Genomic DNA, 144,179 nt, shown 5'->3' on the forward strand with positions numbered 1-144,179 from the left:
AGCATTGAACATAATTAAAGCCAGAAAACCTGTTTCTGTTATTGTTTGCTGTTTACACACCCTCATAAATTCGTGGGATTTTTTTGGCCATATTGGTTGACTATTCTGAGTTCGCCTAGCTGGAGCTGCATGATGAATTTAAATATACAACCTTAGTTATTGAGTGCATTTTCTTCAAGCTTCCTTTGTTTTGCAAGGCATGCTGAAACCTAAATATGAAGAAATATTTAAGGAAAATTAGTATAATAATGTTATGCACAATTAAAATGTGCAAGCTCTGGGACCACTTTACTTGATGTGTATGCATATACTTGGATACATAGAACATTGAAGTATAATCTTTGAACTTTCCCAGTGATAGTGGTGCCGTGGGGCAGGAGGCTGGTTTTTATGGCAAAGCAGCTAATTATTGTGTATATTTCGCAGACTTTTGAAAACGCACCTGAGCTAAGCTGATGACCAACTCATCTGTCTTGCATATCACATGGCACCAAGCCTTTCTCAACATTCTGGCATCAAAATAATAGTGTCAGTTTAGGCTAAAGCCCTTTTCTACAAGTCCTGATTTAGAGACTTCAGGTGATAAGAGAATTTGACACAATCCTGAGCATATTTTCCGACTGATTAGACACCTCACTGTTCAGAATGTTCACCTTATTTCTAGGCTGAATTTGTGTAGCTTCACATTTTAAGACTTGTGTCTTATCACACCAAGATCTGCTGGATAGCATGGTCATCTAGCACCAGAGATTTCTTTTCCAGGTAAGCCTCCTAGATCAATGTGTTCTTTGCAGTAAGGAATGTGCACAACTGCATTGCTTAATAAAGATCAAGATCATCCATGCTGATAATCGTTTCACCTTTCCTTAGGTCTTCTGCGGCTATATATTCAAACCAAACTGTCAGCCAAGAGTAACCCTCAACTTTAGACAGTTAGAAATCCACAGATAATGTTCCAAAAGTGCCGAAATGACTCAGGAGCCTAAATTCCATTTTTAAAGTGACATATCAATGGAAGTTATACTTGTAAATACATATTTTGCCTATAAAATTCTTGAGGAGCTTCTGAAAAATGGCTTGATCTCCTGCCTCTCTGGGACACTTTTCACATGTTGCCATAAATTTCATTTTTGTTAGTTCTCACCACATTGTTTCTCTGTGCTTCCACAGAAGGGAATGAACATGGAAAGTGCAAGAGAGCTGTAGGAAGTGGCTAAATCTGAGGGTTGAAATCTGGTTAATTACTTTTCTCCCCTCAGAATGCTCCATCCATCCGCACTACATCTGACACATGGTGATCATGTAGTTCATATTAAAGAAATAAAACATAGGTGTGAAAAAATTTCAGTATATTGTTCACTGAAATTAAATTTAATGGTAGCTGACTGGATCCTAGCAGGCTTCCAATGACTATCCACATAAGCAGATGTTAAGAAAATCTAACTTACAGTTTAACTTCGCATTAAAAAAGACCCCTATGTTCTTTGATCAAAAATACTGGAAAGCTGTTGTTGAGCCATGAGTACAGGTTGTTACTGAGTATCTGTATTAAATGTATAAATAGAACTCTATCTTAAAATTAGAGTAAATAACCCACTAAGACTGACTCTCAAACAGACTTACCTAATCATAGCTAGCTTTGTACATAATATATACTCTGCTTGTATAGGCTGGCTGGCTGTAGATCAAAACTAGAGTTTTTATTCATTAAAGTCTCCCTACAGTAGGGATTAAAAAAGTATTTCCTATCTTGCTATCTATTTGAAAGATATAGATTCCTGTTGTTTGCTGAAGTAAGGGAACGTGGGCTGTATCCAGTTCTTTACATGAGGACTGACATGAATAGAAGATCTTTTGAAGATTTAGCTCACTATCTTGGAGGAACAGTCCAGTCATTTTGAGGACAAAACTATTGCATTTGGGCAACCTCTTCCCCAGCCTTCTGATCAGCACTGAGTTGGTGCTGCATCGGTGAGCAGTTTTGTTACTACTGCTTTTTTTTTTCATTTGCAAATATAATTGAGTAATTTTTCTTTTAGCCAATTACAATATTCGCTTAAACCAGTGCCATCAAAAAGAAATTCAGACAAGTAAACAGCACAGAGCTTAGTGCTTTGTGAATGCAGCAAGAGCACTGAATGGGGTATGAATATGTCCCATACATGAGTACTCAGGAGATGTCTTTTGGAGAAGGTTCACATAAGTTTAGGACCTTATTGAATATGGACAAATTCAGTTAGCCCTAAGTGGCAAACAGCTACTTTAGAAATAACCCTCCTCTGTTTTCAAACAAGCCATGACTTTTTAATAAATTGTTTCCAGTGCACAAGTGTTGCAGAAATGATGTGTGCATTATAGCTGTTGAGTTTGTAAGCAGTAGCATGTGAGCATTTCTCCTCAGAATAAACTTCAAATATTCTATCTAAATTTCACCCAGATCCCATTTCTGGGGTGAAGGCTTAGCAAGAATTTCCATGAAATGGTAAGTAGAACAAGAACAGGTGGAGTTACCGTGCTGATGGGCCTGGTGGGGCTGCAGACTCAGGATAGCCACCTCTCTGTCCACACACAGACCGAACTCCAGAGCAGAAGACTTAGCACAAAAAAGGCATAGACACTTGAAAAGATTTTTTAATACTTTTCTTTGAGTTCTAGGATTAGATTCCCCATAGGCAGAGATTTTCTGGGTTTCTCTGGTCTATTTTATATGTGTTCCAAAGGTGGGTACTTGAGATGTGTAACAGCATCTTTGTGCTGTAGGTTATAAACAGTACAGTTTATAGGCCATGGACTTAAGTCCATGACATGTGGTGCTGGCATGCATTAGTTTGCCCATTTCAGAAAAGCTAGCCAACTCATTCACTGGCACTGACTTCGGGCCCCTGAAGAACTTGCATGGAGAATCAGTAACTCTTTTGTGTATCAGTAAATTTGTGGTCTTCTCTCTAGCAGCACTACCTGTGCTAATGCTTTTTTCCCATAGTGTATTCTGCTCACCCAAGCAATGTCCAAAAGAGTTAAACCAGAAGACAAATACAGAGTAAATATTCATTTTGAGTTCTTATGATTAATGTGATTGATTTGTGAAAGGATGAAATTATATTGCAAAGTTAATCATTAAAGGAAATAAATGCCTAAAGGAGCTAAGCTTAATATATTGGGCTTTTCTTTTCACTGATTCAATATAGATTGACAAGCCATATTTTCCATTCAAAGAAATATTAAATGTGTTTACAGATTTCATGAAAGACTCTGAAGACAACATCACTTTAACAATGTTTTCTGTCAAAGGCTACAATAATAACCTGATTTATGCTCTCAGTCATGCTGGCGTAACTGTCAGAAATGGCAGAGCATATTGGTTAAACAGAGTAGTATTTGGCCCAGCCACCTTGTAATGCTGCAAAAAATATAGATTTTTTTTTTCACCTACAAGTAGAGGTGACTATGAGGTGAAGCAGATGTGTTGTTCAGGGTTGCAACTCTCATAGTTCGTCCAGTAGGGCAAACTGACATGAACAAGTCATGACCTTGGGTAGAAACAGCACAATAAAGGGTGCTAATGTTTTTGAAACAACATCATATTACAGCAAATGCCATTGTGCTTCTGTGATGTTGCTGAGTGTTCTTGTGAGACAGTAAAATTTCCCCTTGTGATGACATTTTGTGGATCTCTGTGGAAGAGTTTTGGAAGTGCACTGTGCCCCTATGAGCTGGGTGGAGGATTCCTGCCCCATTCATTGCACACTTCGCCTTGTTCACTGTGTGCTGTGTACAGCTGCCAGTCTGGCTAACGTGTCTCATGCCCCTCAAATAATAGAAAGTTATGTCACCCTTATCTTTTGCAGCTAAAAGATTCCTTTGTAAGATGCTCTCATGATCTTCTGTAGATATTTTGCTTTTTTTTAATGACTAAGGTATTTAAGACCTTATTTAAATGTTAGAAGAGCATTGGATTCACAAGTTCAAGCTTTTAGAGGCCAGGAATTGTCATGGTTAATGTTCCATTTGCTGTTCACTTGAATGAATCACTTAGTAATATATTGTGGCCCAAGACTGCTAAATCTGCTTGCTTGAAGTGACCCAACAAACTGTTGGTAGTCAACAAATTATTCAACACCATACATCACTTTGAGGACATGCTTAAGTCTCTGACTTTGATGTGACTAAGGATTTGAAGCCTTCAAGCATCATTATGGAACCATATTATTATATGTCAAATACTGCACGGCCAAAGCATACCATATTTTTAGCAGTCTTGTGAGATATGCTTAGTATAACAGGCAGTATATTATAAATTGCTTTCACATACTATGTCTGGATCATACAAGATCCAAGACTTGTAATTCTAAGATTGTAGCCATGTTTTGTATCATTGCATCAATTTAGTACAGCCCATCATCTAAATTTAAGGATGTGGGATTTAACAACTAGTAACTATTTCCAGCTCAGACATCAACTTTCTAAGTGAACTTAATCTTAGTTTCTTTCTTCCGTGTAGAAGACGGTATTTCTTTTCTACTTACAAGCATGATGTAAGGATGAATTAATTATTAGGAAAGTCCTTTGAGATGACTTAGTATTTTGATTTGTTCAGCACTTAACATTAATATTCAAATATTAATCTCCGCTATTATTGTTAGTGATAATACATAGACTGTAACCTGAAGCAAACAAATAGGAGAGACTGATTTAAATGTGCATGGACAATTTTTATTTTTAAGTTTTCTGACTTTATAGTAGACCTGTGGTCATTTATATCATCTCAGGCCTTTAATGTTTTCTGATGTATGACCTGTTTTGCGTAATGGGCTTTTTTGCCTGTTATGCTCACTTTTGTTGTATGTTTTGCAGTTCCCAGTATTGAGCAGAAACAGAAATACAATGTTACAGAGAACCATAAGTTTGTACATGTGCTTTGTATGTTTTTTTTGCTGCATATGTAACATAAGAAGAAAAAGAAAAACTTGATTGAAATATCGCTGTAGAGCTTTGTTGAGTAATTAAATGAAGTCTGTAATATTTTGGCACTGGGGATTATTGTTTGCCTGCGTTCTTCAGGGGGAGGTTTGAATATGGAGAACAAACCATATTGGTGATAGATTCAATTTGCTTAAAAGAAGGAACTATATCTGACAAGAAGCATTTCTTCAGGCACTCTACATTTACTGCCAGGTAAATACAGCTGTCTGGAACAGCTCCATCTGGTGAGTCACAGTATACAGCAAATCCCACCTCCTCATGTACTCTCGTTAGTTCACTGACACTAATCTGGGTCTGCAGAGAAGCCGTCACCTAGTGCTTCTGTTTTGTGGAGATGTTTTTCTAAAAAAATGCATTGTTGTGAAGATTTCATTGAACTAATGTAACTGTTTATTTTATTTTCTGTAAGTTTCCCTTTTTTCTTTTTTCTTTTTGTTCTCCACCTTTCATGATGAGAAGAAAAACAAAGCAAAACAGAAAGGTTTTCCATATTATTTTCCTGGATCAGAACAAATCAAAAATGTCAATATCTTGAAATATATAATCTTATATAATCTGATCTTTGAGACCCCAGATCTTTTCTATAGGCAGCACTTCTAAGTGCTGATGCCACCCCAACCAGTGAAGACATTTATTGATTTAGATTTGTCAAGGTTTAATTATGCACCATTACAGAAATATATGATGTCAATGAAAGAGAGGGATGTATGAATAAAAAATTCTTTGCAGCAGAGGAATTGCATGCAGAGCAAAGCTTTTAGCTCTGGCTTTTAAAGTTAAACATTTATTTTTTCCATGTAAACAATTTCGCCCTCAAGAAGGGTATACATTTTTTTGGGAGGAACAAATCACACATCTAGGAGCACAGCTCCTTGGTTTGCATGTCCAGGTGTCTGTTTATGTGCAAGGAAGTATGTACGTGTTCACTCTATAAATGTCATCTGTTCCACATACAAGCATGATTAAAGTAGTTCTTAGACAAAGAAAAAAGTATTTGGAAAGACCTGCTGGCACAGTGAGCTGACTCCCCATCAGAGAGACACTGCTGTGGTGTCAGTTTCTGGTACAGGATTCTTTTGAGGATGAATAAATCCTGAAACTAGCCTAATAGGTTGGGTTCTATGGTCCTGACATAAGTAAGTGTTTAAAAAAAAAAGGAGAAAAGAGAAGTTTGTTGTTTAATTTTCTGGCATAAGCAGAATATACAATGACTTCATGCACATAACTGTGTATTCATAGGCTTTAAAAACACAGCCAACAGTGGGGACCGCCAAAGTCCATTTACATTTAGTTCACTTTTTCTCAACTATATGCAATATCTGACTCCTCCTGACTGAAAATTTCCTGGCCCTCACCTCGCTGCTGTAAACATCATCTTCTCGTTGAGAGTTACTTCTGCCTTTGTGACATACGCTACGGGCCCTAGAAGCTTTGAGACCAGCTTAAAAGCCAGCAGGGTCAAGGCTTACAGGCGCTTTCTCAGGACCTGAGTTACAGAGACGGCCCGGGGTGCTGGGCACCGGCAAAGCAAGGTCGCTTCCCACTGGAGCTGCATGACTCGTGTGTGAGCCTGACCTGCCTGGTGTGTCGGTGCCGTGCAGCATGTGCAACAGGGCTGAACACTTATGCTGTGGACATATGCCACAGGCCTCCATTTTTCCAAGTTGTTCTTTACTTTCTCTCCTGGCTTTTCTGTGTGGGGGAGTTTCTTAGCATCAGGGATAAGCCCAAGCTGCAGTATCCAAACTGGAGGCAAGCATCCTTAAGTTATTAATGCATAACTTACTTTCAGTTTTAATAATGGAGGAACAAGAAGGAGGGTGACACTTTGAATATCCTGTGAGATCTCCAGTTAGCCAGTTAACACTTTTGACTTGCTTCTTCTCAGCCATTATGAATTCAGTGTGTGAAATCTTTGAAAATTATCTAATTGGAGAAGGTTGTCTTGCATTTGGCCATTTTCTTTTCGCAAACCATTGATCTGCTGATATATTACAGTCAACCAGCTCAATGCACCGTTGAGATATTTTATTGTAATACATTAACAGAGCAATGGTCATTGATTGATAACAGGGGAGAAAAGGAAGATTTCTTCTGTATGTTTTGCTTAAAATAAAACATATAAAAAAAGATATGCTGGGCAATATTCTCTTCTCACTCCATTACAAATCCAATACGATTTCACTGACATCTGTGGGGCTTCTCTAGAATAAAGGTAGTGTGGTTGAGGACTGAATATTTTGTATGCACTAACATCCAGTCAATATTCTCTTTACCAGGCACATATTCTAATCGCAGAAGCTCTTTTGTATTTAAATGGAAATCAGAGATACATTTATAATATGTGGTCTAGAATGATCTTTGCTAGCTTTCAGTCAGTCTACACTTAAATGTGTGCATGTGTACTTGTTTGAATACTGAATGGGATGAAGAAACACACACTTTACCTCATGGAAAAAATTAGACTTTTTCTTATTCAGATTCCTGTCTCAAACTAGCTTTAGCGTCCTTTCTTTTTTTCAGGATATTTTTATAAGGAATGGCTTTGTTACGCAGAGACCCTGCTGCCATGCTAATTGTATCTCAGCTCTGATCTAAAGGGACCACTTCCACTGAAAAAAAGTATTGTTTAGTCTTTAGGTCAATTGAATCTTTGGCCTCCCTGCCAAGTCTGTCAGCACTGGTGCCAGTTACTGAGTGTGGTGATTTTTATGATATCAACACTTGCCTTTTGGGAACTGGACTGCGACCTTCATGATCATTTTATACAAACCACTACAGGGCAGAATCTTTCTAATCTGAACACATTGGGACTGTTTTACCATTTGGATTAGTGAAAGTTCATGCTACTGCAGTGTGATTGCATGTATTCTTCAGATACGCAGCTCCGTTTCTTCCATTGAAATTAAATCTTTTGGCAAAAAAGGAAGTTAGAGACAGTGATTTTAAAGCTCATGTAGTAAGTGCGGTAATTCATGTCACAGCGTGGAGGCTGCTGGAGCAGCAGCAGCAGATTAACTTTCTCTGACCAAATCATTTGGGACCATGTGTTCCAGAGTCTGGTGTCCCATCCTATAGGATGCAATGGAAACAGCATTCAATATTTTTTATTAAAAAAGCAGATGTTTGTCGACTAATTTAGGAGTATAAGTTTAAAATGTAAAAATGGCTAGATATTTATTATCTTCAGTGATACTGAAATACTAGATTGGCCCATATGTAAATTGTAAATAGGTTGTAATTTTTTTTTTAATTAATCAATTTAAAACAATATTTTTGCTACAGCACTGTGTTTGGATGTTACCATTCTAAATCATTCCCTGAACAATTTGTGACCTGTATTTACGTTCACAATTTTCCCCATGCATTTTTAAAGAAAGATTGTCTCTTGTTCCATATTCCCCCCCCCCCCCAAAAAAAATCCTTCAGCTGGAAAAGGAAATAATCAAATTAGTTAATTCAGTATAGTCTCTAGTAAAATTGTAGTCCTGGATCATCATACCCCAACTTTTTTCTGAATGTGATATTTTTCTGTTTGTGTTCATAGGACTTCTTAGGATCATGTCTTCCATGGTGCATGATGATGCCTGTTCTTGGAAGAGGATCATTAGCTCTAAAGAACTTGGAAGGTACAACTGGCTGCATAGAGAAGAATAGGGACAGGAGGTGCTCAACATCCTGCGTAATGAATGGTGAGTGGCATCATATTAAAATAGAAATATGTAGATGGATATATGTGTACTGTATTTGTTTTCTAATTTAAAAGCATTTTTTTTCCATAGAAAGCAGCAGCTTTCTGCGCACAAAAAGTTGATTATCCTAGAATCAAATTTTGGCCCTGTGTGTTTCTGAACTGTAGTTGAAATCTGTGCTTTCAGACCTTTGCTTGTAACATTGCATTTTATATTGCTCAAGTGTTTACAAAGAAGACAAAATTGTTAGGGATTTCTTTTGTTTTGTTTTGTTTTTTAAGCAAACCATCACTTCGTAACTCACTAGTTCATGCTACATTGATTTCCATTTTCCACTATGGAGTTGTCTTAGTTCTTGGAAACATGCTTCACTGAATCATCAATCACTGTCTTCACTATGATGGTGGTTTTATTTATATAGCTGCATGAAATGTTCACTGTAAAGTATCACACCATATTAAGCTCTTGTGGTTTTGTGCTTTGCTTCAGACTCTGCCCAAATTTGTTGAAAAGTTACACTGTTGTTCATAAGCCTTTAAGTAAACTGGTCTTATATTTGAGCTAACCTAGACTGGTTTAGGAAAGATATAACTAGTTACGTTATGAATACATTAAATCAGTGGATTTAACTCTTCCTTGTTCGTAGTTTGCCTGTAAATGACATATTTTTAAGAATGTGTTTGCTACTTGCAATTACCCAGCAAATATTATCTATTGACAAATTCATGCCCCTGGACTGCCCTTACACATTGAAAGTGTTATTTTTGAATTAAATTTTCCAGCTGATTGATGGGTCATTTTCTTCCCATAAAATTTAATCCTTGATTTAGTGAAATTACTATTATAGAGTGAATGAATGGAGAAAATACTGAGACAATTTTTAGAAAGAGATAAGTAAGGCTCAGGTAATTTAATTAGGATACATTAAGCTATGTTTTTACTCAATTATCCAGTCTCTCTCATATTCTGGCAATGCTCACAAACATCAGATTTTTAAAAAGTTCTTATTACCTTTTGACTGAAGGATCATGGCCTAAATTACTGAATGCTAGACTTTTTTTACTATTGACCGCAAATGTTTACATTTAATTTTCTCTTGCTACGTTGACACCACAAATAATGCACGCAATACTAGTCTTGAAGAATTCAGTGAGATCCTTGCAATATTACTGTTTCTATGTTGAGTGCAGCCATGACAAGATGAGCAGCCTAGAAATGCATTCACATTACTCATTTGCCCATATCAAAGGACTAAGAACGTATTAATGCCAAGCATCTGTATTGGGATTTGGGGGTTTTGTGGGAAGTGCTATTTTTATACATATACTATTGCACAGTGACTATTTACAGTAGTAAATAGTTCTTCCAGCGCATATACTGTTCAATAAGAATATACATTATTGTCTATGAATTCAAGTAAGTTGCCCAAATTTCTGCCATTAGAGTTCACAGGGAAATCAATAATGGAAAGAATAAACACAGAATCCAGCTTCAAAGTTGGTGTAATCCCTTGCTATTTGCACAGTTGCAATCATGGGACATTCATATTTTTGTTGTAAATATTTGAATCTCAATATCAAAGTGAAACCTACAGAATGCCACCCTGTTGACTGACGTAATAGAAAGCTATTAGTACAGATCTTTGGAAGCCTAATTCTTGGCCAGACTGGAATAATGTCTTATTGAAAATAATTCTTATTCAAAGCTACAATGATTTCTGAAATGTAAAGAGCAATCAAATCAAGGGAGCCAGGCCTGAATGCACTAGATAGAAATTTGACCCATAGTGTTAAGAAGTCGTTTATTAGTAATTCTGAAAATGGAAAGTCATTTCCAGGTATCTTCTTTGTAGTAATGTGATCAGGTCCCAGGACTGGGTGTGCGTGTTATGTCCTAATCAAACGTGGAAATAGCCAGGGTTCTACTGTCATCTACTGTAGAAGCAATGGTGTTGACAATAGCTGCCTTAGGGTAAAATCCCTGTGGCGATCAACTACAAGCAATTTTATAAAGCGCAGGAGTCCCAGACAGTCTTCTATACTTTACCTGGAGTCTACTTTCAGTAGCTACCTACAGTGAGGTTAAAAAATGATAATAATAAAAAAATCTTATTATCCCTTCACTTATTTTTCTGCTAGAGAAAATTTCTGTTTGCTTGTATGAAGAATTGACCCTAATTAGCACATGATTTTGTGTTTGAGAAATACAACCAGAAATACAGTAATGCCAGAAAAGTCATCTTTGACTCAAAATGTTGGATAAAAACCGTTTCATTCACCAAATATTTACAACCATAGTACTTCAGTATTTCAAGCAGAAATAAAATATAAAAAAGCCATGGTCTGAAGGAAGTTAGGGAAGAAGGTCAGCTGTATAGGTAATATTAAAAAATCTGGCAAATAAAAAGGAAAAATTGCTGTTAAAAATATATCAAAAATTCCCTAAAAATTAGGGTTGCTCCTGAAGATTTTCTAACTCTTTCACTATAGATTGTATTACTAACAGAAAGATATATGTTTCTTTAGAATCTTAATATGAAAACCTCATAAAAGAAGTGAAGAGTTAGGCAATTAAAATCTAAAAAGGGGAAAATACAATTTTCTAATGTATGCCTAGACTTCAGGTAAGAAGAATTGTAGGTCCTCAGCCATCATGGCCACCAGTCCTTATCTGTCAGATCCTAAGTTTATGAATATCAGTTGAAGATTTTTCAATAACTCAATGCATTTTGATGTTACCTTTCATTGTATCATGTAAATTTTATGTACTCTTTTCTTAACTGGCAACTATGACAATTAAAAAGATACCTGGAAGAATTAGAGCAAATTATTGAAGAAAGAAAACCTAAGGACAATTGCCAAAGTGACTGGAAAATATATAAAATAAATTACAACCTGTGAATTAATCATTGTCTGTCTGTATACCACCCAATGCTAACAGAACCACAAAACCCATGTATTTAAACCTACATTTTATAAAAGCTCACTGGCAAAAATCAATAGAAAGCTTTAGTGGGCAGAATGTGTGTAATAGTAACAAGTAGAAAGGTTAGTGTAGAAGTTAATGGTTCTATCAAGAATAAAACAGAGTTAAAGTGTGAAGGAAAGCTCTACCACAAGTGGTTCATTAACCTTTTAGAACTCCAGTGTATCTTCAAAGTAAAGATTACAACAAACCTGACTCAGTCCCTAGTAGCACTTGTTAGTTCTTGGCTTCAAAAATCAACAGCTTTTTCATTTGCATTATAAAACTATCACAAAGCTATCATTCCATTAAGATGTTTGACCCTGTAACTAACTAGATTAGCTAATCCAGGCTCATATAGAGCAGTGGGAAGGATGGCAAACAGCTTGTCTAAACTCAGCCTGTGGTCCCCAGGTAGCTGGGCATTTCATACGAAAGTGATCAGTAATGAACAACATCCATAGTTAATTGGCATCACAATACTGAAAAACTAACATTGATCTCATGAAGCTGGAGATCGTTTTGATCTACTCACCTGTGTAGCCAGGAGAGAGCTCCATTGCAGGCTTCCTTCACAACTAAGAGGGATCAGGGTCTTTCGGTCTGCAGCCACCCAGCTAGCCAGACAGGGCGAGAGGTCCAGCGTGGGGCTTCATCCACCTTTTCTCAGCTGCAATCACTGCTGGTGGCAGCAGGTCTTGGTCCTCATGCTCCTGCAGCTCCCCTGCCTCTCATTCCTCAACCTTCACTTCCCATGCCATTCTCCTGGCACAGATATTTGTGGTGCTTTGCAGTTAACCAGATCATTGAAATGATCTAGAATTAATAGAAAAATTGTATTTCTGGTGTGGTTGTTCAAGCCTATAATCCAGCCCACAGATATTTCTGTTGGTACCACATGACGATGAACTGGAAAGTAGCAACTCCTTAAATCACTACTGTGTTGAAAACAAGAAATTACATGAAGCACCACACTCTGTGAGCTCTCGATGAAGGAGACTAGAGAGTTAGTAGTACTGTCTTGTGTTTTTCAGGTAAAATTTTCAAAAGCAGTTTCCAATTCAACAAAAAAAGTTATGTAAGCATGTAGCAGATTAAATCTTGTGAAAGGCAAGCACAACTAAGTGCATTTTTAAAATAAGACCAGCGGAGTCCTGACAAAATAGTGGGTACGGAGGACTTTTGGGGGATACATTTTTATTTTAATTATATATGTTTATCAATATCTATTTATTTAAATGTAATGTTTTACATCTAGTATCGATGATGACTGACAATATACTTATATATATATAGAATATATATATATACGATTATAAAATGCAATAATGGAATCTGTATTTTAACACTATTCCTAATACTTATTATATCATTATATTACAATAGTATGATTGTATATATAACTATATAACTGTGTGTATATAACTATATAACTATATATATATTCCAATGGCTATATTTCAAAATGAGAATGCTGTGTGATATTCCAAGGAGTCCTAGTACAAATGTTTCATATTCTGTTTTCTTGTTAGATTTCAGGCTGCATATCTGGCATACAATGTGAAACAAGTATTAAGAATATATTTTTCAGCAAAAAAGTCTCATTTCAATTAAAACTCTTTGTTGTGCAGGAAAATTCAGCCAGAAAATTTTCAATGGAAAATTTCTGAAAAACCCTGGACTGAAGTTCCCATTTCACATAGGTGCTCTTGAAAATTATGCTTGTCATTTGTGTCACATTTTTGGAGCTCAACCTAAGCTGTTGCTGAAATTCATCTGCGTTAAGGAACCCTCCAAATTCAGTGCACTTAGTTTTGAAACTCTCATCAATCTATAGTTACATAGATATATCTGAAACCAAATTCACTTGCTGATATGCTTGGTGTGGCAATCAAGAATCTTTCAACACAGGAAGTCAGTCAGTTCTATGACTGCACCTTCAACGGACCTTCTCTAGGTAAATTATTTTCAGGATGAAGTGACGGGGAGTGCAACCTATCTTTTTTTTCCACTTTCCAGTGTAATAGGGTAACAATTCAGTTAAGTAGGACCATAGCTGCAAAATCCCAATTCAATTTGCTATAAAAGAACTATGGCAAAAGTTGATAATTGTCATGTATATTATACTATAGTGACCCAAAGATAAAATGATGGTAGCCAGAGGGACAGTTGGGACCAAGAACCATTAGCTACTCATTGACAATTCAAATGCGTTTGTATGGTAGCCAGTTTATTTCAGTCTCCAATCCTTCTAATTTTTTCCTATTTTACTCTTCCCATCTTCCCCCACCTATTGCTATAACTTTTGTTCCAGCAACTTTTAGGGTAGGAGTTTAAATGAGCATCTGCCACAGCACATGAAGCCAATGTTCACTGGCCATAGACCAGCAGGAGTACTCTTGCATGGAATGCCTGGCTTCCCTTCGGAGACTGAGCTTAACCTTTATGACATACTCAGACTCACCAGCTTGGTGCTTCAAATCCTGCTTTCCAATTTCTCTCTAAGTTTTCCAGTTGGTAACACGTCCTGATGGGGACACTTGCCCCCCACCCCTTCATTTTCCTTCACATGTCTTTGTAAGGCAAAAGACAGAATTCTATTTTATTTTGCTTTGATTTAGTATGTTTATTTTTGCCTAAAAAATTGGAGGGGGGTGCAGTTCATAATTAGGGGAGGAGTCATTTTTGGACTCAATCCCCAACATGAAATCTGTTATAAATGGAATCTGCCAAATTGCTGAACAGAGTGCAAATTTGTAATGTGCCAGTTTTTTAATAGGTTTAGTTCTTTGGGCTCTTTCTGCAAGTCCAACCCTCGTGTCATTTCACTGACACTGTGTCCTTGAAAATCTTGTTGTGCAACCTCCTTTTAAAACTCTGTGATACACATTCTTAAGCCTTCCCAGCTGTGACAGCTCAAGACAAAAAAGCCAGCCTAGGTTTTGGCACACCTAGGGTCGTCTTAAAGTAATCTCATTTGTGCTTGTCCTAGAACTGTTCTTATTAGTCAGCATCCTTATCTCGTAGTCGCAGCTGAGGATGGCATTGTGGCTTCTCAAAGCACTGTTACTACACTGGCTAAAGGGACATCCAGATCTTAGTTACAGCAGACACCATCTTTGGAATAGACTCCAACAAAAAAAAATTGCTGAAGCCCTTCATCTGTTCTATTTTCCTTGCTTGAATGATGGGTTAAACAGGCATACTTAAGAATACAATAGCTCCAGCCATCTGAAATGCTAATTTTCATCTTGGCCACAATATGTTGAGCGTATCAACTCCTTTTATACGTTATTGGTTGTGAAGATAATGAGATTCTTCTAAAGAACAGCATAAAATCCATGATATTCAGTATTCAGATTCCCTTCAAATCTTGCTCATGCACACATGGATTGAGAGCAAGTACAGACATAAGAAAGCACTGTTTAGATTTATTGCATAGCTAAAACTCTGGCACCTCTGAGAAGCACTACTTCACACTGGGTAGCAGCAACCAGTAAATACTGAAATGTATTCCTGCCCTAGAAGGCTTATTGAACCTTCTAAAATGTTTGTCTTGGAACCAGATCAAGTGGCCCAGGTATATATATTCTTGCTATATTTTCAGTTTAGTCAAAAGCAAGAAGATCTCTCACAAGCACCTTTTCAAAAGACCAGTCAAACAATAAAAACAAACATGTTGTTCATCCAGATTGTCTGCTGTTGACCCGATCTGTGCTTTGTATTTTCCAGACTATAGTGTAAATTTTTCCAGGGACAGATGTTACGAGAGAGCTCTCAAAACATCTGATGCCGCTTCCAATCATTTCCAATAATACTGTTCAAAACAGAGATACATTGCATGTATTTGTTTTGTGCAAGTGCTTTGGTTCATACTATAGTTATATACTGACCAATACTTAAAAAAAATTCTCTCTATAAAGATAATTAATTAGAATTCCAATACGAGACCATGATGGTTGCTGATGAGACATGTAGAAGAAAAAAACAAAAACAAAAACAGGCCTAGATTTTCAGATGTCTGTTTGAGCTTGCAAAAATGCTGGCTGATTTTAGTATTTTAGAAACATTTGCAATGGAAGTGAGGGAGAAGGAAAAAAAAAATCACTGCAGAACACCAAATGCAAACTGCAAAGCTTTATGTCCATGTTTTTAGACCTTAGCCAGATGCAATGAGTAAAGCTGAGATGAAGCAAAGTGCAGCTTCTGACTTAACTGGAATTGCATATCTGAAGTGCAGCCCAAGTAGGTGGATATCAACCATTCCAATGCATCTTTTAAAGATTTTATACAGAAGAAAGACTTGAAGACTGTCCATGAGAATTTGTATTTGATGAAAAGTATCATTAAAAATAAACAAAAACTTTTAAGGCTTCTTCATTTTTAAAAATCGTGTCAGAATTCATTCTCTTTTTAAGAAACAAAATATTTCTGAAAAAATCATGCTTTTGTTGAAAATATAAAAATGCAATTCAGATATTTTAACAAAATTGAGATATTTTAAAAGAAAAAAAAAGTATTGTATGACTAGATCAGATCTTTAAAGAGAACTGCAGAACTCACCTTTCAAACGTGTTATCTGTCTCAAGATTTTACTTATCTGAGATCTCCCAGAGAACTACAGGATGTGGATATGCATCATTAAGGAAATTTTGTTTTTATTGGAAATGCATTCATTGTTACAGAAGAGGCTTTTGTAAGTTCTTTCTTAAGTCTTGTCTTCCTGTCTCCCCACAGTTCAATATCCTGGGATGCTCCAGGTTTCTCTGATGGGTATTATAGTATAATATACTGTTTGGAATAATCCAAAGAAAAATGAAAAGAGTTGGGAAATTCACAAAAATAATTATTGACTCCTCTTTCTCTGGCAAGTCCTAATATCAACACAGTTAAAGTATAACTGGAAAGGTGAACTTTTTAGTTTAACTGCAAGCACCAGTATCAAGTTTCAGGCCTATACTACTGAATGAGGAGGAATCAACGAATCTAGTAGAGCTTTTTAGCAGTGCTCTTCTTTGAAGGCTTCACCTTACTATATCTGATTGCTGGCTAGCTGTTTAACCTTAGCAAGTTGAGTTTGTGATTGCAATCATTTTAGCAGATAGTCTCACTGCTATTGTTAACTCTGTCTCAGCTGCAGAGGTCAGCGAGAAGAGGTAATGAGCTGCCAGCGGAAAAGTACAGAAGACTTAGTCTTTCTGAGCAAGGATAATCAGCACCATGCCTTGCTGCTGGACAGCAGCTGCTGTTGACTTCGGTGCATGCAGTTCCTAGCCTGAAGGCAGGGATTAAGACATACTCATTTTGCAAGCCATCCTTTTTTATAGACATATATCCTTTCTTATCCCTAGACTGAGATATTCCTGTCTTTTGCATGAAGAAGAGATCCTCTGACTCATGAAGCACTAAGTAAGCAGAGGATGTTCAGGAAAAACAATTCAGCAAACACATGTGCAGTTCAGCAGGGGCCCATTCAGGCTCATTACAATTCTTTCTTAAAAGTTTTCATGCATGATTTAGGCTTTCCCAGTTTGTTAGTTGGACTGCTTTGGCAAACGGTAGCAATAAATTGAGATTTTTTTTTTTTTTTTTAAGATAGCTCTCCTTGGATAAGTGACTCTGGAAAGGCATCTTCTGGTACAACAGATCTGCTCTACTGCATTTATCAAAGTCAGCTCTTCAGAATTCAATGAAAAATAAGTCTGTGCTACTTTGCTTTTCCTAGCTCTCCAAAGGCTAAAGAGGAGGAGCACTGGAGGAGGCTTTATGCAGTTTCTTCAGAATCATTAAATTCTAATTGTGGATGAACACTCTGCCTCAAAGCACTTTTCAGTGAGGAGATTACTATTTACATTTCATTGAGGAAGGAGACTTTTTCTGACAGCATATAAAATTTTAGCATAGATAGAGGTTTGAGCAAGAACCATGCCTCTCAGATGTCAGAGGAGGAGTTTGTGGAGCTGGCATTTGGGAAAAAAGGGAGAAAATTTGGATTTTTTTTTCCTCTTTGGCAGAATTCCAGGAAAACAGTCATCCATCCCCCTACCTGCCCTTCCTGGCTTCACACAATATGCTTATCATCATGCTGTAGTCACTTTTTTAAAAGATAGGTTCTTCTCTCTTTGTATAACTACAGGACAGAGTTGAGGTTATTTGTTTTATTTTTTTAATTCAGTTTTTCCATGAATGATGTCTCCACAGGTAACTTTAGGAAAATTTTGCCCTGTGCTATGTCATAGTGAATTGAAGAAGAAAAATATCAAACTTCGGTTTTCTTTGTGTTAATCATTTAATTATTTATGGACATACTTGTGTGTGTACCTTAGCAGCCTGGAGCTCTGTGAAGCAGGCAGAGAGAATAAGCCAGTTAGTTAAGCTGCATTTACAGATGCTTCGCATTGGCAGAGCAATGCAAAGCAGCTGGGTAGTGTGCCTTGGTTTTCCCGCTACCTTCTGTCCTCCAAGTTCATGTTGTTGCTTGGACTTCCTTTTCATTCCCCTGTCTACATCCACCCCAATTTCCCTATGTCTCCTTGCTTTTGTGCATTCATGCATTTGCCAGGTTTCTTGTTCTTCTCGTATTCCCCTTTTTCTTCTCTCTCATTATATGTTCTGAAGATAAATATTTTGATGAACTGTGATTTTGGCCATGAATTTTCAAGAGCCAACAGAAACTCTCCTCTCCTCCAAGTTCCTGTTGCTCTCAGAAGGGCAGATTACTTGCACAGTTATGAGCAGGATTATATTTGTAGCTTCTCCCTGTTACAAAGCCTTGCATCAACCCTTTCATAGCATCTTGTAAGAGCAGAGTCAATAGCGACTTTAGGTAAGAGTTCTACAACCATGATTTTATTAAAAACAATAGATGATTTACATCATTCCTAAAATGGCCACCCAAATGTCAGTGAACTAGGGGTCTAACACAATTATGGATGGTAGGAAATGGGTCTTTTAAAAAGACTTCCAAATTTATCACAAAATCTCTGTGATTCTACCTCTAACCTTTCAAAAATCATAAGCCAGGCCACCCACAATAAAGAGGTTTTTGTTAAAACAAAGACAAAATAATGAAAGTTTCAAACTTCTTATTCATTTGCTGGTTTCTTTTTGAAACAAGAAGTCATGCTTTTAGTTCTCTTTTATCAAGCCATGAGTGTTTAAAATGCATTATTCATTAAGTGAAAGCTGATTTTCTTCTGAATCCAATCTGCTGAATTCTGGAGATCGTGAGATGTATTGAAGGAGATGCTAAGGATATTTTGGAGGAATCTTTCTCTCTCTGTTAACAAGCTTTCCTGGCAACTTGCTTATACTTCAATCTGTATTGTAAATCTAATAACATATTTTTAAAGGATTAGAATGCCCAAGTCTTCGATTTCCAACTTTAATGGAAGATAGGGTTTTTCTTGATATGTTTTGGTGGATAATCTGGGGTGTATATTTATATATTTATTGTTGTTATAATGAAATCAAATCTTAAAAGTAATAAAGTTAATCAACTAAGAGTACTAGATCCTAGCTAAAGAAATTAGTGAAATTCTCTCTTACTCATTTTTGTATCAGCTAGAGAATGTTATCAGCCAGTTTGAAACATTTATTTACTCAGCATCCCAGCTTGGCAATACTTTGTCCTTATTTCTTCAGTATGCAAAATGTGGGTGAATAAATCTGTGTATGCAAATTCTGGATATAATCTTTCTTTTATGTATGCATAAATTAATTACATCAGTATAGTGCTTTTCATGTGTCAGTATATATCGAAAATGTTAGCAGAATCTATTTGGCTCACAAAAACAGGACCCAGTTGTACTATAGACTAATTGGTGTGCAATGTTTCTTAGCCTGGTGCATCTGTAACAGAAAACCCTGCATTTATTCTCAGAAAAGAAGCACTTGATGAGGGTAGTTTTGTTTTTCAGGTTCTTTCTGTCTGTCTGTCCTTAACAGATGTCTTCAGAGTTCAGGCAGAGTCCAGCGCCTCCAGCTAGGTAATGCGAGAGCCGAGACACTTTCTGCTATGGCACACTGCTCTTGTCTTCTCAAGGCTCGAGTCCTTCATTGCTGGAATGGATTGGGAGGCTTACAACAAAGAAAAAAGTCACATCGTCCTGGCAAGGAGAAGAAAGGTACTGGTGCAAAGTTTCTTAGCTAGGATAACTTTAATTTTATCTTATGTATTTGTAAGTGCTTTAGAAATTTAATTACTATGCACAGACCAGAACTAATTTTGACAGTACCCTGTATTCTTAGGACATATGGAGTCCAAATATCCATACTGTGCATACATATTTACTCAGCTTAACCAGGGACCTGTGAGAGATGCTAACGTAATATGTATAATATATGTGGTGTAATAGAAATACCACTTTTAGTAATGTACACAGCAAATTCAAACATTTGAAAAAATAGCTTCAGGAAGCCTAGTGTTTGAAGACACAATATATTTAACCAAGTCTCATTGAGTAATAAGGCAAAGGGACAAATTTCAAGATCTATACTAACACAAAGTCAATAAATGCATGTGCCGTCCAAAGATGTGACAGACAGATATATTGTATAAAAAGGATTTCTTGGACAGATTCTGTCAATATAAATATATTCTGTCGACATACACATGCCTTGTCATGCTGCCTTGTCATAATTGCAGTCTCAAGAGCTTTAATTATCTCTTTAAACCATCAGTATTTACATTTGGTTTGTCTCATGGTCCTTCACTGCTAATGTGTCACAATTTTTTTCCCCATGTGGGGGTGACAACTGGTCACTCTTCATTAGTAAAATGACAAGTCTCTTATCCAGGCTGTACTCACAGTAGGTTTTAGAAAGTTAAACTTCAAGAGATTAAATTCCCTCTGTGGTTATCCTACAGAACACACACTTCGACAGAAAATGCTTATACATTGTTGTTTTTCTTCTGCCAAGCCTGTTTTCCAAGACTAAGTACAGTTGAGATGAGATAAGAATATGACACTGAGAATTCTGTAGTGATACAGCTACATGTATGTTCAATCTTTAAAAACAGGAATGTAACAAGGAAAAATATTCCCATGAACAATATCAGTGACTTTGCTAACATGACAAGCATATGAAAGAAGTCTTCTAACATTATATTTTAGAGATTGCTCATGAAATCCGGTAAATTAAGTATTGTAGCCTAGTTCTGAAAAGCAGCATTATTAACAAGACTTTTGTGTTCTCACATGGAGGTCAGTGTCTTTCTGTTCCATTAAAATTAGCGAGAGTTGCAGATATTAAGCACTTAGAAACAAGGAACCTTTAGGACAGCATAAGTGAAATAAAAGTAAGCACATTGTTGAGTTAGGTGTCCCTGATTTCTTTTACATGGATGTGTTTCTTTTCCCTACTTAGGTGAAAATACAGAATTTGCTGCATGATGAACCATGTTCAGTTTGCCTTGAAACTTAGATTCTAGCTACCTGCCTCAATATCTGCTGAGACTGACAGCAGTGATAGTGCTTCTAGGTGAGTTTCCATCTATCTAAAATGCATAGGCTGCCCGAATCAGTGGCTGTAATCTCACTGAACACACCCTGTTCGAAAGCTTTTTCAAGGGGTGGAAAGACTATCGCTGATCTGCACATCTAAGCTCTTAATTTACAGGGGAACCACAGAAATCGTTGTTTCAATAGTCAGTGTTTTCAGTGTGGAAATGCAGTCCCTAGTCCTCTGAGGTTGTGGTTGTCTCCAGCTGAGCCTCCAAGAGAGCTCACAACTTGGGCACCCCCCAAGGAACCCTCCTTCCCTCCCTCCATGGCTGGCATGAGTCCTGGTAGACCTGGTTGAGCACACCTGGAGCCACAGTCTTGAGCAGTGGCTATGTGCTTTGTTCCGGGAAGTGCCTGGAGTTTCAGGGGACTGAAGCCCAGGTCACTTTGTCAAACAAAAGACCAAGCAGTTAGTTTTTGGGGCCAGGTGAGAAATAGCTTGTGTGTGGCTGTGGCACATGCAGCTGTTTCCGTGGAAGCCAAGCGGTGGCATATGCAGGTGGCATCAACTGTGAACTTCACACCAGCACAGCTTTAGCACCTCTTCTCATAAATCCGACTTTGGCGTCCTTGTCACCACACCCTATGCCGCTGGCATACTTACGATTCTGTTAACTGAACAGAAAGCTAGTAATAAGTGAAGAGCCAACACCAGAGAGCTCAACCAACCCCATGGGCAACCTGGAGCACATAGGTGGTTATATCACCTGCACTAAAGGCCATGGCATAACTCCCCCTCACCTTTGCAAATGTTCTCCAGATAAATTCATCTGGCTTACTGCTCTCTTTCCTAATAGTCCTTCACATCTGAACTACGGACCACAGTTCTGGAGGCCACAGACCTCTCCTGGCTTCTCTCTCCTTGTCCAGATGTAAATCTATCCTGCAACCAAAATGATAGCACCCCTTTCTCATAAGGGACAAGCTAGCTCATGTCACTGCCACATGCATGCATATTGGATCATGCAATCAGTGTTTTCTCTGAATGTTAGATTATGGGGCTAGACAAATACCAACTGTGAGATGGGTAGTTCATGAATTTTGGTGAGATCATAAGAGGAATAGCTGGGCATGAAACTGTTCTGTTGCCCACCTGATGTAATATTTTGGACACCACTGACCTAGAATATGGTCAGTTAAATTGAGAGGACCTGTGTTCCTGCCCCGACTGCTATGGAGATGCAGGTTTGTGGTGTGTTGTTTCTGTAGAGGTCATATACCAGTGCTGTCTACTTTCAGGTGGCTTTCTGGGGAACCGGCTGTAGCATAACCTGGCTTGACCACTGTACCGTGACTCAGCCTGGCAGGTAAGAGTTGCAACCTGGCACTGAAGCCATACCCTTTTGGCTCTGCAGTTACCAGTGCACCAGCTAGTTATTTACAGGGCTAGTTTGAGTTTGCCTATAGTATATTGCAGTGACTGCAGTGTAAGCTTTGGCCAAGGCAATGAGCCACTCCTGCAAATTTTATTCTTCTTAAATGACTCTCATCAGAAAGGGGGTGTTTGAGCCTAGAAGAAGGATATGTATGGAAGAAAAACACCACATCTGTCCAATGGGACCACTTGGAATGAGGATTAGTCATAAAACTTAACAAATGCTGGAGACATTTACAACTTTCTGCAAATGTAATAGCACCTATACCAAATACTTATATTAAATTGCAAATTTTATGTACCATAATGCTATGCACAATAAATTAGCAATGCCTATATCAATCTCAATGCGAATGTGAAGACACACCAGAAAAATCATGTTTATTGTTAAGGATAAATAAAGTAAAACACTTTATTGCTCAGTGACAAAAGATTATAAAATACCTTACAATAATAGAGCACATGCCACAGTCCACAGGAACAAAAGGATTGTCTGATTATAGAAAAGACCTAAAATTCAAGATGGAAGAAAAAGATTAGGTTTGAAGGTATTATTTGGCATTAAATCTTAACTTATTCCAATGAGAATGCAATAAAAACTTTAAGAAAATCAATTCCTAGATCAAAAATAAAAGTTCCTTTTGAAGGTCAGTACTGTTATAGTGAATATCAGTAGCTAATTTTGAAGGAAAATGTAAGGTTTAGGTTTCTACAGGCATTCAAGTTGCTACTGGAAGAAATGAGATAATACGCAAGGTACCTTACAATCATTTAGATCCATTATGCTGATGGATCACAAAGGGTTTTACAAAATGTAAGAAAAAATCCTTTAGATTTGGCTGTGCTGTCTTTAGACAGTGTGACTATGCAAGAGAATATGTATAGTGAAGATGGTTGTATCAAAGCCTGCCAAATGTACGTCTCTGGCACTCAGCATCTCTATCAGTGATTTGGCCTTGGACAAGCATTTTGTTGCTCAAGCTTTCATCTCTAAAATGAGACATCACAAACCCAAATATTCATGCTTAAGAAAGAACCTCAGTGGAGAGCAGAATACCTCTTACTATGTTTTGTAACACTTTAGGTGCAAGGAGGCTGCAGGCTTGTCTGCAGTTTCTAGGCACTTGGACAAATTTTTGCAGTTTTTTACACATATTGAACTTAATTACATCATTGTGGCCTGTAGATGTAATCCAAAGATATCTGTATCTGCATCTATCTGTATATAAGCACATTCTTTTAACTATTGGAGAAAAAAAGGCAGTTTTGCCCTGAAACTGAATATTAAATTTTTATAACACAAATAGAAGACATCTGGATACCTTTCTTCTCTTGAGCAGAGTTTCTAATGGCACAGATGTGAGTAAATATGGGTATAATTAATTTTCATAACCTTTTAAACATGTAGTAATTTTCTACTAAAAGAATGGAAACAGGAAAATTGTACTTTAGAAACTTACATAATTCAATACTGTAAAGATTAACCAACCTTGAAATAGTATAATAAATAGGAGATGAGAGATGTTCAGGATACAAATGCATGACCTTTGGAAAAAATAAATAAACAAAACACATGACTGTAGTTTGTAGTTGATTGTGGATAGGTTTTCATTGGAGTAGAATATTTGATTCAATAAAGTGTCATTCAGCAAACTATTCCTTTTCAAGCAAGGCACACAAATATTTGCCTAACTTGTTTAAATCCTACTGAGTTCAATTCCATGCTGAATCAGGTATTGGGGAAAAGTATGTTTAAAAGTAAGGGATAAATTTCAGCCATCTGATCTTCTCTGTAATACCTTACTTTCTACTTTTGCTACTCTCTTAAATCCCTCCCCAGTCTCTAGCTGTTATTACTTAAATGTCACTTCTTTTTTATACATAAACATTATTCTCTGAAACAAGTATAGTGGCCTTTAGTTATATCCAGAACCCCTTTATGTTATGTCCCCCAGAGCCCCTCTTAAAGGGTTAGAACGCTTTGTGCCCCCAGAGAGGAAAGAGATAAGCCAATTCAAGCAGGTCCTTGGGAATTAAAGCAAAGCAGGGATGACCCTGGCATCCAACAGGTCAACAAAGCAGAGATGATATCACAGATGTGGACCAGGTAATAGCAGTTCTGGTTTAGATAGATCAGCTAGTTAGATGCAAGTCAAATTGATACCAATAGAGCTAACTGGATTTATAGACTATTTATAGACTATAGAGGGAGGAGAGCTGTGGGAGATTTAAGATTCCTGGACCCTCAGACAGGACAGTTATCCTGTGAAACAGCACATGTGGCTTTTGTCCTGGTGCACTTCCATGCAAGAAAAAACAATGACTGTCTAAGCTTTATTTTTATTTCCAAGAAACCTAGTCTCAAAACACTCTTTTATTTCTGTATGTAGGTTCCTATCACTTTCACTGTCATCTAGCAATTGGGTTATGTATTAAAATACTGGCAACCTTGGGAAAAATGTAACAACCTAAGCTACTTATCTGTCTTCATAAAATAATCATGATTGGTGATTAGACTGTATTAGATCTGGACTTTGTCCTCAGAGATAGTTCACTCTTTGGTGATTGGCTACCTTCTGGAGACTGCATAATTTGTATAAGATAAATGCTAAAGCACTTGGGAAACCTTTCCATAGCAGTCTAGCTTTCCTGGAAAAAGCACTAAAAAGTAATGATTGTTTAAAGGGAAGGATAAAAAAAAGGAGGGCGGGAAAGTGGTGAGGATGCAAAGTTAAAACAATCATTTTAGTTGAGAAAATTAAGACTTCTTGTAAAGTTTATTTTTTTAAATTGGGATAGTATATAAATAGTTATAACTAAAGTACTTCATAATTATGATCCAGAAAACTACAGCTGCCTACCTGACAAATTGGTACCAGAGAAGCTGTGTTAAGGTGTCAGAAAATTTTCCTCATGTTTCCCTTCACCAAAGGACTAAAATTTCCACAAACTTTCATGGATTAAGAAAGAAAGGCCTCTTGTAGGTTAATAACTGATCAAAAAAAAAGAAGAAACCAGAAAAGTAGGATTAGTGGGTCTTTCAGTTCTTACCACAATAAAGTGAAGGAGAAAAAAAGGTTTGAAACTTGAGCTGAAGATATTCCAATAACAAAAGCTCATGAATTTGCAGCAACTACTCTAACCAATTTAGGAATAAAACTTCTGAGGCTTTATTGTAATGTGTTGCAAGTTCTCCTTACCTGAAAGTGGAATCACCACAGCACAGGCTTTTATGATAAAGGAGGCCGAATAATGAGAAAATGGAGAGTTGTCATCTGATCATGAAGATCCCTCCCCTTTGAACATAAAACACATAAAATATCTGAAATATTAATATAATTGTACAAGGTTCTGAAAATCACAATGAAAATATTTTATGAGTATCCTTAGTGTGCCTGTGACCTATAAAGATCATTAATTTGAAGCCTAATATCCTACCTGATACAGTACAACTTCCAAAACCTGGTTTGGCAGGCTTGTATTATAAATATAACATTGTTAATAATGTAAAACATAATAGAATGCCACAAAGCATTATAGAAAACAGGAGAAGGAGATAATTATTAGTATTATAATATGCCAGTAAGAGATCAAAGAATATAAATGTTATATGGACAAATAAAAGTCTGATGATCCAGTAATTAGATTACACCATTGGAAAAAAATAGATGCAATTCTTATAGTTTTTGTCTTTAGTACAAAAAAAAAAAAAAAAGAAAAGAAAAGAAAAAAGAAAAAAGGCAGTGTAGAAAATTAGAGACTCAGTGCAGTAGATTTTTCTCACTTAAAAATATAATTTAAATGATTAGAAAGCACTGCAATTTTTTTCAGATCAAGGATACTTGATTATCCTTATCATCTGTACTTTTTCTGAATCCCTGCCTGATATACCTCCTTATCACTTAACTAGCTAATCAATCACTAGACTTTTCTCTACATTTTAAGCACTGCAGAAGAGTGTCTTTCTAGAGTAGGAAAGGTGGCAATGTGTTGCCCTTACTCTGAGTCGCCTCTGTTCACTTTATCATCTACATCCCAAAGCTTAAAATAAAGCGATTATATATGAGAATTCAACAGTGCCTTTAAGGATTGCACGAGTAATATTTATTAAATGTTCACTTTATTAGGATTAAGATAGCCTGTAGTTGTAGAAATCTTCTGGAGAAAAAGTAATTAAAAAGAATGAGCTGAACATGATATTTTACAGTAGTCTGTGCAGGCGAGGCATGCCTCTAGTGGATGAGGGCTTTGCTTGTATGAGTGTGAGAGAGAAGCATGGAAATCCTTACACAACACACTTCTGAGAAACCAAGCATGCCTGGGCATTGCCTGCCAATACATTATTATACTGTTGAGCAAGACACAGGGCTGTGACATCAAGTATCTCAAAAGGCATTAACGACTCTTCATTTTTCAACATCCTCATCCACTTACTTTTCTTTTTTCTGCTTCATGGATCAGAAACACATTTTAAAGCACAATAGGCCAAATGGCACGCTACCCTCCCTCTTCCTTCTACCCGCTCAAGTTAACAAAGCTTGTGTCTTGCATATTTTAGAGAGAAAAGATGACAATACAGGAAGAAAACAATATGGTGAAGCCATGGAGACTCATTAGAAGGATGCATGATCTCAGCATTGGCTGAGAATTTATGAAATCTGGCTTTTCCTCAAAGTTCACCTAAGAGATTGGGTAGATCATGTAATTTCTTTTTGTTCTTCTGTTCTTCATCTTTTGAAAATGACATCTATTCTGTTCTTCATCTATTTTAAAATGAAATGGTCGTTGTGATTGGCTTTCATTGGCAAAAATATTGCTGCTTTCTTTAGATTTCTGCTGACGTGCAGGGAAACTGACTGATTTGCTTAGATTCCACAATATACAAAAAAGGAATGGAACTTTCCCTTTACAGAAAGGATTTTTATTGCTAAATGGTTACCCTAGTACTACAGCAATATTTGAATATGGAGAAGATCATTTACTGGTGCTGAAATAGCATTGCTGGAAATTTTGCATGAGGACAATGAGGGTCCTAGTTATAAATGCAGGGTTGGCTAAAGGCTGCAAGTTGATCAGAGCAAGTTGGTCTGAAAATCCACATGTGCTTTCAAAAGGGTATGAAGTAAAAAGTACTTGGCATGTTTCTTAAGAAGCTGTATGTCTTTCCTATCTCAGTACATACTTGTGACTTTTAAGTTATGAAAACTCTATCAGAACAAGGCCAAAAATACCCACACTCTATTCTGCTTATATCCTCCATTTCATAGACCCTGGTTGTGAACTTTGTGATACTGACCTTTGTAAAATGTTCTGTGAAATTACCTGAATGAAATCTCTATGAATGACTATTTCTATATGCTCCTTAAGAAAACCTCTTAACTTTTCGTTTTGTAGCTACTGCTGGTTATGAGCAAGAGTATCTGAGAGAACAGAAAATTTCACACTTTTGCATGACTTTTAGAATGGTACAAAGAACTAGGTATTTTTAATATGGAACTCTTAAACTTGTTTGTGTTTACATTCACATGCATGCTCAAAGAGTATTTGATGTCACTAAAAAAAAAAAAAAAGTACTACGAAATTGAGGTGGTACCAGAGGTTGTTAGAACAGACAGGTTAGCAGATATAGACTTTTTTCCTCTGTTTGGGCACAACACTTGGCATAGCAGAGCCCTTGCCTCTCTTTCTGTGATAGCAAACTAAATACTATTGGTGTTACAGCAACATCTGTAAGCCCCAGTGGAAAGGATGAAACATTTTACTATACATGATACAAATACCTGTCGAGAAATAATCCAGGTTTGGAAGAGTGTAGAATCTAAACAAACAAAACTGGCCAGGTGGGAAGGGAGAGACAGCAACACAGGTAGAGAAATATCTAGTGTCTTGACCAAAGTCACCAATAAAATCACTATCTGACAGTAGATCCCTCTTCAATGGACAGTGTTTCTTCCCCCAGTGGTGCTGGAATAAAGCGACACAAACTCTTTCCTTGCAACACATGCAGGATATTCCAATCTGACTCAAGCAAACAGCTGCAAAAAAATTAGTAGTGGCAAATGCGTGCTCAGCGGTCTCTATATGAAGGCTGAGTAGACGTTCAGGCTTTCGGGGAACTGCGATGGTTATCAAAGCATGCATCTCCTTGGCCATTAGCAACAGAAGGACCAACCTTAGATAAGATAGCAGATATGTTTCTTTCTCGCATATTGTTTTTGAAACTGATTTCTGCAGATTGTAGGCTTGGCTAACTGACAGGGGAAAATTATGCATGGTTTGGTATTTCAACAGACATGTGATTTGATATGCTTTAGAGTCTGGTTTAGTTTCCTCATAGGGCTGTGCCCCACGGCTAAGACAACTACTTCTTTTAAGCATTCCTACCTCTTGTCCTTATTTTTAAAGCTGGTAAGCTGGTTTGAAGTGTTTTCCTCTCCTCTTGTCAAAATTTCTTCATGTTAGAAGAGTGATTTTCAAAATTAGATTCCTTTTTTTTTCAGAGAAAAAGTGGATTGAGAGTGATGTAAATTTCTTTAGACATTACAGGACCTTTCCTAGACCCACTGCCTATTTGTTTCTCAACTGATGTCTTAAATATTTTTACTATATGTAACTATTTCATAAAAGTAGACCTACTCGGGTGTTCTTCACTGTAAAGGTATAGAGCTTTGAAGTTTATAGAGGACAGATGAGAAAGGTTCTCTGTAGAGATTTATCTCTGTAAGAAATAAAGCTCTATATACAGTTTCAGCAAGATCAGATCCCCATCATCAAAAGAGAAGAGAGCGTCTTGGCTGCTCTTTGGTAAGTGCTAATTAAGAAAGGATTCTAGTCCCTCAGATAGATCAGTGCTGAGCTACTCCAATGACATTGATTGTGCATTTGTAATCAAGACTCAAAGGCTGCCATAGGATTAGATACAAAATCAAAAGTATTATTGAAAAAGAAAATCTGCTGAATCTAGCAACTATAAAAAGCTCTAATCTACAGCATATAAATTTAACAAAGACTTAAAGGACAACAGAATAAGAAAGAAATCAAGATATCTTTAAGAGCTTTGAAAAGGTGTATGTGTCCGCATTCAGACAACATACATATTTTTATAGGTTCATACACTGTATATATATGCCATTATGACATATTAGTTACAATTTCTGATCTTCTGACATTTTCCATTTTCATTTCAGCCTCTGCTTTTCACCATTACTGATCTCTGTATTCAAAAATATGCATGTATCTTTTGTGCTATTTTGAAATGCTTCTGTTCCTCCTTTATATCTGATTATAGCATAATGACCACAAAAATTACCTAATGGTGAGAATGAACACCAGTTGGAGATGGATTTACATTTTTGATTTCTGCAAAACCTTTTCTTGGCAAATGTTATTTATTTCAAAATCTGTCCAGCCAATACCTTCTCCATTTTATTTTTTGTTCTGTTTAATATTTTTAGATCCAAATTCTGCAAATGAATATATTTATGGTTAGATTTAATTAGTGGGATTCCCCACATGCTTGGCTTTAAACACATGTTAAGGTTTCCTGGAGGAAGGCTTTTAATTGTTATCTTTTCAAGAGTATTACTTCCTCCTTTATGCTTGTGATAAGGATTACAAATAATTATTATTTACTTTTTTCTCCATATGTTGAAATTGTCACTTAGGATGTATATGGAAAAGATGTCTTACACTTCTTATTCTAGCATTAGAGCATTCTAACATCTCTTACATTCTTTCAGGTGCTGCTATTTCCATTTAATTCCAGAAAATTGCTAATCATGAAACAAACATTCTCATCCCCACACTATAAATATCCAAGGGAACGTTTTCTATAATAACTTCAGTTTTTACAACCTCAGACTGGAAGCTTAAATAATTATGGGTGAAAGATTCCTTTTTTTTTGTTTTTTGTTTTTTGTTTTTTTTTGTGGAAAGAATTTAATCCATATGCTCTTTCAAATAAGTGTTAAATCTATCTAAATGATATGAGATACATATGCAAGTCATCATGAATGCAGTGCTATGCCCACTGAAATGGGGTCACTGGTTATGACTGAACTGAAAATGTGCTTTATGGGGTAATTTCTGTGCTCACTAACATTGTGCAATCTAGTTTGCATACACTTGCATGATTTGATCTGAGGGTACAATTTTCCTCCAAGTTTCCTTTCATAAATAGTTGCAAAATTTGTGGCCACAGCCACCTCACACTGGCTACAGACTGGACCTCTTGACTTGCAGAAGTTAGAGATGGAAAAGATCTATTATGTCCTTTACTCCATTCCTCTGCTCATGTGAAATTGTTCTGTGCAATCTTTTTGAGAAGATACTGCAAAGTATAATCCTGTCTAGGAAGGGGGATGGACAGATGACCTAATAGGTCTTTCCCATCTAAAATATCTCTCATGCTATGACTAACTTCACTGGCCTTTTTATCTCCCACTTATAAAATTCAAGGACCAGACATCTTCATGGTAACTGGTCATGACATAGGCTCTTACTGCTGCAGTTGTCGGTCTCTCTCTCAAGCTTCCTCCCCACTGTAAGCTGTCATGCATAAATTTCTTTTTGCCATGATATGTTCAAGCCTCTATGTATTGTAGGTGCATGGTGAAGTGTGACTTGTATTGCTGGGCTGATGTATTTTGCTAGTTATAGCTGCTTCTGTTTGACAAAGAGTTCCTTTTTACTTTTGCTATCACATACTGTAAGAGCTGTAGAAAGCAAAGCATGATAACTTTTATCCTGAAACATACAGATAACATCAATGAAAGGATGTTAAGTCATCTACATAATTAAATAGCAATTGGCCTTAGCCATTACTCATTATGGTGTAGCTTTTTGTCATTCTGTTTGATGCTAAAGGTTGTTCAGCTCCTTGTAATTGATAGAGAGGTTTAATCTGCAGTGGTTTCATTGTAATGAGCAAAGCAATGAAATGATTTTGATTTAAATAAGGCTAAAAGACCCTTTTTTGGGTGTAGGCATGGGGACAATGCTTGGGGTTCCTCAAATCCCCCAGGTATAGAAAGAAGCTTTTCTTTTATATTAGTTGATTTTCATAAAGGGCTAGTTGAGGAAAGATTGCTTTTGCTTCAGATGTAAAAATGCAGACCTATTCACAACAATTGAATCACACTGTGGCTATTGGAATAACGTGTTTCTAATCTGGGGGCTCAGAATAGCAAAAGGGTAGAAAAACACACTGAATTTCTTGCCAGAAATGATTCAGGCAAAGAGTCGTCTTTACTTCTAATGATCCTAAAATCTCTAATGAGGCATCTAAAATTTGTAAAACACAATGGATGCATTTGAATAGCATTAAATGAAATTATATCATGCAATCAGAGTTTGAGGAATTCTAAGCAATATTCATAGATCATCAGCTTTGAGAAAAAGTCTGCAAGAGAGCTTTGAAGATGACTTTTGTTTTAATTTTATAATATCTCTAGCATATTAATGACCATGGCTGGAAATGCTGTTATAATTCACATTATCTTAGCTAGGTCAGCAGAAGATAAAATGTCCAGATGACTGTACTGAAGAGTTTTGATTCATTGTCTTTGAACAAATATTTCTGTCATGATTTAGTATTTTGTTTAAACATCAAGTCTTTTACAGAGAAAAAATCAAAACAACAATGCATTCATATTAAGAAGTAGAGAACAACATCAACATGAAATTCTTCATCAACACAGGATGGAGAAAACATCCTTGTCATTTCATACATTACCTAAAGGTGTGCTTTAATCTGATTTTCAGATAATACTTTGATCCTAAGATAATCGCAATCACAAGGAAGGCAACACAATCATTGTCAAACAGAACTTTGTTCTTTTTGATGTCACAAAGTAATTAGTAGTGACTGAATTTCCATTCCCCAAGAAAATTCTGCTCTTTCAAAGTTTAGTTTTATTCCAGTCAGGACACGATATTTATATTTTTTTTCTCAAAAGGAATATTATGATATATTTTATTTCAGCTCCCTCCAAAAATTAGTTTTAACTCCTACAGTATGCTGCAGGATGATAAAAGAGTATATTTGAAACAAAACATTTCAAAAATTTCCTACATAAATTTTTAATTAAATTGATATGTTCCCATGAAAAATTTTGATTTGACAATATCCTCATTATTTAATGTACCCCCAAAAGTTCTAATCATCAATTTAACTTTTGTTTAAAATAAAGCTAATCTCTGCTCCTAAAAATTAGTTCTAATCTCTGCTTCTAATAAATGAGGAGTTTTAGCATGGGATTCTGTAGAATCACTGGGAACTGTATCCATCTTCTAGACATAGTGTTGCATAGTCCTATCTTGCTCTGACAGAATTTCTATTTTTATACAATATGCACTTTCTTTTCTATGTATCAAAAATATAAGTAAATGTAATATACTGACATGCCAATAAGTTATTTACCTCGTTTTTAGCAGTTAATGTTATAGGTATAAGCTTCCACTTTGCAAACAGTGATCCACTACTGTTACTCCACCAAAGGCTGGATGACCACGTGTCTGGACTATCCCACAGCTGCTAATTTGTGAGTTAAAAAATCAGATTAAAACAACTTATAATATTTTTCCAGAATTCCTTCAGAATTTACATTAATCATTGTGTGATCATCTGAGACAGGAAAACATATAGATGCCCCTTTTACCAGGTTGTCACAGTGAGAAAGCTTTTAACTCCTGTTTAAAGCAATATGAAAGATATTTTCAGGATCATAAGAGATAGACATGACATATTAGATAGCCAAGTCCATGCTCCTGCCAGTTCAAGATAGTCCTACTAATCAGATATTAAACTGTTATTATAATTGACCCTAGGAGATAACTTAGCCTGTAAAATTTCCTTTAGAAGGTCATGAATAGCCTATGGGGACTCAGTTAACCCAAGGACCTCACAAATCCCTAGCATTCTACCTTTTTTCTCTCTTAGCTGTATTATTCTACAAAACAGGGTCTTTTGAGTTGGACCCTTATGTAGCAATCCTGGCCAAGAGCAATACTTAATCACTGTGGTCCTTGTAAGGTGGAGAGCATGGCAATACGTCCATGTGACTAAAACCTCAAAACTAATAGACTGTTACCCGACTGTTGCCCCAACTGAAGAAATTGGGGAGAAGAGGGGAATAAGATTACATACACTTCTGAAGGTATATCTGAATAATGTGGCAAGCATTGCAGTGACATGGAGTTTCTCCAACAAACTGCATTACTTCAACCAGCAGGAGAACTAAAAATAAGTATTTTATTCAATTTTAGGTAGGTCTTTGGCAGGGGGGAGGGGGACTCAATAACATTTCAAGGTTCCTTCTTCATCTCTACCGCCTTTCATATAAGTCTTCAGTAGTATGAAGGGAAACAAGGCACAAACTAGCATTTTTTTAAAAATAACCAGTAGGAAAGGGGGAAATGGAGGAAGGAAGCTGTGAGTAAAGGTCTAGAGACAGCAACTTGTCCACGGACCACAGCAGAGGCAACTCTCTAGGATTTTGAATGAAAGACATATGTAGTTCACATGACAGTCCCAGAGCAATCCCCTTTGTTTCTATTACATGTGTAATTCCTTTTTCTAAAATGCATTAATGTGATTCTTACTTAAAATATTTTTTACTGTAAGCCTCTCTTAATTTTAAAAATCCACAAAAGATATAAAAGTGAGGTGTAAGAGAAGTGTCAAAGAGAGATTGCTCTAATAAGACATTCACGGGTGATTTGATTTCCCCTGCTGTAGCAGTAAGCCAGTAGATAAAATCATATTTTAGAGTCTCCTAAAATTTTAGAACTGTTCATGAGCAGTATTGATGACATTGCTACTGTAGTTAGGTGGTATGTCCTTTAATTTTTCAGTGAAGAAAAATTGTTGTTACTGTTTCAACTAGAATACTAAAAAAGACACATATGTTAATAGAAGAAATTGAATTTAAGTACCATCAAACAGAACATTAATATTGTTACTGAGGCTGCTGCAATTTTAAATGAGAGTAGTGATTAATCCAAACTGAAGTTCCAATTCTGAATGCTTCTGAACAATTGAGTCGCTGAAACTGAAATCTGCTTTTAGATCCAAGTAATTTGAAAACTCTTTCTCTCTTTAAATAGGCCCAAAATTGCTGAAGTAGATAGTATTTTGCCATGGCACATATGCATTGCCTATAAATGCTGTGTTGTAGAGTTATTTACCTTTTTGATCTCATATACCTACATAATACCTAGCTAAATACATGAGAGGAGTCCAGAGGCTTCCGCCTTGAATTATTGTGTAGGAACACTAATAAACATAAGCTCACTGTTCATAAAAAAGGCTTTTGAGAATGCTTTGCAAAGGTTTATTAAATTAACTAAAATTAAATTACTTAGCTTTTTTTTCAAGTAACCTCTGCTTCTTACAGTGATGTTTTTATTTCCAAAGAGATTCTGAAGCTCTTCAAAAGCATTACAAATACAGAAATTCTAGTACCACTTAAATATAGCCAGCTGCATGACAGCTGTTAAACAACAGTATGTTATAGCTGTAAGAGAAGAAATAATGGTACAAAAAACTTGTCAACAGACAGGCTCCAATTAGTGGACACTGGAATTTGTCCAGGACGTTAATGTCTACGTCTCTTCCATTATACAGTATGTCCTGGGATCTTTAAGATCACAAGTGCTGAGAACCTTGTTTTATGACTTACTTAAAATACATATATGCAACAGACCAGACCAAATACTATTTTTTGCATATACTCATTGTCAATTGTTTCAGTTTTTTATCAAATAATTTATTTGGTGAATAATATTTTGCTGTATTTGACTAGCTTCTGCAGCTGTGTTGGATAAATTATTTGACAAATAACGGAAATGTTCATCAAACAATGCAATTTACAGTGTTGAGTTCTTTTGGTGTTTGACTGGCTTTAGTACAGTATGCAGACAAAAATGTATCAGCAAAATGGAAGCTATGAAAATACAGTGATAAGACTATATGCAGCTGTCCCCAAAAGGTTTTGCAGAACGGAGTGGAAATGAAAAACCGTGGCTCATACCTCATGTTCTCTTCCTTGTTGCTTTCTTATTTATTTTTGTAGCACAGGCATTAATTAATGTTTTAATTGGAACAGTAAGGAAGTTGTTGCTGAGCACCTGACACCAGTAATTCAGAAGGTGTACGGCTGGCTACTGAAAAGTGAAAAATCAGAGGAAAAGAAAAGAAAAATGAATCGCAGTTTAAATGAGTTATTTTTCAGCTGTTCAGTGAGTCAAACAAATGTGTTAATAATTAACATGCACTTTAAGGCGTGTTTATATACTTAGGGTAGAAACAAAGACTACTACTGTGGTGCTAGAAGGAAAGACGTATAATCGCATAGAGGTCTAAACTGATCGGCCATCCTTCTGCTGAGGTTATCATATTTTGGGATGTACGCAGATGTTATTTGCTCAGATATGGTATAAACCATATCATGATCTTTGGTATGAGTCAAGTGAACTCAGAGAAATAACACTGAGTTCTTCGTAAAAATTGTGGAGATCTGAGGAGGCTGGAAAGGTGCTGGGTAGCAGCAAGCAGAGGGAGCCACAGCCGGTGAATTTGGTAAGGGACAGCCTAGCAGCCTAGCTTCCTCGGATATGATTTGGGCATGTCTGTCAGGGTGTCCACACCAGCCTGGAAGGGGCTGCAGCTGTCAGCCCAGAACAGGAGCTGACATACCGTGGGGTGCATTGCTCATTCCCACAGAAAGGAGACGAAAGAAAGAGCTCTAGAAAGTTTTAGCATTATAGTCTTGATCCAACCCCCGCTTGAAGTCTTTTTGTTGGTTTAGAGCTGGTTTTGGTCAGCTACAGGGAAAAAGAGATTAGATTATCAGGGCAGCTGAGAATTGTCTCATTCAGAGTGCCTTTGTAAAAAGCTGGTGGCAGACAACAGCTGATGGCATAAAGACATACTTTGTCAAATTATATGTCCACTTCTGGTATTAAAACCTAATGCATTTGTCACATGCAATTGGTCCAAAAGCAGGCAAAAGTAGTTCACAGCATGTCCTCTGAGAGCTGTCATAAATTGAAATCAGAAGAAATGCCAAATTCTTTAAGGCTTGACAGCAAATGATGTTTTAATTTAGTGGACATACAAAACTCACTCTGACATCTAAATGGATGTATGCCATTAGAAATCTATCCCCCTTCCCTCAATATTTGTGACAAAAGTAGACAAGTAGAGAAAACTAATTGTTTAGTTCAATTTAAAAAACATTTATATAGTAGAGAAAAGGATGCCTGCAGAAGGACTGAGCCTATATTAGCAAATTGAGAACAACTTCATCTTGAAATGAAAATGGGAGTCTTAAAAACTGGACCCCTATTCTACTATAGCCTCAGCACAGGCTGGCGTACACTGGTTTGTGTAATGCAAGGAATAAATTTTATGACCTCAGGTCTTTACCTTCAGCACTGGCCTAGTCACAAATTACGATGAGGCAGAAGATCAAAGTCTTGGAAAGGGAATCCTATTGCTTCTCCAGGAGCTACGTGTGTCAAAATGTTTCTCTTGGCTCCCCTAAAAACCTAACTACCAAATTATTCACACTTCTAAATCAAAGTTATTAAACAACAATGGTTGCATGACAGAGCTAAAATGATGTAAAGTGTCCTTCAGATTTAGTAGTTGCATTTGGGATGCTTTCTGACCCTGAACTTAGAAAGCTACATTGAAATGAGTGGGGTCAGTTTACTATTGAAAGGTGATGACCTTTCAGCAAGGTTGCTAATTCATTTATATGCCTCCTGAAACACCTTCATTTACGATTAATAAACTCCAGTCATCCTGTTTGCACTGGATCACAGGTTCTTTGTTAACTTATCTTTTTTGTGCTCTTTGGAACAAATACAGCACGCAAGGTTTGTGGAAATATCTTAGACTTCGCTGTCACAGATTTTGTAGCTATGTAAACTACTATCATAGCATCCCAGAAGTTTTTCTTATAGACTGCTCCTTTCTGTTATGTAGTCATGTATCATCTGAACTACTACCACTGTGATGGAGGAGACCAGGACTCGGGGATCAGTGCATGGTTCTGCCGTTCCTCAGTGACTAGAATTAAATGCAAGTGCTCCCTCATGAACCTATTGCTCAAGGCTCTCCATTTCTTCAGCAGATTCATTCATGTCTAAGAAAGGAGAGGTACAGTTCCTATTTATTGTCTCTTCTCCTGGAGGCCTTTTGCATTCTGGAAGAACAGGACACATTAGCACAGACCACACTGACATTTTTCTTGGCCTCTTGATAAAATCTGGCTTGAAGTATGTCTGCAGAGTGGACAGAGGAGCCCTAGTCTTCCTGCATCCTATTTCTTCTCTCTCTGCAAAGACATACCATTATCTGCATATAAATAATGTCTCAAAGGGCTATGAGAAGGCTAAGTGTAATTCTGATTTTGCAAAAAGATAGACAGATCTTTCTTTTCTATTAACTATTTAGAGATAACATTAATAGGTAATAGATTTATCATAATTTCCTATACAACAGTCCCAAAAGCCCTCCAGGAAGTTCAATACATGTGATGTTACTATATATTTTATTTATATGGGATTGGAAAAGACCTCCCAGAGCTCTTCAAGTTCGATCCCCTTCCATAACTCTTGCCAACTCACGTATTGCATTTCATAAATGAACCTGACTTAAAAAAAAAAATCTGTTAGCTTTACATGCCTCACTGCTTCTATTAGAAGGCCTCACTACATACACAGCATTCTAGGAGGCCTTCTTAAAAGATCATCCTGATGATGGGAAATAAATGTACTAACTCATCCCCCATAGTCTTTCTTAGTAGTTATCTACCAGTATTGTTATAGTTTGTGGCTTAGTCTCTGTTTGCTTTTCATCTGAGATACCTTTGTTCTTTAAAGGCCCCTATAGTCAGGCTTAAAGATTATTTTCTATTAATTGAATAAATTAAAATAAGAATGTGTTTTTTTATTTGTATAGTTTCCTCTTCTATTTCAGTTAAAACATACTTCAGCTGGCAGTTGTCTTTGCAGATGGTAGGGGAAGGATGGATGGTCTTGGGGAAGATTTCTGGTCTGGAATCAGAGACAGGAAGCAAATTTCCTAGCTTTTGGGACAGAATTGTTCACAGCTCCAGAAAGGACATTGGAGGTAGGATCCAGTGAGTTTAAGTTTAGCTGGCTAAAATTTTGGTGCTGAGTCTAAAGGAAATTATCTGAATTTCTATAGTCAATGGACACAGACAGGCTGTAGAAACACCTCAGTTGGAATGAGAGGAATCATCCAGTGGAGGATGTTCTCATTCTTCCTCCCTCTCCTTCCCTCCTCCTCCTTCACCCCCCCGCCTCCCTCTGCCCTCCCATACTTACCCCCCCTCCACCTGCCCTTCCTCTTCTCTCTCCTCTCTCCTTTCTCTACCTCCCTCTCTTATTTAAACTCCAGTTTCATTGGCCACCTGAGATAGTACTAAAGTACAAATAACAGATGAGAAAAAAATTGATAGATATTCTTATCCTGGTTCTAGAGATAGGACAGCTTCAGGCTTGCTTCTCAGGTTTTTATTTCTTTTCTGTCAGACTCAAATGTAACTCACACTGCAAAGCTGGGAATATTTGTCTCAGTCCAGAACCCAAATTTACATGTGAAGTTTGACTGTGGCCGTGCTAGTTCTTTTTACCCTACATGTTGTAAATACCTTTGAACTCACTCCTATGAAACAGAAGTGCTTTCTGAAGAAAAAGTTGAAAAGATAAGTGGCTTACAAGATACTGTAATTAAAATCTAAAAGATGCTTTCCCAGCTGTTGCTTTTGAAGTTATGCTTAGTTGGTGGCTAGGTGCCAACATTCAAATAGAAGTATGCATTTTTATTAACAGACTATCATGTGTAATATTATGTCAATAATTCCTTTTAAATTAATTATTTTTATTTCTTGCGATAGTCACAGGTGTTCAGGTCATTAAATATTAAAATGGGCCCCACTGACAATTGTGCAATATCTTAGGTTTGTTTAGTGTTTCATTTGCACTTCATTTGAAGTTCAAAGTTAAAATATCTCTGAACCTGTAGAAAGGAGGGTTTGGCCAAGATAAGTTAATGCCTGAGGGGGAAAAATCAAAAAGAAAGATGCACAGTCTATGTGCAACTTTTTGTCTGCATTTGAGTGTCTAATTTTCATGGTTTAGTCTACTTACTCATCATAGTCTTGTTGCAAATGGGGCCTCATTATCTTGATTAGCTTTCAGAGATGCCAAAGTTCAAGTCTGGATCTGATATTGTGAGGTAGGTTTGATGTTTGTAGGCTGTTTGAGATGTACAGCTCCCTGTCAGAACAACAGAAGGCTCATCTTCACAGAAACTATAGGCTTTCTAGTCTTCCAGTTTTACAATGCAAGATCCAGCTCACCTAACTTTAGATAGCTACAGTGTGGACACCTCCATCTGAACTTTTTGGCTAAATTTTCTTAACCTGACTAATTGAGACAGTTATTTTTGGTCAAGATAAATGGAGCCCAGATGTGCCCATTAGTCTTCCTCAGACTGATGGGAGTCTTCAACAACAAGGTTAGACATAGGTATCTACTGTCCGAAGACATCTAAAGTTAGATGCGACCCCCTCTGTATTGTCTTCCTTCATAATTAAGGCCCTACCCAGTACAAAAATAGATTGCAGCATATTCACTTTTTTCAGGGTGCCAGTGGGTGTATAGGAAACTTGTACAGACTGTCCTGCAATTTAAACTGTAATATACAGTATTGGTTTTCCTCTCCCTTTTTCACTTCGTGCCACAAAAACCTCTACTCTGCCAGTCACACAGACTGAACTCCCCAGCCTGTGGAACAGCCGGGCTGTTGTCTCTCAGTGCTTGTCACTAACCAAGAAGGCCACTTCTGACACTGAGGGAGCAGCATGGCCTCTGTGCCCGGTCAGTCTTAGCTATTCCTTTTGTAAGAGTACAGGGAGAAAATTAAATTGCACTTGCAGACTTGCTTCTTTCTTTCTCTCAGTAACCACTCACTGAAACTGAAGGTCCCTTGAAATAGTCTGTTACTTATTATATATTGATAATGATTGTAGTACAATACGTATAAAATTAGCATAATATATGTAGGTAGATTCCTTCATTTGTAGCTTATGAAGGATGTTGAAGAGTTTCACCAATAAAAATTAATTCCTTCTTGCATAGTATTTCCGAGTAAGTAACTGCCTTGTCCGTTTTGCACATGGAGAAAAGTGATTTGCTCACCATCACGTTGGAAACATATGCTGAAAGCTGATCAGAAACGTAGAAATCCTTGTTTCCATTCCTGCTTTATGGCTTCTGTAGACTTGGCTGGTAAGTGCTCTTTCTTGAGATCTTCTGGAGTTGAAAGAACTAGGAAAGCAAGTGGCTTGTATGCTCCTCTTCCACCCCATCCCATCTTCTCATTTTAATCTCAGTGGAGAAGAGCAAACCTCACATGAGAGCAAAGAATGAAGGGAATTGTTAGAAACAACAAAAGAGTACTATTACAATGACGGCAGAGAATAAGACAAACAGTATTTAAAAATCATCTCCTGGTACCAGCTTTTCTAAATGATTTAGCTAATTATAAAATACAGCTGTTAATGTGACCTACTAGTCATTTTTCTTTGCACTTGTAAAGTTTTGGATCACAATGTATTTTTAAGCATCTACAAATAGTTAAGAAAAATATATAAACTGAAAGATTATGCTTTTTTGTAACTGAATACCTTTTTCAGTAAAACCTAAATTTCCACATGGACCTGTGCAAAAGTTGATGTTCCGTCTGTCCCTGACCTATTCCTGGTAAGAGCCACTTTTAGAAGATGCATCGCTTCCCTCCATTTTACCCTGCCTTCCACTGAGTAGTAGTTAGCTGTTGATCTATGCCAAAACCAAGTTATGACAACAGCTGCATTGTAATAAGAAAGAAAGTCAATGTTTTGCTTACTCCTCACTTCTTTCTTCATCCCATACACGTCCATTCATTCTAGAGAGGACCAACACCATCAGTTTAGGTCTGTGCTATAATGTAAGACTGTGAGTAGCCTGACCAAGTTGATGACTTGCAGTCCAGACGCATATTCCACACATAGACGTCTGAACCACTTGTACATATGTGTGTGGACTAAGTGATGGATTGCAGAGTGTAGCCAAATCTGCCAGAGACTTGTAAGAATTTCAGTTTCTTTGGATAGACTGTGACCTATTTACATGTGTTCCACTGATAAATGAAGTGCAAAATCTTCTACACCTTTCAACAAAGGTGCTGTCAGGTCTGGCAACAGTGCTGACAATTTTAGTAATGTCCCTTAGGAAACAACTGTGATTATTAATTCATTTTTACACAGGTCACTAAGCACCCAGAAGTCAATATTTCTTTTAAATTGCTCTCAGTCTGGACCAAATCCCTTCTGAAGGTGAAAGGCTCCAGATCTATGCTGTTACCAACTGTTATTAGTTTCCTTTTTAAGTCTTGCCAGTTGTTTTCCCTTGATCCAGTCTGAGAATGACTGTATTAGGCAGAAAAGAAAAAGTGTACATGCTCTTTAACTTTTGTTTTCAGCTCATGCCATGATTTCATTTTTTAGTTCTTGGAAATATATTTTATTTTATTACAGATGACACCAATCAGGGTGAAAAAAGATGAGAAAGACTTTAGATTCTGAGTCTGAAACAATTGCTCAGTGACTCAAGACTCAAATGTAATGAGGAAGGAAGAATTGCAAGAAAGAAAGATTTACACAGCCACAGTTAAGGACAGAGCTGAGCAGAACTATACGGTTTCAGTTCACAGGAATTTCTTCAAACCTGTAATTTGGCTTTGACTTTTTGAGAAGACATACTTGCTGACTCTGACATTTGATGAAAGTCACAGTGAAAGTACTAAACTTCAAGGTGCATTATGTCAAAACTCTTGGTCTGAATCATGACCTTAATATCCTCAGTCTTTGGAGGAGAAAGCAGACAAATTGAAACTTTGCTGTTGCTCAAGTGAGAACCCTACAAGCCTGAGTCTTCAGATACTGTCATTTACACCAGCACTTGGCTGACTTAACCCATTACTGATTCTCTTTTATAATTCTTTTTCAGAGTTGTTACTGACTAAACAAGTCACAGAGAATCAGGCCCTGTGTCTCACTTGGATATTAAATAACTGGAAAGAGTATGGAGAAGAGCTACTGAAACTATGAAAGGGCTGGTAAGAATGCTTTACGGCAAAATGTAAAAAACGTGGTGTTAGTGCTTTAAAAGGAAGATCAAAGATGATTTGATTACAGTGCATAAATGCCTTGGAGAGACACTACCAATGCCAGAAGTAAGAGAAACAAGCGCAACAAGACTAGTAGCAGGAAGTTAAACCCACGCATGTTCATATTAGATACATAAACCACCCTCTAGTCATGGATATTAAAACAAGAGAAAGAGTGGACCAAAGTTTTTGTAACAAGCTTGTATGCCCTTCCGGAATGCAGCCTTCAGCCAAAAAGAAGAAATTAGTCTCATTATAAAAGCAGTTGGATTCTATTGTGTCACTTGCATTGTGTAAGAGGTAAAATCAGCTGGTTCTGTGGTGTCTTTTGGTCTTAACATCTGCTGTTTATTAACTCTGGCTCTGGCTTGCCTCCAGGCTTGATGTGGTGTTTGGGAGCCCTCCTTATACTTGCAAGTATTTGTAGCATTAAAGAGACTGTGGAGGTACCCAGGCTAACTTTCAACATTAAAAGACAAGGTAAAAGGCAACTCGAAGCATTCTAGTTATACTCTCTGGAGCAGCTGGACTGGAAGCATTGTGAAGGACAAGAGAGCCAAATATCATGAAGCTTCCTGATACAGGTTTTATACCAAAGACATTTGAAGAAGGCAAGTGACAGACGTGGTTGGGAAATTTCTTTCAAAAAACGCTGTCTCCTTACAGAAATGTTTTCTCTAAGAAAAGCTTATTTCTGCTGATTTTCTTGAGTTTACACCAGGAAATCCACAACCAAATAAAGCCTGAATAAAATATTTCAATTTGTTCAGTGACCAGAAACAGTTAGTGATGAGTCAGTTCAATAATAGTCTTCATTTTGTTGTGGTGTGGTGTCCCCTAGGATACACTATTCTCCGGACACTCTCCCATTCTCTACTGTGGGCCAGATTGCATTATCTATAATAAGTCTACTGTGGAAGCAGGAAGCATGAGGCAGTGTGGTAGTTTTGTGATCTTTTATGGAAAATGTCATCCCTGCAGAGAGCTTAGGAAAAGGAGCAAATGTAGGTATTCTTAGGTCAGGTAGAAAAAGAAATAGTAAGCCAAGGAACCATTTTTCAGGGGTATCTGCATTAAGGTCTTTATGATGGACTGAGCTAACTGTTACTGAGAGAAAAAAAATCATCTAAGAATTTTCTTTCCCTCCCCATCTATCACCTTTCCTTTTATCTCCTCTTCTAAGCTCCATTTTTCTCTTTTGTCAGTCATGTTGAATGCTGGTAAGACTATTCTTCATCCAACCTCAGGCACTCATTTTCAGGAAATTAACTTGGCATCACAACAGCTCTTAACATCTGTAACTCTTGATGTGGAGACAGTTGACTAAAGGGGCTGGGCAGAGTTTGAATTGATTGCCAAGTAAATTATTGATTTTTTTTAAAAACGGGACTTAACAGTTTCTTTCCTTCCTTTGTAAAGTTAAGTGTATTTGGGTATGAAAATAACAAGAAAATTTACAAGGGATAGAAAGTGTGTTGTACTATAACATATTTCAGAGGACAGGCCAAAATAGAAAATTCTTATATTTCCAGAGAAATCTTTGTCTTCACAAATCACAAGATTTTTGTTTTATTTTTATACAGATACTGACCAACTCTTGCTGTAAAATTCAAAGTGGATGTGAGGTGCTAAGAATACTTACTGCAAAATAGGTATGCAAGGTCAACCCTGCCCCATTCCAGCAGCTCCAGTTCATCATTAACCTCACCCAGTTTACCTCACAGTAAAACAAAAGACACCGCTAAAAAAAGCAAACAAGCAACCATATTTTCACAGAAGAATACCCAATGCTTGTTATTAATCCTGTGATATGAACACTTTTGTTTTCAATGAAGGTGTAAGGCAGGCAATAATAGGCATAGTGTAACCCTATGGTCTACAAATGGGGGGTGGTAAGTACACTCTAAATCTCTGCAGCCAGCAGTGGAGAATGCTTTCAGTTCATGTATCACATTTGCCATTCCTAATCTAATGTCACACTGATGGTAGAAGATGGGCCTCCATCTGTAAAATGTGCATCCTCATCCTAAGTGTCCAGTGTTATAAGAAATAAGGTTTTGGTTTGGGTCATTGGTGTATAAAAGTAAATGTATGGTACAAAAGTCAAATCTTCTTGATTGTAAACCCAACCTTTTATTCTTTTACCTGCCTGTTTCTTTGCCCATCACACCTACTTTTCTCACCTTTCTAACATCATCTGAGCCTGCTATGGCCTAATGTTTTCAAAGTGATCAGTGCCTGTTGATCAGAATTATTTTGTACCTCTTTGGCCTCTCTACTGCTCACCAAATACTTAATTTACTGTTTACCTACTGTTCCTACTCAGCCTTTCTTCTTTGTGATCTTTCAGATCTTCCATTGGTTTTAAGTTCATCACAGGCACCAAGGTCCAAACCTTGCAAACTAGAACTCTTCTCTATTATATGCTGCATCTTTTTTTTCCCCTTAAATTCATTTTTCTTGCCATTTTTCTTTTTTTTTTTTCTATTTGTTCTTCTTCCTGTTCTCACAATCTTGGCAATTCTGAATCTTGAAATCCAGATCAGTATGTTGAAGATGAAGTTCAGCCTCAATTTTCCACTCAAATTCCCACCACTTAGCTTGTAGTACCATATTTTTTGTATCTTATTAAAAAAAAAAAAAACTTTAAAAACAGGTAATAAAAAAGTTAGCTAAAGACTTATTTCTACCTGAAACTTGAATCTAACAGAATACACAAAATTGGAATTTGCGGAGATTCGTGTACTTGATCTTTAAAAAGATCGTATACTAAAATTGTTAAACAAATATCTTAAGAGTGACTGTTCAGAATTGAAGTGTTAAATTATAGCCTAATTTTTCAAAAGTGGAAAGCATTGACAGCTCCCAGTGAAATCACAGAAAAAGCAGATGTAAAGCATATCTTTAGATGTGTAGTTTTGAACATCTCTGTCCAAGTCTGCAAAGTGTAAAAAGAAAGGCCTCATGCTATTATTAATTCTTTAATGGTCCAATAACAAAGCAGTATGGTATTGGCATGGTTTGTGTTCCTAAGACTTAGTTGGTCAATATTATGTATTTTAATAGTAGGTAAATCCTCTGCATGCCTTTCCATAGTTAGGTCACCAATACTTGATCTGAAACTCTTCATTTATTAGTTTATGCAAACAGACAAATAGCTAGTGTTTAGAAATTTTCAAATGTAAGACTTCCCTCTTTTCTATCTAATTTTATCAGCATTTACATACCTTTTCTGCTGCAGTATAGATGCTTTTTCTAAACAAAAAAATGTCATTTTCACCAACTGACTTTAAAATATCTATGCTTAAAATTCACTATTTTCATTACTTCTAATATGGAAGGTCAGTAAGTCCAAAGTACTTAAAACATCCGGACTATATACTTTTTCCCTTTTAGTGACAAAACAAGATTGTTCAATGAATCATTTGTTTGAAAGTCATCATAATTACTGATACTGTTTGGTTTAAAGAGAGATATTTGTAGTGATATTTTTTCACTTGCGGTTACCGTTCCCCTCTCTCCAGTTTTCTCCAAGAAAATTCCCCAACGTGGAAACATTTAGAGTTGGATCTCAGCTTATGACACCCAGAAGAGGTGTCTTGTGTTACAACCTGCCTCCTCTAGAGCCAGATTCTCAGCTTATATTCATGGACACAGCTCTGGACTTGCAGCTGTTTCTGCTAGCTAGGACCCTTAAAAAGCCTGATCTAAAATTCACAGAAAATCATGACTGTCCTACTCTTATATTCTCTGAGTTTTACATTATAGCCTGTCATCAGACTCCCCCAGTTATGTAGGATATTGGGCATTTAATGAGAGAAATGAATGAAGAATTTGATTTCTTATTCTTATTCTTATTATTAACTTGTTTCTTAAAATCATCTGATTCTAGAAATCTCCAGTTAAATGATTTATCCTGACATGTCTTTCTGTTTTCTAACCAGCAGGAGTTTGTTGGGAAATTTCCACTTGGAAAGATGTTTTTACAGTTGAACGTGAAGTTTGTGGAAAAATCAAAACTTCCTAGAGGAAAATTGTGACAGCAAAACACTGGAAAACAACTTCTCGGTAAGGAGAAATGTTTCATCTTAGATCAGTTCAACCAAAATTTGATTTTTTTTTTTTCCTGTATTGTCTCCTAAACATTTCACCTGTATGTCCTGACTGAAGTATTGCCATGTGGTTTGGTTCAGTCCCAAAACACAATGCTTCTGGCTACCTGGCTGCTAACATCAGCAGGGCAGAGGCAGCGGTGCAGGCAGCCACGTGCAGTAGCGGTCCTCTGCTTGCCCATTGTGCTGGATGCCAGGTTTGCTCTGCGCTCACATTTCCAGTCACTTTGCATGACCCCACTGGAGCAAGGCTGAGGACATCACCCCTTGCCCAGCTGGAGCTGCTGGGAGGGAGCTCGTCGACGTCTGCAAGTCTTTAGTCTTGTCCTGTTTTGCTTCCATGGAGGAAGAGCCTTAACCTGCATCTGAGCACTTTGATATGCACTGTGCTCTATAATAATCAGAAACAAAAGGGGAATTGACGTTTGCACCAGTTTTGCTGCTTTCTTTCCCCAGTTACACTTCAAATGTATTTAATCCCAGATCTATGAACAGTTCAGCTTTTTTCCTTTTTAATCTGTTTGCAGGTAATAAATATTTATTTTCTGGGATAATTGGCGGTCCAACAGTGATCAGCATAGTATCAGAGCCAAGTCAGAAAAGAACGTGTGTTTGTAAGCTGGCAGACTAGGAATTTAAAATTTTCCCTTTTCAGCTTGAAGAAAATCTTGTAACCTGTGTGGGCCATCCTTTTAGGTCAATTTCATGCAGACTATTTTCTCTTTTTCTATATCAATCCTAAATTAATACAGTAGGTGCTCTGCAGCCTGCATGGTTTTGCATTGATCTTGGCCAGCTTGTTTACAGTGTTTTGGCAAGTTGCTGATGTACTTCTCCCTGGGGATAGAGCAGGGGTTAATTGCTGTTAAACTCTCAGTGCCAAGTAATGGTTCAGACTCTCTGCTACATTAAAGATGACACTAATAAGGAAAGAGTGCACTGGATTGCTCTGTGCTGAAAATTGGAGTTGTGGTGACAGAAACTTGGAGCAGAGCTGATGTAATAGGGAGGCCATAATGTAATTATAACTGCTGAACATGTGTCATACCAAGTTAAATGATACATTAATGAATCAAAACAGGTGATGGAGTGTTGCTCTTTCAGCAGATAGAGGTGTTTTCAAGGTTAGATTGTCATTAATTTAATAATCTGCAAACTGGCTATTCTTCGAATTATAAACGAAATCAACTTTAATGTCTTTTTAGTGTATTTCTTGTTCTATACCAAAGGGGCAAGACAGCAGAAGATGTTATTCTCAGTATAATTTTGTTTTTTCCTTTTATTATATCTATATTATACCTAATACAATATATGTGTACCTATCATTTTTCAGCCAGGTGTGAGCTCTCTTTGCCTGTGTTTCCAAGCTGGCTGAACACAAGCCAAGAGGTGTGTAGACATTAGTGTAGCATCAAGCCAAGCTAATAAGCTTTGCTGAGAGGTAGAATATATTACACAGACTACGACTCTATGCTACAATCACTAAATGGCCTCAAGTCAGCTTAAACCAACGACATAACAAGCTCATGTCTGCTCAGAGTAGAAGTAAAGTGAGTTTGTATCAGCGTGTAGTAATATTATGAGTTATATTATGTATAAATACCGTTTGCGTATTATGATTTTGAAGCAAATTAAAAACCTTTTCTAATCTCAACTGGTTCCTTATATACTTGTTTAACTACAGTGCTGCTGGTAATGTTCCCCCCATTTTGTCTAGTAAGCTCTCTATGCTCAGAAGTTAAATAAAGGCTTCTGTTCTGGATCAGCTGAAAGTCCAAGGCAACACTGCCCACATGATTCTTGACTGCCTGATAGTGAAAGTATCCATCTAGTTCTCCAGCAATTTCAGAGTATTTATAAAAGCCATCACCTATTTTTTTCTGAAATCTATTGCATATTTATCAGTAACCTTGACTGAGAAATTAATACAGGGCCCCCCCAGAGCAAAGCATATAGCCATTTTCCACAAAATCCTTTCCTGAATGTTGATCCTGATTCAAGATCCTGATGCTCTGATTCCTGCCCTGTCTAAAAAAATGTTTATTTCAACTATATCTTGCATTTCATAAGCTTCTCATTTATTTTAATGCTCTTAAAAAATGAAGCAAGGATTTTTGAAAAGGACCTAGCTGAGTCCAGTGCTGATTTTCTATAAAGAAAATGTTATTTTTATGCCTAAATCTGATAGCGTCTTTTAAAAATCTTGCAGTAGGGTGACTGCTTGGCTTTATTTTTTGCTTCTTAATTTTTTTCTTAATATGGCCAATAAATATTAAGAATTTGGATTTTTGTAACAGGTTCATTGCTACGTAATGCTTCTGTATTGTCTTTTTCATAAAAATGTATGGGCTGAACCTCTTGAGTACAAGAGTATCTCAGATTCTACCTCATTTGCCCTCTGATGTCATACTATTTAAGGAAAGCAAGTTTTCCCCTTTGGAAAAAAATAACAGTAAAACCACAAGCCTGAATAAGTTTGAGGAGATCTGCTAGAAACCAAGGTCCATGCGAGCTCTGGATATCAGTGTGTCCTGTCTCACAGCGCTATTCTTTGGCAGAGCATCTCGTGGAGGCTGGGCATCCAGTTGCTAGTCCCTTTCATGAGGAACATCTGAGATAGGAGGAACTGTTCGTATACTCTTTCTCCAACTTCCCTGTTCCTCATCCTCTCATCTGTTCCACTTCCTCACTGGATTTTGATGAAACAGGTGATAAGCTATGCAGCTGAGTGGATCTCCCTTTATGGGGATCCTGCGAAAATGAATGTAAAAGGCAATAGCCCTCATCTTCAGCAGATTAATTTTGATTTGTTAAGTTGCTTCCAAGTAGATTTATAAGGGAAATTTTTGTTCCTTCCACAATGTTCAGATTTGGCCTAAAAGTCATTTCCATTTAGTGTTCACTTTGAAATAAAAGGCTTCCCATTCGGAAACCATCCTTGGAGAATGTCAGGGAAGTGACACTTTCCTGAAGGAAAATGTCCACAGAGCAGACATCACTGCTGGTGGCAAGAGCAGGATTCTCTGCTGCATTTGGTTTTATTGGCTCTTGAAATACTGGCCATCTACTTCTGGTGGGGAGAGGCAGGAGAAAATGTTATTCCCATGATGCATACTGTAAGTCTTCTGCCTTCATAGTCAGGTCAGCACACTTTGTAGGTGAAGTCTCTGAACTTCTTGTTTTCTCTGATGATTTCCTTTCAGGCCACGTCCAGCTTAGTGCAAAGTAAACATTACTCATCATAGTGGGAATGTGCATTTAAAAAGCTGTGGTGTAATGATCTCCCAGAATGGCATCTACTCTAGTCATCATAACTGTAGAGGCTTGACACCCCAGCACTTTCCTGTTTGGCTGGTCAGTTAAACAAATCTAAGAATCATGGATATTTATTATGGTTGCCAATCCAAGACTGAATTTCACCTCCGAGAGTCATAGGAAATTTCATTGCCCATTTTATTTATTGCACTGTAATATTGGAAGAGTGGCTAAGCACTGTAATGCTCAAGATGACATCCTCAAGGAAAATTTGTTGCCTTACAAGGGATAAATTATGTAGAACAGTTCATTGAGAGGACTTTTTGCAATACCCAAAAGTTGTACGTGATGGGGGGAACTTACTGAGTCTCCAAGGTGTCAACTGTCTCTTTCTTAGAGAGGGGGAATAGAATAATCCTTTTACCCTGAAGCAGATCCAATCAAAAATGCTATGTTGTCAACACTGAAATGTTCTGTGGGATATAGTAAATTTGTAGAGATATCATGGGGAAAAAGCATTTTAGTTTTGGAATGGACCATTGAAACTTTTGGATTTGAAGCAATGTTTTGTGTCAAGATATATTAGATTTTAGATTGTTAACCATCACCTATGATTTAAAAAGTCAAGATTGGGCTATAGGATTTTAATTTTATAGAAGCAGAGCATATCCCTAACACAAAATTAATTTTCCTCATAAACTTTTACTTAGGTGGAATAAAATAAATGAAGAAATGGTCTTGTTCTAACTGTGTAAGAGACATAGTATGGAAAGAAACATGAACCAGAGCTGGAACACATCTCTTCAAAGCTCAGGTGGGGTCACATCCAGCAGATGCTGAAAACTTGTCCAGAAATTTCTCCTTCCTTGTGCTCTCTGAGCCAAATACATTGATACCCTAGCTGAAAGTCATTGATTGTATGAGATTCTCCAGTGTCTGGCTCGCCAATATGTTATTGCCAATTTGGAAAGAAAACAGACCCCAAAATTCTGTTATCTGCAGCAAAATTGAAATTCCAGGTTTTGAACCAGCCTTGTTGCTACTTAACCTTCTTCTGATTCTGCCTTTCTCAAAATCTCTTTCCCTGTATTGAGCTACCCGTCTGATGCAAGATCCCACTTTTTGGTACATGTCAACGGTAGAATTTCTTTCTGAGTCTTCTCAGTGATAATCAGGAAGAATTACCACTGACTGGGGAGGTGCTCCCACCATGCCAATGTTGTTACTTGTCTGACATCCCAGATAGAAAAAAATTTTTTAGAGGTAAAATTACAGTGTTACCAAATGCAGTGGGACTTCTTTCACTGACAGAAGGGGCAGGTTTCCTGCTTGTTCCTGCTTGTCACATACATATTTAGTTACCCAAAAAATAAAATAAAATAAAAGGAATACAAAGTCTGCTCCTCACTCACCATACCTTCCACCTTACAGCTCCATTAAAATCGAGCAAGTTCGGGGAATGTTTCCACCTGATGCAGGAAGCTTTTAGATATGCTAGGCTTCTGCTGTAATGCTTCTCATTTCCTCACTGTGACTGGAAACTGGTTAAAAACAGACTCAGGTAACCTTCCTGAATGAATATAATTAGGGTGAGGGGAAGCAGACATTTGAAAGGAGACTATTTCAGGGATTTTAGCAAATGTAATTATTTTGATTTAGTAGTAACATTCTAATAGCACAAAACAAAAATGAACAGCAGTGAGACAGCTCTTCCTGATTACTAATTTTAAAAAAGAAGGACCCTAAACAAGCAAAAACTGAGTTTGCTCCTGAAGCATATATATGTCTCTTTTTCATTAATTGAGCCACCAGGTACTATCTAAGATCATTTTATACCCATTTTGTCATCTGTGGAGTGCCAAGAGAGAAAGTGTTCCTCCTCACACAAGTGCTAACCGCTAGCTGCTTAAAAGAATCAGTTCCCATTTTAGAACAAGCCAGGTGCACCCCAGATCTGGTTCTCATTATAATGTGCTGGGGTTTTTTGGTTTTTTGTTTTGTTTCATTTTTTGCTTTTTTTTTTGTAGGGAAATTCAACAAGAAACAGATCTAGATCCAAAGAATAGAGTTGCAGATAGATGTTTTGGTTTTCATTCCATGATGCTGTAGCAAGGAGATTTGCATCCTTGTTGTTGTTCCAATATAGAAGCTGTGTTGGTTATTAAACATGGCTTGACATGTTACAGGCTTGTCATTCAGTCAGATAAAACTATAAGTGACCCTTGATCAATCCGTTTAAGATCTTCCTGGTTCATGACAATAAACAAAGCTCTAAGAAAAATTTAGATGTCTTGGTGTTTCACTATTAATTTTTTAAATCTATATCTGGGTGTTGAGTTATACTCCTGGTAGAAGTATTCCTCTGAAATATATTGAACTGTGTAATATAATTCACAAGAAATTGCCATTGAGTTATCACCTGTTACTGATGACCACAAAAAATGCTTAAATCAGCAATTTGAGGTTAATGTGCCTGAAATACTATTTAAATTTCTCTGGTTGGGCTGTGGAGTGATTAAGTTCTCATGATCTGGTCAAATGGATTTTTAAATTCCTCTCTCCAGTAATGTATTTACTATCGTCTGAAACCACCCATTTTGCTCTGGGGCATCGAGGGAGAAGAATATACGATAACATGTCTGAGCATAGATAAAATAAGTCTTTGGGGCCCTGTGAAGGTGGCTTAGCTAATATGTCCACTTGGCTCAGGATAGTCTACTCCTTGGAGGAGGAATTAGCTAATTCCTTAAACCTGCCCTTCTAAGTACAGTGCTCTTTTCTACCATGTGTCAGACCTTGAAGACTTATATGCCTTTTCTTAAGGAAAAGGAAAGCTGCATGTCAGAAACGCTAACACATTCCCTAAATAGTTGATGTTTGTTTTTCCAGTTCTATACATCTTTCCACTGGAAGACAAATTCTCTTATGCTACAGACACTTACTTCAGCATTGTCACCAGCACTGCCATCATAGTCCCTGTGTGAGGCAGTCACAATCTGGGATTTCATTTTGCTGAGCTCTGTACAAACACAGGACAAAAAAAGACAACTTCCCCAGAGAGTTTGCAATATATATATATATATATATATATATATATATATATGTATATATACACACACATATAAAAAGACAATGGATGAACTGAAGTACAGCAGACAAAGAAATATGGAGACAGTATTGACTACCTCAGTAACAGTTTCAATGCAGCTGGGACCTAACATTTATTGGGTTGTGTTGGCATTACACAAATAAGTTTTAAGGAGGACTATGAAGGTGAATAATAAGGTAGCTTTACAGGTGATAATAAGGCCTATCTGAGGCCTATCTTTAGCCTTCCTATGTTTTAAAATGCATGTCTTCCTCTTTTCTCATATACCCTTCTGTAGCCTGAGAGGCAGCACGGAAGGCAGAGGAAGATGTGCATTTTCAGATCCATAAGATGGAGAGTTGTCTCAGATATTGATTCAGAGGTCAGTGTTACATTTCATTGAGTTTGTTTGTGTATGAGATTACCCAGAAATGAAATGTAGGGAGAAGAAAAGTGGACGTAGGACATAGGATTCCCAGTAGCATACCAGAAGAAAATAAGGATGGTCTACCAAAGAGTACACTGTAGGAATGATTAGAAAAGTAGGGAAAAAAACAGGAAAGAAGAGAGTCACTGAGGCCAAAAGAGAACAAGTTTCAAGGAGAAGAGTGTGGTAGACTGTTTCAAAAGGAGATGACAGGTCAATGACGATGAGAAAGGAGGAGTTGTTCTGAGCTCTAATGAGAGAGCGATCATGTAAAACTGGCAAGAATAATTTCAGTGCACTGGAAGGAACATGAATCAGAATACAAGAGCATTTTTGATGGGACTGTAAACAGTATAATCAGTGCATTTGCAGATAAAAGGAGACTGGGGAAAATAACTGCAATCAAAATATTGTCAATTGTGGATTAATGAGACTGTTGAGTTACCAGCAACTGTTTATGTTGATTTATGAATTAAATGAAGCTTTCCTTTATCCACAAAGTTCCATTTCTTGAATTCTCCTGAATTTCCCATGAGTTTTTTCTTTTTCTTTTTGATTTCTTTACATTGCCAACTTAGAAAAAGGAAATAGACTATAGGTTAGATTGCTTCATTTGAATGAGATACCTCCTTACTATTATCTGACCGAAAGATTTTTTCAATTGTTTGAAGAACCAACACCAAAATTACTCTGGTAAATTACCTATTGAACTCCCATTCTGATGCAACCCCCTTCTAGTCTCTTCTATACTCCAACCATCCTTTAAAAAATGATCTTATCAGCCTTCTTCCAGATTATTTTTCAGAAGCTACTACTATTCAGTGCATTTGCACATTCCTTCCATTTTTTCCATGTTTATTTATTTTCTTCCTGTTTTCCTATTAGAGGTATACACTCCTCTCTTAGAATATATGCTCTGGAATATTTTAGTTGGATTTTATTGTGAGGTCTTGTGTTCCAACTACCATGTCTTTGTAAAATGTATTGATTTTTAAATTTAACTGTCATATGCTTTTGAGTTGGGATTGTCGAACTGAATGTTCTAAAGAGTTACCATTACTACAGATTTTGATTCAAGTCCTGGGAGTAACACTACACTGACAATGACACTTTGCATTTATTTATATATTTCAGTTTTTCTAGAGCTGCTTCCTGGCTCAAGGAGCAGTCGTTAAAGGCACTGTTTTCCGACAAATACAGTTAACCATACACTGCTGCTTAAAGAGGTAAGAAAAACAGCCTTCCACAACCTAACTGTTCCGCTTGGTGAATCTCTGACACTACCAATCTGCTCCCATTACCCTCAGTATCCCCAGGCCCAGCATCCTTTGCATTTTCTCATCTGTAGGATTGAATCTTAAAATACAGTATACCTTAGATATTTATGGTTTATATATTTTAAACTGGATAAGTATCTGACTTGAGGAAAAACAAACAAAGGTGAAGAACATTGTCATTCTGAGTGACTACTGTTTTGCTGCAGCAGGGACTCAGCTAATAAAGTTTTTTTATAGTAAGGAAGTTATAATTTTCTGGAAGGATCTCAACAGTCGTCTTTGGAATAAGACAGTATGACTTTCCCCTCCCTATTGGGCCTAATTTCCTGGTAACCTTATTGAAAATGTGCATGGGCTACAAAACTAAAGATTAACTGTCCAGAGACCTGCTTCCTGGAGCTTATTTGAAGATTAACTCAAATGGCAGGCAATATATATTTGGTAATTTGGCTTTGTTTCTGACTTTTCCAATCTAGTGGCAAGTATAATAGAGGAATCTGACACTCAAAAGCACTAATTTTTTTTTCTTTTTTCTTTTTTTATCTGAAAATAACTTGTATTTCTGTTCTTAAAGCAAAATTAGAAATAATGGTTTATATCTCCATGTCTGAATAGCCTATGCTTTTATTTTTTGAATGTGCAACAAAATAATTTTAATTACAGATGATGCAGACAATTTTTCCCTTTTTGATGAGATATTATTTTTTCTTACTGCTTTCCATACAAATACCAGCACAAGTGTTTAAAGAGAAGCAATAAAATACCTACTATAACATTACAGTGATCATTCAAACAGAACGGGGAGCACATATATTGTTTTTTAATTCAGTATTTAGATTATGTATTAGTTAAACACATTTCTATTCAACAAATTGGATTGAGATGGATGGAGATGTTATGCTGTTTTAAAAAACTGTATTTAGAAGGCACGTTCAAAGACACTGAAGTGTGATTTGTCCTAGCAGCAGACATCTGAAGAACAAGTGACATTCTTACACAAAATCTATATTGGTGATGTATTTAATTACAGAGTTGATTGAAATTGACAGCTTCAGTGACCTATGAGTACACCGTTACTGACTGATGGATGCTTCAAATCTGGTTACTTTTAAACCAATTCACATACTGTTCAATAATATGCTCTCAAACTGCAAACTAGATTTTTACATGTATATGGGCTAGGCAGAGCACATTTTAATTAAAATAACATAGAGATGAATGGAGTTTAAAAATTGATGTAGTTGTTAAAAATGTGGTCATTATGATTTGAATATGAGATAAAGAACACTTAGTATTATTCAGACTGGCTGTATTCCTTAGGAAACATATATATTTTACTTTCATACTCACTCATATCAGCGCAAAACCTTTCGATGCAGATTAGCACTCCAGCCTCTTCTACACATACACAAGCAGTTCACATTAATATCTAGGCAGAGTCATTGAGCAAATGGTATCAGAGCTTTCCCAAACCACGCAACATCTGCTAAGGAGGCGTCTGGATGTTCTGGAGTTGAGCTTCAGTTGAGAGGCCACGTCCCTGAACACCAAAAGATGACCCCAATACCCACCTGGCTCAGCCTCTCGAGCCTTACCTGTGGTCAGCTACATACTTTTTATGTCCTTAAAGCAGCACAGACAGCATAGAGGGCAAACACAAATCTGGGAGTAGCCCTGGGCAGCTCTTCTTAGCCCCTCTTCCTCTTTTGCTCCCTCTTTGTAGTTCTGGGGGGGGGAGGAGGGGGTGGTCAATCATGCTTTTTTTGAAACTGTTGAATGTTGACTTGACAGGTAGCTGTTTCTTAGTAATAACAAGAAGGATAGCTCATTTTCCAGAAGAGTAACCAACAAGATACGGACTCCTAGCTGAAGAGCTCATGTTCCAAATTGAAGCCAGGTAGATAGCATAAGGGATGAATAGGTACTCAAGGTATCAAAAAGTCACGTAGCCTCATAATCCCGTTCTTTTAATTTGTATCTATATCCTAGTAGTAAGGGCAGTAATAAATAAATAAGCAAGCTTTCTCTCTTCCTAGATTGGTCGCAGTGATCAATATCTTCCTTACTGCCAAATTATATTGCTGTAACTCATTATGCCCATGATTTAAAGCAGAAGAAATGCCAAGGCTCCAGGATATGCAGAATGTGTCAGCCCACCTATCCAGTGAGATCACTTCTCCATTGAGGGTATTGAGAACAAATTACCTGGACTATTTCTATTGATGATATCTGTATTCTGTGCAAGAATAGCAAAGGTTACAAAGCCTGTGTGAAACAAAAATGATCCAGGTAAAAAGCATCAGGCTGAAAAAAGAGTTTTCAGTGGAGACTAAGCTCCTTAAAATATACTATAGGCTTTCTGCTTTGAAGGTGCTGTCTCAGTGTAGCTAAAATTTAAATTTAAATTTTTATCTTTATACATAAGTAATGGAAAAATAAGATTCCATGTAGTTAAGATCTGCATTTAGAGAAAGACTGAAATGCTTCCAATTTACAAAAAAAGATTGATTCAGCCTAATTGATTTAAAGACATTTTCAGGAAAAATTAGTATTAACTTTTGAATAGAAAAAAATAAAAAATGTTCTTTTTTTACTTTTGCTTTTGTTTCCTTAGCATGCTTTTGCGTTCTCCTTATTTAAGACATAAAAGTAATAGATTTCACACTTACCCTGTAAATCATCTCTACAATCTCTGAGATAGGGAAAGTAATAGAACATAAAAATATTAAAGTCTTAAAGTTATCATGATTAATTTGAATTTTACCTATGGAAACAAGCCCACTCTGTCACCAATAAGGATTATGAAATTATCCTTTGAGTGGAAAATGAAAGTCAATAAGAATATTTAGCATTAAGTCAAGTCCAGAGAGTGACAAATATGTGGGATATAATGGTATTTTTGCAGCTTTTGCCAGAGTAGCTAGCACAGGTATTGTTAGTAACACAGTCATGGCATCATGGAGCTTGTTGTGGACTAACCAAAGGACTGACTTACCCTGTTTTTTGGGTGAATTCTATGGCCTGTACTGAGCTCTGAACTGTCATTTTGGATGTTTTAAATTCACGGTTAATACTTGACATACTTTAGTTCAGGTACATCTAAGTGAAAGCTACTTGCCGCAGCAAGTGTAGACATAGCTTATAATGGACAAGCCTAGCAAAATGTTCTTACTGTGGGAAGGAAAGGTGGTTGTATCTGCTGTTTATGAGTTCATAACAAGTTATTTCTCACAGAAAGGAATTTCTCTCTAAAAGCATTTCACACTATGCTAACCTGGCTACTCAGTGGCGCTCCAGCCCCTCTTTCTTCCTCCCTGGCATAAGGATTCATGTTGCTGACGAGCAATCTGGGCTGTGGAGCTAATCAGGGTTAAAACTAAACCTTCCCCCAACCTGGGTCACTACACTGCTTTATCGGCATGTGTCAGGATAAGCGAGGAGACAAGTGTGAGAGGAGTACTTTTACAGATTACAGCAAATTAAATGGATTATGGAACTAATGTGCATATTGAGAAGACTTTGGATCTTCCTTCTCCTTTCATATATGACTGAGGGACTAGTTAAGAGAGGTTTTTAAATCATGAACCCTGAGCACCTATGTTAATACTTTCTGAGATAAGAGGTTTTGGTCACACCTTCAGCTTTTTTTATGCCGGATTTTTGCAGATCTTTCTGGATGTATCTGTACTGTCTACCCTCACTCCACTGCTCTGAGGGCTATAATACGTTTTCAAACATAGGGGATGAAAGTGGGGAGAACAGCAAAAGTAATACCCTATTCACTGTGACCCATATCTTGGAAACATGGAGATTTTTCTGTCCATCAGGAAGAGTTCCTTTTGGGGAATGTTAATCCCATGCTGGTGTTTTATACTGTAAAAAAAAAATCAGGCTTTTTCCTCTACCAGTGATAACTGTCTCCATGGTAAAGGGTCACCAGAAAGTATCTGTCCTATAAAGTGAGTGTTCTGCTGAGAACAGAACAGAAATTACTTGGAAGGATTACTAGTTTATTTTTGGCTTGCTTTCAAAAGCACTATGTCGGCAGGTTGCTAACCTTCACTACTTGGCTATGCCTTCTTTTACGGACAGCTAACCACTCTCCATATGCGTTGCTTACAGGCACAGGGCATTTTGCAGTGTGATGGCAGTAGTTAAATTGCCCTGTCTTCGTGTGGCTTGTGTACTCTCTCTGTGAGCTGTGCATAGATCGTATCCTTCTGACCCTTTACCTAACCTGTAGCCATAGGATGGCTAGACTCTAAGTATGTTGCACCCGTTATGCAGAAATATTATAGTAACCTCCTCACAGACCAGCTGAGGAATAAATGCTTAGCAGAAAATTGAATTTTAGCTTCTCCTGAAATTACAGGTATAAAGGTACTCCAGGAATGAAGTGTTCCAGCTAGTAGTATCTAGAAATCTTACTATGCCTGGGGGGGGGGGGACATTTCCTTTTTTAGAGGAGGAAAACACATGAAATTGTAAGGAAAAAATCAAATGTAATTGCAATTTGAAAAATGCATATAGTTATCAAATCAATCTCCAAACATATGGCAGTAAATTAATAAAGGGGATGGGCAATTCAAAAACAATTCTGTTCTTGCGCAGGAAGCAGCAGTGTATAAATGCCACCAGGGCTCCAGAAGAATGTGAGCAGGTTTCTATTTTGAAGTAGTGTGCTTTCACTACTGTGCTCACGCTGTACATGTTGAGCAGCTTTATTCCTGAAGATAGCTGGAACTGTGACACTCATTTCTTGAGTGTTAAGTTCTAGTCTCCAAGAACAATTTTGTCTTGAACTTCTTTGGTCAGTCTTGTGCAACTTTTTTTGTAATGAAAGACCCAAAATGCTCATGTTTCTGTCTACACGTGAATTATCTAAGTGGCTGTTTTAGATGCCTGTGGTTGCCCAACCAACACTTTCTAGAATAGGGCTGTGTCTTCAGTTGTTTAGAGCTTTTCCAGAGTTCAGTAATGAGGGTTGAAATTTTCTGAGTTGAATATCTGCCTCAGGCTGAATAGGCTAAAATGGTTCAACTGCTTCAAAGACCAAGATTAGGAAAAAGACCTTGTTCCTTCATGTTAAAAACATATAATTTACAACAGGTTTAAGAGAAAAACAGGGTAATAGCTATGTTTTAATGGCAGCAGGAGATGGGCACCCACATCTCTGAGTCAACAGGAAAAGCCATAAGTTCAAAGCACAGAGGCCACTTTTTCCCCTCTCCACCTGGCCTCATTTGGTACCAGCCAGTGTGTAGAGGTAAAAGCTAGCCGAAAAGCAGGCATGCCTCTGACAAATCCCATTCCAGCTATTTGATTTGAGGACTGTCTTGGGCTGATCCTCGAGCCAGCAGAGCTTATGAATTACCCAAGCAATGTCTGGCCCCTAGAGAGCAGGAACCAGCCAAGAACTGGCATAACTGCTACACTTTTCCGATTTTTTTACAGAACATCCTCTTTAACCACAGTGTCCTCACACTAGCATGAGCAGGTGAGCATAGGCAGGGCAGGTTTTCTTCAGTGCTAGGCCAGCTGGGAATTTCCTTTTCTGAGGTTATTTCCCTGCTGGCCAGTTACAGACTGCTTGGATTTCTTGAGCAGTGTGAACAAACCAGCAGGTAGCTCTGAAGTTCGCTCCTGAACTTTGTTAGATTATGGGGTGACAGAGCTATGGGCACTAGGTTCACAGTGTTTGGGAGAGTGGCTAGCTGTGGTGGTTGGATATAGATCTGAACTTTATCACATTTTTGAAGTATTTAGGCCTGCTGCCCCTTTTCAATGGTCTCTTGTTTAGGTATTTGAAACTCCTATTAAAACTCTCCCCGGATTAATTTTTGTCTTTCTTCTCCTGTCCAATCTAATACGAAGAGCAGTTAAGACAATTCTGGTTGCAACAGTCAAATGTTAAGGTAAGGCTGAATGGTTTTTTTTTGTTCACTTGGCTATAAGTGTAGTATAAGAATAATCTCTGCACATCGGGAAAAGAAATACAGTGATGTGAGTATTATACATAATTTGAACCGATAGCAGACTCAAAGCAATTTTAGTAATTTTTCTTTTCATTCTCAACTTTTCTATTTTCCTCTCTAACGTTTCTGAGTAGACATTCCAAGACAATCACTATGAAAAAGATGTAACAACAGCTATCTGCAGGTCACTTAAACCCATCTATCATCATATCAGCAAGTAGACCTAAAATATCTATACAATATTTTTTTCACAAGAGAAAGAAATCATTGATTGGTAATTAACATAAGAAGGTAATAATGAACTCAAATCTGGGTAGTACAGTTTTTTTTACTATTATTATTCATTTTCTGCAGGCAAGATAAGAAAGCAAAATGAAAAAATTAGTCTTCATTTGCCAGAAGAGCTATTTTGTGTAAATTACTGTTGAAACACGTTCTGAAATCTGATGCATCTGTACATATCCAGATTTTAATCTTTGATCTAGGGAAATATCACAGACACTTCCCAAAAAGGGAGCTTTATAACAAACAAAAAAATCAGTATCAATTACTGTGCATTCATAATAACTCATAGCCCTGATATTTAATGATGGCTAAATATAATTTCTGACTTGAAACAGTTTCAGCATAAAATTCAGTATACTTCAACTTAAAATGCAGAATTTGTATCAAAAGTTCAAATGCTTTAATGGATTTGAGGCTGTCATTAAGATGTCTATATACTCAGCAACTCCTGGGTTTAAAAATATGAAAATAAGTTCAATTTGTGTAAAACAGACAACTCTGAATAAAAGGTAATGTTGCTTTAAGTAGTCCTCTTCAGAAAAAGAAAAGCAGCAGTGCCACAAAAAATTATATCTGCTGCTTGTCCTCTCCTAGCTTAATTTCGTTTTAACTTTAAATAAACATTTCTTTAGATTTAGTAACAGTGAAAAGGCTGTTCTTATTCATTTTGTATGATTAAAACTGCATTAGCAATATAGATGTATTAATTTACAGATACAGATACTAATTGCTTAAATATTGAGTTCAAAACTAGACTAGTACTGGGAAGGGATAATTGGTTCTTGCCGTAGAAAAAAACTATAATAAAGAACTTGAAAGTGCTGTCACATTTCACATAACAAGCAAAATCTCAGAATATTTGAAAAATATTCTGAAAGAAAATGTCTTGGGGCTTTCTTAATGAGAATGAATGTGGTTTGAAAAGATCAAATAATATCCACATATGTCAAATACAGGTTCTAATAACAGTTAGAGAGAATGAATAAAATTAAAGTAGGTCATTTTTAGTCATTTAGGATCCAATAGGAGGCATACGTCCTCATAACTGCTTGTTAAAATATAATTAGAAGCATTTGCTGTATTTACAAAAAATATCAATATCAAAGATTAAAAAAATTAAAATGCGATATTTTACCATCCTTTAATTTTCATTGTGTTTTTGATTTACTGCATTTGAATAGTAAATAGCATGTAAATATGTTATTATTGTAATAAATGGCATAGCATAGTGGTAACTGTAAGTAATGTGATAGTGGAGAAGGTGTTTTTTTTTCTTGCTCCTGTAGGTCATAGCTTTCAACAAACCACAAGTGTCTATGTATATATATGGCGGTGAATATATAGAATAATGAAAAGAAAGAGAAGTCCAGATAAGAGCATTCTTTGAACACAGAGGTAAGTGTAAATTTTAGATGAAGTCATATTCTTACTCAAAATGTATAGGAAGCCTTGGGGTGTGGGGGAAGAAGATGAAGAACCTGATATAAAGGTGAGTATAGGAGAGTTGTTTCAGGGTCTTTTGAACTCGGTGCAAATGTTCAGCACTTTTCAGCATTTGGTCTGAATTTACCAAGCACATGCCAGTCATTCATCCATAACATTGATTTGTAGAAATACAATGGTTTGTCAGGATGTTTATCTTAGTGATGGGTTCTGCAGATACCACTCGGTTCTGATTTACTACTGAAAGAAATGAGAGGTAGAGCTGGTTGGCATTTATGGCAGAACCATTTCCTGATTCAAAATGCTGATTTGTGTAATCAAATGTTTTGCAGTAAGTTTTGACAAATCTCCCCAATGGAAATTTTTATTTTCGCTTTGTCACTGTATAAAATTTCATTTTGAAGTTTTCAAGAGGGGAACTCTTGCTTTGCACAATTTTCAATAAATTTGATGTTCAGAGCCATAGGACAAGGCAGATGTTAACCTAACAGTAAAGGAACAGATGAAAATAGATTCTGCTGCAAAAGGTGGAAGGACTGGAAAGAAAGCAGGAAGAGACCTCTCACAAGAACACGAACAGAGCAAGAAGTGAAAAGGACTCAGTTTCCAGGTTGCCTTGATAGAGGCTTAGGCCCTAAGTCTTAGGGAAACCTGTAGACCAATGACCTCAAGGGAGACCTTGTGGACTGAACAAGGCTGGCACCTACTTACCATGGGAGAGGGAGATTGTTAGGTGCAGATGTACTTCCCTGACCGCTCCTTGAAGCCATTATGATCTCAAATCAGATATCCCATTTACTGAATGACACGTGCTCTTTCACCGCTGCCTTTTCTCAACACTGTACTGCATCAGAGCACACACCACACTGACATGAGTAGATAAGGAGACCTTGGACTTCTCGTTGGGAAAGCTTAGCAAAGAAGGACTGAGAGATAGTCTCGAAATTATCTTTGCCAAGTCCTTTAATTGACCTAAGACAAAGATATCGTCTTCAGTTTATCAGTTTGTGAAATTGTTTAATTTGTCTTTATTTTCCAGGAAATAAAAGATTTGAAAAAATCTTTGTCAGCTTCTGTCATTCAAAAATCTTTGTCAACTATTCTAGGTTGCACCTGTGAGAAATCTGTCAGCCTATTAGGAGTCTCTGAGGTGGCACTCCTGGCCTCAGCTTTCTGGAGACAAATGTCTAAGACTACAGAGCCCTCCAGAGCAGTGCCAAGGGCACCAAGTCAAGCAAGGAAGCTGGGATCTCACACCACTTGCATGTTGCTACCCTGCTCTTGCTGCGTGTGCTGACTCAGTGACTGAGCAGGGACCTGAGAGATGCTTCTGCAATGGCTGTGCTGGGTTATCAGTGGAAGTTCATTGCAGTCCCACAGGGAGGGCCACGATCCCACTGCAGTCTCCTACCCTCCCTTCCTCTCCCCCCTTGCAACTTGTTTGTCTGACTCTTTTAAAAAGAGAGTTGTCTTGAATTTAAAGCCTATTTGGCATATTATGGCCCTTCCTTTAATAGTTTGTTCCCACTCTCCCAGTGCTGCAGAGAAAGGACCTGGAATCACACCTTTCATCCATCTCCAATGCCCTCTTTGCTGAGGAGGAGTGGTCTCTTGAAGTGAGGTCATCTGCAGCGGTTTGTGAATTGAACTAACTTTGAGTCAATTGACAGACCACAGTGAGAAAGATAGAAAAGAACATAATCGAGTATTATTGTCTTGCTTACTTTCTCCATGATATCTTTAAGGTATGGCCTTCTATACTCAACTGAATAATCAAAAATCTCATTGATGTTCCTGTCTTGGACCTCTTGTACAAGAGGTTCCTATCTTGTACCTCAGTCAATCATCTTGAGAAAGGTGTTCTTGCCCCAGTTTTATTACTTCAGAAGCTGTAGCAAGATAGTTCTCCATATCTCTGTTTGTGTCACTTTCCCCCTTTGGATCTTCCCCTCTTCCTCCCCCCCCCCCCCCGCCCCGCCCCAAAATGAGTATAAACTGTTTATCTTCCCTCTGAAAGCCCTTCATGATCTATTCACACCATTTCATTGATCACCTTGTACAAAGGTGTTTACTGAATGTGCTGGGACAGTTTGCATTTATGAGGAGTCCTAATACATGAAGAATTACAGGGTAGGGCCCCATTATTGAATTTATTACTGCAGTTTCAGTCTTTCTTTTCTGCTTTATTATTTTAGTTCTTTCTTTGTCTAATAATTTTGCATTTCTGTTTCCCTAGTGTTTTTTTTCCTTTGTTTCTTCTCGACCTTTCCTATATTTCTTTTTCCTACAATACTTTCTCCTGATGCTCCTCCTTGGTTTCCTTGCCAAATGCATTTTTAAAGCTGTTATTTATTTGTTGCTGCTTGGCCAAGCCCAGTTCTTTCAAAATCTCCCTGGGTATTTTTTACACAACTATTGATTTTTAAGCACCCCAAAGATGAATTGTGGCTGCCAGTTGCAATGTGTTTCTCTAGCTGTAGCAGCTCCTCCTTTGAAATGGCTGACTGAGTGGGATATGACTCAAGTCATGAGCAGGAAGCAAATGATTTCCTTCTGCGTGCTTCTTTGACTAAGCACTTGGCAAACATCAAGAGATCCTGCCAGAGGACCGACTCATCAGCTAGTTGTGTTTTTCCTTTCTCTCTCTCGCCCTCCCTCCCTCGCACACAGACATACTGCAAAGTTGGATATTCTCGGCAACGTGGTCGTAGTTCAGTAACCTTTCCTAAGAAGTTACCAAGAGGGATGTGTCAAAAACACCTTTTTTCCTCTCACTGTTTGAAGTCTCCTCTGTATGGTACTGCATCTTATCAAATACTTATGGATAGCATAGATGCATGAGCAAACCGAGGATCACTCCTGCTTCTGCTGAAGTGAGTGCTTCCTGCAAAGCTAAGCCAGCTTTTTAACACAGACAATGAGAAAAATCCCTGCACCTATCTAAAGCAATGTGTATTTATCTCCCATCATAGGCTCACATCTACGATCCTAATTAGTTCCAATTAAGGGTCAGAGCTAAGCCTTTAGCATACAAAGGAAAAGAAAATCCCTCAGAGTAATTTCTATTAAATCTAAGTTTGAGTGAGAGTGTTTACCATGATAGTAACTGTTAGCCCCTTGGCTTGTCATTGGTTTTTCCAAATTTCTTTAACAGTGTATCTTCAAAAGGGTGCCTTGAGGTCTGAGGACAGGTACTGTTATTGTAGAGTATTATGGCAAAGATGTTATTCATATATACCTCAAAACTTTTTGTGCTGACAATTGGTAAGGTGAATGCTGGAGCTGAATGTGTCTGCTGTTTGTGTTGAGGCAGGGTTTTTTTTTTACCTAGGAACAGCATAGAACACAATACCATAAAGCTAAACAGTAGCACATGTTCTTGAATGGGTTTTGCAGCCTGCTCCTTACCAGAAGGCAGTTGCCAGTGATTGAGCTAGCTGATTTACAGCTAGTCCAGACATACCTGTGCAAATTGCAGTTTGGCTTATATAGGCTCAGTTGACACTATGTAACTGCAGTACAGGTGTACCGTCAGTATCATGTCCACAGCAACCTAGTTCAGAAATTTCTATCGGTTAAAAAAAAAAAAAATCATTTTCAAAGGTAATCAAATGGCCTTTAAGAAATAGTTACTTACTCCTAACAATCTAAACCCAAACTGCTGATGTTCTATGGTTGAAGATGACCCAACTCTCCCAAGAATAAGCATTCTTAGCAGCTTAGTCTTCTATAACAAGGAATTATAGGATGCATTGTAAGGTAAGTAGCAGGTAAGTAGCATTTTCCCATCTTAATGATCCTATGACTACATGAGGAGAGATTCAAATGACACTGCAAAGTAAGGTCTTTTTACCAATGCTCAAATCACTGTATTATGCACTATCCCCCTCTGGGCTGTACAATAGAACATTAATTTTATAATCAGCAATTTATTTATTTACTCTTTCCAATCAGCACAAACTTCTCTTGAAGTGAAGTCCTCTTAATGGTTCAGAACCTTTACACCCTTCTTTCAGTAATATATTCTTCAAGGGAAGACTTGCATGTTTGAAGATAACTTTCAGACATAATGAAGAAATGACAGAAAGCCTGTTGGCCTAGAAAAGAGCCATTCACATCCATTCATTTATGCATATCCCACTCACATGCTGGTAGTGTTTTGTGACATGTATTTCTATCCCCTTATCCATGCAGTTATCAGGCACCATATGTAAGGCAGGCATTAAAGCAAGAACATCACACGTGACACCTAGTTAGTTGGTTAGAGACAGACAAAGCCGTTCCTTCTTATCTCAGCAGGAAGCCACACTACTTTGAGCCCAAAGCTTCTTGGTTCAATTTCTTGCTGGAATTGATTCCTTATAAATATGAATTACTCTTCATTTGATCTTTGCTCATTTGTGGGCAGGGCAGCAGTGCCCCACAGATCTGCATGTGGAGGGTCCACACAGGTTTTTTCATGTGTTCTGTGTGGAAAGCAAGAAATTGAGGATTCGGCACCTCTCTACGTGAGACTTTGGATGGTGCACTTTATTTGCTCTGGCCTCACTGCAACAGACGGCTCATTAGGTTAGAGGAGCAAAGGAATAAATAAGGCAAAGGTGCATTAAGCCCCCTTCAATGCTGTAGAAATTCATTAGAGACCCTGGGGAATATCTACCTTAAAATGGTGGATTGCTGTGACTTGAGTTGGTGTCCCGTTCTGCAAATCATCATCATGCTGTCAGTTGCTGAGTATACAGAGTCAGAGAGGAGGTACACAGAGTTTTAAAACTTATTTGTGAAAAATTTGTGAAAGTGTAATATAGATCCTACTTTTTTTTTTTTTTTTTTTTTTTTTTTTTTTTTTTCAGGGAGGAGCGCAACAGTTCTCTGAGCCTTCCTGTGAGAGGAATCAAGCCATTATCTTTTCAGTCACCTTCAATGGGTTTGACAATGAGAAAGACTGACCCAGATTTTGGTCACCATTTTGTATTGTAGGATGTTAGTGTATGCCTTTTGACTTTATTTTTATTCTAGATAGAGTATGCATGTGTGTAGGTATACACATTTAACCATTCTATATATCTTACATTCTAGAATGTTCAGTTTCTGATATGTCTGACATAACAATACTCAGATATGTGTCACTGCAAGTCCTGGTACAGGTTATCTTATGAATTTTACCCCTTTTAATTTTGAAGGCATTGTAATATCTCAGTGTCACAAAATTACAGAATGGTTGAGGTTGGAAGTGGCCTCTGGAAATCATCTAGTCCAACCCCTCCTTGCTCAAAGGAGTCTCAACTAGAGCAGGTTTCTCAGGACATAGTTCAGACAGATTTTGAATATTTCCACAGATGGAGACCGGGAAGCCTGTTCCAGTGTTCAAACACCCTCACAGTAAAGTTTTTTGTGTTTGAATGGAATTTCCTCTATTTCAGTTGATGGCTGTTGCCTCGTCTGTCATTGAGCACCACTGAGAAGAGTCTGGCTCCCTCTTCTTTACTCCCTCCCATCAGGTATTTATAAACATCGATAAGATCCTCTGAGCCTTCTCTTCTCCAGGCTAAAAAATCCCAACTACCTCAGACTGTCCTTGTATGACAGATGCTTGATCATCTTATCTCCCTTAATCATCTTTGTGGCCCTTTGCTGGATTCTTCCCAGTCCATGTCTCTCCTGTACTGGGGAGACCAGCACTGGGCACACCACTCCAGATGAGGCCTCACCAGTGCTGAGCAGAGGGGAAGGATCACCTTGCTTAACCTGCTGAAAATACTCTTCCCAATGTGGCCCACGATACTTTTTGCCTTCTTTGCCTCAAGCGCACATTGCTGGCTCATATTCAACTTGTCGTCTACCAAGACCCCCGGGACCCCCCTTCTCTGCAAAGCTGCTTTCCAGCTGGTCAGCCCCATCCTGGACTGGTGCATGAGGTTATTCCACCCCAGATGCAGGACTGGGCATTTCCCTTTGCTGAGCTTCATGAGGTTCCTCTCTGCCCATTTCTCCAGCTTGTTGAGGTCCCTCTGAATAGCAACGCAACCAATCTGGTGTATCAGCCACTCCTCCCAGTTTCGTATTGTCTGCACACTTGCTGAGGGTGCACTCTGTCCCATCATCTAGGTCATTAATGAAGATGTTCAACAGTATTGGACACAGTGTAACCCTGGGAGACACCACTAGTGATTGCCCTCCGGCTGGATGTTGTGCCATTTGTCACAGCTCTCTGAGCCTGGGAGTTCAGCCAGTTTTAAATCCAGCTTACTGACCACTCACTGATCCAGCTCATATTTGATCAGCTTGTCTATGAGGATGTTATGGGAGACAGTGTCAAAAGCCTAACTAAGGCTGAAATAAACAACATCCACTGCTCTCCCCTCATCCACCTAGCCAGTCATTTCACTGTAGAAGTGATCACACTGGTCAAGCATGACTTCCCCTTTCTAAAGCCATGCTGACTGCTCCTAATCATGTTCTTCTCCTTCATATGTTTCAGAATAGTTTCCAGGATTATTTGCATCGTCACCCTCCCAGGAATCAAGGTGAGGTTGACCAACCTGCAGTTCCCCAGATCCTCCTTTTCACCCTTCTTGAAGATAGGAGTGACATTTGCTTTTCTCTAGCCCTCAGGAACCTCTCCCTATTGTCATGACCTTTCAAAGATAATCAAGAGTGGCCTCTCAATAACAGCAGCCAGCTCCCTCAGCACTTGTGGCTGCATCCCATCAGATACCATGGACTTGCATGCTTATGTCCAGTTTGTTTCCGTGATCCCATACCTGATCCTCCTCCATCGATGGTAAGTATTCCTTGCTCCAGACTTTCTCACACATCTCAGGGGCCTGGAATTCCTGAAGGCTGGTCTTACTATAAAGACTGAGGTGAAGGAGACATTGAGTCCTTGGCCTTTCTGTGTCCTCTGTGACCAATTCCCCTACCCCATTAAGCATCAGGCCCAGATTTTCCCTACTCTTGCTTTTGCTGCTGATGTATTCAGAGAAGCCCTTCTTGTTGCCCTTCCTGGCCAGACCCAACTCAAGGTGCACTTTTGTGGTCTTAATCCCAGCCCTGCATGCCTGGACAGTGTCTCTATAGTCCTCCTGGGTCACCTGCCCCTGCTTGCACCTCTTGTAGCCTCACTTTTCATGCTGGGATTTAGTCAGGACCTCATTGTTCATCCATGCAGGCCTTCCTCCACCTCTGTTTGGTTTCCTGCACATCAGGATGAACCATTCTTGAACCTGGAGAAGATGACCCTTGAAAATCAACCAGCTCTCCTGTACCTCTCTTCTCCCCAGGACCATCTCCCATGGGATTCTTCTAAGAAGGCCCTTGAACTGGCCAAAGTCTGCGCTCCTAAGGCCAGGGTTGTGATCCTGCCTTTTGCCTTTCTTCTTCCTCTTGTAGTCCTGAACTCCACCATCTCATGGTCACTACAGGCAAGGCTGTCTCTGACCCTCACATCCCCAACCAGTTCTTCCTTTTTTTTTTTTTTTTTTTTTTTAAATGGGAAGTCTCACAGAGCATCTCCCCTCAAGCAGCTCCCACTTCAGAAACCTCCTGGATTGCCTGCACCTTGCTCTGTTGCCCCTTCAGATGGTACTGGGGTGGCTCAAGTGCTTGAGGAACAGTGTTTTTGAATGTGAGGCTTCTTCCAGTAGTCTGAAGAAAGCCTTATTTGCTTCTCTTTCTTGACCAGGCAGTCTGGGACAGATTCATCACAATGTTGGCTATGTTGCTCTGCCTGCTAATCCTGACCTGTAAGATCTCAGCTGGCTCATCATTACACCACATCTCTGTGATCCCAATGAGATTGTAGACCTTCAGCTGCATGCAGACCTCAAATTCCTCTTGTTTGCTTCTCAAACAGCATGCATTAGTGTACAGGCACTTCAGAGAGACACCCAGTCATGCTGATTTCCCAGAAAAACTTCCCCTCTAATATTGTACTCTCTGCACTTCTTTATTTTTGTGCACGAGGCTGAGGTGGGCCCCTTTCAACCCTGCTGTGTTGATGACAAGGTCTCTCCTATCCATATCACCTGCATCCTTTGCTTATCAACCCAGCCCACCACTTCCTCACTTGATTGTGTGTCATCATCTCCCCATTCCTTTCTTCAAACTTTAAAGCTCTACTCAGCAAAGAAGCTTTTGCCTTGCTTGGACAGGTATTAGTATACATTTGTAACAACACAAACCTTTATCCTTCTAAGGGAGCAGTGTTGATATCAACTGCCCCATTGACTTGGTTGAGTTTACTTGTGTGAGTTCTTCCCAGAGTGACTAAAAGTTGCATAAGTGGTCACTAAAGGTCAAACTGTATTTGATAGTTTGGAAAAAACAGTTGTGATTTCTTCTTTATTTTTCCATAGTCATTTGCAGACCAGTGATCATGCCAACAGATTTGTGACTAAGGCATGCAACCTTTTTTGAAAAAGTATGATATATGACATTAAAAAGTACAGGAAGACTTCATTATACAAGGAATTATGGGACTGAGATATCAATTGGTCCTGCATCTTTGCCATCCTTTGGATAAAAGGTAGGTATCTTTTTTCATTCCTTGAGGGCTATTTATAAGGTATACGCCCCATATTTTGGCCAACATTTCTACTTTTTCCTGCAGTTTCTGCTATCTGGGCTGTGTATGATCTATTGCTGACTGTATAATGACAGTCAAGTTTGCCAACACAGACACTACATTATCTAACTCATTGCTCCATAAAGTGCTTTGAGATACCTTGAGTATGAAAGGCCATATATCTAAATAGATTCTATTCTGTGCTGTATGGTGCCGGAGCTGTGCCAATACATATTCAGCATTTTGTGTGATGGGAAGAAGATGGGAGGAGGAAGAGGACAAAAACCATTTTTAGCTGTATTATACTAGTCTTTCTGTCTTCACTAGACAACTATTTTCTGATGTTTGTCATTCACTGTTGAAATTGTTTCAGTAGAGTTATAACTCTGTAATGAAGCATGGCAAGGAAGCGCTTTTAAGTAAGAAGACTTAAAGGACTGCTATTGATAATAGTGGGGGGATGGTTTCAAGCTAATGCTAAAAGCAGCATTTTAAACTTTGGTTTCATGCATGATATATTTATGGGACTATCAGAACTTTTCCAAGACTATCCTGAGACATTCATTTTTACTATTCTAGCATACTGCTAAATTCTGGAAGAATTTTTTTTCTGATCAAAAAGCTAAGACACCTCATGAATAACATTCTACTTCAGTCTATTCTCTCAGTGCCTTTGATCTCTCAAGTTACCTTTGTGTGGTATGTTATAGTGGAATTATATTTCTTTTCTACAAGTCTTAAGCCTGTTAGAGGCTGTTTACAACCCAACACCCAAAAATCACCTCTACAGATATATGAAATGGATGTTCTACAGATCTTTCTGATTAACATCCTTTGGTAGCATGGCTGTGTGAGATCACCGCTGCCTAGATTCCACAACCCAGATGGACCATTCTCAGTCTACATGTGCATCACTTTATGTAACTAACCAGCCATCTATAGTTACAATATAGTTGTGGTACTGCAACTATACCAGCGCATATACTGGTATCATAGAATAATAGTTGGTTTACTGCTCTGCCGTTCTAAAATTTATTGAAGGCTTCTGTATCCTTTCTCAATTTTGTATAGTAAGGGCTTAATTATTCCCTTTATAGGCACAAATTTGTCAGTGGCTAGCTATATACAAACACACATATGAGAAGAACAATAGATCTTTCGAACTCCATAAAAGAACATCATACTACTGTAAAGGAGAGAATGTTTGCTATTGCTATTTGATAGCTATTGCTACCAAATAGCTATTGCATGTTATTTGATTTCTGAAAAGCTTTTGAAATATTTTGATAAATTGAAAGTAGTAGTAGCTAAAGTAAACTATGAGGCTGTTTCAAAATACGGATGATTAAGGGAACTTCTACTAAATAACATGACCCTCCTGAGGATGAAAATTGGCTGGAAAACTCTCAAGATCTGGCATAATATTTTGGCACTAATGTTTCTGGCAAGGCTGGAAGCAGGATATACAGAATGCAGCAAAGTTCAGAATAGAAAAGCTTTTTTTCAAAAAAGTTACTTTCTGTGAAGTATAGCTTGTTAAAGGTGGCATGAAGATGCAAAGTCAGGTCATGCTCAGGTTCCAGTCACTTCAGGGTCTGATTCAGGAGTTTTAACTGATTCATTATGGAGAGAAAAGCACAAGAGTTACATTATGATTTGGCTCAAAATTTGGCTTGATATAGAAAAATTTGAGGTGTTCCCACTTGTCTTTAGCCAGTTCTCCTATTCCTACTTAAAAGTGATCTGTATTACTTGTATCCCAAGATTGTAGCAACCTTGTACAGTGATTTTTCTTACGGGTTACCTCATGGATATTGCATCAGAAAAAGGCAGACATCTATCTTGAGCTGCATTAATTGTAAACTGAATGGATGGCTGCACATCTTCACTATCCTGTTTTTAATGTTGTCATGGGTGTCATCTCAGTTTCCAGCTTTTTGGTTTTATTACAGTTTTATTTTCTGTAATTTTCTTGAAATGCAGAAGATAGACTTATGCTGTGATAAATGAGATGGAGAGCCTATAGCTCAGCCACTAGTTTGTTCAAAAATTGACCATTGAATGTAAAGTATGCAAGGCTAAGAACAGTTTTGATATGATCCATTGTTGAATGTGAGGTGATTCATTTTCCTTTCTAAGCATGCTATCTTTGCTGTAGTAGTTCTACCATTTGTCACATTTTTCCATTAATAAGTATCCAGAAGGAGAAAAGCATGAGCAGTCTTTCCAAAGTTCAGTATAGAATAAATTAAATTAGTATATAAGACATATCTTCTACACCTATCAAAACACACACCTGACAGCATACCACATAAATTAGCAACTTCTAAGATAGCTTCTGTACTATGATAACACCTGGAAAGCTTTTCCAAAAGGTGATATTGAGAGCTGAATGGGAATTTCATCAGCACTTGGGAATATCTGGCTTTCAGTTCAGGTTATTTTATTCATAGTTCTGTCTGTGGTGGGGTATGTGTCTATATTTATAGAGACATCATATTTAAACCTGTGCAGGTACTGTTGCAAGTCTCAGATCAACAAAGTTGGTAAACATTTGTTCTACATTGACTCTGTTCAGCAAAGTTCTAAACAGATAAAAGTTAATCACATGTTTATATTCTTTGCTTGAATAGAGGCCATAGTAGCCTGGGCTACTAAACAGATATAATACTTTCACATGGCTGTAGGCTGTGAAATTCATGGCCAAGTTGTTCTAGGAATTCATGATCTTGAAATATTGCAACATCCTGGAATCTGTGGGATTTAAAATAAATTAAAGAAAACAAAGAATTTACGTGTTTTATCTCACCACAGCAATGCCTCCTTACTGCTGATTCTGCTGTGAAGATGGGGAGGGTATTGGTTATTCAGGCAATGATACCACTGGATTAAAAACCAGCCAGGTTGGTAGAGATCCAGGGTAAGTGTGCTAGCTGAGAAAAAATGAAAAGGTAAGCACATATGGCTGAACAGCTGCTTTCAAATTTATAAAATATCTTCTTTAATCCCTGCAGCTTTCTTGGCTTTTCCCCTTAATTCTCTTTCTTTGCAGAAAGCACTGTGAAAACCATTCCATTTTTATTATAATTTTCCCCAAATATTAAATCACTTTCATTTCAACTTTATAGTTTTGGCTTTCAGCAGAATACCCCAAATGCGGAAGTAAATACATCTGGAGGAGTTAAGCAGAGTTTCAAATCATAACACGGAGAGAGAGGAAGGGGAGGAAGGATCCTTCTATAGCAAGTCAGATTATTTATTCTTGTATGGTGTTGTGAAATTTTTTCTTACTGCTTTTACTGCAGCATAGTTCAAAGTGAATTTATATGCATAGTGGTCTTCTATACAGTCCAAGTCAGGGATGTTTTCTTGCCTCAGTCTCAAGATAATGGTTTTTCAACAACACTAACTTTCTCTGCTTTCTCTTGATATTCTCAAAGCATATTGAAAAGACTAATTTATTAATTTTTATAATACATTCAAAACATAAAGGGAGAGGAAATATTCCGATTTTCAGCTGTGAAGTGGAGAGAGGGCTAGAACTGCCGATGCAACACAGGGAGTGTAGTACAGAACTGTACACAGATGGAATCTAAGGGATTCCATCATTGTTTTAGCTCACTGAATCATACTTTAACGTATGTCAATTTTCACTGGAAACAAAAGAAACTTTCCCTCATGCTATGATTTGGTCTATAGGAACTGCTAACATACAACAAAAATTTGCAGCTTCCTTCTATGTCTCTACAAGAGAGATTAATTTTTGCTCAAGTTTGCTCTTCTGTAGATTCTAGTATTTTAATTATGACTTTAAATTCTTATTAACTGTGGGAGCAGTAAATCAAATGAGAGAGTTAATGTCTTTCTGAAAAAAAAAAGGCAAGTTTTAGAAAACAGTTTCCATTTCAGGTTTTCAGTAAATGCATTTTTTCTGATGGCAGTATAGAAAATGCTAAATTTTTCAAAATTCTTCTCTAAAATTGTTTTTATGATTAATTATATTTAAAATTGATGATTATTTTTAAATGTCTTCAACAAAATGATGGCCTCAAGAAAAACAGAAGCTTCTTGCTTTTGTTTTCCAGATTGAGTTGGGTATTTTCTTGGCTCATGAGTTGTTCTTTAATATTCTTCCATCTTTGATGTTTTTTGAAAAGAAAAAAAAATGGAAAATGTTGCTCAAAGCTCAAATTTTGAGGTAAAAAATGCTCTCTGTGTCCAGGCAGAGGTACCAGATTATATCTGGGAAGCAGTAAAATTGCATCAGGGTGGTATTTCACTTGGCCTTCTGCTGCTTAGGTTATGTAGCTCGTTGATTTGAGATTGTTACAGGTATTTCTTTGCAGTATAGTATTTGGCTTCCTAGACATGTATTTAGGCTCATGGATCCCATTATTTAAATTTGCTTATGCGTTTATGGCCAGATTTTTCAAATCTTTCCCAAAAGCACCTGGTAATACAGACAAGGATCCACTGAGATTCAGATTGATTTTTTTTTGTTTATTTATTCGAATGTAAGCAATTACAGATTATAACCTGTCACTGGGAGAAAAATCCTGGTTTTTGTGCCTCTAAATACCTTTAAAGACTTGGCTCTGGGACCTAGAGCATGTAAAGCACTTCAGGCTATGTCCTTTATTATTATTTTCATACTTTAAATACCACAATAATGTACTGTGAGAAATGATCAGTAAAGCTGATCCTTTGTAAACAAACTTGCAAATTAATTGCAAGTTTGTTTCAGTTTATTTAGTAGCCTGCAATGTATTTTTACTATGGAAGGACTGAACAATCTTAGTTTGACAGTGCAAGTATATTTTACAGAGGAAAAAAGTGCCTGGAGTTATGACCATGTCTGCATTTGGCAGCTCAGTAGATCTGTATTTTTCTCTTTTCTTTCAGCACATGAGAGTTTAATAGCTTACCTGTAGAACAGGAAGTTTAGACCTGGTCTTTAAAGACCTCTGTCCTATTCCAGAGAAGACCTCTATCATTATTCCAAGTACGCTGACAACATGGAATGCACTGTCAAAGTCCTCTAGGTAATACCCTTATTACATGTGTCATTAGAGGATGTTTGCCATAGCTGCTTTAACACTGGAGACATTTTAAGTAGGTTATTCCATCACTTTGCCATTTTGATTATGACAACAAAATGACACCATATTGAAATGGATTTTGGAAAGAAAGGCTAACTGTCCAAAGAGGTCCATGCTCACTCTAATTAAAATTGGCTTAGGTGGCACAACCTTCATAATTCAGACTATGACTATGAAGGATATGCATGTTGAAAGCGCTCTTTGCTCATTAGTGCTATTTCTGTCAGACACTGCTACCTGCTCTTTTCTTAATGAATGCTAAGCCATCTCTTTAGAAAATTGTGCTGCTTCCCTGAACTGAGGGAACTGTCTTATTTCCTCCCAAGTTCGTTGAGAGTAAAATCGGGGAGTCACCTCTTTGACATTTCCCAACCTCTGTACTTATTTATCTCTTTGAGACCCTGCGCTCCAGAGATATCACTGTCTTAATTAAGAAGAAGGATGTGACCATGGTAAATTGACTGATTCCATTGATTAAGGACTAGCTGTACAAGTAACATTGATTTTAACAGTGGGTCTACATAAATGTAATTGTTCGAACATGGGGCTGCATAATTATGGTGATGTACGAGAATAGTTGGTTTGTCCTTTTCAACCTTCAGTAACATTCTTTTGCATGGTAATGTACCTAGTTCAATTAGCAGAAATCTTAAATGTTACAAAATGTCTTTTGTGAAGGCATACAGTAATCATTATAGTCTAATTTAATCTACCGGCATCAGACAGATACATCTCTTTCTTTTCCATTCTTTTTTCCTTTCTGGAGTTTTCTCCCCCCAACCCCCTTTTTTTCTAGTGCTCATACACACATGCATGAAAAACCAAATGGGAAAAGGAGCCTTCCTCACTCTACCCACTCTGTAAAGCGTATAATTTTGAACCTGAATTCACACAGCTAATTCATGATTATGGGCAACAAGTTTTCTGGTTTCCTCACCTAAAATGCCATCAGGGCAGAAGCAGCATATTCTGCATGTACTCTGCAATTTCCACATCCCTACGTTTGGTTGCAGAACTGCATCTTTTTCCAAAATGTGGTCCAATCTCACGTCTTTTTTCAGAATTAACTGTCCAACTGTCTATCTCTTATCTCTGTCCTCCTCTAAATTCAACCTATGCTTGACTGCACATCTCTGGCATTGCTTCTGGGGAGATATTCGTAAGGCTCCAGTGCATGCCTCACTATTCGTGGGAGTGAGGAAGCAGAATTTGGAGAGCCAGAAATTTAAGCTAAGTAGTAATAGAGAGCAGCACAAGAATTGAAGTTTTATTTGCTACAATAAATATGCGGGCCACTTTCAGCATACGGAAGTTTTGCTACCAGTTCATTATTATTTTTTATGCTATACTCCCCAGATGGATCAGCTCCATGGGGCATTATACTGTTAAGCCTTTTGGGCAAAAACTATTTCTTGGCGCTATGTTTATATGACTGGTGAGTAATTCTTGGTAAGAAATAACAACTTTGTTTTGTAGTGTTGTTTATTTCCTCAAAACTGGGATTTTATAGCACCAAAATTTACTTGGAAATCTGAGTCAAAAAGCTGAGCCACTTGTTTCCCTGCTCCTTGAATGTTTTCACATATACTTTGAACAAATGCAAAACTGGGTATTTTGGCATTCCCGAATCAGTTTGAGTTTACCATTTAGTTATAGATGGAAGATTAAGAGAAGCTGTTGCCCTGATTCAGTCTGATAAATGATGTCCTTGCAGACTGAGAGACTCACTCTTGCCAATTTTGGATAAAGGTCTTGAACATTAATATCCCAACCCTTGGGTGAGCACTCTGCCTCTTAGGTATGAAGTTGGTTGTTAGGCCAGAGTAAAAGTGGCTCACTGGTGGTTAGAGCTATTGGGCTGTACTGAACTAATGCTTCAGTCTTGCATGAAGGAAGGAAGGAATGAAATAAAGTGTGGTATATCTCAGAATACACCATAACTTACAGTTCAGACTTGGCGGTTCAGGTTTGCATCTTTGCTCTGATTCAGACAGAGAGGGAACAGCATCTCAGGTGCAGCTCCCTGCCAGATGAGATCTTTAACCATCAAGAGGTAGTAAACAGTCACTACATTCTTCGTTTTGCTTTATTACACACACCGAATTCTGAACAATTCTCCTTTTTGTCACTCTGTAGACAGGAAGTCAAGCGTCCACCCAAAGGGTAGGAAAAAAAAAGGGGAGCGCTCTCAAGTTAAAAATGGCTTCAGTCTGTCATGAAACGTTTTTGCTGACAGATGTATTTTCCAGCTGATCTTTGCAGAACTCTAGTCTCACACAGAGTCCTCTACTGAAACTTGCTATCACACCCGTCACTTCTGATAATTTTTGTGGTCATTGTATGGCAGGTTGAAAAGTTTAATTTTAGCCTACCATAAATTGCATCAGTATTTATTCCCTATGGCTGCAGTAGAAAACACTTTGGATAATCAGTCTCTTCCATACTATCAAAAATAGGTAAAAACTGTTCTGACTGTACATGTCTGTGAGTACTGGGGACACGATATATCTAAACGAGAATGAGAGCCCTCCAGCAATCAAGTATGCACACAAGTTAAGAGAAGTGACACCAATACACACACTTCAGCACATATACATGCATACACACAAAAAATCATATCCTGGATTTAAAAAGCTTTAAGATTAAAGGCCCAAGGGGCTTAAAACTTAAAGAAATACTCTTTCCACCTCATTGCATATTCATGAGTGAGTATTTTGGCAAGCAGGCCGAGCAAAATAGCTTACAGAATTGTGGAAGGAAGATTATTGTTGATTCCTCCGTGCCACAACAGTGCTTTCACAGAGAGGAAAAAAAAAATGTAAATAATCATCTAAATGACTGCATTGACACCAAGTAACAGTAAGGGCCCTATCCAACCCAGGTCTTGTTATGTATTTTTGATTCATGCAAGCTCTAAAACATGGAAGAAGTTCTCAAAAGTCCAGCCCCTTTGGGAGGCAGGTTTAAAGGTAAGAGAGAAAACCTGGCCCCACACCATGATGTTACAAAGGGAGTTTTCCCACAACTCCTCTGCTGCGTTTTGTTTGGTCCAGGCCTAAAGCTCCCACCAGACATCAGGGGGTTTGTATCAGGTTCTCATATATTCTATGAAATTTACTCTCAATTACCCTTCCAGGGGAAGAGTCACCAGAGGCCAGTTTTAATCCCCAGGGTCTCTGGGTTTTTTTTATGACCAGCCACCTTCGCTGTGCTGGTTGCTCATCTGGATTTTTCTTTCTTCCAATGGTTTTGCTTGTTTTTATCACCTGTTTTGCTAAGGCTCTTTTAAGTCTGCTAATCTTTCAAGGTGGAAACGTTTTTTCCCTGCATCACTTTGACAGCTACAATGAATATATGTGGTACCAGTATTTTATACCCCTGACTAGCAAAAAAGGTTCAAGAAATTTCAGGGGTAAACTTGACTAATATTGATAACAGAAAAAAACATGTTTCAAATAGAAACAATATAATTAAAAAGCAGGAAAGCAGTAACAGCAAGAAAGCAAAAAAGAAACTCATTGAAGAAGTGCAAAAATAAGCAATTATTTGCCACTTGTGTACTTTTACTCAAACTGACTTAATTTACATTAAAAACTGTGTGAATAAAAGATATTCTCTTTGAAAAAAGCACAATTTGTATCCTATGTTACCAGACAGGCAACTCTGAGGACAAAATTACTGCTATCTTTGCAAGCAGGAAGAGTTCTTAGAAGTGTAAAGGTAACAGGGTACAAAAAACAAAGGTACTATAGATTAAAGCTACATCCAGTACACCAGAGAGCTCTTCTACTTGTGATTTTTCAAGAATCAGATATCTCACTCAAGGAGCAATGTGTCCTGATTTCTGACATTTTATCAGTCTTTTTGCAGTAAAAAATAAAGCTTGTGTTTTATTCTAGAGGCAAATAAGTAGCTGTATATAGGCGCAAGTTTTATGGTCCAGATGCTGTAGAGATAAGCCATATAGAAATGTACAGGCATGAGAAAGGCAGTAGTAACTACATTCAGAAAGCCTACTTCCAGGTTAAAATAACAAAGATTTCACAAAATGCTTTTTGCTAGAAGTTTGATTTTTTTTTTTTATTTTTTCTCCAGGGGGCTTAAAATTTGGATATTCTATGGAAATATTTCAGGTTTGCACAGAGCCATGATTTCCTGTCCTCTGCCATGGAGATTTGTTTCTCATAAAACCTTATTATTCTGATGTAACAGCCCAGTTTCAGAGTTTCATGCTGTTCTTTCTTTCTGCCTTTTTTACTTGCCTACCCCTATGCCTCAGTAAGTTGTATTCCTTTCCTTTGGGAAAGGAGTGCTTGACACAGCCTCTCCCTGGGTAAGTCTCGCTGACCGTCTCTCCAGCTGCCCTCTAGAGAGGCCAGGTGAATAAGTAAGGCTATATGCAGGAGTACCAGAACAGTGGTGCTTGACTGCCACGAAAAGCTGAGGTGCAAATCCAGTCGCTCATTGATCTTTGCAGAGACTTTGGGCGCTGTGGTCTGACTGCATGATGTTGCTGCCTCTCTGCATGAAGCAGTGAACACAGGGGCTTCCTCAAGGTGGGCTCAGCAGAATTATATATGTGTAAGGTGAAGAAATATGAGTTAAGATCCCATTTTTTTACAGTCATTGGTAGTCCCAAGGCTCGCTTCCTTGCACTCTGGCATTATGACTGGAACTAGAACTGTCTTTGGAAACCCTGAGAATATGGAAGAGACGTGCAGCCACGTCAGTGAAATAGTTTAAAATGCTCTAAAATGGTGTCTGGCTTGTGAAATCTTAGCCTCTGAAATAGCAGGAGTTCTTTTTCTCTTTCATTTGTACAGCTGGTTAAAAACACAACAGCAATGTGTTTCCTAGTGTGACCTCTGTATTTGAAGTATCAGCACAAATTGAATTTGTACTGACAACCTGCAATTACTTGGGCAGAAAGCAAACCATAGTGCAAACCTTCAGGATAGCACTGTTAAGGGTATTCAGATCTTAGACAAGGCCATTTCCCACCGGCCACAGGTTTAGTATGTGAACAAGTGGAAATGTGATTGTGGGGCATATGTAATGATGGTTCATAGCACTTCCATCCCAGAGGGTACTTATGGACATATATCCATCATATCCAGTGGTATTATATACCCCATATATACCCCATGCCACTTTTTTATTTTACTGCTCCTCCCTTTGAATTAAAAGGATATTGCAAATGTAAAATTTATGCTACTAAAATTATTCCTAATAGTACTTTAGAGTCTTGGAGCTGAAAATTTTTAGCAAAAATTTTTTAAAAGATGATTTTTTGTGATGTAACCTCAATGCCTTGAGCTTTTGCAAAGATGGCTGTAGTATGTATCAGAAATGCTTCTCATCTGTGTCTGACTGACTCTGAGCGGGGACCACGATTTTTTGTATGAAACTGTAATATTGAGTCTGTAATTAAAATTTCTAATGCTTACCATTTGATGCTGCAACTTGACCCCTCTGCCACTGATTTTATTAAGTATCTTTTTTTGTTTCTGCAAATATTCCTGCTCATTCTTAAACCAAGGAATACTAGAGAATTGTGAGGATAGCTGGGGGATGCTGTCTGGAGTTTTTGAACTTTGGGACTGGGATTTTGAAAAACTGTTGACACTTCCTGAAAGCCTTTCAACTTTTTACTGTAGAAGCTTAACTCAGAAACTTCTTTGCACAAAAAACTTCAAATATATTTTATATTTTATTTTTCAATAAGAAATAGTGCATAGAGAGATACCAAGGTTAGCTGGAAATTTTTGAGTGTATTGGATATTAAATTTTTAATCTTCAGAAGCTCTGTGTAGCTCTGAGAATGTTAAAAACTCTAGGAGGGGACTAGTAGAAGTCACTAGTAACACGAAAGAATCTACCAAGTTTCCAGGAGGCAAATGGAATAAGACAATGAGTTATTCTATAGTCTACATATTTTTAAAATATTTTTTCACTTGTCTCTAGTTGATTAACCCCAAATCCTGTAATTTTCAAATTTGTATTATGTGGCCCAGCATGAGAAATTTTTGAAGAATTTTATTTTTAGTTGGATAATTTCGTATGAGGAAAGAAAGGCTTTCACACTTTGGAAACACCTCAAATACAGGTTAGTTTACACTCCTATAGTATTTTTTGAGCTCCTTCCTCAAAATGACTTTGTCAAAACCCTAGGGTTTTTTTAATTTATTTTTAAATTTCCAGGTACCAGGCTAATATTTTCCTAGGCACCAGACTGATTCTCTTTCCACTGAAGTCAGTGCTCTATCACAAACAAAAGTTTGGTTTCCTGAACTTTTGCCAGATGCAAAGTTGAGTTTGAGGGAACTTTTCCTCAGTTTTTCCTGGATCAGTCCAACTCCAGGAAAGTTGTAAGCTGCTATTCCCAACTTGGGAGCCAAGGAGTCTCTCACAGCTAACCAGTGATGCATCAATTTGAAAGATGAATGTCCAGGAAACATTTTCTTTGCTGGTATTTCACAAGTTCTGCTGCATTTCACTGAACTCCGAAAGAAATAAAAGAATGAAAGAAGAAACATTTCTGATAACCAAACTAGAAATTGTGTTTCTTGCCCATTTCAGAATTTCTTTTTACTCAAATGCCATAAACATTCTGAAGATCATTTATTCTCCAATGCAAATAAGCTTGTTTCAAAAAGAAATCCCATAACTTTCACTTTCATTATTTGGTTCTGTAAAATGCCTAGGTTGAGGAAATTAGCTAAGCCAAGCTTGTCTTCACACAAAAGTTACACCAATTTAATTTAAATCGTTTTATAAATCGATTTTGTTAAACCGATGCAAACACTTGTTTGGACACTCCTAAATTGATTTTGCCCTGGCTTATATTGATTTAGCTTAAGTCAGGAAGGAATTCACTTAAGATAAATTGATGCAAGTCTGATTGAAATAAAATTAAAAGTGCCCACATAGGGTTTGCATGGGCTTGCTAAATTGATTTTAAAATACACTTTTAATTAAACTGATGCAACTTTGTGTAGGCCAGGCTTAACATCATGGAAAGGAATGTGAAGGCCTTAAAAGGCCTTCAGTCCAATGACCGGTTCAAGGTATTATAAGGTTTCTCCACTGACACTTGAAAAAGTGTACAGGAATTTTGCAAATACATAGCTTCTCTCCCCATCCGGAATAAATCTACCTCTCCTTACTCCCACTAATGTGTTTTTTTTTTTTTTCCTCCAATGATCTGTATTGTTTCCTTTAATCTTAAAGACAGTTGTGAAACAAAACCTGATTTCTGAACTTAAGAATTGTTTGAAATCTGAACATAGACTTTCCCTTTACAGTTTCTGTTGCCTCTAAACAAATGCATCTTCAGGATGGCAACTTCCTTCACTCCACACAGGTAAGTTTCACATGGATATTATGAACTAATCTCTAGAGAAGACATAAGAGTACCAGTGCTAGCCTCATAGCTAAGGCTATATCACTATTGTAAAGCAGCATAACAGTAGTAAGATTTCATTGCAGTGCTAATTGTTGAATTTCCTTGTCTATTTCAATATATGCAATCACTAATTTGTCCTCAAATCTATCTATCCAGCAAAGAGGCTCTAGTCACCAGTGCTCTTGCAGAGTAACACTGAACAACGAACTGGAAACTGGTCTGTAACATTCATGACAGTGTATGGAACTGGGAATCGAAATCACAGATCATGCAGAAATCTCTACCTCAAAATGTGACTTGTTTGCTGAACTTTCACCAGATGCAATGCAGAGTTGGAGGGAATCTGCATTACAGATTATCACGTGGACTTCACACCAACACCCCACTCCCTGATCTCTGAGGAATACAAAATACCAAACTGATGTATTTTCAGAGACAAGGCAGTTCATGGGATGGGGACCAAAGCTGGTGCTGGATGGGGCACCCAGACTCCAGAAATGCTTTACTTCAGATCAGTCACTGACCTTTGCTTCTGTGGTATTCCCACATCCTCCCTCTGACGGCCCTGCAGGGAATATGGTGCCTTGGATCCCTGAAGTCTGGTTCACCAGGCGGTCTGCATCAGTTTTCAATGTAACCTGCAGGCTTCCTAGGTTCTTACTTTCTTTGACAGAATAGACCAGGCAAGGTGACTTTGGCATTGCTGAATCAACCAGCTGTATTTTCTGTGGAAGAATTGCCATCTATCTAGTACTGTCTAAATAAGAAGCTGAGTCAGCACCTCAAACTATTATATTTATGTTGAGTATCTGATGCAGTGGGATATATCTGCGCACTTACTATACAGTGCAGCCCTGAAGCTTATACTGAGATAGACCTTTCGGCAAATCCTCTGATGATGTTAATTAACTTTCTTCCATTGGTTACACCAGTTTATACCTGCTAAGTACCAAGCCCTTTTAGTTCTCACTTGAAAAACAGTGGATTGGTTTTCCACCATTCTAGCCCCATGTCTTGCCTAAGGTCAAAAGCAGAATAGTTGTTCCCAGTGATGTCAAAAGCTGAGCTCATTACCTTGAGTTAGAGAAAGACTTCATCCAATGTATTGTGAATTGCTGAGAGCTTATGACCAAACCGTTTTTCAGGTCTGCCTAAAATCTGTGCTAGAGAGAGCAGATTAATTTTTTCCAGAGTCATGAAGTGGAGCTAAACTTTATTCTCAATTGCAATTATTCAAAACAAAGATGATGCTGAGTGCTCAGCTTCAGCTAAATAAAATAGTCATCACACAACTTCTAGTCATTTTGTCCTCAGAAATGGATATTCTATAAAGCCTGTAGATTGAATGCAATGACTACAGGCTGAACATAAGGATAAGGAAGAAGGAAGTATAGCTACTTGTGAGGCAGGATCATTTAAAAAAATGTTCATGAATTTTCTTTTTGTGGCTGGCCAACAATTAATGCAACTTGTAAATAAAGTCCAGAATCCTAATAATAAAGAATTGCAGGATGAATATGTGAGGAACATAATCTTGCCCGTACACTTCATATAGATATGTATGCACATACGTATATATTTATGGATATGGACGTATTCAAACTGCTTAATTGCTTTGAACATGAAATGAATGGAAGGTGGTGATCTCTTCCTATTCATCATTCACAATCCTATAAAAGAATAATTCAATAGGAGGTAGGCTTTTCATAATTATTAAACTGAACTCTGCTGCAAACTGAGCTGATTTCTTTTTGTTCTGCCTGTCCCTATTTTTTCTCTGTCTCCCACCAGTAGGAAAAGAAGCAAGGGATAACCTTCATCTACATACTCATTGTCATGTCCTGCCTTATGCTTTGCTTTTCTACACACACACACACACGCACGCACGCACATGCACACACACACAAAGTAGTTTCTTAAACCTGTCCTTCTTAATCACTTTTCATTCTCATTATTCTGCTTTGGACTGTCTCCAATTGGCCTATATCTTTGTTAAAGTATCGTAGCCAGCTGGCAACAACATTGCATTTGAGGTCTCAGACACTTTGAACAGTGCAATAGAATTGTTTCTTGTCTCTTATATATAGCATTCCTGCTAACATCTCCTACAATGAGATTTATCCTTTTGTTTTTGTTGCAAGTATGCTGTAAGTAGTTCATATCTTTTGTTCGTAATACAATTCTGCTATACTGCTGCTTTTCATGCCATTCCTCATTTTGTATTTGTGCATTTGCTTTCTCCTTCCTAAGAGAAAAAGTACTTATCTTCATTTAATTTCATCCTGCTGTTTTGGGGAACTTTAGAGAGATTCACAGAAAGGTCAAGATTGGATGGACCACTGAGATTAAACTGCTTACTGTCAACCAAGTTTGAGGTACCCCTGTGCAATGAATTGAAACATTTGCACAATGCCTGTTCATGTCACACCTGTATTTTTTTCAAACATCAGATTTCTAACACTGGGGTATATTTCAACAGTGAAAAAACCTCTTCTGCCTTCTTAAAACCTGGTATGCTCACTGAATAAAGTGAAAAAGGTGCAGTGTATGAAAAGTACTTAAGAAAGAAAGGTACACTTACTGGAGAGTCGTGGGCTCAGTTTGCACTGCCTGAAGGATGCCTACATAACTCAAATAACCTCTTGAACTTCATTAGACAACAGTACTGGAGTTTTCCCTCTCTTGTTTACTTTTTTTATTTACAGGTTTTCATGCCTTCATGCCTATTTACAGGTTGATTCATGCCTTCAGTGACTATTATATTATGCTTAAGTAATTCTCATGGCAAGTGTAAGGATTTAAATTTCCTCATTCATGACTTCAGGGTCTTTTCAAATAGGTTCATCACTTTTTGAAATGCCCTTTTTCCAAAGTTTAGTTTCACATACCAGGTTTTTAATATGATTCTTCTCTAACTGTGTTGCACTTTCTCATATCTGTAGTTCTGCTATCCTGGGACTACAGAGTTGTTACTTCTAGACTCTCTGTCTCACATATGACTAAGTCAAAAATAATGCTGCCTTTTTTATACAATAAAATAATTTAAGATTAGAAATGGTGATTTAAATCTACATGATTTTAAAATCTTAGTCCCAGGTTTATATTTGAGCTGGCTTTTGGGGTCATCTATTCATTTCCTGCTAAACTACACTAATCTCTTTTGGCATTATGTGTTCAACATCCATATTTGTAGTGAGAGGGTGGAAATACTCTCTCATACATAGGAAATAGAGGAACTTTAGCTCTGCATTAATCCAACACAAGTTGAACCACTGTGTGAGCTATCATAGCTCAGAAACTTTCATATACTTCTGATTTGTGATTTGTAGCTATCCACATTCTGCTTGCTATAACATTATAATTAGAATAATATATACATGTTACAGAAACCTATAGATTCTACAGTTATATTTGTCTTTTTTACTATTATATTCTCATAATTCTTAAATATTGAGCCAAAGTATCTACCAAAGGCACCAGCTGAGACTGACAGTCTCATGTGCATGCATAAGCCATACACAAATGTAGCTACTATCAAAAAGCCCACAAGCTGAGGTTAACTGGAAACACATAAATATGAAGAAGAAAGAAATCATTCATGGGCCCTCAGCATAGCCACTTTCTAATAGCTACAGCAGCATATAGATTTGACTTAAACAGGGATGTGAGCTGGAAGAGGACAGTCTACTAACTCAGTTCAGAGAATATGCCCTACCTGTAAGGGTGTGAAAGGCAGCAAAGAAACCAGTTTCAGTAATCAAATGGGCTCTTAGAGATAGGGATGTGGTGGGTATGAGTGAGAGGACTCCATTGAAATGTGCAAGTGAAAAGGGAAGGGCAGAATTTTGGGGAGGTGGTTACATGTGGTGTCTGGCAAAAGATTGTCTCTTCATGCAGCTCTGGGCACGTAACTGTGATTTTAGTAAACAAGAGACAGTGAGAAGGGGAGGAATAGGGTCCCCGGTGCGGGGCTGGGGATGCAAAAGAGGCTGTAATGAGTGCAAAGCCCTTCATAATGTCATAAATGTAAGTATAAAACAGGAAAACCTTCATATACACAGACATACCTGTTACCTGCTGAGCGACCTCACCTTTCCCTGAATGACACAGCACGCTCTCCTGCAAGAAAACAACTGATCCTTTTTTAAGATTTCACATATGACATTTCAATTCAAGACTACAGAGAAGTTCTTTACTAAATTCGAATGACTGAATTTGGAGAAACTGAGGTCAGATGCTATCTGAAAGTAGCAGAAGGGAAGAGAGGCTTGTGCTTTTTATTATAAATGTTAACCTTCAGAGTTTGTAAATGTAAAATTTGAACTGATCTATTATGATTTGTTCTTATAGTTACCTTTGGTCACCACTGGCTTTATGTGGAGTAGTGTGACAAAAAGGTAGGAATCAAGGTAAAAAGCATTATTATCTAAGAAGACTTTTCCTATTGTGCTGTTTAAAAAATCCATGCAGAACGAGTTTAAGAGCAGCAGATACCTAAAAAGCTGTCAAATAGCACTGTTAACTATAATAATTTATTCTATAATTTAATGTAGCCCTGACCCCTGTCATGAGTTAATACACCATGAAGAATAGTGTGCAAAAAACATGCTTATTAATGAATTGGAGAAATAATGTGACATTGTTTTTTTTGTTTTTTGTTTTTTTGCCATTTTCCCATGAAATATCTTAATATTGGAGTTAGCAGAGCCTAGACAATTTTTGCTATGTAATTATGTCTGTCCATAACTTCTTAACTTATGCTGTGATTAAAAGGTTTGTAATTTTTAATTGTGCTATCTGAAGACAGTTATTTGGTTAAAGACAAAAATAACGGTAGCTATGAACTCTCCAACATATACTCTTTTATTTTCTCTATCTTTTGCCAAAGGGGTCTATTTATTTGAACCTCTTTATATATAAAATATATACTAGCTATATACTCTCTATATATGTATAGTGTGTGTGTACACACACACACACACATACACACACACACACCAGCTGTAGGTGTGCTTATATATTGCTAGCTCCATGTAGAATATACAGTTCTTCAGAGACCAGCCTCTGCAGTCGTCCAATTACTCTCTTATTAATGATTATCTCTTCCAGTTGCAGAATGGCACAGGCCCTAAATACATTGGAAATGCTCTTCTGGAGTTTCTCTACACAGAGGTAGGGTATGTACGTGCGACTGAATATCTGAGGGGAAAGGCTGGGTATTGGTATTGCAGTTGAGTTTCATTTTCTGTCTGTGGTCTTCTGTATTAGCCTTACAGTTCATGTATTATTATTATTGCTTTGGCCGAGAAGTCTGTAGTCACCTGGTGAAACTAGAGTCTCTTTCCCCAGAAAGCTTGAAATTTAAGGAGCACGCTTTCAAAAACACAGCAGTGATTGGACAGTAGCAATTTCCATTGCCTACAAAGAGAATTGAGTTGAGCCTTCCTGCAACCTAAGGAAGCTGTTTGAAAATAGCTGTCTACAGTCTCATAGTATGAAAATAATTCTGAAGACAACTGAAAACCACAAATTTAGTTCTGGAATGGTAAGTAATCTCCTACTTTTTTTTGGCTGTATGTTAGCATTATTAGTAAAGAAGTCTGCTTAAAAAACAGAACACAGAACTAAAACCAGATTAAGTTCTTGGTGCAGAATAACCATATCAAACTTGAGGATGTCCCATTTTTGCGTGTAGCCTGGACCCATGCTCTCTGATTTTCCCTTGACTCTCCCAAATGTTCCTTAAGCTGAGAGGCTTCAGTAAAGAGGAACGTGTGATAAGATGACTGACAGCTGTGGAAGTGGTGAATCCTTTGAGATAATGTCTTCAGGAAAAGGAGACCCACCCAGGAGAGAGCTTGTATAGGGGTCCCTGCTGCCATAACTATGGTGCTAATTAAGGATGAGTTAGATCCTCTTAAAAAAAAAAAAGATGAAGTAATTCTAGGCTGGGCATCTAATGTTGCTCTAGAGTAGTCACACTGTAAGAAGGAGACAATTCTTACAGTTCCATTTTCATAGAAACGGAGACATTAAATTTTGTCATCTAAGTGCATGGTTAAAAAACCCAGGCTTCCATTCAGCAAAGTATTTCAGCATGATACTTAGTTTCAGTTTTCAATAAAATGTTTGGACATTAAAATCAATGGAATTGCCAGACAAGCTTAATAATTTCTTTTTTTCCCATAGAAATGGACTGCCCTAAGTGGTTTGATTTTTCGAGATCAATGAAAACTAACAGGTTCTCACTGATATTGAATATCTGACCACTTGTTTAACAATGGGCTTGATGGACTAACCTCAGGCCAGTTTTAAAAAGCTTTCCTTTGTTTACTTAAACATTTGATAGTATTTTGGGCAACACCTATTTTCCTAGCAACTTTCCAGTAAAAACACTGGGCCATTTTACACTCAATTGATTCCTCTGAGGTTTTCTAATTTGACTTGTTTACAATGCTCGACAGCAATGAAAGGGTTAAATGTCTTGTTGTTTTTAGGCTTGCACTGTATACCAGGACTTGACATTTTCACACTAATTAAAACAGACTGCTTCAGTCCCTATGTACATGTAACTCATATTTAATTCAATGGAAACATTGAGTGTGCATTGATGGAAGAGTTGGGTCCATACTTTTACTGTTGTGATGATCAGGAAATGTCTTATCTGGTGGTATATTTAATTTGTTCACAGATCCAGTGGATATAGTACTTGAAATATTTCATTTAAATGCAGTACTAATATCGATTTGGCAAATCTTCAGACTGTCTTCAAGCAAAACTTCCCACAGGTTAGAACTTGAACGTGATGTTATTGGTGAGGCTTTTGTTGCTGCCATGCAGTATAAATCAGACCTCATCTGCCCTAGATGTAAGAGTTTATTGCACTGAAATATATATTTTTTCATAGATTTCATTTCCAATTTCAGTGCATATTTTTATAGGGCACTCATGTGGAAGTGCAGCCTTTTTTCTCTTAGTTACACAAAATATAAAGATCTCTGTTTCTCCATGGTGTCTCTGAGATACTTTTTACTGCTTTGCAAAATGAAAACCAGATGTACTGGCTACTAGTTTAAGGGCAGGTTCACACCATGGCAGTCATGACCTGAGGGTTTTACTCTCTCAGTCGTCCAAATCAAAGACTTGTTAGAAGTCTGCCTTCTTGCTCCCAGCCCATGCAAGTAGGTAGCATCGGGAATGTCCCCATGCCCCAGGCTTATCCCAATACGTTGTTGAGGCGCAGCACTCCTGTGTCCAGTAGCTTAGGTACGGCCACTGGATGGTGGAGCTGGACCATATCTGTATACCTTCATTAAGGTTTACACTCTTACCTCTGCATATTGTTAATTCTCCAGAGAAGATGCATAATGAATATATGTGTGTGTTTGGGGGGGGGGGGGGTTATTAGGCAACCTTTGGCTGGCAGAATAATACTTCAGCCCAAGCTGTGTTTTCCAGGCCTATTAGTGACTTTTTTGCCCTGATCAATGGAAGAAAATAAAAATTAAAGAGGAGCAAAAGAACCCTCTCAGTTGATTTCCATTTAAATATAAAAAGACTTAGCAGCTAATCATAGGGTGTTACTGTTATTCCATTTTGAGGCTGCTGTGAGGACTCATAAGTGTATACATTTTCTTTCTTAAAATCTCTGAAAAAGTTGAACTATGTGTGTTAATACAGTTTCTTATATTTTGGTGAAAAGGCAGCTGTAGATGTCATCATGACTATGGACTTTTATAGTGCCATAAAAATTCAGTGTCATCATAAATTCATGCTGCTGAAAATGTCGACATTTACGGCAACTTCTACAAGGACATATTTTAAAATGATATTAAAACTTTATGCAGCAACTCTTCTTTATTTAAAAAAGTGAGATTATAAAGCAAAACATTTACTCTTATTTTAGAACAAAGAATTGTGACAAATAGTTTATAAAAAGGGAAGAAAATGAAAAGGATTTTAAAAACAGGTCAATCAGACCCCCAAAGCACAAGCTGCTCACATCCACTTTATATGAAACCACTAACGGAAGCACGTCATTAATAGTCACATCTATTGTCTTTAATATAGATTGTTAATCATATGATTATGCATCAAGGATACAGATATATTACACTGTTGCTTTGAGGGCTCAGCTCACCTTTACTTGATTTACATTGGAATATCCTTATTTCCACCTGGCTTTTAGGTCCTGTAAAGCAAATGAACTCATGGAATATTGTTCAAGTTAAAAAAAAAAAAATCTAGATCCTTCTCTCTACCAAAGTTAGAGGTGTCTGTAAATCGCAGCACTGCAGGGCTTTAGGAACCTTGCTAAAAGGAATTGCACAGCCCTGAAAATAGCATGATCCTGCACATTGTAACTTCCAGCACAAGTCCAGTTACTTGTGAAGCACCTGATCCAAATCTTTTATATTTAGTTAAAATATGCCATTGATTTCAGACAGCTGTGAATTAAGCATAGTCTATTTCACAGAAACTAGCCATAAGGCAATATGACAGAGGTGGGTAACAGTGAAATGCAACTTGTTTTTTCTTCTTAAAGATATTCAAGATGCATCTACTAACTTCTTTTGAGATTCCATCAGCTTTCATTGAAAACAGCTTCAGAGATTGATGTACCTTGGAGACCAAAATATATTGAGTATTACTTCAAAACAGTGACATTTTTGTTCTGGCAGTGCTTTAGGGACTGAGCCCATTCCTACCGAAGTCAGTGAGATAGCCCTGTTAATTTCTATGCAGCAGGATCAAGCACTAACACTGAACAGAGAGGACTGAAAGGCTTTACTTTTATATAATGCGCAGAGAAAATGCAGAATAAGTATCCTGTTCCCGAATAAGTATCCTGTTCCGTATGCTCAGATTTGCCTACGCTGTTATATATATGGTCAGTGTTCTCTAGGTTTAAAGGCAGTTTTGCTTTTGGATCTCAACAGTGTTCCATATACAGCTCTCCAGCATAAGCATGTAGCTTCAGTCTGGGTGATTCTGATTCCAGATTAACGAAAAATAAAACTGGCATCTCTGAAACAGCAGCTATATAGTTCTAGTAAGTGAATATAAAAGAGATGGCACATAGCTAGCAAATCCTCTTTTTTCTCACAGGGTTATCCACAAAGCTGCTCTGCCAATCATTCAAAGGCTGTTGATATAGATAGATACCCATATAGATAGATGTCCAGAAAGAATATTTGGTGCTTCAGCCCATTTCACATAGGGCACCAAACAACCTTCATAAAATAACTTAAAATAATTACACACCTAGGCTGGGTTTGAACCTGAAGCCTCAGGACAAAAACAAACAAACCTCTGCCCTATTGTGAGGGCTCCCTCTTCTATCCTGTTTTACATTTTTTTGTCTCTGCTATTATATTATTACTAGGCCTTATCCTCTATAAACAGCTCTGAGGCTATCCAAAGAAGACAATCAATAACATCTTATTTTATTTTCAAATGTATTTTATTGAGAGTCTTGTCAGGTCAACATCACTTCTACAAGCCTATGGGGCTGATGCAAGAAGCGTCTCCAAGTCTCAATTTTCATATGCCTGTGCTCTGAATTGCTAATTCCTGTGCCCCAAAGAAAGAGTTACAGATGCGTTTGACCATAATAGTACTGCTACCTCTAAGAATATTGTATTTCAGAGGGAGAATCTAAAAAAGGCCAGAGGTGTGGAACAATGGTCAATTGGTTCAGTATCTTCAGATATTCTTTATGGGAGGTGGAGAAGTCAAATATAATGAAGAGGATTTTTTTTTCTTACAGTTGCCATAATTTGAGATTTTTTTAAGCAGAGGAACAAAAAGACATGTATGCTTGATACAGAAAAAAAGAGCTGTTTGCACCTAATATATTAAAGAAAAGTTCAAAGACAGCTTAACCTTGTAAAAATGTTACCTCTGTAATGCTGCCAAGATCAGTAGCTGTATGAATTATTACTCTGACTTGCACACATGACTTTGTTTCAGAATTTTTCTAACTAACTTATGCATTCATTAATTGGTGATTTTCATATGCTGGTGATTTCATAAATCAATGATTCATTTCCCCTTTAATTCAGGCTCCCACCTTTTTAAAAACTAGTGCATATTTCTGCCCTCAGATTCACAATATTAAGCTCAGCTATTGTTTGGCAAATATTCTAAATTCAATGCATTCCAAATGGAATTTGTAGGAAAACAATAACAATTGTTTTATGTTCAATATCTAATATCAACTGTAAGACTGATACAGCTGTAGGACAGGGCCAATATCATGGTCCTATTTTAAGATTATCTCCTCTTGTATGTTATAGGAACAAAGTATTTTCAGGAACTTATCTGAGGTGCACCCAAACTAGTCCTTTGCCAGCAAAAGTGGACAATATGCTTTGATGTTAAAATCCTAGAATAGATAATTATGAGAAAAGCCATCCTTCTCATAGCTAGTAGTAAGTGGTTGTTTATATTGTGAATATAGCTTTTAACCTTCTACCTGGTATTCTTATTAGCATAATCTGCTGTGATTCTGAATAACCTGGTTACCTTGCCCACTCTTCCATGTGAATGTCTGGCCTCATGTGACAGTGACTTTCTAAAAAAAATGTTGCCATTCATAGACTACCCCACCCGCCTGGTTTGAAAATCCATCTCTTTGGCACTTTGAAAGTGTTTTTCAACTGGACAAATGTACCCCTATTGCAGAAGAAATAAAAACTTTTCAGCAATACAGCCAGGCAAATAAGGCATCATTCGCTTTTTCCAAAAGCTTCTCTCTATCTTAGTTACATGAAATGCAAAGATTTAGGAGCGTGTAAACCAATAATAGTTATTCAGTCTAAACTCTAAGCATAACTTACTATAGGCACTGGAGGCTGAGATAGGATATTGTATTTGCATACGTACAGTATGTGGAGAACTGTTCTTCTGTTTTATGGAGCAGCAATCATATTTAGTTTAATGTCTTATAAGTCCCATAAAAAGACATTAGGAAATTTTGCTATTTGGCTGGTGAACAATCTAAGCAGCAGTGTTAACTCATCATAACACTACTACTTGGAATGCTCAAGGCTCATAAAATTTGGGATATAAATATGCCAGCTCAACTAAATGAGATCAGAGATCCTGTGTTAGGTCCTTTAGTAGGGTGGGTACTTTCTGCAGCTGTTATGCATGATGGTCAGCTAATGTCAGAACACTTAGTAGTCTAAATGAACATCCAAAAATCTAGGGTTCATCTAAATCTCGTAAGAATTTCTCCCTTTTGTACTAGGGAGCATGAATCTCAGGAAAAAAAATCATGCTTTTGCCCTTTTGTTTTTAAACCTAGCCAGTCATCTGGAAAATTACTCAGGCACCTAAGCACAGCTACTTAGTACCAATGTAGACAATGCAGGGGATCTGGCACATCATCACAGTGCTAGTAGATGTGACCTGAGACCTCCAAGAGTCCTGCATTCTTACAAAATGGCAGACAGAGCACAGGCAGCATTCTCAGGTGTTCTAAAAATGGTACCATGTGGGGGACCAAGGCACAAGGGAAAAAAAGGAGTACAATTGCTACAATGCATTATTATTACTATTTATTCTGGGTGATTAATGTTTGTTGTTCCCTTTAATTTTTGCATAAAGATGTAAGGCTAGCTACATATAAATATGAATAGATATAATGGTGCTAATCACGAGCTCTGCCAACCCAAAATAACATCAGCTTCAGTCTAGGATTCTTTTATGTATTCATTGTTCATCTCTGCCTTGGTTTGTGTCCTTCTCTTGATGCATTAGGAATGTCCAGGTGGTAGCAGGAGGAGTTACAAATGCTAGATAGCTAGGAGACAGATTTTGCCCTGGGCTAGACTGATAACCCATATATCTTGCAATGAGAAAACAAACTTGCTAAGCCTGAATGCAGTGGCCTTTCAGTTATGTCCTACAGCTCCGTCTGGGCTGTGCTTTCTAATCTAACTCCTCCCACCCTCTTTGTGGGGGATGTTAACTCTGTATGGGTCTGCTCTGTTTCTCCTGCAGTTCCACAGAATATGAGTAGAGATGTCATCCAAGAAATCTTCCACTCATGCTGACAATTTGCCAGGAGTGGATACTAACCTTCTAGTAGATCTGTAAATATTACAATATTGTGGATACTATACTATATTACAAACTGCAAGTAGATAGGACTCTTCACTTGGGTACACTTAGTGCACCCAAACATGTTCTTTATGTTTAATGGAGAGGAAAGAGAAGAGGGGCAGAAAAGTCAGCTGGGTATGCTATGCATCATGACTCTGTGGTCTGTAGATTGAATTCCTTAATGACATTCTCATTAAAAGTTCCTGCTGCCAAATACTGTTTGCTTTTGCCTTTGGAACTGTCTGCATTAATAATGAGAAACTCCTCTCGGAAGGTATTTACATAAAGTATTATTCTCATGTTAGTGCCACAGACAGCAGCTCCACATTAGTTGTGAGAAGAAAGAATGCCCTGTGACTGAATTTGCTGCCCAATGTAACCCTGGAGGCCACAGGATATCTTACCAAAAAAATGCAACCCAGTGCATAGGCGGTAACAGTACCACCGTATTTTCACAGGGGAGAATGCCCTCTCACCTCTCTAATGCCCGGTCCTGATGGTGACTTGCTGTGTACTGACCAGGCGATGTGGCCAGCTGGTGAGCGTGGTCTGCCCGTCTAGAGAGTGGCTGAAAGAGGTCCCATACAGCAGTTCAGGTCACCAGGGGTGGCTGAGCACTTCTTGGCTCCATCAAGGTAGGAATGGTGGTGCTGAATAAGAAGGGCAAAGGTTTCAGATATTTCCCAATGTCAGAGTCAAGGAAAGAATATATGTAAGGAGAGAATAAGTGTGTGTGTGTGTGTGTGCGCGCGCATGTGTACATATATACATATATACATATATATATATAAAAGAACACACACACGCACGCACACACACAGCTATTGCAGTAATGTACTCTTTCAGTGGTCAACAATCTGCAGATTTGCAGCTCAGGAATTCCCTGAGTCACAAATTGTGTCTTTGTGTCTAATGGGCCTTGATTTTGCTACACATGAAGTTGCACCTAAGATTTGTTCCTTTAAATTATTTTTAAGTATTTAAGATCTTAACAATTATTTTGGATTGAAGTTTTCAATCTCTAGAACAGGTTTTCTTTTAGTGGTGATCGAAATTAAAAAAGAAAAGTATCTGGTTTCTATAACCTTCATGTATCTAATTTATCAACAAATCATCTTACTTTTACTGTTAAGAATAAATATATGCAGACTGGTTTAGATTAATTTAAAAAATGAACTAAAAGTTTATGGCATTTCTGGAGATTTTAAGAGGTTGGGTGTTTCATGTGTTTTCACTACTACTCCTTTGTTAGAAGAAATAAGAGAAAAGATTAAAAGTTATTTTCTTGGTATTTGTAGGGAAGGTGAAAAAAACAAAAATCTTATTTCCAAGTGGCATTTTATGTCTTCACCCCTTTTACCCAAGCAGCTGCACGAAGTTAGCCCCAGCTCTACAGTGTTAAGAGATTCAGTTAAGGTTTAAATAAGCATCTATACTTCTAGTGATTATTCAAATGGAGTCTTCTAACCTTTTCTGGTTCACCCATCAACAGTTAATATCGCATTAAAAACTGACAAATAATGTTGCACTTTATTGCAATTTGTACAAGCTCGGTAATCTGCCCATTAATTCTCTACTGCTTCTCACTTGGCCTCATTCTCTTCGTATAAAAGGACTAAAGATTGTACACAACTAAAATTAGGTTTTTATTAGTAGGTAACAGAGTCCTTTCTATAGTTTGTAATGTTCAACCTGGAGGAAAAAAAAATCATTGTGATTACACACTGAAAAAGTATTTAATTCACAGAAACAAAGTGCTTTCTATAAGGCAGTAAATTCCTTTAGAGAGGGTCAATTTTGTTTCACCAGAAAACAGCTTTTCCTACAAACTATACACTTTACAGGATTTTCTTTTTTCACTCCATTAGAGATTTTCTGATATGTCTGTAGAAGAAATAAAAGTGACCATTTTTCTTGCTCTTTTCCAAAAGTGTAAACTTTTTTCAGTTTCCAACAGCCAGCCATAGCTGACATTGCTTTTTCCTGGGAGAAAAAACATTTTCACCAGAATTACCAAAAGTATTTCCAGTGCCAATCAATCAGCTCTACATTCACTTGAAAGAAGATAGTGCGATTGTGGCTTCGGTAATGACACTCTAGAAGGAAGGTGCAATCCCAAGCTATATAGATTGAAATACTTCATCTTCAAAGTAAGTATTTTTCACATTTTATGCAAGACAAAGACATTTGAGCTGAAAGATCTAATTCTCTGTTGCTCGGCACAGTCACTGGCACAAGGAAAAGTAGTTGTATCATGATGCTAAATATGAACGGTATCATTTACACTCATTTTTCATATCTGATGAAGGGTAATAGAAGATTAACCTAGGCTTTTTCAAGGCACACATACCATTCTTATTTTCATAGGTGGAGGACAATTGTACCTTATTTTTAAGGGATTATTTGACATGCACATACACACAAATTATATTAACAGGCAAGTTTGAAGATGCATTACTAAAAACAAACAAAAGTCTTTAAATAGCTTTGATCACTTATGTCCTTATCAATTTGAGGCTGATCTCTTGTAATTGGAGGGGACAGCTACAGACCACAAGGTTAGAGCGTGAGGGGCCACATTCTCTACTCTCTCTGAGCTGTGCTCAGTACAGAAAGAGACAGGAAGACACAAGTAGCTTTATATCACCTTTAATATTTGAAGGTTCACAGTAACCCACTGGGCCATGTTCCACCTCCTTTAACGTGGGCCTAGATGCCAGTGCTGCCAAGAGGTCCCGCAGACAGCCACGGCAGAGGTTGCCCCAGCTGTACTGTCTTTCTCGGCACCTGCTGAGCCAGATGAGCTGCTGCCTGCAGTGCAGGAGCTCACCACAGAGCTACTAGCTCCAGATTCACTCCAAAAGGCAGTGTGACCACAAGACCAAAAGTGAAGACTGACTCTGATTTCTGGCTTCTGCTCCTCAGCCCCATGGCTCCCGTGGGCCTCAGTCTCCCTGTCTCTAACTGATTATTGTCCTCATCCTGGTGGTTTGAGGCTTAGTTCATTCACGCTTGGAGACTGTCTGAGGGAAGACAGTCCAGAAGTCCCTACCTTGTTCCAAGAGGTCTAGTTATCGCGTCTTCTCAACATGACCAGACACCCTACAAATCTCTCTGGGAACAATTTCTTGTTATTGTTGACATTTATTGCCTGATCGTTTTAGTCTTTTACCATCTTGCTGTTTACAAATGGATCAAAAGGCAGCGCAAATCATTAGAACTAGTGCTGCAAAGTTACTGTTTTTGGCAAAATCCCACCTGCTGTCATTTTCTATAGTTAAGACTTTTGCCTGAAGCCTTGAATGTCTCACCCTGACACCAGCCTGCCGTAATTAATCATTAAACAGTGATTGAGGCAGTGGACCCCAGAAAATATCTTCATATTCTACCATATGCTGAAGCCAGCTGCGGCAAGTATTCAGAGAGAAGCTGCACAGAGGAAAACGCTGTGTCTGACAGTCCCCTGCTGTGAAGTCCAAGCGCAGAAAGCCTCTAACTAAGGGCCGTAGACAGAATGTTTGCTTGTATTGACCTTCATTACCTGAGATTATTTAGAAGGCAAAATGTCAGTGTTAATGTGCTAGAATTTTCAACATTATCACATTTTAATGACTGCTTCCAGCCTCTCGCATACTCACGATGTGGAACAAAAATGTGGATTAGTGTAATGAAAGGTTGTAACAACAATAACAACAACAATAATGAGGGATGGGCAGATGTGTTTTGCTTAATTTCAAACTCCCCTGGAGCATCTGGGGCTTGGAATTAAGCGCGGTTTCCGCCCACCCAAGGTTCCTGTTGTGTGAAGGCCTGGCCTAGTGCCACGTCTGGGCAGTTGCTGCCCGCAGTGGCTGGCCCGGGCCAGGAGAGCTTCTGCTTCTAGCTCTGCTGACCGCGATGGACTCAGCTGGTCCCTGCAGAAAGGCTGGGGCCAGCACCGGGGTGGGAGAAAGGAAATCGACAACTTCTGGGTTATAGAATTACCCAAATCTGGGACAATTTACAGCCTGCCCACAAATATCCCAGTTTCAGGAGTCCTAAAACCCAGAGGCCCCTTCGGTCTACCTCTGCGTGCCTTCATTGCATTGCCTGCCTTGCACAGGTATACAAATAAACAGCAAGCTGTACGAGAGAAACATTGCAGGGGAAGTTCCCTTCTCAAAATACCAGCTTGGAAATTCCACTCTTCCTTAGTGGGCACAAAATACTTGTCATTTGTTTTACTGATATTTCTGTAGGCTTACTAGAAACTGCTTGAAGACTGAGGGAGAATCATAGCCTTTCTCTGCAAACTGAGATCATCGTGCCTCATGCTCTGCGTGCTCACACCTTCCCTAGCTAGTGCTAGAAACTGTGTCTTTCTCTGTCATTCCCATAATCGACCTGTTTGAATGCCTCTGTTTATTTGTGCAAAAATGACTCTCACTCTCAGGACTTGCTTAAAAATAGAAAATAATTTTTATACAGATGTTCAGTTTACGGGGATTTCATGGCTCTCACATTTCTAATTGAAATCCAGCAACTGTTTTGGCTTGTGTGTTGTCCCTTCCCACTTTATTCTTGCTTTGCAAAAGAAGTTGCTCGTTATATCTATGTGATATAAAATAAGATTATTTCCTGTGGACTTTTACATATAGAAGTTACAATGAGATTTATACATTAAGGGAGGTGATTTGCCACATGACCCATAGCCATATTTCAGAGAGCATGGAAACCACATCAGAGGACTGAGCAGTCCTATGTCTGCAGGGTTTCTTCCAAGTCCCCCAATACCTGCATTCAGAAGAATCTGCAGGACTATGTACATTTGGCATAACAAGCTATTCAAGCTATTTTTTATTTTGTTGAAGTGGATTAAAGTGTTTTATTTTAAATTTGTTGAGTAAGTCATTAAACAGCATTTCTCCACTAACACTCAAAGGAGTGGTGGTTCAGCCTTCTGTCCTTTTCCAAAGCCAAGTTTCTTGGAGGATTTTCTGTAATGCCGTGTGAATTTCTCTATGACTAACCTTTGCTCAGGGCATAAAGGCACTCATGACTCTGGAGGAGCAAAAGGGGCACAGTTGCACTGGGGCTTAAACTAGGGAATTGATTATGAGGGACCAAAGTCTCCTCCTCTTTTTAAAGGAGAAAAGTGCTGTTCAAGGTGCTTTGCAATATCTCATTTGTCAAACAAGTAAAATTTATAAATAGTTTTGTGCTGATACCAGGTATATTCCAGTCAGAGGTGAATGGCATGTTTATTGGCCAGAGACTGGTACACCTGCCCACATTTATGTACATATGCACATATTATATGGGACAGATTTAACACAGGCTTCTGTGTCACTGAAATGATTTATATCATCAGAAGTGCTGCCCATCCTTTTCTCCTGTTTTCAGACTACTGATGCTAAGAACATGATGCATTCACTTTTTTTTTATCTATAGGCTAAGAACAATCCACCAACATCAAAAAAATAAAATAAAAAGAAGGATATAGGCATAATTAAAGACACAAGACTTACCTCTTTGTCTTCAAGTACATCTAGAAAATAATCAGCAATATATTAACTCTATTTTTCAGTTGAAGAAAATAAGGCAGAGGCTCACAGCTACACAGGACTCTAGTAGAGTAGAAAAATAGTTTATGTGGATAAAATCTTCCCATTGTTTCATGTCATGATCTGACCTGGTATTTGTATAGTGGCAGCTCTATTATTGGTGTGTCTTCATTCCTAAGCCTTTTCCATTTCAGATTGAGCTTATAGGAGCTGGTTGATGGTTTGAGCTCTTTTTGCATCATTTCAATGTTTATCATGATTTAATTTATATTTATATAGAAATATACTATTATGCATTCATATTTGTATTTGATATAGATATATATTATTTAATATTTATGGTTTTAGATTTATGTAAATATATAATTATGTACTTTTATATAAATATAACATAATATAGAAATATTTATTTATACGTTTATTTAAAATAATTTATTTGGGGGCTTCTTTCAAATAGTATTAATGCTGTTAGTGCTATCACCACAGTGTCTACGTACTGTAGGCATGGACCAGGTTAAAAAAATGGTCCCTGCCTCCAAGTAGTTGCAATATAAGAGATAATAGATAGATGTGGATGGGCTGATGGTAGCTACTGGCTTATAGGTGACTATAAACTCCTATGGTTAGGTAATGGTCTCAGTACACCAGCAGTGTATTATGGAGTTTTTCATAGGCAGTGTGGCAATTCAGAGCTTTATGGAGACATCCGAAAGAAGACACTGAGATAATTCTGTGGATGTTTTCAGGTGGCTTCTCCTGAGGACGAGGAGCAGGTTGAAAGTAAAGTCAAAGGTTCTATTTGAAAACCTAATGGTTGAAAAGTGGAGGCTGACTGACTATCAGAGTTAATGACTGAATTTTTAGCAAAGGACCGCAGGTAAGATAGGGTTAGATATGAAAGGCTGACAATGAAGCTGAATACTGTTTGGATAAAACAGGAGACTAGAAGAGTGCTCTTTGCAGCAGCATTCTGCATGGGAATGAGCAGGCAAGACTATGTTTGCCAAGGTCGTAAAAACACAATAATCAAGAGATGTCGAATACCTGAGCAACATATTCAACTGTCTGGCTGGGGAACTCAGGATGTATCTCAAAGATATCATAAAGCAAGCATCTAAATGACTTAAATTTATCCTAGATCTGAGGAACTTTGATTGAGACTGAATGTACTGAAATAATTATTTGTGTATTGTTTTTCTTTAAGTGGCAGACAAAGCCTAAATTTGGCCTGGGCCTTATTCTACAATGTAAGAATTAACAGTCCTGACATAGTAGAGTTTAATATTTATACTAAATAGAAAAAAGGTGGGAGGGAGAAAGTAATATTACCAACCATGTCTTCCAGGTAGATTATTATGGCAGAAAGACTTCTCCAAGGAAATTTTTTGGGAGGACAAGACCATTAGGACAAAGAATTACACCTCTTTTTCTCATTCTTAGCCTACTCTTTATCACCTGCCTACACACATGAGGTTGAATAATGATGCACTTTAGGCACAGGCTTAAATTTAGTACATGTTCAAATCTGGATCTGAATTTTGTGCAATGAACAGAAACATCAGATACCAGACAGAAATGAGTAATAGAGCTGGTTAAAAATTTTGGCCCTGCACTCTTTTTTTTAACACAGAAAATGTTTTTCTAACTCAAAGTTTGTCACGTTTGCTAATTAATGGGGGGTCCTATTTTACTGGATAGCTGCTGCAGATTTTGGGGGACAAAAAAAAAAAGAAACAAACTGTTTCATGCTCTTTTCCATTACTTTTAACAAACTTAATCATAGGCTTTATGTTTACCAGAAATAGAGATGTTTTAGGAAATATACTGGGAAAAAACTGTCTAATAGGAAGGCGGTAGTGGGGGCTGAGGGGTTTTTGTGCCTTGTGCTGGGAAAGTTACTAAGGTTTTCCAGCAAGTCATCTGAATTTATGATGCCTGAAGATATTTTATATATGGTTTCCCAAAGTACAAATTACAGCAGCCTTGTATTTTTACCCTGAGGTCTTTTTCACAATTATATATGCAGATGATCTCTAATAAATTGATTTATACTTCTCTGTTTCATAACAGAATTACTTATTGTAAGAAATACCTCTTATCTTAAGAGCACCTAATTTTATAAATGTTGAGTCAGTAAATGTGAATATTTAACAAGGTAGACTTTGCACTTACAAACAGCAGTGCATGCAAATGCTGTCTTTTAATGGAACTTAGTGTACAAAATTCTTTCAATACAAAACATAATGAGTTGCCTTGCTTGTTAGTAACTAATTTACTGTTCATTTCCTCTTGATTTTGGAAAATTTTTGATTTTCCCATGGGATCCTCATATGACTGCAGTTTACTAAGCAAAAAAGGTTTTGAATGATCTAATTAAAAAAAAAAAAACTCTTTTGCCTGAGAGTACATATTTTGTACTGAGGCAAAAATGGAGTGAAATCCAATACATACATATTCCCCACAATTCTTCATTGTTTAAGATAGATTTAACTTACCTCGATGGACCCTTATTTAACCGATGTTCTTCACTGTCATTTCAAAGTTAACCATATTCTATATGTATATTCCTGTGTTTTTATTTGTAAATAATTCTATTCAAAGGAAATATATATATATATATCTGCCTGGAAGAAAGTCATAGGAGGAACTGCTTACACAAATGGGATGAATCCCACATCACAGCGACAGCCAACAACCTTGACAGTATAAACCCCATACCAAAGCATTACATAGCCAAGGAACTCAAATTTTCCTCACACGTTGGGGATGTGTGAGTTTGGGGGACTCCAGGGATGGTTTACAGGCAGGAGGTGCTGCAGGCATCCCTTCCCTGGGGTGAGCCATTGCTCCTTTGCTGCTTTCCCAGCAGCCTGGCAAAGGTGCTGGGGCCTCGTGCGCCTGGCCAGGAGCAGCCCAACACTCGTCGTGGCAGCCCTTGCTCTACGCTTCCCATTTTCTGCTGGGCTTCTCGTTCCCAAGCAGCCCTCACCACAGCACAGCCTCACTGCTCTGATAGGTGGTTTGAAATGCTTGAAATCACTGCTCGAAAGGCAGGCCCTTTGAGACTTGAATTGATTCTTAAAGAAAAAAAAGATTAATATCATGTTACCATGATAACTTTTTCACAATCTTTTTTTTAAAAGAATCTATTTCACGTGTTAATACTGAATTGCACCCCATTGTTACCTTGGCACAGCAATACAAAAGCCATATTTGAACAGCACAAGGTCCTTCAAGCCTCAAGAGCTTGGCCATCCTCCTTACGGCTTTCCCCTACATGAATATTCCTTTGAGAAACTTTCGTTTTAGAAATTTGCTGTAAGCTGCATACCATATTGCAAAACCTAAACTGCAGACTGCTGGTCTTGACAAATATATATGCGATAAATGCAATATATAGCATTCTACAAATTTCTCATAGTAGTACATATTTTTAAGCTAATTTAAAAAATGTGTGATTGTGGATAATAGAATTATGATTGCTGCTACTAACTCAGTAGGGCCTTTTGTATGGTCTGAATCTGCTAATGATTTGCTCAGACAAGTAAATGAGTTCATGTAAATATTTCCATTGAGTTCCATTGTGTTACTCCTATATAAAATCCTTGAAAGACTCAGGCCTGTAATCTTTATCTTCCTGCAACGTGTGTCTATCATTGTAATATTTTCTGTAGGGTCCAATGCTTTGAAGCACCCAAATATATGAGCTTTCCCATGGAAACCAACCAGTTATTCATGAACATAAGTGCTTTGCTTGATCAAGATCTAGACTGGCACTGAAAAATGTTCCAGCTGCTGGAAGTAGCTGTTTCTAGCAGACTCTTGGGAGCTTGCTCCTTCTGCCTGATTCCAAGAATTTACATCCTTCACTTTAGCAACCCAGATGAAAATAGTTTTACAAAGGCTGGGACCTGAGACAGCAAATAACACAGTAGCTTGCAAAAGCAACCCAAACTAAATATATGCATTTGGAAAGGGGAGTACGTGTGTGGACACGTTTTCCACATGACAGGAAAGACGAGGCACCATGGGTGCCTTTGGCCATCGAGTTTCATGTTAAGTCACTTCCACAGCGAAAGGTATGCATCTGAAATGCATGCGCTGCATATGGTACCCTCTGACTTTCTCTCCCTACACCTCCTCCCTCATATAGGCCTACAGAAAAAAAAAAAAAAAAAAAAAAAAAACGCAATGCTTTTGACCAGGTAGCGCTGGCATGCCATTGCAGGTCATGGCGCACTCTCCAAAGGGTGCAAAACTGCCTCTACATCACAAACCTGAAGGCAAAAATTGGCAAAAGGTAAAGTTGCAAAGTATCACGGGATTTTGCTAGAGTAACTACCATTCTCCCCAGTTGCTTCTTAAGGAGCAAGGAGAGTGCCATCCACGATGCAGCCTGCTTGCTTTGTGGTTCACACGGCAAAGGTCCTGCGGCTTTCCTATTAGGGTTCACTGCGTGCCCAGGTATGCTGAGGTTCCCGCTGCTACACCATGGGGGGGGAGGGGGGCATCCCCACGTTTTGGGGGTGCAAGGCCCATTGCTCCACAGAAGACCGCTAGTATCCTCTTGGTGACGAAGCCAAGAGGGATTCAAAGTCCAGCATGCCACCAATGCTATTCAGCAAAGAGGAGGCATAGAAAAGGAACAGATTTATTGCAATTTACTTTTCAATCATTTATATAGGCTGGATGGGAAGTGCAAGAGGTGCACAAACCTTCCAAGGGCCCTAACTCATTGAGATACTTTTGAAAATGTATTTCATCATGCAGGGTAATGTACAAGGTTGCCTCTGTCCACATAAGTAATGGCCTAATGTTATAAACACCTAATACTGTTAAGGGCCTTAGTTATCTTGAGCCTGGTGAGGAATAATTTTGGTTTAGCTGAAAACTCTCACACTTTTTTTTTTCTGATTTGAGCCAAAAAAAGAAAGTTGTGGTGTTTAATTTTGCACCAGAAGAGGAAAGAAAAGAAAAAAAGGGTTTGAAATCTAAAAACAATCTTTAACTATTCTAATTTGTTTAAAAAGTTCGTTGTTACATTTCTTTAAAACACTGAATAATATTATATACACTTTGAAAAAGAAAACAATATCTTTTGACAAGAGCAGTTCAGCTAAAATATTTTTGATCAGTTCTATTATTTGTTCATTTCTCCTGATATTCCTTGGGCCTCTGTAGATGGATAATTACTTTTGAATTTAATTAATAAAAAGTTTACATATACAGTGAAGAAAAAAACTTTAATATCCATTACGGTGTCAAACTATGTTTTTACCAGGCTAGTAAATCCACAGATGAGGCCTCCTATATGCTGATATGACTTACAAAATTCTAGTTACACACAGACAGGGACAAGAACAGGAAAGAACAGATGAATAAATGCAATCTTTTAAAATCATATTTATTTCTATTTAGAAGAACAGAGAAATATAAATTTCTCACATCAAGTGTTAGTTAAAAATGCATGAAATATTATCATAAAACTCATTACTTTAAAGAGGTGCAAGTTCCTAATTAGACTCTATGACAATTATACCTTCTCTGAGGATCAGAAAGAAAAAAAAATCCATCTAAAACCTGTTGAATCAATTCAACTCTGCTGGATCTATCCCAGTTAAGAAAAGATATTCATTCATATTATTTATTTATATGATGCCAGTCTACAGGGAAACTAGATAAGTGGTCCAGCTCTTCCTGGACGTCTCAAGAGAAATGTCAAAGGTAGCTCCCTCACTCTCTGTTGCATGAAGCATCCTGAGGCTGCCTAACTAATGCATTAGGATATGGTTTCCTGTGGAAACAATGAAACTTGAAGAAGCTGTGTTTCATACAATGTGCATGTACAGGTATCTTAAGAGTAGTGTTGACTGAAGCCAGTTAGAAGATTTTCAGATTACAATCAATTTTTTTAACTGGAACAAAAACATTCCTGAAAATACATATTTCTCTTGCAGATTTTTGTTTGCAGATTTTGAGTTATTCCATGTATTTCTTCCACTGTTTTTAATGGCTTTTTTTGGTATCCTTTCTTCCCTTTTATTCTGTTAAAGGCAAAGAGGAAAAAGTAGTGGGAGAAAGAGAGAGAAAAAGTGACATGAAGCCCTTAAAATATCTTGTGTTATTTTCTGAACCAAATTCTACTGGTTAAAATACAGGAAAAAAAAATCCATTTGGAAGAACTGAAATATTTTGTTTGTGTTTCTTGCAGAATTTTCATCAGATAGTACACTGACCACTTGGCCAGCCTTGCCAGATAGTACCAGAAAACAGACATCCTGATGCCATGGCTGCAGCATACAAGGCAACATTGGTCAGCTCTTGAACATAGGTATCAGACTTGGAAAGAAGGAAATTGTAGCAAATTTATTGACAATGCAGATCACAGAAGATGGCAAAAATCTGTTTCCTTGACAACATGACTGCCCTAGAGGTTTGCTGAATTTTTTTTTTTTTCTGAATTTGGGGAGGAGGGGATAGGGAGACAGAGGATTTTGACAAGTGAGGCTTGAAAACTAGCATGTTGAAATTGGTACAAAATATATTTTTATACATGCTATCTCTTCCTTCTGGTGCCTATCCGAAACTGGAGCCCGAAATGGAGAACTCCGAGCAGTTGAGTTTTATATGTTTAATTCTGGTCATAGAAAACTGTCTTGATATGTGAGCTACGTCTCCGCCTTGCCAGTAGAAGCCAGCTACTAAGCCAAGGCCGCATGCTGTTAATTAAACCATGTTGCACTAAAAACCTGCGGCACAAATACATAGTAGAGGAGCATGTTCTGTGTGCTGTTCCTGCTCATGTGATAAGCAGTGCATTTCCTCAATGGATGCACATTGCTTACATTTTTAGAGCCATTAAGCTGGGATAATTATGGAACAATCTAGGCAATGTTCAATAGCCCATGCAGATGCCTGACAGGGCATGTTGTCTCTTAATTAGGAATTTGAATGCCTAATGCTTGTATATTAACTGAAATAATTGGATAGATGTTTTACATTTTCTTCACTTTTCCTGACAGCCAAGCTAGGGACCACACGAATCAACATATCTTCCTAAAACAGCTCATTTTATTTGCACATTCTAGGTGACCTAACTTGTTGTTTAAGTGGGATTTTTAAGAGAAGTAATTCTTTACTACTTAAAGATATTGTAAGATGTTCTTCAGTGAGTCTATCTTACTGCTTACCATGTTATTATAATCCACATAGTGTTATTACTATTGTCATTTTAGTTCCTCCAAATTCAGGTAAAATTACAATAGTTGTTATCATTTTTCATTGTTTCTAAATACTGATAATGGGAGATGAAATTGTTCGAAACCCAGTTCTGATACCACACTAGCCCAGTTTGTCGTAATTAGGGTGAAAAACCCCTTTGCCATGTACAAAACTACTTTCCACAAGCTGAGGAAGTCTTTTCGAGGCCGGGCTCACAGGGCTGGATCCTGAGGCACTGGCCATGCAGGAGAGGCCTCTCCCACCTTCGCGCTAACATTCACTGAAACCAAGAGGAGCTCTCGCCCTGGTTCTTGCTAAACCACACGGAAGCAGGTAGGAACCGAGGCACCAAGCCAGTAAATACTCACACCTGCAAGTCGTCACATTGCATCCAGTGGCACCATCCATAAGTCCATTTCCAGGGTGGAAACACCATTCATTTCCTTTCAAAATAATAAAAACAGCCACAAAATTCCCCTGGGCTCCACATTAGCAGAACCAGGCCCTGAACAAGCAACTTCTTTAATCCCTATCTACTGTATATGTGAGGAGGACTATGCTCACCAATGTATACATTGTTTATATTTAGGATGCCTGATAAATGTGTTTATTCACAACTATTAGTATAAAAGCTCCTTTAAAAGCAACAAATTGCTCTCTATTAGTAATGTGCATAATGACCTATTTCCATAAACATTTTTAGTAAGAGAAATTTTAATGCTCAAAACCCTGCAGACATTTTATGGAAATTTGACTGCGTTCTGCAGAAGTGCATCACAGTCATATTTTGTTCTTTAATATTTTGTTTTGAGAGGTGAATTACTTTCATTCTGATATATAGTACAAAAGAAGCAACCTGGCACAGGGAAAAGGAAAATGAGTCTTAATGTGTTTCCTTCTTGCTAATGTATATTTGCTTGATTGATGTAAGGGTGTTTTTTGCAGAAAATATACAGCCTCTCCTTTTTTTTTCTTGTTTGCATATTTATTTAAAAAGTATGATGGAGGCTTTAAAAAAGCTCTGTAGATCCAGGCATAAGGGAAAAGTATAATAATGGAATGTCTTTATGGTCAAAAGGATAAACACAGAGAGTGTATTTGTCGTATTGCACCTGTACCTGATTTCTATACCTAAATGCAGGTTAAGTATGCAAAACTGTATTCACAAAATATTGTGGTACAATTTTAGAGGCATGGCTTAAAACTTTAGCCTGATGGGGTTAAACATGTGTTAGCTGTATGTTTTTGTTTGAAAAGCATGCAAGTAAACCATCAGTATTGTATGGACTCCTAACAACATTTCTGTATGCAATGTACTAAATGCAACCTGAATGACAGCGGAGCTTTTTATATGAATTTACTATAACTTCGTTCAGAGCAAATAAGGCTTTTTTCTTTGCTAAAGATCTTAGAAATTCTGAACTACCAACAATTCCATCAACAGTCTGTAAAAATAACCTAACTGATGTGTTAGGTGCCAACCATCTCATTTGTGTAAGTAGTTCCACCAAAATTATATGGGAAAAGTGAACAAGGTTTTATTCTAAATTAGGCTAATGGCACAGCCATGCAAAGTAGGTGATAATGGAAAGAATACCCATGGATCTAATATTTTAAAAATGAGCAGTGTTTCAGCTCTGCTTTGAAGACACTGTAGGAAGGCCTTTTTAAGAAAACATTACCCAGTGTTAAAGTAGAGGCAGAGCACACCTCCGAGTTCCATTCTGCCTTTGACACTATTTTGGACAAACCATGTGGGTGACATTTTTAACTGCAGTTAGAAGATTTTCATCTGCACCTTGGTTACCCCATCCCTACTGCATGCAGGGAATGCTTGCTTAGCTTTATAAAGTGCTTGGCGGATGTATGGGAAAAAAGCATGATGTAAGACATCAGAGAAGTAAAAAAGATTAAAACACGAATGTCTTCAGAGATATCTAGAGGAAAAGCAGGTTCCTATATTTCCACTTTTGTTTTGCAAATGTTCATATGCTTTGAGGTATCCATATGCTCCATTTAAAAATGGAATGATATGTCCCAGCTGAAAAAAAGCCTAAAATAACATCTACATTGATGAAGAGATACATGGGATAGAAAGGTAGCCTTGGTTCATCATATTACTTAAGCAGTTGTTTAACTTTTAGCACGTGCCATCAAATTCTATGGTCTTTAAAAGAGAAGTGGTTACAAATGTGGTTAGGAGCTTGACTAAATATCAGACTGAATATGAGGCTGGACACCCCTACTCCTATGGAGGGTAATACAAAACCACAGTGTTATGGCTGTAGTAATATGGTTGCTCTAAGATCTTTTTTCAAAGCATTGAGAAGTTCCTAGTAGCTCCCACACGTGCAACGATAACTGAGAATACAGAGATGTACCAAGGCCTGTATACAGCCCTTGTCTTATCTCACTGACATAAATGGCTAGCTGTAATTAATTTCAGTGGGATCGGGCTTGTGATATGTAAACCTGCTAAAGGAAACCTTCTCCCTCCTCCCAGTCACGTTGTATGAGTCTCCCTATCATCACCATTCCACCATCACCAGCCTTAGAAAGAGAATGAATGAAATCTGAAGTGCTGAATTAGTCAAATTGAATTAATGACCATGTTTAGTGGTATTTTGGCTATAGAAAGTGTAAAGAATCAGTCAAGATTTTCCCCTGTGAGGGCTGTATTGTACAGATTTCTTTTACAAATGACCAAGTGATTAGCACAGTAGAAACCTAGGCGCTCAGCACCCTCTCCATCAAACAGAACAAATGTCGAATCCTATTAATATAGTCAGCTTTCCATAGTGTCTGATCAGATGCTATCTATCATTATATGTTTATTACCTTGTTGAAACAGTATTTTGAGGTTCTGCTGACAGTAACTTTGGACGGCATGCCCTTTTTCTGGAATTCTCTACACCTTTCATTTTAATCCATTTGCAGTTCAGGCACAAACACTTAGACTGAGTCCAGGCTGGGAAACCATTAATTGTGAGAGTCCAGATTTTCAGCAGTTTATGCTGGTACAATAAGTCTTCTCTCTCCATCTCCTCTCCCATGTGAAAAGAATCTGTATTTTTAATAATAATAAAAAGAGATAATCACTTAATGCAGAAATGTCCATTGCACCCGAAAAGCAAATCCAGCTTAAGTGGAAATTTACACAAAGAATTATTTATAGGAATCAATCATAATTACATTTAATGCATGCTGCAGCTGTTTATAATTGTGGTTTTCCCAAGGTTATTCTCCTCCTACCATCCACCCCCACACACATGAAATTTGTTTCTGTGGAAACGCTTAGGAAGCATTATAATTTTCCTGTAACTTGTTACAATGGCAGCCGACTGTTCTGAGGCAGACTAGACTCTGAGTAGTGAGTACAATAATAAAGAAGAAAAGACAATTTTTGGACCAGTAAAAAGAGTTTGAGAAGCTGATCAGTAATAACTATCAGGACAAATATTTTCCATGTCATTCTGTTTGTTATTTATTATGAAAAACAAATCTGAGTGCTAAATTAGGAAGTTAATTTTAGATAATCATAAATTCAGGATGCTGTGGGCTACATTGAGAAGCCATGCATAAAGTGGCATAACTGGGACCTTCACACACTCAATTAGAAATTTTCTTCCCTGCAAAATCATTACTGCAGAACTTATTGTAAAGTGCATTTATTTTTTAATGACTGAAAAGGCTGTTTTTTCACAGAGAAAGAAAAGAGATATTTCATTTAGAGTATTTCTGATTTCCTGCTATTTGGTAAAAATCTGAGGGCTTTTTAGGAAAGAAATACATGGCATACACATTTTTCAGTGCAGTGAAAGCCCATGTGTCCAACCAGAAAGAATGGAAGTGAACACATTGGGCATCCATACTGTGTAAGATATATGGCTACCCATAAAGGAGTCTGAGCTGCTTTTTTCTTATAGTATGAGCCAGGACCAGGTGTAAATTTAAATCAGCCATTCTGCTGGGTACGTTTTCCTCTGCCTCCACAGTCAGCAGCTTTTAAAATTTAAATTATATTGTATATTGATAGATTTCCTATAATAGTAATTAGCTCTAAGGAAGTTCAGTGGAAAATGTGACCTATGTTATACTATCATCTTACTCATCTCTCTGAAGCATGCCCTGCGACTCTGGTATTCATATTTGCGTCAGACCACCTCAATCATCCAAACCCAGCTGAGGGAAAACTCTATGAAGCTTGGAATTTAAACTCCCCTGCACTTTAGGGCTAGTGATATTTAAACTTTTGTCTGATTTTTGGTTTTTAGTCTATCTTTATCTATCTCTTTGCTATGTGGGAGTGGATATTGATTTTAGTAGTCAAGTGAGGCATCAGAAGTGAGGTGCATCTATGTCACGAACACCATATGATGGAGAATTCTTGTAGTAGCGGTAGTGATATCAGGCTCAATGATATACTATAAAAAATCCTGAGGGTAGAAATAGCACGTAATTAAGTATGATTTTAGTATCCAACTCTATTTTAACTTCTGGAGCGCTATAAAGTAAATCTGGAAGGAAACAGCAGTTATATATATCCCAGATTATTTAATTTATGATTGGATGTTACAGTTTGGGGTCAAAGTTTTGGTAGTTTAGTATGGAGTCCTCCTCCTGGCACACTGTTAACTGAAACAGGACCAAGATTTCTCCCTTTAGACTTCAGAAACACATTGCCAAGGATCCTGAAGCAAACAGGGTTTCAGGGGTGACTTGGCAAAGATGCCCCCTCGGTGGAGGAGGAGCTCTCTGACCTTTCCTCTGAAGAGCTGTCAAAGGGCTCAGCTCTGCTCTGTCAGGGAGAGGGGCACAGGCAGGATGGCTGCAGAGGTCCCAGCCGCCCAGCCCCACTGTGGGACCCCAAAAGCGGAGCCCCTTACACATCAGTGACTGCACTGCCTCAGTTTACTGTGTAGCATTTTAGAGCAAAGCACAGTGCAGGGTCACATTGAGGGAGCCTTGAAAATCCCTCCCTCCATTTCTGCAATGTCTCAGGGCAAAAATAGGTACAAGCCCATTCCAAATCAATCCGCTCTCTTGCTATTTGTGCTTTTATTTCTCCCCAGGCACCAAGTAGCAGTGAATTTAACTGTAGCTGAGATACAGAATAAGTAAATAATCAGTGGGGACCAATAATAATTGCAATAAACCTGTGACTTTGATGCTCCAGTATTTAACATTCTGGATCAAACTCTGCCCTGCCTTATGCTCTACGCAACCCCTCGGAGGGCAATAGGATTTCATGGGGTTTAAATCAGGGTAGAATGAAGTGATTTCAGAATAGGTAAAATTGCTGATGCAGCTTCTCCATCTTAAACAGACTTTAGCCAAAAAGTAGAGGAGTGGGCACAATAGGGAAGAAGGTCATAGCAAGGTATTTAAAAATGAACTGGAAAATGTTTAAATAGTTTATATTGTTCTATGGGTACATACTTGTTACTTGTAATGATCAGGGCAGTTTGGCAGGGAAAAAAGGATTTACTATATCAGTTGCTGTATAAAAGATGTCTTCCAAAAAATGGGCTTGGATTGTCTGCTGCTAGGTACTTTACCTGAATGAAAAAATGGTCTGTCCATGGTGTCTCTAGATAGCTGCTATTTGATGCATTATTTCTTGGCATGCATGACTGACCAGTTTCAGCGCATTGTAGCACTTTAGCATTGACTCTAGAAAAACAAACCATATTTTTTTAGTTACAGGCAAGAGGCCTTTGGAAATCTATGGGTGAAATTATCATTAGAGTTAGAAGTGGGAGTGTAGTTCTGTGGAATGACAGCTTTTTTTGCAGAGGAGTAAATTGCAATTCCATTTATTCCAAGAGAATTTTCAACACAAAACCAGAAAATAAATATTGTTTCTTTTGGAAATGAAAGATTTTCCTCTACTTTCACACACAAAAAAAAGAAAATTAAAACATGACAAATCCAAATCTATATCTGCATTATTTTTTAATTTTCAAGAAACAAAAGTGGCTCGGTATGTTTTGGTTCTCAGGTTCTTTTTTTCTTTGAAAAACTGAAAGAATTCGCCAAATGGAGATCTTTCCTTAAAAAAATTCATTTCTGTAGAAAAATAATTTTCATGGAGAATATTTTACTCTAAGAAAAAGACTGGATTTATTTGTCCCCTAACAAAATTAGAGCAATGGAGAAACTTGCAGCCAAAATATGCCATTACTATGACATCTACAGAATGAAGGAGTTGTGGTTGGAGATTACTTTCTCTCCTGAGGTAAGCTACTATTGCCACTGCGGAAGTAAAGCTGTTGTGTGTACTTTGTCTCATTCATTGGTGACATCCCACAACCATTCTTATTCATTTGGCTTTCTTGTAATCAATTTTTTGATTTTTTTTTTTTTACTTCTTAGTTTTTTCCTTGGATAATTTGTCCTGCATATTCCAGCAGAAATGGACCTGAACGCTGAGCTATGTGCCTCTTTCACCACCACTGCCGAAGAACATGCCTTTGGTGATGGTGTCTGATGGCTTGTGAGGCAAGAGAGAAGAAGCGCAGCCCTTTGCCACTGCACTACAGGACAAGCCCTGAGGAGCTGGGGACAAGGGGACCTGAATCTGCCCTTCCCTGCAACCACTTTCATTTCTGCAAGAGAGGTTTAACCTCCCCCCCCCTCCCCCGTGATAATTCTGAAGCTATTTTACATTATTTTAATTGGTTACATGAAGTATGAGGTAGTGAAAAATCAGACCCTTACAGTAAATCAAGCAATGATTATTAGCTACATACCAAACACAGCAGTTATGCTGAGTAAGAAGGTGCCATGGAGGCTTTTAAAATGGTTAGCAGAGCAAATAAACCACTCCATAAGAAAGCTCTGAATGTCAAAATAATTGATTTTGGATGTAGCTGTCTATATACTGATAATCCTAAAAGGGGCATTTTTAACTGAGTTTGAAAAGTGCCTTTTTTTTTAGTGCAACAGTCTACTCTTAAGTATTAAAAGGAAGAGCTCTGTGCCAGCTGCCCTGTCATCATCTAAGTGGCACACACATGCTGAGAAGCTGTTCTTTGGGACCACATGCCAGAAAGGCTATAACATAGTGGCAAACAACTACATTTAAACAATTTCTTTGTCATACATAAAGATGCATGACTGGATTTCTGATGCTCACAGAGGCATGGCCAAAAAGCCATGATCAGCATGCAAACCTAAAGGCTGGAGTTTTGCTCTGTCTTGAACTACAGTTTTCATCCCAAAAAACAGCACCTTGAGCTGCAGGAGAACCACTGGTTGGCATTAGGCACCAGGAATGTGGCGTGCTGAAAAAAGCACCTGATGCGTCCAGTCCCCTTTGAGCGCCAGTTGTTCCCAGGAGGAAAGTGAGGTAGGTCCAAGGAGCTCAGCTGAACTCAGCTCCCCTCTCCTCCCCACTGCCCCTTTAGCATGCACCTCTGCCTGGTGCTACATGGAGTTTTGAATCTGCAAATATTTCTAGTGGTTTGCGACCACTTTAATGGTAGTGCTTGGCTCCTCATTGCTGCAAAGCAGCTGCCTCGCAGTGGTGGTGCATGATTGGCGGTGGTGGGGCTGCGTTTGTGTCATTATACATAGAGGAGATGCTGCCAGGGATAAGCAGCTTTAAATTGTGACTTTTGTTTTATAGAAGCCTTGCTTCATAGTAGTCGCTTAGCTCATTTCGAGGGAAATTAGAGGAAACAAGCAGTGAGGGTATGAGTATATCATATAACTGCATTAACACATGGGGCTTTTCCCACCGCCCTTTATTTTCTAAGGCAGTACAGTGGGAACAACACAGGACCAAAAGCTGCAGTTCACCTCCTCTCCAAGCCCTCCTCCAGCAGAGCTGAGAGCGGCGCTGCCTGGCTGCAGGGTCTCCCCAGGCCGACAGCCGTAGCTGCCTTGCAGGACCACAGTTCTCCCCAGGGAAGTTTTCCCATCACACAAGTCTATAGACCCTGGGCTCAAATCAAATCTCAGGCTGTCATCTGAATGCCTGTTTCTGCCAGCTGCGTAAACTCACTGGCAATGATTAAAAAAATTTTAGCTTAAGATTTTCCAGGATATAGCTACTATAACTATTACTACAGACAAGGCAGCTGTAGATTAATTAACTCAGGTACCATTAGCTGTTCCACACAGGATAATCCACATGAGGTAAATTACACAGGTTCTTTGGCAGATTTTACAACCCACACTGAAATTCCTGCTGTTGAGGTACGATATGAAAACTAGCTAGAAATCTCCATACTTCGGTAAAATGCTGGAAGAACTGACATATGCAAAGTGTTTACCATGGCCTTTCCTGTTGTTTCCCTGCACAACTTGGCTTTCACAAAAAAATTAACCCACACTGTGTAGATATAATTCCATAGTATTTCTTATTAACAAAAGACTTTCCCCACGAAACAATATAAACAAGCTATAGTGCTCCTAATGCTGAGTATATATTCAAAGGTTAAGAGTAAAAATTTCTCTTGTGGTTTAAAAAAAAGATGAAACCACAAGTGGGATTTTTTTCACTGATCATTTTAAAGTACTGAACATTATCTATTGCTGTATTTCTTAATTAATCCATTTCACTGGTTGGTGAATTCTTTACTGTTTTTCAGACGGGAAAACTCAGGACAACATTGTGATAAATCCTACTTTTCTTTTTGATGTCTTTCTTGGCATTACTAAGTACCAGGGGTAACTAGATCCTTTCCTTCTAAGCAATCACTAATACCTTTCAAAACCAGGCTAGACAAGAAGGTCCCACATTTTAAACAAAGATTTAGGAGTTGGAGCACTCATCCTAGCTTTAAAAGACCTTGTTTCAGTTCCCTCCTCTGTCAGAGGGTTCAAATGCTCTTCCATGCCTAGGAGATTTATTTAACCACCAAGACACATGGAAGCTGAAAAAGATAAGGTAGAAGATGGAATAAAAATTCTAAAATTCTGAATTTGGGGTTTGAAGTCCTGCTCTGCCTATATTGTTCTGGCATCTAAGCATGGACACTAAGGAACAAATTTTTAGGATGTGCTTAGGTGTACACAAAAGCACTTAGGCATTTGTCTCCTGGTTGTGAACCTGCCTCACACCTTTGTGCTTTTGAGATCTGAGGACAGGATAAATCCTTGTCTCTCCATCAAACATGTTGTAGGTCAACCAGGGATAAACCAGAATTCCCATACCTGTTTTTTTGGTAAATACAAAAATGCTCAGTGGAAATTCTGGCATGCTGTCACTTTTGGTATAGGTTTCTAGTGCACAGTTTAAAAAACAAGGGTTACCTCCATATAATGCAGACTGCTTTCTCCTAGATGTAAAAGCTAAGCTGTGTGCACGTGTGCACCTGTGCGTCCGTGTGTGTCTGTGTGTGTTAGACTTATTTTTCCTGAGCAGTGAAAGCTGTGTGAAAGTCTCACCCTCTCAGCGAATCCAAGACCGAGGCTGGAAGCCATGAGAATTAGCTGCAGGTGCTTAGGGTTTAGAAACTGCTGAAGGGACGAAAGACCAAGGTGCTGGCTCCAGGTTAGTTCTTATGATCAACTATTCTTTTTATCTTCCCATAAGACCACCTCACTCTTTTGTTGGCAAGGGGAAGGGAGAAGGGGGGGGCAAAAAAGAGTTAGAGTGTTTGATTTCAAATGGGAGGTAGGATTCCTCAGAAGACGAGCCTGTAGCGATCAGGAAAAGCAGATTAAGAGAAGCAGATGTGGGGAAGAGGGAGAGTGGGGAGGGGGCTGCATTTATTCATGCAATTTAGGATATTAGCAGTAAATTGAGGAGGCGGTTTGTTCTGTGTTTAGTCTTATACAAATTCTGCCCCCTTTTCCCCGCATGTTTTCCCTTTGTTTATCTCCTGAGAGATGCACACATGTGTACAATACAAAGAATCGAGTCATAAAAGCACTGGCCTGTCAGCCTCCCTAAGGACCAATTAATGGTGCTCCAAATCTTGTGGGCAGGCAGATGAAAAGGATACAGAGAGAGAAGGGGAGGTAGATGAATACTCAGCGAGAGCAAGGCAGGTTTTTTAGATGTTGGTAGGAACTTCTTTAGGTATTCTTAGCTAACTTATTTGGGGTTTGGCTTTCTCGCCCGCTTCTGCAGTCCCCTGGTCATAACTGCAACAGAGGGAAACGCAACACTTCAAAATATCAATTAGGCTTCTATCCAAACCAATAACAGCATGATGCCGGGGGGGGGGGGGGGGGCAGAAAAAGCCCATTTAGAGTTTTTCCAAAACTCCTTTCATATATTGGCAGTTTTATTGATAGGTACTTGAGTTTATATTACAATTTGTATCCCCGTGCTGGGTATTGCTCTGAATGCAGCAGGCTTTGTAGTGCAACCTTTTACTCCTATCTCACCCCCTACGTGTCCACAGGCCTTTGAACAGCAAGCGAGTGGCACTTTGAAATCAGGAGTTGAAAGTGTTTGACATGGCAAGGGGAGCATGAAAGTCTTGCTCTTTGAACCTTTTCTTTTCAAAGTCCCACAGAAAGTACAGGCAGGACAATAATGGACAGGCTGGGGGCTCTCAGGGTGAAGTGGGGATGTGTGGTTTGAGGTTTTAAGTGTTTTGGCAGTTGTTCCACCCCACAGTTCCTCCCACTATGTACTCCTCGTGAATTAAATCTGCCTTATGATATAACAGAGATCTTTAGCTGGGTATATATTCTTTCTCTGCTTAATACATTCCTTGTCAAAGTTCTGTAAACAAAATTGAGCAGATGACAATGGGAAAATGGTCAAAATTATGACTGGGTTGCTGACTACCAAAGGAAGATCAATTTTTCGGTTTGTTTTGCTTTCCAATTAGATGAGCCAGTACAGTAAATGCAAGTTGCACTAGAAATACAGCCAGCTGTTGCATCAGACATTATACTCAGGCCTCTCCAAACTCAGATGCAAACTCACTTTCTCTCACCTGTTGGGGTCAGGAGGGTGGACTAGTAAACTTACCAGCTGCTAAGATTTGCTCCAGTTATTTTACCTGCAGGTGAGATCAGTTAGCATGTAGAGAATGAAAAAAGCTTGGAGGCCCTGAAATGAAACATCTCATTTAAAAGCTTCATTATATTTAAGAAGAGAGAACTTACCAGGCTAAGTTATTATTCTGTGAGGTCCATGAGCTGATCTTTCACTCTTTGGAGAGGGGTAAAAAAGAAAGCTCATAGTCCTCTCTATAATGTATCTTCTCAATTGTGTAATTCTCTACCTGGGAGAAAAAAATTCCTTCCTGAATGATGTAGCAATCATTTTACACACTCAAGCATGAAATTTCATCACCATTATCTTAGCTTGGATGACTGTACAGATGTTGTTTGGCCATAAAATGTATTCAGCCCTTTTTTAAGTCTAACTATAGTATCTGTCTCGGTGACCTCCTGCAGCAGTTGGTTCCATGGGTTGGGCTATGCTTTGTGAGGAAAATTTATTTTTATTGAGTATGGAATTAGCCATGGTAGGAGAGGAAATGTTGACTAAAGTCTCACTGTCAAAATACCCCAGAACATTCTAACTGGTCTTTTTTGCCTAATCTCTCTAGCTTCCTATGTCATTAGTCCTGCCCAGCCCAGCACTGTCCCTTTCTGCATCTAGATCTAGACTGGCTAAAAGGGTGCCTCTCTTTCAAGATGGCTGATGCCAGAGTCCTCCAACCAAACACCACTTTTAAAAAAACTGAGCCTAAATTTGAAGACTAAGTCCACTCTACCTTTCATTTAATTACTTGAGATGGACCATTCCTCTTTCTCATGTGGTGCATGCATAATGTAGGCATTAATTTAACGTGACGCTAACAGTCCTGTTCAACGAACACGAATAAAGCTGATGCCACCGCACTTTGTTGCGAGTGCCACACGCAGAGTCCCCAGCATCCCTGCAGCTCCTCACTAATGCCCCTGGGCACCGCTCTGATGCAGGGCCACTGCAGTGCCCTGGTTGCACAATTAGCCCCTGAGAGGCAGTTATCCACCATGACCTCGCCTGGAGCTGCCCTTTAGGAGAACACCTCTGGAAGCTCCCCCTGCTTCAAGGATTAGAAGCAGAGATGAGAAGCCTCGTTTCTGTTTGAAATATTTCGTTCTAGCCCTTTGCTCTGCAAAGTGAGGTTGGAGGTTGTGAGGGAAACCAAGCTTTCAGGGAGGAAGGCTGTCTCTGATTTCCATGGCTCAGGGATATCTTAGGGTTCCTTGGATGCAAATCTCTTGAAGCTTGCCAAGAAGCTGGTTACATCAGACTCTGCCTTGACAAGTAGTGTGTCTCATTGCACATGCAGCGCTAGATTTTCTTTCCACAGCCAGGCTGCCGGTGTGGCAGACCACCGACCCTGATCACAAGGTGTGTTGGTGCAGCCCCCGTAGCACAAGAAGTGTGTAGTGAGATGGAGCAGGGCCAGGGAGTGAGTGTGGGGTATCACTGTCGTGCTGATACTAACTGCCTCTGCAGCCTGGATTGGTTTGCTTCACCTGTCTGCCTTACTTCCTCCAGCTATAAATCCAGGGTAGTAGTGATAGTCTGCTTTATAAGCTTCGGTACATCTGTAAAAGGGTATGTCTACACACAGGTATACAAAATCACATGCACAACACCACATTTGAGCCAGGGTTCTGGTGACCTGCCTGAACTCATGGGTAACAATTTATTATTCATCTAAATTCTCATGCCAAAGTTTAATAATCTAAAATACCATTTGTGGTCAATATCTGGTATTTATTTCCTTTTTGATCAGAGCCATACCAACTATATGTTATTACACGTTAAGTAATGGAATGAGGCCTAAAAAATACAATCTCTCAATGACCATTTTTTTATTTTGGAAAGTGTATTTTCAGTGTTCTTTCTCAAATGGGTTTGTTTCTTTACGTGTTGAAAATCTAAATACTTGATAATGTAATGGTCAGGAAGACATTTAGGTTAGTGTTCTTAAATCATGTATATTTGGCATGTAAATGACCACAGAAAATGGCAATGTTCAACAGATAGTAACAATGGCAACAGTGTTATATGCAATACTCACCATCTGGACCAAAAAATAAATAGGAAAGTGCTCTAAATATATAGGTTCTTTCCTTATGACCTGTCTGAAGAACATCAGAAGCAGATATTGAACACAGCAATTTCTGTCATACTTCTGTCAAACTTGGTTTCTGCATCTTGAGGTATTGTACTATGTTAACTAGCACTGAGTTGCACGTGGTCCTCCAAAACCTGCCCATATGTATGCTTTTGATTTTTTCTGCTTGAAGTCTTTCTAGTGACAGTCTATCAGTGTGACCTGAGTTGGTTTGAAGATTTTCTGTGGAATATTCTGCCCACAAATTATTAGCCCACTACCTGTTTTCTCACAACTTTCTTACTTACCTACTTTTCTTACACTTTCCTCATGTGTGAATTGCTCCAATATACTCACCTGTTGGGTTTTCTTTTCAGTGTTTTCACTTCTTTTCTCTAAATTCCAGTTGGTCTGTGTCTACATGATGATTCAATACAGATTTCACAAGATGACATGCTACCTGGCCCGTGACACAAATGGGGCCCAAGGTTTGCTCAAGGAAGTAATTTTTGATGTTCTCCAGGAATTTATATTAATCCCATCTGAGCAGCTTTAGCCTTTTCCAAAGAGATTTCAGCTTAGCCCAATTAGTTTGAAAGCAGAATCTGAACAGGCTGTTCTGGAGCATTCAGAGCTGTATTTCACAGGTGTAATTTTATATGACCCTAACAATGGGACTTTGTCCGCTTGGATGTTTCACAGCCTATCTTAGCTCCCTGTGATGGTGCTGTTTTGAAGATCCAAATGAATCTTTTTTCTTGTCTTCTTTAGTTGTAGCTCTAGTTATAACCTCATATCCCATTTAATTTGTTCCTCTCCATTCTCCACACAAGATTAGGAACACTTGTAGAGTCTTAACATATATCCTCTTTTAATTATCTCATAGCTGAGCCATACATATATAGTTCTTTTTATCTTCTCTCATATGTAAATTCCTCTAGTCCCCTGACCACTTTTGTTTCTCTTCTCTGAACTCTCTAATTTGTCAATGTGTTTTTGGTAATTAAGATTCCCTCAACTAAATGCAATGTTCCATATACCTTCATACCAGATCCCTACAGATTTTCAGAAGAGGTCACTGCTCACAGCTGGGGCCAGATTTTCAAAAGCACTTTGACTGTTGAGTGCTTTTGAAAATATGGCTATAAAATATCATTATGGGAGCTGCTGGCTAAGGAGCATTTTGAAAAACTTAAGTTACTTGTAGGTATCTAAATAGAGGTGGGACTCTGTTAAAAATGTGATGCTATTAAAAATGTTGAGCACATGAGTATCTGTCTCCAGGCCCTTTCAGAAAACTGTCCCACAGAATAGGACTTGTTCTTTTTCTTCTCTATATCTTCCATTTCTAATTCATGTGATTAAGATCAGCGGAATCCATTATGCTACATTCCTGTGTGTTATTTCAAATAAACGCTGTTTAACTTTAAGCTGTAACTAAACAGGTACATTCATATTTTGCAGGAAAGTTGGACTAAAAGTGATTAGTGTTCATGGAAGAATGGTGCCTGAAGAAACTTATAGATAAGGTGGTTGTCTGTACCATCTTGACATGTTTTAACATATTGTGAATAATATAGATAATGAGCAAAACTGAGCAAGTAAATCAAAGATAATGGTTTATTCAATGTTTTTCTTCCTATGAATGATCACTATTTATACAAATAAGTTTATTTAGACATTGTCTCAGTGGAAAAAGACAAAACTGTCTTTTTTCTATTGTATATATATTGCTTAACCAACGCTGTCTAGGAACTAAGCTGTGAAGCCTGATACTGATGAGTTCAGTTCTTAAGTAGTTCTTTGGGATCAGTTGGGATTTCATCTACTTTCTAATTGGGGGCACAATTTTAACTCTCCAGAGTACCTATGTTGTTGATGGCAAAATTTGGATGATCATTTTTTTTAAACATAATCCTTCTAGGAACCAGAAGTGATTGATATATGGTGTGGAGTACCATGTTCTAACAGTACAATCAGAATGTTGTATTACATTTCTCTACAGTCACCTCTACTAAGCTTCATATTTGGTAGTACTGGGAAGTACGGAGCATTTTTTTGCTTTTTGTCTGGGAGAGGGCTTAAAATAGCAAAAGAACTGCAGTTGAAAACAAATTACAGAAGGTTAAATAATCTGGATCCTTTTCTATGCTGCAGTAAATATATTCACTAGACGGTTAAAAAATTGTTTATGATGTGCCTAATAGAGCCATTCTAGTTTATCAGTTAAATATGTATTCATAATTTTTTAAAAGGAATATTATTTACCCAGAAGACCAGAACAGTTTCTAAAAGAGCTTTTCCAGTCCATCATGTAAATATGTATTTAGGACAAGTGCTGTGTGTACAGTATTAAAAAAAATCCTCTGAAAATCTCTTTGAAAAGTTATTACACATGTCCACTGCAGCAGCAAAGTTTTAAATATTCATATCTCAGCTGTTTCCTTTTTCAGATTTCTCAGTTTGGTTTGAATATATTGTGGGTGAAGTGCTTTGCAAGAGCTTCATTTGTTGAATGTTAACAGGCTTGTGTCCAAAAGGACTGCTCATGTGTGTGAAGCTACATATGTGCTTACATCTTTATCAGATCAGGGATTTCATTTGGTTGGGCTAACTTAAATACTGCATTCACTTGTAGAGATGTATCTGCCTTACTTGCTCGTGAATCGCTGGAGATTGTTTGTCTACATCTTATCTGTCTCTCTCTCCCATTTTCCCTTCTGCAAATATCTGCGCACAATGAGATGTCTGTTTTTCGGACTCCTCTGTGTTGTGCATGCGAAAGTCCTCACTGCCCTGCAAAGCATCATCAGATGAGGCCCTTCAAACTTGGTTTCAGAAGTCCATAGTGCATGATGATGGAAGATGGAATAAGTGGGTAGGCATCTCTGTGATTTTGAACTTGTATTGCTCTTTGTTTTAACAGCAGCCATGTGCTGAACAGGCAAAGCCATGTGACCAGGAGAATTCTTGGGAGCCAGAGGGAGGTGAAGTTAAAATGCCATAGTAAGCTCTCTTTGTGTTTGGGCCTGGACACCAAAGAATTATCTGTGGAGACCTAACACATCTGGGAAGAGATGAGAATTAGTCAGGAAGCCCCATCTCATTTGCATAATATGTTGGGGATTTGGGGAAAAGGGTTTTCTTCCCTTTTCTAAAATCAAACAGAAAGTGAATTTCTTCTAAGAAATGAATAACTGCAATATTACCTTGGGGGTGGGGGGGAGGAGGACAAGGAGTAGCAAAAGCCCAGCTCTGTGCTCCTCAGCATGTGGTTTGCATAGGTTTACTAGAACTACAGTTATTAATTACTAAAGTTGCCTGGGATAAAAATGGGCTCTTTTCTGTATTGCTTTGCATTTCATATGTTCATTTGCTCTGGATGTACAAAATGGGTGTACAGCAATACCAAACCAGGGTTGGGTGTAACCAATCAATAAACCCCTACAATGGAAGAAGGCTCAGAGGAGATGGGCAAGGGCGGTGTGCCCGTGAAGCTCAGGGAAGACTGTAGAGAGTGACTGACCACAGCTGTCACACAGAAAGCTGAATTTATCTCAACACAAAGAGGACCAGTGGGTGGCCTTTGTTTGAGATAAAGGGTTATATCAGTTGAGTGGATTAACTGACTACATCAGCTGAGTAGACCAACTGGTCATGTAAATGTTTTTCCCTGAGTTAATCAAAAGAGTGTGCATGTCTCCTGAGTTAGCCAAACCAGCGTGGCAGGGAGCAGGGTACATAGATGGCTCAGTCCAACATAGAGTATAAAAAATGAACAACTAATAAAAAGAACTTTGAAGAGAGCAACGGGCATGAGTTTGTTTCAACCGCAAATTCCCTGGGTGATTGGGGACACCCAGCGTTGTGAAGGGGAGCCTGTTACAGAGATTGGTAATGAGAATCACATTTCTATTTTGATTCAACTGTATATTGTAATTGTTATGTAGTGCTAAGCATAACTTACACTTGTGATTTCAGTACATTGCTGTACCATTCTGCTGAATCAAAATCCCATGTTATGTCAAATACCTTCAAATAACTAAATATGGTATTAAACGCTATGCTCTCCACATGTGGATTATCTGAAGGAACCTGGTCAGAGAGCACTGGATGCTGACATCATGGTATGTTGTATTCATTTGGCACTGTTACAAGTGCAAAGAGAGAGATTAACTAGAGAATCTGTACTAAAACAAATAGAGAATTATTTTCTCCGGTAACTACACTAACATAGACTTGAACAAATCCTAGATACCAATGCCTTTCTTATGTGTCTGACTGGACGCCAGCACAGAAGGACATTTACTTAGAATTCCATTACTTTAAGTTTTACACTTTATTTTCATTTTGCATTGATTTGCATAGGCCTATAAATACTTCAGGCAGAGATTTAAGAGTCAAAAGTGAATTTCCCGCTTTACCCTCATGGGACATCTTTTAATACACTGATTTTTTTTTTATTCAGTAGCATGATGTAAATTATATTGTTCAAGTCTTTGAAGCAAAGTTCCCATTGACTGTAGTGTAACCTGGATTTTACACCAGAACTTTTGGCTGTTTGAATGAAGGAAAGGTTTTAACCAAAATAATAAACATGAAAGAACAAAATTTGGAAAATTAAGATCTAGAACATCACAGCAGATACATGGAGGAAGTAAAGAGTGCCTGAACAAACATTTTGCATATTTTCATTCTTGTACAGTGCTCTAAAATACTGTTTAATTCTTAATGGAGGAGAATATTTTTATATGAAGACTGACAGCTGTCTTGAATTTCAAAAATGCAAAAATAGATTCAAATTTTGAAACAATCTGAAGTTCTTCCAATAAAATAAAGGCAGCAAAAAATTGCATGTTCTCTTGCAAAACAATCAGCCCTGAACCTTTTTCAAAAATGAATATATTTACATTCAAAATTGCCATATTTTTCCAAAATTCTTGTAGAATCTGTCATGACATTTTTCATCAACATGCTTATTGAAATAGCCCTGAAGATTTTTACTGAAAACAAAGCTTTCACTATATGAAAAAAGATCAATCAATTACAGATGTGAATCACAAATACGATCTGGAATTCAAGTAAAAACCCTTGGAAAATCACCCCTGAAACTATGCAAACAAAAAATCAACATTTTCTTTAGAACTGTTTTTCCATTTTGAAAGAGTCTATTTAAAACAGAGGTCTTTTGTTATCTGTCTTTTTTATATCTTAGATCTCTATATATTTGACCACTGAGAGATGTAATAAAAGAAGAGTGGAAAATCTTCCATTATATATTGGAGTTGTTTAATTGCTTTATTGGCATTGTTTGTGTGGTTGTTTTTTTGAATTTGATTTGATATACGCAATATTTCTCAAAAAAAAGACATGAGGCAGTGACTATGTGCTGCAGGTTTAAGGCCTTCCGATTAACCTTTTTTTCTTTGGTAATGTAAACACAGTGCCCAAAATTTGCTCGTATTTAGAAATGCTCCATTCACATACTTGAAGATTTGCTTTTATGCAGCCTTCTGCACATCGCATGGAACTTTCTTTTGATGATTACCTTAATCATTAATTTTTAACCTGGGGATTATTAACAATGCTTTTAGCATCTTTAGTGTCTTGATGTTTTTATGGCCCTTTAAAACTTTATCAGTGCTCTTGCACTTGATATTTCAGCTCTGCTTCTCTCCTGTGGCCCTTGTCACGAATTGGCTCTGTTCCTCTCCACTTTTCCCAAAGGGGAAATCTACTTAGTAATTCCTAGGATGTTGTTGAGCCTGCTTAAACACAAACATATTGCCCTATTTAATCAGTTTCTTGATCTTGTATTTCTTGTTTTCTATTTGTTTTCTACTTTAGTAGTTACTGCTAGTAGCCTGAGGAAGCATTAAACTGGTAAGACTGTTCTGCTTCTAGGTCATTGGTTTTCATCTATATGAAGTTAATCCCCATCAGATAGCAAATCTATATAGGAGAAAAGGTGATTTCTAGTCAGATGGAGAGTGCAAATTTATGTCTGTTAAAATATGAAAGTTAACTATAACAAATACAGGGCCTACATTCACACTCATTGAATTTAATGACAGAACTTCTGTTTCTTTCACTGGGAGGAGATTTGGACTTGAACAAACTTAACAAAGATGAGTGAGCAGGTTGTCTTGTAATTTTTCCCTTTACACATAACTGAGAGCATAGTATACTGTTCAGCTGATTTCTTGTATGAAGCAAATACCTCATATTAAGTATTCTACTCTAAAATCTGATTCCATTAAAACAGCATCATGCTTATCATCTTTTAATTGTTGTCTATAAAACCTTTTTGGTCTATAAATTAAGCATTTTTTTCTTCTAATTGCTAGTCTTACAAACTCAAACTCCCTTCTTCCTATTTCACAACCCCTCCTCTATCAGCAGAGATGTTTTCTGTGCCAAATTAGGCAGCTTCCAGTGACATGAGTTTCATTATATGGTATATACTTTTGGTGACAAGACTTCATTCCATAGCTGTTTGGAATTGAAGCCATTCTGTTGATAATGCATAACATGGGGCAGAGATTAGCCTCTTAATCTTAGCTAGCTCTCCCTACAGTGGTATGAGTGAACTATGTGTTTGTGTTTCATTTAATTAAGTTTGTAGAGTTTTTTTTTACCTTTCTTTTTTTCCCCTGGAAAAAAAAATAACAAAGAAACCTCATAAAGTTCTATTGTTTCTAAGTCATATTTCAGTGTTGTTTTTGTGCTGTTCCAGTTCTTTGTTGTTAATTAGATCAAGCCAGCTTGCCACTGAGACAGTAACAGTGGTGCCACCAGACTGCAATCTGTCAAGTCCTCCAAAAACCTCCTTCAATTGCTTTTGTAGGTTTACTGCCTCTTTACTGAGTCCCTGGGATACACCCCTGCTGTGTTTTGATAAAAGTTCTCCTCATGCTCTGTGTAAATTTCAATAATTGCATGATAGAGCAGAGGTGTCTCCTTGAGGGCTCCAGGAAGTACCATCGAGTGCAGGGCATTTTGCCATCTTGTTTTTCCAAAAAGCAAGAATAGAGACAGTAATGACAGCTATGGAAGAGTTCTTGAACACATATTTTGCCCTTTCCCTCTTGGTAGTTGTTGCCTTTCTTTCAACAGTGTTTAGGCAATGTGCTGAAGTTCAAGATGACTGTCCCTAAGAAGTTCTCTCACATTTTTCTTTGTTGGTATAAATAGAAGAGACCTCCTTGTGATGCTCCTCTTGGGTAGCATTCAGCATTTTCACTGTAGTGCCATCTCTTCAGAGACAGAATCAGCAGCGTTAAGTAAGGACTTAAATGAGCATCACAACATTTCATAACAACGGTGGCATCAAGGTGCCTCATTTGCAGAAATATCAGTCTTGCAATAATCAGCTCTCCCACTTCAAAAAAGAGCATTTTACTCCATAGCTAATTTGACCTTGAGAATCCTGCAAAGCTCATTTTCTGCACCTAAAAAAAAAAGACCTCAGTTTGTTCTATCTTGTTACTTAACAATCCCATACAATGTTTAAATTTTACTTTAGATGAAATATCCATTTCCATTACTTCAGTATATTCAGTCACCCATTTCTCATCACCTTCTTCAGCCAGAGTAATTTTGAATTGAATGTATTAAGATACAAAGATTTGGAAAGAATCTGAACACTGATCATCCTATTGGTTTTTGAGTATGTGGAGAGTTGGTCAAATTAATTTTTCACAGAAAATCTCTCTGAAAATAAAAGCATAATCATTGTTAACATTTCCAAAAAAAGGGTTTGTTGGTTTGTTTTGTTTTGTTTTTAAATAATGAAAATAAAAACATTTTGGCTAAAGTCAGAATTTGGAAATGCCACTGCAGTTCCTCATAGTAAAACTCATGTTCCAATTCTTTTTAAGAGTCTATCTTGCTTTTCTGAGAGTATCTTCAGTGATGTCTCACTTTCCCTTCTCACTGAATGAATGTTAGCAGCCATTCCATATCATTGTGCTTTATGGGAAAAGTCAGTGACCCAGCCTTTGAAGTGACGGGAAATGTGACATGTGGTCTACAGTTCCCATGGAGCACTGGGATAGTAAACATTGGTATATTTAGATAGGGGGGAAAAAGCAACATTCTTGATGCAAAGGAAACATAATACTCAAAGATTCATCTAGCTCAAAACATAAGTTGCGACAGGAAAAGCAATGTAATTGAGAAGAGTACATTTATTTTAAAGTGGGATTTTTCATATTTATAATGATTGCAATGAGACTCTATGAAGAAATTGACATTCCTTTCAGAATACAGTAAAAATTAATTCTTCCACCTTAGCTATTTCCCTTCACTGAAAGTGTCTGTCTTGTGCTATAACTCTCATTTCCTAGCAGGAACTGCCAGAACTTTGATGTTTCATCATGTTCCATTTAGTTCTTTAAAAGTTACTTTTGAGAGTCACAGATTGCAATAGCAGCCATGTTCCTAGAAGGGAATTTTTTACAAATATATTAAGTTCCCATAAATACTTTGAAATATCATAAAAGTACAAACAATTAAAAAAATCTTTCTGAAAAATGGATAAGTTTCTTACTATCCTACCTTCATGAAAGTGTTATTTTTCTCACAAGTTTAAACTGGTATGATCTTTGTTGCACACTGAAAATATTTGTGGGTTAAAACGGTGCCGTATATCTTTGGCTTTTTTCATGTGGAGAATCATAATTTGATTTTTACTATTTTTTCTATACTTTTTAATAGATAGAAGAAGCTTTAATTCAATCCAGTGAGTGCTTATGCATTTTGCACTAAATAATCACTTGAAAAATTAGGGAAGATTGTTAGGAGTTAAGATTAAAACTGACACCTCTTTCTTTTCTTAAGGTATGATCCTCACCATGAGCAGAGTTCCTGGTACCTGGCAGTATGAGAGACTTCCCAAGGCCTCGCCTCTGAGTGGAAAGGATGCATGAGGTAGGAGAATTACAGTTTCCACTGTGCATGACCATGATATAATTAAATTACATCTTTCAGTTCAAAAATAGAGTAAATTTTAGTCTATCTGGATAAAAATACTTTTATCAACCTGATGGCCTTTCTATGATGAGATGACTGGCTAGGTGGATGAGGGGAGAGCAGTGGATGTTGTTTATTTCAACCTTAGTCAGGCTTTTGACACTGTCTCCCATAACATCCTCATAGACAAGCTGATCAAATATGGGCTGGATCAGTGAGTGGTCAGTAAGCTGGATTTAAAACTGGCTGAACTCCCAGGCTCAGAGAGCTGTGACAAATGGCACAACACCCAGCCGGAGGGCAATCACTAGTGGTGTCTCCCAGGGTTACACTGTGTCCAATACTGTTGGACATCTTTATTAATGACCTAGATGATGGGACAGAGTGCACCTTCAGCAAGTGTGCAGACAATACGAAACTGGGAGGAGTGGCTGATACACCAGATTGGTTGCGTTGCTATTCAGAGGGACCTCAACAAGCTGGAGAAATGGGCAGAGAGGAACCTCATGAAGCTCAGCAAAGGGAAATGCCCAGTCCTGCACCTGGGGTGGAATAACCTCATGCACCAGTCCAGGATGGGGCTGACCAGCTGGAAAGCAGCTTTGCAGAGAAGGGGGGTCCCGGGGGTCTTGGTAGACGACAAGTTGAATATGAGCCAGCAATGTGCGCTTGAGGCAAAGAAGGCAAAAAGTATCGTGGGCCACATTGGGAAGAGTATTTTCAGCAGGTTAAGCAAGGTGATCCTTCCCCTCTGCTCAGCACTGGTGAGGCCTCATCTGGAGTGGTGTGCCCAGTGCTGGTCTCCCCAGTACAGGAGAGACATGGACCTACTGGAGCAATTCCAGTGAAGGACCATGAAGATGATTAAGGGATTACAGCACCTGTCATACAAGGACAGTCTGAGGTAGGTGAGATCGTTTAGCCTGGAGAAGAGCAGGCTCGGGGGGAATCTTGCTAATTTGCAAAAATATCTGATGGAGGATGGAAAGAAGATGGACTCAGACTTCTAGTGGTGCCCAGTGACAGGAGAAAAGGCTATGAACACCAACTGAAATAGAGGAAATTCCATTCAAAGATAAGAAAAAACTTTCGTACTGGAAGGATAGTTGAACACTGGAACAGGTTGCCCAGAGAGGTTGTGGAATTTCCATTCTTGGATATATTCAAAACCTGACTGAAGAAGGTCCTGGGCAACGTGCTCTAGGTGACCCTACTTGACCAGAGGTGTTGGACCAGATGATTTTCAGATGTCCCTTTCAACCCCACCTATTCTGAGACTCTGTGAAAATCTAATAGAAATAGGATACTTTTTGTTTTCCTTCTGACCATCCTTTAGGCTTATGAGTCTTTTGGTTTTGGCTGCACAGTGACTCAGCCTCAAAAGAGAGTAGAGGGTGTCCCTCCCCCAACTTAGCCTATTGCTGGTCCCCTAATTTTTTCTCTTAAGTGGGTGATGTGGGTTTGAATCTTCCTGAGCTGACAAAAGCATAGAATTCAGATCTCACACATTCTGGACAAATAGCGCAAGAGCCCAATTAGCAGTGTATTAAACAAAAGGGGCGGTGACAACCCTCTCAGCTCTCCTGACCTGATTTTTTGATCAGAGGTGACCAAGTCATCACTGCCACACTTTATACTGTCAGTATATATCTGTTATTCTTGGCATACACTGAATGGAAGAGGCCCCACAGGACTCCTGAACTGCTGATTTGTGGTTCCCAGTGGCTTTAGATGTGAGATGCTCAGTTGAGCTGAGACATTCAGCTCAGCCAAGACAAGATAACCTTTTTTTGGTCAGCAGCAGAACTTTGGTAGTCTAAGTACTTATATTAGTCAAAACATAGCTGTCTATAGATTCTCACATACCAAAGTGATATATGCAAAGGATTTGTGCACTTGAGCACTTATATTTTACTGAGGCAGAATAAACGTTTTTCTTGAAGCTAACCTCACCTATCTCAGTTTCACATCTGTATAACAGGCATGACTGTATCTTCATGGCTTATATTGGTGTTGTAAGGATAAATATTTAATTAAAGATTTTGACAAACTCAGGAAGCACAGCTTCGGGGCACACAAATTTCCAGGATACAAACTGTGTTTTCCTGTGTAATAGCACCGGTAGATTGTTCTGGAGGGAATTCCACTACTCTGTGGTGACAGAGCTTAGAGATTATTGTAAAGAGGGCAAAAAACATTCTTATGTATGAAAATAACCATTTCACCTTGCTGGTGCTTGTGATCCCTTCTATTGGTTTATTTAGGAGTCTTCAGGTGATGTGCACATTCCTTTCACAAGAATATCCTCAGGAAACAAAAGCATCCCAGATGTTAACACAACTGGCAATGCATTCACACAGCTAGCCTCTCACAGACACACAAGAAAGCTCTTCTTATTTTATGTTTTTTAAAAAGCTTTATTTACAAAAGGGATTAATCAATTAATTATAGCCAATAAATGGAACAACTAATATGCCAACAGAAAAGGAGATTGACTCTTCCATTGAGGAAAAAGATATGATACCATCTGACATCCCATACTGTAGCTGACCGATACCACAATACAGAAGAAGAATAGCAAGTATTCATAATGACCAGTATGGGAGCACAGCATATGCTACTGTTTGTCCACATGGTTATTCACTGAACAACCAAATATAAATGAATAATCTCAACAAACAGTTTGGACATTCAAAAGCACTAAAAGGAGACAAATTCTTAAAAAATTCACAGTGACCAAGGGCACAAAAACATCACAGGCCCTCAGGCCACTTATTCCCATCCCCATGCTTTCCTTTCTGCTTTGTGTTCTGGGGGATGTTTTGTGAACTGGGTCAGGAAACTCATTAGGTTATAAATGACTAGCAAACAACCCAAAATAGTCAAGGAGCATTAAAGAGGGACAGCCTGTGGGACTGATGGGAGGGAGGATGGCTCAGAGGCTATTGAAGCAGGTCTGTTGCTGAAAGAAATGTTCTTCAAACTATAACTTAAGGCAGCAGTTCTGTTCTATCTCCTCCTCTCTATTCATTCATCCTGCTTGCCATTCATGCTTCCTGCAGTTGTGGCCAAGTAAAAACTTTTGTTGCCCAACTGGAATCAGTAAGAACTGGATTTTTGTTGTTGTTGGTTTTTTTTTCTAATTCAGTTTTCCCTAGTCAGCCTGTGGAATGTATTTCAACAGATGGTCATGGAGTTTTAAATGCTGTGAGTGGATTTTTAATAAGTCTGACTAATTTTATGATCATTGCAGTTCATGTGCACTCAGCATTCCCACTGACTTGAACAGGAAGGGTTGATTGTGCAAAAAATGTCAGATTGCACTCAGTTGATGTAACTCTGGCAGCTTAGATAAATAAGGCAATTCTGACCTCATGCTCAGGACTGTAACACCCAGGTAAGATGTTTTCCTCCTTTCAGTTGGTTGAAATGTAGTATGGGGCTTTTTTTATCCCCTTGTAGCATCAAGTATTGGCTGTGGCTGGAAGCAGAATGTTAGAGTAGTTGTCTTATCAGCTGTGACAAATCCCATGTTTCTTAAAGTGGTTTGATTTGTGGGTAGCTCCAGCTTTTTCCTTCACTGCATAAGAAAAAAAAAATCCACCATCACTGTTAAAAACTATTGTTCATTTTTCTTCTTTCCAATCTGAGGGCTTTTTCTCCCCTTCTTTATATTCAGTGAATGAGATCAGGATGCCTCTTTGAAACCTTGAGCATTGTTGTCTCTAGGCCAGAAGGTGATATGTTATGGAGAGATGGCCCACAGCTATGCCTGACAAAGCCGAAAAGGAAAAAAGTAGAAGATATTCTTCCTGTTGTCAAGTACTCTTCCTGCAGTATTCCTGCAGCAGAACTACACTGTCTTCCTGCATTGTGCATTGTCTTTGTATTGACAAGTTTACGTCTCAGGCCATCTGTCCTGCAACAAAGCTCTGATTTGATAAAGTGTTTGGTCATCCTGAAAGTCAGAGAGTATCTTCAGGGCAGGTCTCCCTGAACCAGCTGCTTAAAACCTTTCTGTCAACAAGCTGGCGAACCAGTAGAGTATACTTGTTACCAAGAGAGAGCACCTTCAAATTTCTGTGCTACACATTTGTTGGGGTTTTCAGGAGTCTTGTTTACCACTGACAAGCGTAATCTGGCAACACGTTACAACCCCCCTTTTTGGCAGCCATAGGAATGTATTTCAAACAGGTTTTTTTGATATCTACAAGAAATCTCTCTTTGGTTTATGTAATAAGACAAATGTATGCAAATCTATCCACCGATCCTGTAAATTATACGCCTGGAATCGGTAAGCAATACAGTAAAAGCTCACTAAGTTACATTTCACCTATCCACATATCCCATAAAACTGACATAAAAAACAATGGTTTCTTCCCCATTTCTCAGCAAATATGTAATAGCAGATACAATGCTTTGTAAGGTCTCACATTATTACAACTTCCTTACTTTCTACAAAATATACTAACATCGTTTTTTTATAAAAAATACTTCACAACATTTACTATTATACTGCAAGGCATAGTATGAGCATAAATAAATAATTTTGAACTGCATTATCACAAAAATGTAGCTGTTGAGATGAATACATTGGTTTTGTGTGAGTGCTTCTTCATCTGCTCTGCAGTTTTTCACAGTTCAGCAATTAACTGAGAACTACCAAATTACTATTCAGTCTCTTAGGACAGCATGTTCAAAAGGGTCTATATGCCCAGAACTAAACCTACAGCCTCGGCTGTAGAGGCCTACAGCATGGCTAAATTCACAACAGGTTACAATGGTGTTTTTTTCCAGCTCCCTGCTCTTGGTTCCCTGCTGCCAGGAGGATGTACAACCCTAACTGGACCCCAGGCTGCTTAGAATGAGGAAAACTGGGTGCTTAAAACCGGGATCCAAAAAAATACATAAACAGAGCAGGGTCACCCAAAGTAGCCGATACAAGCTGCAGGAGAAACAGGAGTGTCTTAACTCCTGGTCCTTTTCCTTACCTTGATCCACCCTGAGTCTTGCTGAGTTTGATATTGTGTCCACCCCACCTCACAATGCATGATGAAGAAGAAGCCACTTCTACCTCTTTTGTTTTTGTATCACACTGATAAATGGCCAGAGGGACTTACCCTTACCAGCGGGAGGTTTAGATTCATATTCCTGCTTTGTCAAAAAGGCTTTGAACATGTGAACCTGCCAGCCAAAAGAGGGTTCTGTGGTGGATCTCTCACTGGTCCGCCCATCCCACACTGCAGGTAGTGTATAAGAATTAAATAGGACAGAAACAGGGCGGGGAAAAGCAGGGGTTAGTAGGGCTCTCTTTTCTAATGGCTGTGGGAGTTACTGGGAAGAAGAGAAACCTGAGGGCTACTCACTGCTCCACCAAATGCTTACCACAATATATCTACAGATCTGTATACATACATAGATGCATAGAGACTTGTGTGGGTCGGCTAACCACTGGCTACAGTCTTGCTCACACACCATTTCCCTCTATGGCCTAATGTATGTTTATTATTCCATACAAAGCTTCAACAAGAAGGACTGAGAGAGATCATCATTCCCGAATACCTGTTAGCATAATGGTTGGAGTTTTCCCCTGGAAGATGCAGGTTTGTTTATGCTCAGACAGAGAAAAGAATTGAACCTACATTTCCCATATGAATGCTCTAATCAGGGAACCCATTTAATAGAAGAATGGAGCCAATCTAGCAGGCGTGCTCAAAGAATGCTTACTGGGACAGGTCCTGCTAGCGAGGTGTATAGGAGACTGACTAGGTGTCTAGCTTCTGCTGCTCCCGAGTCTGACCCTTATTCCATGCTTTGATCAGGGACAATTCCTTCCTTCAGTGAATAAGGGTAACAGGCTGTTTTGCAATTGCAACCTGTAAGAATCAACCCTACTTACAAGATTTTTCATTTCTGCATAGACTGCAAGGGTAGACTGAGCATCCGCTGCATATTGCTGCTTTTTCCAGTTACCCCCTTCAACATATTTATTTCAAAATAGCTGTAAGAATTAGCATTGAAGCTACAGCCTGGAAACTAGAGCTTGTCAACAGTCTCTGGTGGAATATCTTCCATTGTTCAAATGCTACTTTGCTGAAAATAAACTTTCCACCAGTCGCTTTGATCTAAGAAATAAAACTAAAAAGGGCTTTTACTTTTCATGTTGAAATAGTTCTTTTTTAATAAATGTATATAAAGGGTAATACTAAATAAAATAAATTGAAATTGGATAGAAATGTTTTGCTTTTATCACAGCTAGGTATGACTGCCTGATTCACTAGGTATATCTATAGTGTCTTTTTCAGAGGCATCTCAAAGTCATTTGGAGGACTAGATTATCTATTTTCTAAACTTGTCAAGCTACATCATAAAATCAGTTAATTGTTCTCCACTATTTTTACTGGAAGCTGTTCCAACACCTCCCACCAGTGGTTAGAAAGATTCTCTTAGTTTTTCAGCTGAAGTTTTTTCGGAGGCAGCTTATGCCCATTCTTTCTTATGCCATGCTCTGAAACTTAAGAACGTTAGCTCAGCTAGCTCTTTGGCATTTATCCCTTTGCTATATCTATAAAAAGCACTAAAATCCTTTAACCATTGTGTTAGGTTAACTTCTTAGAGGACAGGCCTACAGTGGTTTTCAGGAAGTTGTGATATTCTCACACATCAAGCTAATTGAAAATATTCAGCTGCATCAGTTAATGCTAAGTCTACTATGTCCTCTTTCATAGAAGGACATGTTAGCTTGTCTCCACTCTATATTAAGTTATGGCTGCTGGGCTACAGATCAACTTGGAGCATGGACTGACAACTTTGTAGATGTATTTTTAATTTTCCCTTATGAAGTAGGCTCTTCATTCTGCTGACCAACCTACTAGTACTTTACCATACCCATTCCAGTTTCCTTTCATAATTCTTGAACAAGAATGACCTGAGTTATATACAGTGTTTCAGGTCTCACCAGGTGTTGTACAATGCACAATGTCATTAATCACTTCCCCAGCTGAACTGCCTCTTATGTCCTAGGTCTGCATTTCTCTGTCTTGTTGCCACATCGCATTTGTGGTTCACTGTTACTCTTCCTTCTCTTTCGTCATTTCCAGTATAGGGTTTATAAAGGAATAGTTTGTTTACATTTTTTAAAACCTTGTACTTTGGTTAACTTAGTCTTGATTGTGTCCAAGATGTATTTCTAATCTTGTTCCATATTGTTTCTGTCTCCCAAGCTTGTTGTGAAACTTGTTTTGTATTTTGTTATTTTTTATGCCAAGTTCAATAGTGAAAATATGAAATTAAACCAACCTAAAGCATTCCCTTTCAGGACAACCTGTGGCAGTCTTCCCATCAGTCTCTTATCTACAGAGGAGTATTTGTAGGAAGGCCTTCCAAATTCTTTCTAAAGGCCACAGTGATCTTGTGTTCAAATTAGTGGGAAGGTAGTTGCTCAGCTCACCCAGCACATTACCTGTATTCATTATAGGTACTAATTTCTGTTTAAAAATGTTAGTTTACATTACAGTTCTTAATGCAGATTTATAATACCATGCACCAATTGTCTCCAGAGTCTGGTACAGTGATCTTCTAGGTCTCTTTATTTGAGCATAATAATATCTTTAACTTTGCATCACTGAGATGTACAAATATTCTTTCTCCTGCCTGTGCAAACCCTCAGCCTCATGCTTTGCCCTTACCTGCTCAATATTTTTGCCTTTACTGAAAATTGATGTCAAATTTTTGTTTAATTTTTCTGTTTTAATGATGAGCCCATGCTAATTTTATTCTCCAGAAAATTAAATTTATCATATTTAGGTTCTATTTCAGAACATCTGAATTTCCATTAAAAATCAAACAGTTCTAAAATCTAAATAAAATTGTAGTCTGTGTGAGTGTGCTGCTTCAAAAATGATAATTACTCTTTGCAGAAATTTAGTAAACTCAAGTTTGCACAGAATTTTTATTTGAACACCATTTTGTGATCCAAAATATTTGGAAAACTTCAGGAATATAAAATCTTGCAAAATCAACTAGACAGGCAAGCTAGTACCAAAATGTGCAATGCTCGTATAGTTTTTGTTAAATAAAAGAGTGACATCTTTTATGGAAAACTATTTCCTCCGTTAAATATTGGCTATTTTCATAATGAGCTGATCAGCTGACAATACCTGCAGAGGAGAGATGGCAACAAGATTTGGTTACTTGCACAAACCTATCTAAGCCCAGAGTTTACAAGGTGAAGGCTTTGAAGTCAGATAGCAATCCCTGGAAACTTCTAGGGCCCAGTTATAAACCACAAATGGTACTGGCAATTCTAAAAAGTGATATAGAAAATATTCAAATCATTCCACAAGGTTTCAGCTACATATCTTACATTGACTTCAGTGGGAACCACGCAGTGAAATCTCCACTTATTGCTTTGAAAATGTACCCCTTAGTGTTTCATGTCATGCTGAGAGACAGAGCAGTGATCCAAGGTCCAGAACCCCAGCAGGTAGCAGTACATGCAATGTGTCGGAATCCTGTAAAGCACTACTGCATTAAAATATGCAGGCTTTAACTTAAAATGACAGAAATCAAGGGCATTCCAAATTAAGGTTCCTAAGAGGCTCTTCCCCTTTGTCCCATTCATTGACAGTCATACCTTTAGAGCTCTGATATGTAAAGTTTTTGGGTTTTTTTTGTCTTCTTCCTTTTCTCTTTCCATCTTGCCCTCTATGTGACCTCTCTCCTAATTGGAATACATCTTGTTTTTCAATAATAGAATTTCCCCAGGAGATGGTCAATTTTTAGAGCTGAAAATTAATTTATGGACCTTGCTTGATTGCGTGCGTCAGATATGTTTGTCTTTTACTACATACTGACCTTCTCCTCCCCTCTCTCTTTAGATCTGCATGGCTGCGAACTTGCTTCAAAGTCTGAAAACATGCCTTTTCACTCTGTGAGCAAGGTATTTGTGTCATACATTTCATGTGTTGATGTTTGCATATCGATAGTTCTCCTGCAGAAGTATGTCCCAGTCAAAAGATCTGATTTCTATTATTCCTTGCATAGCAGCTCATGGGACTACAGCCTTTCTGATTCGGTAGCAGTTCCCACTTCATGCATGTTTAAATGCATGAACAGGGTCTGTACCATTTAGATTTGCACCTGTGTCTTGCACCTTGATTCTTCAGCATTCTCCTATTCATAGTGCCACAGGACCTCTCTCCTCGGCTGTCTGAAGGAGGTCTAGGGGTTTAAGGGATATGTCCATATGGTTTGTTGCTGTATAGCATGGATATAGAGAATGTGTTTCCTTCCAGTTCCTCTGACATCTACTAAAAAAAAGACCTCCTCATTTCACATGATGTCTTAAGAATACTAACCTGAACGTCTGGGGGTTTTTTTTTTTCTTCATTTCTTAAGTCAAAATTTTTGATTTTCAAGTATAATACCATGTTTCCACAAAATATACAAATGTGGAGCCTATCTTTTCCTCTGTTCAGCTGATGATGAGCTGGAGTGCTTGATTTGAAATGAAAAGTTGAGCAAACACAGGTGCTGTTCAGAGCTGTGCGTTCCCTCATGTCTCATGTTAAGGACACTTATTCAATGTTAGTTTGATGAGTTTATTTAAGACAATGACTGTGGGATTCACCTTACCTAGCCTTAGATGCCCACAACACAGACTCCTACACGTGAACCAGTCACCCTCAGCACACTTTCTACTTGATAAAGAGAAGTAAGCACATTTAGCTCATAATTCATTTGACCTGTTTTAGACATTTTCAATTCTTGCATCCTAAAATCACTCCATTTAATATAAAAAGAGTCTAAATGGCTACGTCAGATCTAGATGTCAGCAATTTATACATTTAAATGGATCCCCCTCAAAGTTATAGGTCAACACCTTTCACAAAGTGAAACCTAGATAGTATCGTTTGATTCTGAAAAGTTGACCAGCTAATTATATGGTACTTGTACAAAGGTTTCTACTTGGCCCAGCTCAAGGCTGACAGTCTTTGGGCTAAAGAGAAGATGCTTTTCAGAGCAATCTGTAGAAAGCATATTTTGATGACTGGTTTCTCCCAACTTGGAAATGTTAACTTGGCCAAGGGGCAGCCAGGGATTGTGTTCAGGTTAAATATTGCTGTAAATTAGACCCTGGAGCTGACGTACACACACACACACGGATACAGAGAGAACTCTCGCCATGATAATTTTGCATAGACCAAGTAGTTTTCAACCATCAAGCTCAGTAGACAACCAAACATAAAAGTTCTCTCCCTAAAGAAATCAGTCATCCTGGCCTGTTTGGACAGACACAAAATTTTAGTCAACATATCACATCTAAAAGAAAGTCTTTGGGATTGGCAAGAGAAGGTGGGGGGCAAATCTTAAAAATGTCTTACAATTAATTCGTTAGATTAATTAGGTATTGGCAATGGTCACTTTTAAATAACATGGTAACCTCAAAGGTCAAAGGGTGGGAAAATGGGACAGTGTGCATATATGTATATATCGCTGGGAAAGATCCAATAGAGCTGAAACACACCTATTCTTCCAAGTTTTCAGTGTACCAGGCAGCCAGTAGATTCCTAGGCCTGATTTTGAGCCTCTGTAAGCCAGCATAGCACTGTTCCCTACTCACAGAGCTCTGCCAATTTATGCCAGCTAAGGATCTCATCCCTAGTCTTTATTCTGGAAGGAAGGAATGAACAAATAGGAAAAGAAACACAATAAAATCTCTTTGAGAGAACTTTTATCTGTTTAAGGCAGGTGTGACTAATCTTTCACAGTCCAAAAGCCAAGAAAATAAAATGTACAATGTCAGAGAGCTGCAAGCTTTTAAAAAGCACTTAAATTAGTATTTCACTGATATTTTATTGGAATTATTCTTACAAGTAGACAACACAACATTAAAATCAGCTGACATTCTGTCACAGACTTAACACTGGTAAATATTTGAAAACTTATTTGTATTATACTACAGTTTTGTTTAGTTTCTTTGTGGGTAGCCAACTTTTATCGGAGAAAAATACCAATAACAAAATGTCAATACCTAGTCAACACTTATAACCGGCTTTCTGCCACAGGGCCCTCAGGTCTACCTCCTCCATCCCCAAACAAGCCTTTGATTTCCATCTTTGGCAGAGCTCAGGAGCGACAGCCTGCTGCCTTACAGAGAAACAAAGTATTACAGATTCCCTAAATGAGAGTGTCAACTGCTGCAGGTGGGTTGGAGCTGGCTACCCATCACCACAACTTGGGGCACGTGGCTTAGGAGCTGACCACATCTCATTCCATGCCATCTCAAAGGGAGCAGGGAAGAGTTGCCTGTCTGTGGGAAGTGGAGCTCTTGCAGGTGTAAAGCTGTGCTGGAAAGGAATAAAAGGGGTAAGTTATAACTTAATTTGCTCTCTACTGTCCACTCTTTCAGATCAGTTATTATTAACATTTGCTTCTTATTATTGTGAGAAATACACCTGTGTGGCTCATGGTTAGGAAAGGAAGTAATTCAGTTCATAATTTCTCCTGTGTGGCCTGGAAGAAACAGAGGAAACTCCACAACTGTATCCATTAAGCTCCTAACTAAAACCTTTGCCTCTTAGCCTCCTCCTATAAGTCTTTAAATTTTTTCTGTGATACTTTATCATCTGACAGTCCCAGCACAGGTGATAAACTGTCTGTTATGCAAAAACACACTTCTACTTTTTCCTCACTTTCCCACCTGCTGTCTTTCCTTATGGCTAGTTTTTTTTTCCTTGCTGTAAGTCTAGTTTTGCAATTCTTGCCCAAAGACTGTCTTTCTTTAATTCTCATTTTTATGGTACCTGGCATAATAGGGTCTTAATCCTCAAATGCTAGTCCTCAAGTGCTGCTATACTGCAAAGAACTTAAAAAAACAATTTCAAAATGTCTGTCATTTGGAGAAATTACTGTGATTTAGTTCAGAATTTCAGCTTTTAAAATTGTCTCTCTCTCTTTTTCCTTTTTTTAAAGAAATTCTTGGGGATAAAAATAAAAATTCAGTCAAAAAAGCTGGTTTTATATAATTCAGAGTGTTAGAAAATGTTTGCTTCTGGGCTGACAATTTGTATGCAGATGAAAACAACAGAGTTATAGCTGGTGCTCTTCTGTAGCCTTTGTAGCGTTATTCACTGGGTGCCTTTACAGTAAAGTATGATGCTTTTGTCAGAATTACCAACATTTTTAGAGAAGTAATTCTGAGTAGAATTAAAATGACCTTCTGCACCATAGAAGGGCAATGAAGAGGGGGGAGAGGGAAAAGAGAGTAAACTGGTGTATTCCTGTTCATTATGAATAAAGTATAGTTATTTAAATCAGGCCACGCTGCAAAGTGAGACATGAGCTAAGACTTCGTTGCCAATATGTTGAAAGCCATGCCTCTTGAGGGGAAGAATGTTTTCTCAGCAGGCATTGACCAAGTCCACTCTGTCTGCTATACTCTTTCTATTTGAAAGCATCTCTGCATTTCCTTATAGAGAAATATATAAAAATATATATGAAAAGCGAGGACAGTAAAAGCCTAAATCTGTGAGATTCAGAGAGCTCTTGGTCCTCACTGAAGACCATTATGGTTCAAGATGCTTTATATTTTGCATGGGTGTGCCCTTCAAGCATTACCTACCAGTTTGCTTCCCATACTTACAGCCTCTAGAAGTCTTTAGGCAAAAGTACATTATCCAAAATTTTACATTTTTTTACAAAACTCTTTAGCAGAACCAGAAGTGTCAGAGGATTCTTCTTTCTTATTTTATCATACTGTTTTCATTGCTGATTTAGAAAAGGCCCAGAAAAATTTATCTATGATATTAATGTTCATGTTTCAAAACCAGCTGAGTTTATTTGGAATTTGGTATTTGGGGTGTGTTGTATATCCCAAACACTTTCTGCCTCCCAAGACAGACTAGAGCATTATACCAAAGACAGTAGAAAGACAAGCCTTACAAAGGTCACACAGATCTAAACTATTTCATTGTCTTTGTAGGATTTTGAAGAAACAAATGATGAGTCCTTGAGCTCTAGCAGGTTTGAGGTTGTAGTTAACACAGGATTCTTCTGCACTGGTGTAACGGCTAGCTGAACAGAGCAGGCTTTACTCATGATCTGTGGGTGCTACTGAAATACATATAAAATAAACTAGTGAAAGCTATGTAAAACTTTGATACAGCTTAACAGTAAGGATAATAAAACTCAGTGGTCATTCCCTGGAATGCAGGTGTGCAAAAAGGATTTTGTCACTCCCCAGGATGCATTTCAATAATGATTTTATTCTGGTTTTGGAGCAAACCTGCTAGCTGGCTGAGGCATCAGGTTAAGTTAATAGTCTGATTTTTAAAAGCTGACCAAAAATTAGCTCTAAAAGGCAATGGATCATGAAGAAGGATTAAGAGTGTCCTATTCTTCAAGCTGAGCTGACTTACAAGGTTGGCTACTTGCCCATTCGTGTTCCAAAACAGAAAAGTTCTGTTCAGTATTTGCTTTTCTGCTGAAAAAACCATAAACATAGCGTTAACAGAGGCGCTTCATGGAAAGTGGAAATGTCAATGCCACTGCCTTGCCTTTACTTTCGTGCTGACACCCAGTGGCTTGCCAGCAC

At 38.0% G+C, this 144,179-nt stretch overlaps 4 long non-coding RNA genes across 4 annotated transcripts; all 4 read left to right on the top strand.

The window, feature by feature from the left end:
• The first annotated feature begins 8,549 nt into the window (after nucleotides 1–8,549).
• LOC135328696 (uncharacterized) lies at nucleotides 8,550–41,303 on the top strand. The gene is made up of 6 exons (XR_010389677.1): nucleotides 8,550–8,675; nucleotides 19,587–19,765; nucleotides 21,009–21,122; nucleotides 22,385–22,452; nucleotides 40,741–40,847; nucleotides 41,255–41,303. It is a non-coding gene; the product is annotated as an uncharacterized LOC135328696 (long non-coding RNA).
• Nucleotides 41,304–46,719: 5,416 nt separating this feature from the next.
• LOC135328701 (uncharacterized) lies at nucleotides 46,720–62,628 on the top strand. The gene is made up of 4 exons (XR_010389689.1): nucleotides 46,720–46,836; nucleotides 54,785–54,876; nucleotides 60,807–60,842; nucleotides 62,474–62,628. It is a non-coding gene; the product is annotated as an uncharacterized LOC135328701 (long non-coding RNA).
• Nucleotides 62,629–68,051: 5,423 nt separating this feature from the next.
• LOC135328704 (uncharacterized) lies at nucleotides 68,052–69,398 on the top strand. The gene is made up of 3 exons (XR_010389708.1): nucleotides 68,052–68,131; nucleotides 69,112–69,157; nucleotides 69,239–69,398. It is a non-coding gene; the product is annotated as an uncharacterized LOC135328704 (long non-coding RNA).
• A 53,674-nt stretch (nucleotides 69,399–123,072) lies between these two features.
• On the top strand, nucleotides 123,073–125,722 carry LOC135328709 (uncharacterized). The gene is made up of 3 exons (XR_010389714.1): nucleotides 123,073–123,138; nucleotides 124,354–124,487; nucleotides 125,591–125,722. It is a non-coding gene; the product is annotated as an uncharacterized LOC135328709 (long non-coding RNA).
• Nucleotides 125,723–144,179: the final 18,457 nt, after the last annotated feature.

Source organism: Dromaius novaehollandiae, chromosome 1, assembly GCF_036370855.1.
Source record: "Dromaius novaehollandiae isolate bDroNov1 chromosome 1, bDroNov1.hap1, whole genome shotgun sequence".
In the NCBI taxonomy this organism is placed as follows: Eukaryota; Metazoa; Chordata; class Aves; order Casuariiformes; family Dromaiidae; genus Dromaius; species Dromaius novaehollandiae.